This window comes from Dendrobates tinctorius, unplaced genomic scaffold (genome assembly GCF_039654945.1).
Source record: "Dendrobates tinctorius isolate UK_male_01 unplaced genomic scaffold, ASM3965494v1 ptg000004l, whole genome shotgun sequence".
NCBI classification, from domain to species: Eukaryota; Metazoa; Chordata; class Amphibia; order Anura; family Dendrobatidae; genus Dendrobates; species Dendrobates tinctorius.
Window position 1 is genome coordinate 29,216,313 of NW_027361672.1, and position 144,179 is coordinate 29,360,491.

At 46.4% G+C, this 144,179-nt stretch overlaps 1 protein-coding gene across 3 annotated transcripts; it reads right to left on the bottom strand.

Annotated features, from left to right (window-relative positions):
• Positions 1–44,489: 44,489 nt before the first annotated feature.
• SMIM13 (small integral membrane protein 13) lies at positions 44,490–97,244 on the bottom strand. 3 transcript variants are annotated; one of them, XM_073566648.1, is made up of 3 exons: positions 97,153–97,244; positions 65,177–65,266; positions 44,490–51,894 (listed from the first exon to the last, which is right to left on the bottom strand). In XM_073566648.1, the coding sequence occupies exons 2-3, from the start codon at positions 65,250–65,252 to the stop codon at positions 51,680–51,682; spliced, it is 291 nt and encodes a 96-aa protein (XP_073422749.1). In that variant the 5' UTR covers positions 65,253–65,266; positions 97,153–97,244; the 3' UTR covers positions 44,490–51,679. The 3 variants fall into 3 exon arrangements, with proteins under 3 accessions (XP_073422749.1, XP_073422753.1, XP_073422756.1); XM_073566652.1 differs by lacking the exon at positions 97,153–97,244 and adding an exon at positions 96,868–97,105; XM_073566655.1 differs by lacking the exon at positions 97,153–97,244 and adding an exon at positions 96,841–97,105.
• Positions 97,245–144,179: the final 46,935 nt, after the last annotated feature.

A 144,179-nucleotide genomic window follows, 5' to 3' on the forward strand; every position in this document is an offset into this window, starting at 1 on the left:
GGTTTGAGATGGTTTTGTAGGTCAGTGTCTGTAGTTTGAACTGGATTCGTTGGTGAATTGGGAGCCAGTGGAGGGATTTGCAGAGGGAAGAGACAGGGGAGTAGCGAGGAGAGAGGTGGATTAGTCTGGCAGCAGAGTTGAGGACAGACTGGAGTGGTGCAAGAGAGTTAGCAGGGAGGCTACAGAGGAGAATGTTGCAGTAGTCAAGGCAGGAGATGATGAGGGCATGTACAAGAGTTTTAGGAGATTGAGGGTTGAGGAAGGGACAGATTCTGGAAATATTTTTTGAGTTGGAGGCGACAGGAGGTGGCAAGAGTTTGGACGTGTGGTTTGAAGGACAGGGCAGAGTCGAGAGTTAATCCAAGGCAGCGGATTTCAGGTGCGGGAGAGCGCGTGATGCTGTTTACCATAATAGATAGATCGAGTAGTGAAGATACGTGAGATGGAGGAAAGATAATGAGTCCAGTTTTGTCTACATTGAGTTTTAAGAAGCGAGAGGAGAAAAAAGAGGATATGGCTGATACAGGAAAGATGTATATCTTTGTACCATGTTAGCCAGTAGATTAGCCAGAAGAATATTCAGAATTGAGAGTCCTCAGTGGTTGATACCTTTTAATGGCAAACTGAAAAGATGGTAATAAATTGCAAGCTTTCAAGACTACTAAGGTCTCTTCATCAGGCTAGACTAATACATCTTCAGATGTTGTATTAGTCTAGCCTGATGAAGAGACCTTAGTAGTCTCGAAAGCTTGCAATTTGCTACCATCTTTTCAGTTAGCCATTAAAAGGTATCAACCAATGAGGACTCTCAATTCTAGGTATGGCTGATAGACACTCCGGCATTCTGGATAGCAGAGAGGTGACATCTGGGCCAGAGAGGTAAATCTGAGTGTTGTGTGCATACAGGTGGTACTGGAAGTCAACTTTATGAGATGTCCTAGGCCAAGAGTATAGATGGAAAAAAGTAGGGGCCCCAGGACAGAGCCTTGGGGGACTCCAACAGAGAGAGGGAGGGATGAGGAGGTAGTGTGGGAGTGGGAAACGCTGAATGTGCGGTCAGAAAGGTATGAGGCAATCCAGGACAGGGCAAGGTCTTTGATGCCAAGGGAAGAAAGAATCTGTAGCAGTAGGCAGTGGTCGACTGTGTCGAAGGCAGAGGACAGGTCGAGAAGGAGGAGGATGGCTTTGGCTGTGAGTAAGTCATTAGTAATTTTGGTCAGGGCAGTTTCAGTGGAGTGGTGGGGGCAAAAGCCAGATTGGAGGATGCCAAGGAGGGAGTTAGATGAGAGGTGGGAGGAAAGTTGAGCATGAACATGCTGTTCAAGGAGTTTGGAAGCAAACGAGAGCAGTTATATGGGGCGACAGCTGGGCATAGCAGTTGGGTAAAGGTTTGATTTTTTGAGGATGGGTGTTATGGTGGCATGTTTGAAGGCAGAGGGGAAGGTACCAGAAGATAGGGATAGGTTGAAGAGATGGTTTAGGGCTGGAATGATCATGTTAGTGAGGTTGGGGAGCAGGTTGGAAGGGATGGGGTCAAATGCACAGGTGGTGAAGTGTGATTTAGAAAGGAAATGAGTAAGCTCTCCTTCAGTGATGTTGGAGACGGAGGTTATTAGGGAAGGGCAGAGGTCTGGTATGTGCAGTGGTTGGGGTGGTGGAACAGTAAAGGTTTGCCTTGTTTGGTCGATTTTGTTTTTGAAGTAGGTGGCAAAGTCCTCAGCAGAGATGAGAGGAGTTGGAGGTGGCAGTGGTGGGCGGAGGAGAGAGTTAAATGTGCTGAATAGTTGTTTTGGGTTGTGGGATAATGAAGATACAAGGTTCTTATTTTTAGACTGAGATAACAATTGTGTTCTTGATGTAAACTTTGCTGTTCTATAGCCTGCTCTTATCACTTTCCGGTTATATCCTCTATTTCAAAATCTGTCTTTGAGGATATTGGCCTGTTGTTCAAAATAACTATAATCAGAGCAGATTCGCTTAATACGCAAGAATTGGCTGGTCATTACCGATCTAAAAACTTGGGGGTGATGTGATGATTGAGGATGCAGTAGTGTGTTTGGAGCGGTGGATTTTCGAAAAACATTAGTTTTAATAAAACCACCTATACCCTTCTCCACACTTACATCAAGAAACTTTATTATACTCACCTATATTATGATAAGCACTGTATGCACTTTATATGCACTTGTGTGTAGTTAGGGAACCCTCACATACTTTTGGGTCGCCCTCACAGAGCTGTGGGGTACTCGGTACCGGGCCCGATGAGCTTCAATGGGAGATGTCACGGCAGCTGGGACCCGGCCCGTGGCCCTGGGCGCCCATTGTAAAAAGGGGAAAGTTCATAAGTGATTTGTGACGCCACCTGTGGTGTTCGGCAATGAAGATGTAAGCCGACGCTGCAGACAGATCCTCTGGGACAGATGGTGTGGTGCAGCAATGATGTTATAGCCCTCCACAGGCAGGGCTGTAGTCCCAGGGCAGAGTGGGGGAAGTGACACTTAGATGGTGTAGTGTCGGGCGCAAGGGATGTTGCCGTGCTGGCGCGTTGGCGCAGGAATAAGTGGAGGACACCAGGGCATGTAGTTCCAAAGCTTTACTCACAGTCTGTTGTGCACACAGGTGCCCGCCTCGGTGCTGTGTCCTCCAGGTCAGGAGCTCAGCCAACTTCCAGGCAAGATGAAGTACTCCCTTCCAACACTCCGTCAACATATGTGCCTTTTCTGAACGTCTCCTCTGATAGCGCCTTTGAGTGAAGTACTCACAGTACTGAGTTACACTGGAGTTCCTCCTGTCAGATGTTCCTATGAACTCTACTTGTACGGCAGACAGCTGTAGCCTGCTTCGGGGACTCATTGCTACCTAGTCCCGGCTCATTATCGTTGCTGTTGTGCCCCCAAGTCTTGTGTGGGAATAAAGTGGTCACTACTTCTATTCCTCCGGTGTCTGCTGCAGGACCATTGGTATCCATACAACCTCGGGGACCGGACCCCGGCCTTGCGCTTAGAACTTGGGAAGGGTTCTCTCTTCCAACCCTGATCCTTAGTCCTCCTATTCTCCTTACGTTCCGTACTAATCCTTCTTTCCAATGGAGAATCAAGCTTCCTTTCTCTGTCTCTTTCCTGTGCCAGCAGACCCAGATCACTGTGGCCTGCTGCAGCACTTCCTTCTTCCATCCCTCTCCCGGGGATCTTCTCTTTCTCACTCTCTGTCCTTCTACATCCTCACTCACTGACTAAATGAAAGACTGACTGACTGACTCACCTCTTCCCGCTCTTTTATGTGAACTAAACTCCACCCACCTCCCAGCACGTTTCGTATTCCAAGCAGGGAGCTACCAAGAGGTGCTACGCTACACTCCAAGCAGGGAGCCGCCGAAGGTGCTTTGCTGCACTACTTTGTGGTGTGGGGTGCAGGTGTTGGAGTGTGGTCAGGTGTCTCCACCTTACCTGGATGGTGGAGGTGCAGTACCTCTGTGGCGACTGAATCCTCAGGGGTCCCACACTTTAATGTACCGCACTTTTCTATATTATATTTGCATCATTTTTTGTTGTTTTTATTTACATGTAATTATTGTGGATTGCCCGCCAGGGCAGTGGGGCACTCGGTACCGGGCCGGTATCTCAGAGGGAAGTGTCACAGTAGCGGTGACCCAGTCCGTGGCCCTGGGCATCCATGTAATCCATGTAAAAGGGGTTAATAGTGGCTGGTTAAAGTTTATAAGTGGATGATACGTGACGCCACCTATTGTGCTCGCCAATGAAGATGTTAAGCCGACGCTGCAAACAGATCCTCTGGGACAGATGGTGTGATGCAGCAATGATGTTGTAACCCTCCACAGGCAGGGCTGCAGTCCAGGGCAGAGTAGATGAAGAGGATAGGTGATGAGGAAGAGGGTGTAGTGTTTTCCCCCTGCTGCTGTGCACGCTTTCCCGGCTCTCCTTGGTGAGCAGGAAGCTCCGTCTCTCTCCTCCTTCCCTCCTGCAGCAGGGGAAGGTCCGCCTCTCTCAGGCTTCCCCCCTGGAAACAGAGGATGCAGCCTTTTTAGTTCCGGACCCGGCAAGCTGGTACCCGCGGTCCGGTCAACCTCCTTACACTACTATAGCTTTATTTTCCATATCCATCCCTTTTGATCTGCAGTACAGGTTCAGAAAGTCTTCCAGCATCACCCTGTATTATTTCTACGTCTCAAGCATTTGGCACTTTTGGAAATACCTTTGCACCTTATGTAGCATACTGCTTCCTGAGATGTCTAGTATGATACATGTCACCTATTGATATTAACTGCTGCACTATAAGATATGGCTTGCATTAGGCGTTTACCCATTTCTCTATGCACTTTATATCTGACAATATCTGCATGTACTGACTATTCACTTGCAGTGTGTTTTTCGTTTTTGGTACAGCAAGTGGTGCCATCTCCTTTGTTTTTTGTCATTATTATGTTTTTAAATTACATTGGTAATTGAATAAAAATAATTATTTATCTCTTTTGAAAGATCTTTGTTTTTTCTATTGGCTCTCATTTTTTCACACTAACTTCTCTTCACATATAGATAGATACAGCCACATTAGGTTTATTTATTTACTTATTTTCCTTTATTTGCTCACACTTGGTTTATTCATCCACACCTCACACTTCACACTATATCATATAATGCATGTAACCATGCAGTACACATTTTTTATTTGATACTTTATTTATTTTATTATTTTTTCATGATATACACATTAACTTATATATTTTTTCATTATATACACTTTTATTCATATATATTTATCAGCTTATACAATTATTTGCTATCTCATCCAATATTTCATTCATCTATTTTGTTTTATATATTCAGATTGTATGCCATCTAGTGGTCACCTCAGTTGATACACCGATGCCTGTCTTAAACTTTATACTCCTTCCATATTCCTTAGTTCCTCCCCAGTGCAGCTGTTGGGCTGGAATGCATGTGTGCACTGTGCTGCGGTGGCCTCCGCTGATTGTGTCTATCACCTCCCCGGTATCACAGTCTCCTGAACGTGTCGTCGCAGGTCACATGACACAGGGGCAGCAGGTTGCTCCCTGGGCATCATGTGTGCGCATGCGTCGCCAATCACCCCGACCGCCTTCCATTGCCCTGGACTGTATTTTTACACGTGCCCATCCTAGATTACCACATCCCCTGATGCTGAAATCAGGGTCAGCACATATCGTGGATGCTGCGGCTAATAGCCTGTTGGAAACTGCTGACCACACTTCCATGCCCAGAGAACTGAACATTGCATTATCAGCAGAAAGATCATCTGCTTACACAGGACAATGTGTGGCCGATATTGATTTTTAAACAAGCTTAAAGGGGTTGTCCAGTCTCTAAAGAAAGTCTGCAGGTGCTCTGTGTGGAGACTGTTGAATCATGACAATGTGTAATGTAGTTACATGATGGCACTAGTGAGATTTATATATTTGTGGTCATGTACTGATTAGTCTCATCCAGCTTCTCTCTATTCTCTTCTATTGATAGAAGCTAGATGAGACCTCCAAACCCAGCAGAGTTTGGCACCCTTGATACACGAAATGGCGCCAACGCTCCTATAAGAATTTATCTTTCTTTTGGAACATTGAGCCATATCCCTGCATAGCTTACTGTCAACTAGACACACAGTATTACATACGAGGGGCTGCTGGTCTTTGGCTTTGTGATATTTTTTTGTTTGTATGGTAGAGAATGTTACATCACATGAAAGCCTTGTGTGTCTAACATATATTTTCAAAATTTTGTGTTTTTAGCTTATGGCAACAGTGATCTACGCACGCTGGAAAACAAAATGGCGGAGTCTAATGCGATATTCACAGCAAATGAGAGCAGAGGAGTGATAAAATTCTTGTTTCTGCAAGGAAAGTCCACAAAGGATATTCATGGTGATAGATCGCAGGCATTGGGGGATTAATGCCCTTCATATTATACAGTTAAGAACTGGTTTGCCAAATTTAAAGGGCCACTTCAGCACCAATGATGAGGATCGTCCTGGACGACCGAGAGTGGTTGTTGTTACGGAGATCGTCGGTGCTGTGCACAACCTCATACTGGAGAATCGGCAAATTTCAGCTAAAGCAATAGCAGACATCATGGGGATTTCCCGTGAACGTGTTTGAGTAATTATCCATGAACATTTGGAGACATAGAAGCTATCTGCAAAGTGGGTCCCCAAATGTTTGACAACAGACCAAAAACACATGCTAGTGAAAACTTCCCCGTCCATTTGTCAGAATTTCCATACTGATAAGAACTTCCTGGATTGACTGGTCACTATGGATGAGACCTGGATTTATTTGTATGACCCTGAAACCAACGAGCAGTTAAAAGAGTGGAGGCACAGTGGTTCTCCTCATCCAAAGAAGTTCACGGTACAAAAATCAGCCACTGTGTTCTGGGATAAGGAGGTTGTGCTGCTAATGGACTACCTTCAAAAGGTTTCCACCATCAATGTGTAGGAACGTGGGCTGACCGGGGGTGGTCCCTTTCCGCCGCGGACAGACTTGAGACAGAAATCGATGTGCATTCAACAGGTCCTCTTTATTGGCCGTCCTCTCGACGACCACAGCTTCACAACAGCTCCTACGCACAGGCCTGGGTACCTTTCACCTCTTCCTCCACTCCTAAAGCGACGTCCCTCGCGGTTCTTTCACCGTAGCTGCCCTAGGCCTACCACCAAAGCGCTTCCCCCCGGGCATCCTCTGTCCTGCGGCTGTCCTTTCAGGGCCACCCCCTGACTGTCTCTCTTTCCAGTCCCTTCCGGAGCTTGTCCTCCTTCAGTCTCATGTCTCCTTCCGAGCTGAGCTGTACTAAACTCCTCCTGGACTGGAACCCCTGGACTCTTCCTCTCTCTCTTTTATTCCCCTGCCTGGGAATTCTCAAGTCCCCGTAACTCTGCCCACCATGACTTTGTGGTTTCTTTAGTATTAGCTGCTGTTAAGTCCTTTCCCTGCTTTCTTCTGTCTTCCTCCAGTGGCCAAACCTTAGTATTGCACCGTCTCCTTTTCCTGCTTTTCTTTGTCTCCCCCTAGTGACCAAAACCCGGTCCTACACCATCTCTTCCTAATTCTAGCTGTTTCTCCATACGTATATACAAATTCACGTCAAGTATATTTATTACCCAACTTACATTTACTGTTCCTCTTCAGACAGGTCCATAGGTCAGTCCACTTCCATACATACCCCCTTCCTTTTACCATTGTTGTCCTCAACAATCTCGTCCCCTCCATTTTCTCTTTTTAAGCTTCCCCACTCTTTTGTCCTTGTGACCGGCTGTCGAGCAGAGCCCAGAGCCTTTTAGCTCTACGCGGGATGCTGAACACAGCTGGGAGCAATCCTGCTCCAAGTAGCTTACGGCTACTCGCAGGCGCGTGCGCCTCTACGACAATTTTCCTTTCATTGGGGTATGACCACTGGACTTCTCATCGGGTGCTCTCCCCCACTTTTCTCACCTTCAAAATTGCTTTCAACTCTTTAGGGTAACATGACTGAGGCTCTGGCCTACCAGGTCACCGTGTGCTCCCCTCCTTCACTTTGGGGTATTTTTGCTACTTAGGACCTGACCTATCGACTGCTGTCTGTTCCAATTCACGAACTATCCTGTACCTTCAGTTATAATCAGTCATGGCAAGCATTTTCCTCCAATTTAGTACCCGGGACCCATTGAACATTTTTTTCATTTTTAATACAGACAACATTTAAACAAGTCACTATCCCCATTTTTCACGGACACCATTTCTACAACCTTATTAAATTGTACATCATTCTTAAACTTCTTCATGATGCAACACTTCAAACATTTTTCAACAACATTTTAAACAGTGGTGCGCCCCCTTCCTTTGTGGGAAGCACCCCCACACATCCCTGCCATGTCAGGAGATGGGGTCTTTTACCCCGAGGGGACGAAGAACAGTCCCCATGCTGCGCAACAGCGCACAGCAGTCGCGGTAGTCCGTACTCAGCGGTGCTCTGGGCCGTCTCCTGACAGCCGATGCTCTGCCGATAGCAAGGAACTCCATAGCTGTGGAGTCTCCGGGATGTCTGGTAGTCCCTGGGCCACGAGTGTCCTTTGGTGCCCAAGGCCCAGGAGTCCTCATCCCCTTTACGGGGGTCCATGCTCCTCGGGGTACACAACTACGGCCACAGCATAGTAACCACGGGGACAGTACTCTTTATAAAAGGATACATAGTCCTTCATCCGCAGGACCCTCCCATGCTTGATGGAGGCCGCGTTGAGGTAGACTTTGTGCCCAGTTTCTGATTCTCTGATGAAACCGTAGCCCTGCTCGACATTTGTGTAGACAAGTTGTCCGTGACACCGAGGGACAGACATGGCTGCCTCCCCCTTTTTGTGCAGCAGCGCCCAGACCTCTCGCTCTTTGGCCTTCTTCCGCGAGATGACATCAGCAATCCAGACAGAAAGCCAGGTATAGGCCGTGGAGCCTGGCGAGTAGGCCGTGGCTGGAGTCGAGAGCAGGGCAGAGTCGGCCGCTGATACCGGTGAGTAGGCCGCAGCGGGGGCCGAGAGTGAGGCAAAGGCGGCCGTGGGTACTGGTGAGTAGGCCGCACCCAGGGCCGAGAGTGGGGCAGAGGTGGCCGTGGGTACCGGTGAGTAGGCCGCAGCCATGGCTGAGAGTGGAGCAGAGGCGGCCACGGGTACCGGTGAGTAGGACGCAGATCCGCTCCACACCGGAGACATGGGAAGGGGCGCTGCCAGGCGGGGCCGCTCGGGGTCGATGGCGCGGACATCGGTCAGGGCCGAGGATCCATCGGGACCCGGGGACGCCGGACGGGGTAGGCCGAGCGGAGAAGCTGAGGGCCGGTGTTGGGGCCCTTGGGCCTGGCTCGTGTATGGGGCGTGGGAGCGGGAACTGCCTGCAGTGCCGCCGGCTGGGCCGGGGGAACTCTCACCTTTTCCGGCCACCGCGGCTTCCTTTCAGGCCATCCCGCAGCTCTTCCAGGGGTCGGTGCATCCGTGCGACCAGAGGGTCCGAGGTGTCGCCGGTCTCCATCACTCCTGCATTGTTCCTGGCCCCGTCATCTGGAGTGCACCACTGCTCTTTATCCCGCCGTCCGGCAGGACCAGTCTCCAGGCCCGATTCCGCGGGGAGAGTCAGCAGTGGTTCTTCCAGCGGCTGCTGCAGCAGGGTCCAGGGTCGTTCCTCTTCCTGGGTAGGTACTCGTGATACCACCAGTGGCTTCCAGGGGCAGGTCACCCGACGGGCCTCGATCTCCTGACACCACCTCCACTCCAGAAGTCCGAGGCCACGGTAGCTACAGTGTCGCATCGTGTCTGATGTCCAGAAGCTTAGTGGCGCAAGGCAGCCACACCCAGCCTGTTTACCAGTGTCATTCCCATTCCAGGGTGGGGCTCTGACCGGCCCCTCCACCCATTTTTCAATGTTCAGGGGGAACTGTTGTGAGTTCATTTTTCCCTTCACCAGTAGGTCTGATGAACTCCCTCTTCTGGCGAAGGAAGGTAGTGAGGCTGATTACCAAACAGCTGAGCAGGTAGATGATGACTGGGTCACAGGAACTGATGACTGGATATAAGGCAGCCGACGCCCTGCTGCCTTGCCGGTGATTTTCCTGCTGGATTCTTGGAGACCAGTCTGATTTCTGCTTCTCAAAGCTAAGTTTTGCTCTGCCTTTTGTACACTTTAATTCTGGTTTTGTTTGCCTTGTTTATTGGAGTTCAGCCATCCCCGGCCGGGGGTGAGCTGAATTCCAATTTTGTCTCTGATCTGTTGATCTCTGGCTCTGTCTTCAGAATATACCTGAGTGCTGATATAGTCTTTTTGAAACCTAGCGACTTCAGGGCCTGTTTTTCCTATCAGTCTGTTGGTTCATTTTTGGATAGGGTTTTTGCAGATTGCAGACAGCAGCTTTTCTATCCTGTCCTATTTAGTTAGCTTGGGCCCCATCATTTGCTCAACCTATCTTTCTATCTGTGTTAGTGTTTTTTCATCTTGCTTCACAGTCATTATATGTTGGGGGCTGCCTATTGCTTTGGGGTCTGCTCTGGGGCAGTTTAGATTTCCCCTTTCTGTCTTTAGACTAATTTAGTTCTCCGGCTGTGAAGAAGGGGTCTAGGGCACCGTAGGAACCCCCTACGGCTACTGCTAGTTGTTGTGGATAGGTTCAGGGGTCTGCAATCCGATAGCTTCCAACTTCTCTGGTTTTCTGGACTTAGCTATTATTTTTGCTTTTTCCTCCTTCAGTGACTCATCCATAACAGAATCACCGGCCATACCGCAGATCCTAGGGTACTCAATAGCAGGAAAGAATTGTAAAAAGAAAAAAAAAAAAAGAAAAAAAATGTGTCAGAATTTCTTTGTGTATATTTTTTCCTCTATATCTCTGAGGCCGTAGGGGGAATTTTTTTTTTCTCTCAATGGAGATGAAGCAATTGTCTGATCGTGTGGAGCAGCTCGCTGCGGAAGTGCGGGGAATTTCCGCCTATCTTACTCATTCACATGCTGCTGAACCAAAGATCCCCACTCCTGATGTGTTTTTTGGGGATCGGTCTGAATTTTTGAATTTCAAGAATAATTGTAAATTATTTTTTGCCTTGAAGCCTAACTCGACGGGAAGCTCCGCGCAGCGGGTTAAAATTGTCATCTCTTTGCTGCGCGGCGATCCCCAGGATTGGGCGTTTTCTTTGAAACCTGATGATCCTATTCTAAATAATGTGGATGCATTTTTTCAAACCTTGGGGTTGTTGTATGATGAACCTAATGCTATTGATCAGGCTGAAAAGGCCCTGTTGGCATTGAGCCAGGGTCGGGATTCTGCAGAGTTGTACTGTCAAAAATTCTGAAAGTGGGCGGTCCTTACTACCTGGAATGATGATGCCTTGGCAGCTCTCTTTTGGAAAGGTTTGTCAGAAACCATAAAAGATACTATGGTGGGATTTCCTGTTCCCTCTGGTCTTGACGATTCTATCCCATTAGCCATTCAGGTTGATCGGCGTTTGCGTGAACGCAGGACCGCACGAGAGGTGTTGCCACCTGTTGAACAAATGTCTGAACCTATGCAATGTGATATAGTTTTGTCCAGGGCGCAACGTCAGGAGTTCAGAAGGCATAATAAGCTGTTTTTTTGTGGAGATGCCTCGCATATAATTTCTGTCTGCCCTAAACGAGAGAAACGTTGTGCTCACACGTTTTCTGTGGGTGGTGTTCAACCTAAGTTTCTTCTGGCAATTACTCTGATCTGCTCCCTGTCCATATTTTCCGCCAAGGCTTTTGTAGATTCGGGAGCAGCTCTGAACCTGATGGACTTGGATTTTGCTAAACGTTGTGGATTTCCTATGACGCCTTTGCGGACGCCTATCCCTTTGAGGGGTATTGATGTGACTCCTTTGGCGAAAAATAAACCTCAGTTTTGGACCCAGGTGGTAATGCGGGTCGCCCCAGACCATCAAGAAAATTGCAGATTTTTGGTGTTGCATAATTTGCATTATACCATTGTTCTGGGGTTTCCCTGGTTGCAAATCCATAATCCAGTTTTGGATTGGAAATCTGCGTCTGTGGTGAGTTGGGGTTGTCGGTGTGCCCTTAGTGATGCTCCTGTTTTCTCCACCTCTCCCTAGTCGCATGATGTTCCTGACTATTTGGCTGACTTTTATGATGTATTTAGTGAGAATGGGCCTGCGTCTTTGCCTCCTCATAGGAGTTATGACTGTGCAATTGAGCTGAGCCCGGGGTGTAAATTTCCCTAGGGTCGGCTTTTCAATTTATCTGTACCCGAGCACGAGGCTATGCGATCCTATATTAAGGAGTCGTTGGAGAAGGGTCATATTAGACCATCCTCTTCACCCTTAGGTGCTGGGTTTTTTTCGTGGCTAAAAAAGATGGTTCATTAAGGCCTTGTATTGACTATCGTGCCCTCAACAAAATTACTGTTAAATATCAGTATCCGTTACCCCTGATTTCTGATCTATTCTCCAGGTGCTTGCTGGTTTACCAAGCTTGACCTCAGGGGGGCGTATAATCTTATTCGCATTAAGCATGGGGATGAATGGAAGACGGCGTTTAATACTCCGGAGGGACATTTTGAGTACCTGGTGATGCCTTTTGGGCTCACTAATGCCCCTTCTGTCTTCCAATCCTTCATGAACGATATTTTCCGAGACTTTGTGGTTAAATTTTTGATTATCTATCTGGATGATATTTTGATCTTTTCCAAGGATTGGGACTCTCATGTGGAACATGTTCGGACTGTGTTCCGGATTTTGAGGGAGAATTCCCTGTATGTCAAGGGATCGAAATGCCTTTTTGGGGTACAGAGGATTTTATTTTTGGGATTCATTTTGTCTCCGTCAACTATTGAAATGGACCCAGCCAAGGTACAGGCCATTTATGATTGGGTTCAGCCCACTTCTTTGAAGGCCCTCCAGAAGTTTTTGGGTTTTGCTAATTTTTATCGGAAATTTATAGCTAATTTTTCTAGTATTGCCAAGCCATTGACTGATTTGACTAAGAAGGGTGCTGATGTGCTGAATTAGTCTCCGGAGGCTGTTTCTTCCTTTCAGGAGCTGAAGCGAAGATTCACTTCTGCTCCGGTTCTGCGGCAACCTGATGACTGGAGACAGAAACCAATGTGCGTTCAACATGTCCACTTTATTGGCCGTCCTCTCGATGCCCACAGCTTCACAACAGCTCCTACGCACAGGCCTGGGTACCTTTCACCTCCTCCTCCACTCCTAAAGCGACGTCCCGCGCAGTTCTTTCACCGTGGCTGCCCTAGGCCTACCACCACAGTGCTTCCCCTGGCCAAGTCCATCCGTCTGGTACGCCCGAGCGTCCTCTGTCCTGCGGCTCTCCTGTCAGGGCCACCCCCCGACTGTCTCTCTTTCACCGTCCCTTCCGGAGCTTGTCCTCCTTCAGTCTCCTGTCTCCTTCCGAGCTGAGCTGCGCTAAACTACTCCTGGACTGGAACCCCTTGATGTGACGAACAGCCCACGGCCGTTCGTCCACTTACGGGCGACGACTAACGGGGGTCCCGCTGCCACCAAAACGCGACGGACAGCGGACCCTGTGTCACCACTATGTCACAATCCCACCACTGACACGGGTGTATCAGCGGACGGAGGGGCGTGACACAATGCCGGCACACGGCTATCACAGGCGCAGTGGGGCTTATCTTAGTTATCCCAACACTGGCACCATGTGACCCAAAAATATCCAGCAAGCTAATCTCGCTCTACAATTTGCCGCAGGGGGAGTTTAATTTGGATGCCCCACCACTGCTATCAATCTTCCAAGTACTGCGGGGATTTATGTATATCCCACTTTCTCAGTTCCACTTTGGAACTCGCAGCTCTCCGGCGCCCCCCTTACCCTCAGGTCAGTCAGGGAACTGCACCTAGGATAATTAGTCGCCGGACGGGCTGCCTGTTGTGAACCGGCAATTAGGCTTCTGCAGTAAGGGAATTATCAATGCTGTGGCTGAAGCCCCTTACTCAGCAATATAAGACCCTTCTAGACTGCCAGCAAGCCTCTATAGCCGTACACAACGCGCTGCCACCAGTCACGGTTACTTAATTCACAGTGTTAAATTAAGAGGGTCCGTGGCAAACCCCTTGAATTAGTAGCGATTATCTATCAAAGGCGTATAGTTCGAGTCTTAGAGCATGGAGACAGATCTAAATAATTATTTCATTTATTTTCCGAAAGAGGACAGTGATTACAGATAAAAGTTGCTATAAAATTGAGACATAAAATATGTACAGTACAGGTATAAAATAAAAGTGGAGAAAACAAAGAGATTACACTCACAGTTCCATATTGTTCCTTAGGCAGACCATGCGGCTTTAAGGGGGGAGGAGCCACACGTCTCCATTCATCTGGAGTTCTTGTCAGCATGGACTCTGCAGCTGTTCTGAGCTGGTTCTGCCAGGGAATGCCTTATAGACTTTCCTATGTGACATCACAGAGAGGTGCATTCTGGGTTGATCCCACCTCTCTTATCCAAGTTATGTTTTGGCTACAAAACTTAGATTAGCTATAACTTTATGGGAGAAGCTGGTATGGACTCATCAGTGGTATCATGTTTCCCAGCGTAATGAGCCTATCAAGAAAACATCAAACATCTATGCGATATGACCGTCCATTTGGGCGCAAATCCTATCTCATGTTCTGGACAGGGTAGAACTTCGAAAGATACGCGGTATCGAAGCTGGGACCGCTCAGGTTACAAAAATATGATTTTCATATCTCTGCTTGGTACGGTTTTCGCAGGGCAGGCTCTTATAGTTTTATTCAAACCTCTTTGTTTCAAACAAAGAACCATCCCGCACTTTTTTCTCTCAGCTGTGGAGAGGAAACAAATGGTTGTAACAGCAGGGGGTCTCCTATTACTAGTGCGAACACAGGCTGTAGAGGAGGGGGGTGGCACTGCTCTGTGGGTGTGTGAAGGGAGGAGGGGTGAAGCTGCAGAGCTAGCAGCCTGGATTGTCATATGTGCCGGATCTTTCTGGAAAGTTACAACAGAAAACATCATATTTTGTAGACAAAACCCCATACCTCACAGACATTGTACATCACACCTCCCCCCTTAAGAGGGCGCTAAGGAGGCATTACCTCTCGGTAATCGGCCATGCGCACCTCAGCGGGTTCGCCCCGGCGGGACAACCCATCGGCATTGCCGTTTTCACTGCCCTTCCTGTGTTTTACAGTAAAATCGTACTGTTGAAGGGCAAGGCTCCAGCGGAGCAATCTTCCATTGGTTCCCGACACGGTGTGCAACCAGCTCAGTGGGTTGTGGTCGGTTACCACCGTGAAGGCGCGCCCGTACAGGTAGGGCTGCAAACGTTGCAGTGCCCACACCATGGCCAGACACTCCTTCTCGATGGTCGAGTATGCCACTTCCCTCGGCAGAAGTTTCCGGCTCAGGTACAACACGGGGTGCTCTTGGTTCCCCGAGTCGACCTGGCTAAGCACAGCACCGAGGCCAAACTCGCTGGCGTCGGTCTGTACCAGAAACGGGCGACTGCTGTCGACTGCTCTCAACACTGGAGAGTTGCACAGGGCTGCTTTCAAAGCTTGGAAAGCCGCCTCACAGTCATCTGTCCAGTTGACTGTTTGGGGTAGCCTCTGCTTGGTGAGGTCAGTCAAGGGTTTGGCAAGGGCGCTATAGTCCTGTACGAACCGCCTATAGTACCCTGCAGTGCCCAAGAAGGACTTCACCTGTTTCTTGGTCCTGGGGGTGGGCCAGGACACGATTGCGTCCACTTTTCCTGGCTCCGGACTCATGGAACCCCCGCCTACCCGGTGCCCCAGGTAGTGGACCTCGCGCATGCCTATCTGGCACTTCCCCGGCTTGATGGTCAGGCCTGCCTGGTGAAGACGCTTGAGCACCTCCTGGAGGTGCTGAAGGTGTTCCTCCCAGGTGGAACTGAAGACGGCAATATCGTCTAAGTACGCCACTGCGTACTCCTCCAGTCCCCGAAGCAGGTGGTTGACCATCCGCTGGAAAGTGGCAGGGGCATTCTTCATGCCGAAGGGCATGACCGTGGACTCGTACAGTCCAAAGGGGGTGATAAAGGCGGATTTCTCCTGCGCCTCAGGGCTCAGGGGAATCTGCCAGTATCCCCGACTCAAATCCATGATGGATATGTAGTTGGCGTTTGTCAACCGCTCGAGCAGATCCTCGATGCGCGGCATCGGGTGGGCATCAGAGGTTGTGATGGCGTTGAGCCCCCTGTAGTCCACGCAGAACCGGGTGGTTCGATCCTTTTTAGGCACGAGGACTACAGGTGAAGCCCACGCACCTTTTGACCGTCGAATCACTCCCAGCCTTAACATCTCATCGACCTCTTGGCGCATGACTTGTTGCACCGTTTCAGAGATCCGATAAGGTGTTCGCCGTAATGGGGCGTGATTCCCGGTGTCCACCTCATGAACCGCTAACTCCGTCCTCCCAGGACGATTGGTGAACACGGGCCGGAAGAGTTCCAGGGTGGCCATCAACTGCAACCGCTGGGACACGGTGAGCGAACCACTTATCTCCATGTCCTCAATGGACCCATTGGCCTTGGCCTGGGCCAGCATGTCCAGGAGGGAATCTTCCTCCCCATCCTCTGGCAGATTGCAGACCGGTAGGATGCAAGCTTCACGTTCGTAGTGCGCCTTCAGCATGTTGACGTGAAAGGCCTTGCGCCTACCCCGAGCATGGTCAAGCGTGACCACGTAGGTGACCGGGTTGAGCTGTTGGTGGACGACGTACGGGCCTTCCCAGGCTGCCTGAAGCTTATCCGTTGGTACAGGGACCAGCGCCCACACCTTTTGACCCACCTGGTAGGTCCGCTCCCGGGCGTTCTGGTCGTACCAGTGCTTCTGGTCAGCCTGAGCCTGCGTCATGTTGTCATGCACCAACTGCGTCAAGGTCTGCATCTTGTCACGGAAGCGCATGACATAATCCACGATGGACACTTCTGTGGGGTTTGGCTCATCTTCCCAGGATTCTCTTATCAACCCAAGGGGTCCCCGGACTCGCCTGCCATACAGGAGCTCGAAGGGGGAGAACCCGGTCGAAGCCTGCGGAACTTCTCTGTAAGCGAACAGCAGGTGTGGGAGGTACCGCTCCCAGTCGCGCCCTTGGGTCTCAACCAGTATGCGGAGCATCTGTTTGAGGGTACCGTTGAAACGTTCACACAAACCATTAGTCTGTGGGTGATACGGACTCGATACCAGCTGCGTCACCTGCATTTTCTCACAGAGAGCCTCCATTAGGCGAGACATGAATTGGGGCCCTTGATCGGTAAGCATCTCCCTGGGAAATCCTACTCTTGAAAAGATGGTCACCAGTGCGTCAGCCACCTTATCTGCCCTGGTTGAAGACAGAGCTACTGCCTCTGGGTACCGGGTAGCGTAGTCTACCACGGTGAGAATGTATCGCTTTCCGGAGCTGCTGGGGACGGACAGCGGTCCTACAATGTCCACCGCGATTCTCTGGAAAGGCTCCTCTATCACCGGCAAAGGAATAAGGGGAGCCTTAAGAGCAGGCCCCGCCTTACCCACTTTTTGACAGGTGGCACAGGAGCGGCAGTAGTGTGTTACATCTGTCCCCATCTTGGGCCAATAGAAGTGTTGAGACAGCCGTGCCTTTGTTTTGCTGATCCCCAAGTGTCCAGCGAGTGGAATCTCATGGGCAATCCGCAACAACTCAGTTCTGAACTGATAGGGGACGACCAGCTGTCTTTCCCTCAACCACTCCTTTTTAGGATCTCCGGGTACTGTCTCCCGGTACAACCTTCCTCGTTCCCAGAACACCCTCTCCTTATCAGACTTGGAGGTGGGCGTCTCGGCGAGACCTCTCAATTTCTCCAGGCTGGCATCTGAGTGCAGAGCAGCCTGGAACTCCATGCTGGAGGCTGCCAGAAGTGACGTCAGGGTCCCCTCTTTACTGGGACCCTCTGGAACCGGCTCTGGGTTCACCTCTGGTTCAGTCTCTCCTGTAGCAGCAGAGGGTCCAGAAGACAGTGCGTTACCTGCGATCTGGGCACTCTGACTGCGTGTGACAGCTGCTATGTATGCTGTCTCCCTGGGGATTTCTTCAGACCCACCAGCTGGTGCTGCCCTGGGCTCTACCTCCCCATCCACCCCCAACACTTCAGGAGCAGTGCTACTTATGGGCCAGTTACCTTCCTCGGTGGCACTGGTCAGCTGCATGGCATTACCTTCCTCATGGTCCCCATGCACCTCCCCATTCTCTTGAGCACCGTTGCTTGCTCCTGCCAGGGGTTCCTCAGCCGTCTTACTCCGCAGAGTGACGGGGCTGAGCACCTCGGTACCTGTGGACACATCTACCGTTTCAAAGAAAGGGTTAACGGGTTCAGTCGGCACAGATACATCATCATCATCATCCTTCCTAGGAGAAGAATGGTTATCAGTTTGCTTTGGTACATTCACATCAGCATCAGCATCGTACCTGGGGAAAGAATGGTTGTTAGTTGCATCATTACTCATCAAGGCATTAGCAGGTAACACATTCAGTTTCCCGTCATCATCATCATCATCAGGGTTAACGTTACCCTTATTATCAGTTTGGGGAAGGGTGTCAGGGACGTAGTATGCAACCATCCGCCCCAAGTCAGTCCCCAATAAAACATCAGTGGGCAAATTTTCAGACACTCCCACCTCCCTCAACCCGCTCCCGGCACCCCAGTCAAGAAAAACTCGTGCCACTGGCAAGGGACAACGGGTGCCTCCAATCCCGGTGACAGTCAAGGTTTTCCCCTCAACAAACTCTTCAGGGGCCGCCAGTCCAGGACGGATGAGGGTTCGTTCAGCCCCGGTGTCCTTGAGGCCTGTAGCAAGACGGGCCCCCACCTGAACAGGTTGAACGTTGTCGTCAGCCCTCCCAACCACACCTCCCACCAAAAGAACAGAGGCGTTGGGCCCGGGGGCCTTGGCTGGGGGGTTCTTCGGCCTATTCGGACAGGTGTAAAAGAAGTGACCAGGCCGCTGGCAGTGGTGACACAGGCGACTGTCAGTAGCCGGCCTGCTGTTGGCAACAGGGACTGGGCCTCCGGAGGGACGGCTAGCTGGGGCATTGGGGTTGGTTGCTGGCTTACCCCCTTTCCAGCTGGTGGCGACTGGCCTCCGCGTCTCGGGCTTCCGGTTGGCCTCGTGGTTGTCGGCGATCTGCGCCGCTTTGTCCGCGTTCGTTGGTTCGCGGTCCAGGATGAACTGTCGGACCTCAGCTGGGCAGAGATGCAGGAACTGGTCTTTGATCATCAGGTCCCGTAGCTGCTCAAAGGTTTCAACGGACAGTCCATGGATCCACTGGTCAAAGTGGGTCCTGAGTCCTTGCACCACATCACTGTAGCTATCGTGTGGGCCACGTTGGAGGTGTCGGAACTTCTTTCGGTATACCTCAGGTGTCAGCCGGTATTTGGCGATCAGCGCCTGCTTTATGGCGTCATAGTCGTCATCGGCTTCTGGCGGAAGAGAAGCAAATGCCTCCAGGGCTTTGCCTTTTAGCCCTGGGGTCAAGTACCTTGCCCATTGGTCTCTAGGCAGCTGGTACTGTCTGCAGGCTTTCTCAAAGGCTCGCAGAAATGTGTCCAAGTCCCCATCCTTTTCCATCACGGGAAAATGCTCTGGCCGGGGTTTAGGAGTCTGGACGCTGCTGGGCTCACTGCTTCGGGCTGTGGGGGCATTCCCACCCCGCTGGAGTACCTCCAGTTCATGGGCCCTCTGCGCCTCCCTCTCGGCTCGCTGCTCTGCTCTCTCAGCCTCCGCTCGGCGCTCAGCTCTCTCAGCCTGGGCTTGACGCTCGGCTTGGGCCTCCTGCCGATATTGCTGGATCAGCCTCACCCGCCCAACACTGTCTTCGGCGGGGAGTGCGTCCAAGGCCATTTGCAGATAGGGGTCCACCCCGTTCTGGTTGAATGTGGGGCCAGCGCTCAGGAGTGGAGCCTCTGCTGCAGCCCCATGGCAACTTGGGCCAACTTCTGCGCTCGCTGGATTCTGGTCGTTGTCCAGCTGCACTAGAGCCGCGATCATTTGATCTTTGGTTCCGCCTGCGGCGTCTATGCCTCGGTACGTGCATAACCCAGCAAGGGTGTCCTTTTTCTGCTTCTGATACCACTCCACTGTCATCGCCGCCATGGTTGCCAAATAAAAGATAGAAAAAGAAAAACGAAGAAACGGGAGGGGGATACTTGCAAGTACACACTAATGTCTCAGGACTAGTAACCACTGAGTCTGTTCTCCAAAACCTATGATGCAGGATTCCCGCAGGAACCATGCAGGTTTTTAGTGAGAGGAATGATTGCTCAAACCAAATCACTAATGCTCTAGGATTATCCCACCGCTCTGCCACCAATATGTGACGAACAGCCCACGGCCGTTCGTCCACTTACGGGCGACGACTAACGGGGGTCCCGCTGCCACCAAAACGCGACGGACAGCGGACCCTGTGTCACCACTATGTCACAATCCCACCACTGACACGGGTGTATCAGCGGACGGAGGGGCGTGACACAATGCCGGCACACGGCTATCACAGGCGCAGTGGGGCTTATCTTAGTTATCCCAACACTGGCACCATGTGACCCAAAAATATCCAGCAAGCTAATCTCGCTCTACAATTTGCCACAGGGGGAGTTTAATTTGGATGCCCCACCACTGCTATCAATCTTCCAAGTACTGCGGGGATTTATGTATATCCCACTTTCTCAGTTCCACTTTGGAACTCGCAGCTCTCCGGCGCCCCCCTTACCCTCAGGTCAGTCAGGGAACTGCACCTAGGATAATTAGTCGCCGGACGGGCTGCCTGTTGTGAACCGGCAATTAGGCTTCTGCAGTAAGGGAATTATCAATGCTGTGGCTGAAGCCCCTTACTCAGCAATATAAGACCCTTCTAGACTGCCAGCAAGCCTCTATAGCCGTACACAACGCGCTGCCACCAGTCACGGTTACTTAATTCACAGTGTTAAATTAAGAGGGTCCGTGGCAAACCCCTTGAATTAGTAGCGATTATCTATCAAAGGCGTATAGTTCGAGTCTTAGAGCATGGAGACAGATCTAAATAATTATTTCATTTATTTTCCGAAAGAGGACAGTGATTACAGATAAAAGTTGCTATAAAATTGAGACATAAAATATGTACAGTACAGGTATAAAATAAAAGTGGAGAAAACAAAGAGATTACACTCACAGTTCCATATTGTTCCTTAGGCAGACCATGCGGCTTTAAGGGGGGAGGAGCCACACGTCTCCATTCATCTGGAGTTCTTGTCAGCACGGACTCTGCAGCTGTTCTGAGCTGGTTCTGCCAGGGAATGCCTTATAGACTTTCCTATGTGACATCACAGAGAGGTGCATTCTGGGTTGATCCCACCTCTCTTATCCAAGTTATGTTTTGGCTACAAAACTTAGATTAGCTATAACTTTATGGGAGAAGCTGGTATGGACTCATCAGTGGTATCATGTTTCCCAGCGTAATGAGCCTATCAAGAAAACATCAAACATCTATGCGATATGACCGTCCATTTGGGCGCAAATCCTATCTCATGTTCTGGACAGGGTAGAACTTCGAAAGATACGCGGTATCGAAGCTGGGACCGCTCAGGTTACAAAAATATGATTTTCATATCTCTGCTTGGTACGGTTTTCGCAGGGCAGGCTCTTATAGTTTTATTCAAACCTCTTTGTTTCAAACAAAGAACCATCCCGCACTTTTTTCTCTCAGCTGTGGAGAGGAAACAAATGGTTGTAACAGCAGGGGGTCTCCTATTACTAGTGCGAACACAGGCTGTAGAGGAGGGGGGTGGCACTGCTCTGTGGGTGTGTGAAGGGAGGAGGGGTGAAGCTGCAGAGCTAGCAGCCTGGATTGTCATATGTGCCGGATCTTTCTGGAAAGTTACAACAGAAAACATCATATTTTGTAGACAAAACCCCATACCTCACAGACATTGTACATCACACTTGACTCTTCCTCTCTCTCTTTTATTCCCCTGCCTGGGAATTCCCCTCTCGAGTCCCCGTAACTCCGCCCACCATGACTTTGCGGTTTCAGCATTAGCTGCTGTTAAGTCCTTTCCCTGCTTTCTCCTGTCTCCCTCTAGTGGCCATACCTTAGTACTGCACCGTCTCCTTTTCCTGCTTTTCTTTGTCTCCCTCTAGTGGCCAAACCCGGTCCTACACCATCTCTTCCTAATTCTAGCTGTTTCCCCATGCGTATATACAAATTCACATCAAGTATATTTATTACCCATCTTACATTTACTGTTCCTCTTAAGACAGGTCCATAGATCAGTCCACTGCCCTGCATATGCAAGGTATTACATTGAACTTTTGGACCAATTGAAGGCAGCTCTGAAAGCAAAAAGGTGCGGCAAGCTGTCCAAAGGAATCTTGATTCTGCAAGACAACGCCTCTACTCACACTGCACAAGTGACCAAGGCAAAACTGGCGGAGCTGGGCGTCCAGATGGCTGACCACCCACCTTATTCACCAGATCTAGATCCCTCCGACTATTATCTGCTTCCAAACCTGAAGAAACACCTCAAGGGTACCAAATTTCACACCATTTCTGATGCCATGGCTGTTATGGATGCCTGGTTTGAGGCACAACCAAAATCCTTCTTTTAGCAAGGCTTACAGAACTTGGAATACTGATGTAAGAAGTGCGTTGGCACCAGTAGAGAGTATGTGGAATAAATGTAAAGTTTCATCTTCATATCTCGTTTCTTTCTGGGTAAAGCCAAAAACTTATCAGCAGCCCGTAACTATAATATGCACTTTAAGCACTTTATGTAGTTGTTGGTGGTGGCTTTTTTTAGGGAGTCCATTGATGGTCAGGGAGGGCTAATTAACATGGAACAGGGTCAACATTTCGTGTATCTTGGTATTTTGGGTGTCAACATCCGCTGTTAGGTTGTGTATTCCACTATTTGTCCCTTCCTATCTCCCCTAGACCCTTCCTAGTTGTTTTGAATAGTGCCTAACCCTATGCGCTAATATTTGTCCTTCTTTCATCAGTTTCCTGGGTTAACCTTTATCAGACCCTCTTAAGCTCCTTTTTACTGCTAAGGAGGAATTTTTTGGTATTTTATGTATACTAATAAAAGCTATTTTTAAAGAGTTTCTCCAAAATACTCTAAAAAAGAATTGTACATTTTTTTCTAGATTCAATTAGTCATCCATACAGTGTAACGAGCTTAGTAGGAGCCAGAACAAGATGGCGCAACAGCATAGGTGGCAGGAGCCTGTGAACTGGAACTGACCGCTTTCATGGACCTACCAAGGCCTGAACCCGGTCTTGAATACAGGACGCAGCCTTCACTGCTGGGGTTCTTGCGGACTGCGAACGATCGAGCCAGGATCCAAGAACTGGTGAATGGACTGCGGGTCTAGGCTGGTTGGGACCAACAAGAAGATGAGCTAGGAACAGGTCTGGAGAAATCTCTAGCTGCAAGGTACCGAGAGTTGGCATCCCGGGGGGAGATGGTTACATATGACTGCCAGCGGAGATGAGGGTTGATCGAAGATTTGGAACCCATCATCACCTCTCGTTCAACCAGCGAGCAGAAGAGAAGGAACAGTTGCCTCGAAGGCTTCAAGAGCTTATGGTTGGAACCAAGGTCACATTCCTCAAAATAGAGGGGTAACATCCTTGGTACACAGTGAATCTGATCTGAGAAGGTAAGAAGCAGGATGAACCCTTCTTGGGGAATGAACGGGCCTGGGAGAGGTTCCTCGAGGTGGATCGAGACAGGGCTACTATTATCCCCAAGAGATTGGACTGTGGCTCCCCATCTCCTTGGTGGGAGCAGGCAATGGTGCATGTGATACAGGGGGCTGTTATTCATTTCTTCACGTCAAGGGCTCTGGCATTACCCAAATCTGGGTCACTGCCAGCCCAGGCACCTGGGAATCAGGCTCCATGAAGCAGGTGGAGGCAGTCCCCCAACCTCCCAAGGAAGGAGAAGAGGCCTGAAAAGGATTACTGTATTACCCCTCCTTATAATTTTTTCCTGACTTTGCACTATGTCCAAAGCCTTTATGAGTGTAGTAGTACAGCCACTACACTTTAGAAATATTTGAATGAGGCCCACCAGTTGTTTCCTTTCTGGGATATATGGTTGACTGGATGACAATCCTTAAAATTTTTTCCTGGCTTTGCACTTTCTACAAAGCCTTTATGAGTGTTGGAGTGCAGCAACTACACTTTGAAAATGCCCCTTTTGAAAAAGCATAGGTGAAACGGCGGCGAGATAGTAGCGCGTTGCACGAAACCAAAAAGTACCAGTAACTTTGTAAGTATTCATGCATTTCCTTGCTCTCTGACCCCTTCTCTGTTCCTGCAGATTTGCCCAATGGAAACTTTACCTAACAGGAATCGCTACTGAGTGTATTCAGGCTGCCTTATCTTGACAACTAAACTTGTCTCTATGGATCAGGTTCACAGTTTATGATTAATGCACTTGCACTTGATAAATTAGTTACTTGGAATTCTGTATTCATTGATAATAATTGAAATATTTTCTCCACTGGGCATTTCTTATCTATATATAAAAAACCCTTTACTTAGTCTGGATAACATAGCCTGAATGGAGTACATTGAAGTTTTTCTGGTTATTTAATATTTAATACTTTGCTTTCTGGTGTCGATATTCTTATAACATTGATTTACTTGAATATTTATATCAGTGCACTACTTTTGTTACTTATTTGTTCTATCTGCTTGAATTTTTAAACCTTATTTTTTTTATATATAATTAAAAATTAATTTTAAAACTTTTTTTGCAATAGACCCTTTTTTCTCCTCAATATCTATGCATTTTTGGGGGGGTTAATATATTTGACTGTGGAGGTGTTTTGCCTCCAATTTTTTAATAGACTGTGTCTTAAGATTCAATTAGCCATCCATAGAGTATTAGGTGCTTTCTGTGACATTTTAGTGGTATATAAGACTCCAAAAAAGTGTTCAAAAATTTGTCTGCATTCAGTTTGTCATCCATAGAGTATTAGGTGATTTCTGTTACATTTCAGATGTATATAAAATTAAAAAAAGCATGTAAAAATTGTCTTTATTCAATTAGTCATCCATAGAGTATTAGGTGCTTTATGTGACATTTTGGTGGCATAAAACACTCCAAAAAGCATTGAAAAATGTATTTGGATTCAATTAGTCATTCATACAGTATTAGGTGCTTTCTGATAAAATTTGGTGGTATTTAACACTATAAAAATTTTGAAAAATTTGTCTGGATTCAATTAGTTATCCATACATGGTTTGGTGCTTTCTGTTAAATTTCAGAGGTAAATAACACTCCAAAACAGCATTGAAAAATTTCTCTGGATTCAATTAGTCATCCATAGAGTATTAGGTGCTTTCTGTTAATATCACATGTATGTAAGACTCCAAAAAAGCGGTGGAAAATTTGTCTGGATTTAATTAGTCATGCATAGAGTATTAGGTGCTTTCAGAGACATTTCAGTGGTATATAACAATCCAAAAAAGCATTGAAAAATTTGTCTCAATTTAATTAGTCATCCTTAGAGTAAGAGGTGCTTTCTGTGAAATTTCAGTTGTATTTAACACTCCAAAAAAAGAGTTGAAAATATTTGTCTAGATTCAATTAGTCATCCATAGAGTATTAGGCTCTTTCTTTTACATTTTGGTGATATAGAAGGCTCCAAAAAAGCATTAAAAAATTTGTCTCAATTCAATTAGTCATCCATAGAGTATTAGGTGCTTTCTGTTACATATCAGATGTATGTAGGACTCCAAAAAAGGGGTGGAAAATTTGTCGCAATTCAATTAGTCATCCATAGAGTATTAGGTGTTAAGAATGGGTCACCGAGGAGGATGGCAGGAACAGGCTAAGGCCGGTTTCTCATTAGCGCTTTTTAAGCGCACGCACGGCCGGGGGTAGCTCCGCCCCCGAGCCGGCTCTCTGCCCGGCGTGCCCGCCCCTTGCTTGTAGCGCCGCCTACTAGCGGACAGCGGCGCCTGCGATCGGCGCACCCTATCTTTAGCATAGGGTGCGCAGATCATGCGCAGGCCGTGCGCTAGTTGCGCTTTGACCTGCGCTGCACACTTTTGACGGTGCGCCGTGCACGCCAAAATCCAAAAAGTTTGATTTTGGCGCGCACGGCGCACCGTCAAAAGTGCGCAGCGCAGGTCAAAGCGCAACTAGCGCACGGCCTGCGCATGATCTGCGCACCCTATGCTAAAGATAGGGTGCGCCGATCGCAGGCGCCGCTGTCCGCTAGTAGGCGGCGCTACAAGCAAGGGGCGGGCACGCCGGGCAGAGAGCCGGCTCGGGGGCGGAGCTACCCCCGGCCGTGCGTGCGCTTAAAAAGCGCTAATGAGAAACCGGCCTAAGCCACCAGAAGACCAGAGAGGTTGGTAACTAAGCGCATTGCAGACCCCTGATCCTATCCACACAACTAGCAGTAGCCATGGAGCGTTCCTACGATGCCCTAGATGCTTTGTCACAGCCGGAGGACTAACTAAGCCTAAAGACAGAAAAATGAAATCTAAACTGTCCCGGAGCAGATCCCCAAAGGAATAGACAGCCCCCAAACATATATTGTCTGTGAGACAAGATGAGACACAAACACAGGCAGAGAACAGACTGAGCAAATGGTGGGGCCCAAGCAGTCTAGTCAGGACTGGACAGAAAAGATATTGTCTGCAATCACGCACAAAACCCTGAAAAAGTCCAACACTTCTGATATACAAAAAACCTGAGGTCACACGACCTCACCCCCGCTAGATCAGCACTCTGGTATAAACTGGCAGCAAAGCAAAAAGATTCTAACATAACAGGGGACTGAACAAGTTGCAACATATGAAGCAGGGCCCAGCGCTGTCCCCAGCAGGGAGCACGCTGAACCCTAGCAGCAAAACAGAAAGCAAAAAAAGACACAACCAGATTAGATGCAAAGGATTAGCAAAAGCATCACTTAGCTGAACCATGCAGATCAGGCAGAGGACAAAAGAGCTCCAAATGCACATGGAGGAAATCACCAGCAACCTCCAAGAGCAGCCAGCTCAATTATATGCCCCCAGCCAGTAATCCCAGGTTCCCAATTATTGTCGTCAGGTGGAGAACTTCCATCCACCTGGCCAGCTCCACTACTCTCAGTAACCACCAGATGGAGCAGAGGGAGCTTTGGCTCAGAACTTCGAGCAAGGGAATGCACAACAATTAGGTGCTTTCTATGACATTTCAATGGTATTTGAGAAAATGGAAAATGGTCTTAGGAGCGCAGGAAAGAGACTCAGACAAGAGATGGGTTTAAACCGCAACGCGTTTTGACGGAGGATCCATCTTCATCAGGTGGAAGTTTATTAATGACATAGGGGATGGGTTATTTAAATGGGAAGCAGCCAATCACAACAGTCAAAACAGTCACATGTTATGATAGTCACATGTTACGACAAGATGACATTATATATTATTAAAAAAAGGAGATAAAAACAACCTATATAAAACATTTGATAAAACAGCATGAGTTAAACGAGTTTTAAATGTATAAAATGTGCAAAAAGGAGCAATAAAATAATATAGATAAAAATGAATAAAATTATTAACAGGTTAGTAGACCTTCAGGGGCAAGTGTACCAAGCTTGAATATCCAACAGCTTTCTCTATTGATTAAATTGTTGAAGCGATCAGCCACAGTATCACGTATGTGGTGAATAATCGTTAGTTTCAAAGTTTTTGGATTTTTTTGATGCACAGTTAAAAAATGTTTAATAATATATGATGTCATCTTGTCGTAACATGTCACTATTATAACATGTGACTGTTTTGACTGTTGTGATTGGCTGCTTCCCATGTAAATAACCCATCCCCTATGTCAATAATAAACTTCTACCTGATGAAGACGGATCCTCCGTCGAAACGCGTTGAGGTTTAAACCCATCTCTAGTCTGAGTCTCTTTCCTGCGCTCCTAAGACTGTTTTCCATTTTCTCATTGCTCCTATCCCCCATTGGAGGTTTTCAGCTGGAGATGCGGTGGAGACCTGACATCCTTGTCTGCCCCCTGGGTTGCTTCCTAAGTGCTCCTTTATGACCGCTTATCACTGACTCTTATTTCACTGGTATTTAACACTCCAAAAAAGCATTGAAAAATTAGTCTGGATTTAATTAGTCATCCACACAGTATTAGGTGTCAGATTCATTTTATATACATGAACTCAATGGCTGATGATGCATTGTTAAAGCAAATGACTGGTGGTTCTGTTTTTTTTTGTGGCATATAACACTCGAAAAAAAGTTCCAAATTTTTTTATGGATTCAATTATTCATCCAAACTGTTTAACGTGGTTCTTATTACATTAAGGTGGTATATAAACCTCAAAAACACCTTCCAAACATTTTTATGGATTCAATTATTCATATATATAGTATAACGCAATTCTTTTTACATCACGGTGGTAAATGAAACTCCCAAAAAAACTTTAATCAAGCCTTATTCCATTTACCCAAATGGAATCCATATTACTTCAGAGGGAGTTTTGCGAATCTACACCCGAAGGAACTCTAACTTATTAAAAATTAACTTTTAATTAAATATTTAAAAGAATTATCAGAGTACAAGAGATGAGCTCAGAAAAGACAAACACTTATTCACACTACAAAAATTCCTAGATAGATAAGGTGCTCATTGCTATCAGTACTTTGTGTTTGTCTGTTCTGAGCTCAACTCTTTACTGTGATAATTCTTTTACATATTTGATTAAAAGTTAATTTTTAATAAGTTAATGAGATTCTTTGGCTGTAGAATCCCAAAAAAGTCCACATTTTTTAATGGATTCACTTAGTTATCCATAGTTTATCGTGCTATGTAAAATTACAAAGGGTTAAAATTTTTAAAAACTGCTTTGCCTGGTACTGAAGCTAATTTCAAACTGAAGCTAATTTCAAACTGCTTTTGCCTGTTACTGAAGCTAATGTATCTAGGAGACAAACCGCACACCATGGCACAGTTATCAAAAGGAATAACAAATATATTTTTGTTAAAAAAATTGACTACTGTCATATATACTGTAGAACCTGCTTTGTGTGAAAATGGAAATAAAAAAAACATAATTGGCCCGCTACACAGGTACAAATTTGGTTGTTCAAATATTGACTATTGTCATATATACTGTAGAACTTGGTTTGTGTGCAATTTTGCCTGAAATAAACACCAATATTGGCCTGCTACAGGTGTGCAAATTTGGACCTTCAGTACTCAGTCCCTATTCACCACTATTCCTCCCAGGTGGCATCACCGCCTTGTACCAGCACATGTCCAGGAACATCACTCGTGTGCTTACCAACACAGTTACTTATGATTGTCCAATTAATGACCAACATATTGGCAAGCGCTTGTAGCCAGGAAAGCTACATTTCACTGATGGCACACTGGGTGAACATTGTGGAGGCCAGGGCCGAGTCCCACTCAGGCACAGCATATGTGCTATTGACGCCGAGGATTGATGGCCCTTCTTCTATCAGGGTTTTCTTCACCTCCTACACCAGTTCTCACACCTCTTCCTGCTCCTCATTATCCATCCCCAGCGTGCTATCTCAGAGACCACTTCAGTTGGAAGCTCAGCAGCACTGCCTCAGTGAAGCAGCAATAGGCTCTACTGAAGCTAATTTATCTAGGAGACAAACCGCACACCATGGCACAGTTATCAAAAGAAATAACAAAATAGACAGATCTGTGGCTCTTGCTGCTAAACCTACAAACAGGCATGGTCTTGTGTGATAATAGCTGTAAACTGGTGGTGGGTGTGAAGCTTCGCAAGATCACACACGTACCATGCTTGGCCGACGTGCTCAACTTGGTAGTTCAGCAGGTTATGAAAACCTACCCATATTTGCCAGAGCTTCTGGTCAAGGTACGCCTCATCAGCAGCCATTTCCGCAAGTCAGCTACGGCTGCCGCCACTATGGCAGTGCTGCAGCAGAGCATGAAAGTGCCAGCTCACCGACTGGTGTGCGACAAGAGCACTGGAATGCCACACTGCACATGCTGTGAAGGATTTGTAAGCAGCAGAGGCCAATTGTGAAATACAAGCTCCAACACTCCTGTTGGTATTCTGTTTAGCCTCTGCACATAACAATTGAAGAGTGGGCATGGATGCCTGACATTTGTACAGTTGACCAAGACTTTGAGGACTTCACAAAATTGGTGAGCAGCAATGACACCACCATCAGCACAATAATTCCACATCTGTGCCTACTTAAACAGTCATTGCTGACAATAAAAAATGAAGGTTTGAATGTGGAGAGAGGAAGAAATGAGACAGGAAGATACTACCCAGTCCAGCCTCATCTCTTCTGCTCAGCGCAGATTAGGCAACAATGAGGATGTGAAGGCTGAGGAAGAGGAGGACAGGAGCTGGCTGAGGAGGGGAATGAGGCGGAGATGGAGAGTAGCCATCATGGTGAAGACAGGGAAGTGTTGCCTGTAAGGACCTTGGCAAATATGGCAGGCTTTATGTACCACTGCCTTTCCCATGACCCTCGTATTATGCTCATCTTGTCCAAAAAAGAAAAAAAAGAGTACTGTTTTTTCACCCTGCTAGACCCACACTACAAGGAGAAACTTGCATCTCTCCTTCCTGAGGTGGAGACGTCCACTACAATGCTGCAATAGCAGAAGGCCATTGTGGAAAATATGTTTGAAAAATTCCCATCAGACAACACTAGCGGCAGAAGAAGGAGCAAGCTTCCTTGCCTAACCAAGGAGAGGCAAGGGAGACACAGCAGAGGCAGGGACACACTGTCAAAGGCCTGGGCCAATTTCATTACACCATCTCAGAGTTCAGGCCCTAATGACCGGGTATTTTTTACAAGGAGGGAAATGTTTTAAAAGATGGTCAAGCAAAACCTGGCCAATAAAACCAATTTCCTCCCGAATTCCTTTAGCTATTGAGTCTCAAAGCTGGTCTCCTTGTATGAGCTGTCCCTCTATGCCTTGGAGGTGTTGTGCTGCCCTATCATTAGTATTTTGTCTAAGCAGGTTTTCAATGCTGCTAGTCAAAACAGACAGTTGCCTGTCAACAGAAAGTACCAACAGGCTCACTATGATAACATTAACAAAGCTTGGATTAGTCCCAACTTTTCCACACCACCAGATGACAGTAGCACAGTGTTTTTAACCCTTTCGCAACACGTGCCGTACTAGTACGGAGCATATCGTGTCTCCCCCTTTGATGTGGGCTCCGGCGGTGTGCCGGAAAAGATGTGGGCTCATGTCAGCTGTTTTGAACAGATGTAAATACAGTGGTGTGAAAGTGTATACCCCCTTCCTGATCTTCTGTTTGCATGTTTGTCACACTTAAATGGTTAAGATCACCAAACACATTTAAATGTTAGACAAAGATAACACAAGTAAAAAAGTAAATGCAGTTTTTAAAGGTAAAAAGAAATCCAAACCTACAGGGCCCTGTGTAAAAAAGTGTTCGCCCCCTTAACCTAATAACTGGCTGAGAGGGGGAAAGTCAGCTAACCGTATATATGGCACTTGGTAGTGAAAGGAATCCATGCACAGAGCAGCCCTGGACCTGGGCGTTTCTAGAGACAGATATAGAAAGGAATGTAGAAAGGTAAAACTTCAAGTTTATTCAATACTTGTTAAAAAAAAGGACATGTTATCAACACAAGGGGAATCCCAGGGGGTGGAAGTAGTGGTTTTATTAACATTATTGCATGTTTTGCATGGAGTATGGCCGCAGCGGTAGAAACATTTGTGTGTCAGCCACATGTTCGATATCAACATGTTACTACTTACAATTAAACTGGGTGACAATATAACTTTTTTTTGTTACTAAGCATATGCCAGACTTCCTTATAATATTAGCAAGTTTGTCATCTTGCCAGAGGTCGGCGCTTATAGCAAGTCAGCAATTCTGCTACTTACAGGCAATCTGATCATCGCCTGTATGTACCAGAGCCGATCGCGTTATGGCAGCTTCTAGACACCCTCCCATGGAGACTACTAAAGCATGAAAAAATTAAAAAAAGTCTTTAAAAATATAGAAAGATAAAAATATAAAAGACACATATTTGGTATCGCTGTGTTCAGAATCACCCAATTAATATAAAAAAAAGGAACCCGATCGCTAAACGGCATAACGAAAAAAAGTAAAAAACGCCAGAATTACATTTTTCGTCACCGCAACAGGCGATCAAAAGATCATATCTCAACCAAATTGGTGTCTTTAAAAACATCAGCTCGACATGGAAAAATAAGCCCTCACCCAACCCGAGATCATGAAAAATGGAGATGGTACGAGTATCGGAAAATGGTGCCTTTTTTTTTTTACAAACTTTGGAATTTTTTTTCACCACTTAAGACACCAAACATGTCTAGGTTTTTTTTTTTTTTTTAATCTATGAACTCGTAATGACCTGGAGAATCATAATGGCAGGTCAGTTTTAGCATAAAGTGACCATAGTAAGAAAAGCAAAACAAAACAATTGCACTTTTTTTCCCAGTTTCACCGAATTTTTCTCCCGTTTTTCAGTACACGACATGTTAAAGCCAATGGGCGTTGTTTAAAAGTACAACTCATCCCACAAAAAAACAAGCCCTCACATGGCCACATTGACCGAAAAAAAAAGTTATGGCTCTGGGAAGAAGGGGAGCAAAAAACGAAAACGCAAAAATGAAAATACCTCCGATCTTGAAGGGGTTAAGGTATTATCCAAATAGTTATTTTTGTCATTGGACAGGTAAGTAAATGTGATATTGTAGTCATTAATGTTGACATATTTGGCAAATTTACTAGTTTCTGCTTCATTACCATTCCATACCATAATTAAGTTGTCTATGTAGCGCCCATAAAAAGTAATGTTTGAAAGGATTAAGATCGTTAAAAAATAAATTCCTCTTCCCAAACTGCTACAGTAATATTGGCCAAGGATGGGGAGCACTGTCCACCCTTACTGACTCCGTTTTTGATGAAAAAAGTGTCCATCAAAAGAAAAATAATTGACTTAATAATGAAACCGCAGAATAAATTCTAGGATCTCAATTTTATATGAACTGTATTCGTGAAGAAAATATGAAAGGTTGGAGAGAGTCACATGGTGGGTAATAGATGGGTCATTTTCGCATCCCTAATATATCCTGGCAGATGTACCACGAGAGGTTAGATGTTATGGTTCACCCATTCCCCAAGATTCTCACTCAGCAATCTGATCCCTGAAATAATGGGTCTAAAGGGGGATGGAAATACTCCCTTGTGGATTTTGAGTAATGCGTGATAAATAGGGATAACAGGTTGAATGTAAAGATAATTAAAAAAAAAAATTGGGTCAATGACATCCATACTCAATACTGTATTAAGAAATTATTTCAATTGTGCTAGAAATTCAGGGGTCGGATCGCTGGGGATTGGGCAATAGATGGACCTGTCATTAAGTATAGAGAACTTTTCCCTGTGATATAGTGAGGCATCCAGAATGACAACGCCTAACTCCTTGTCTGCAGCTCAAATACGCAATTCACTGTTAGGCATTGGGTTCCTGTAGCAGCACAGCAGGAATCCAGAGCCTCACATTCTGCGGTCTCCCATTCTCCATCAACCGCGGAGAAGATTGCTCAGCAGCCCCGTCGTTCCCGACGCTCTGCCCAGACCTGCTCTGTGTGTCTGGCTGTTGCTGGCACCTTTGGGCCAGCAATAGCAATGCAGGCTGCTCAGCAGCAAACCGCTCCAGAGGCTAAGTCCTTCCGTCGCTCCACTGAGCATGCTCACGAGACGATCTCCCATTGGAGATTGGGAGTCACATGCACAGGTCCTTCTCCAGATCTGATTGGTCCATCTCAGGTATCTGGAAGCTTCTGAAAGGTCCTGGCTATAAAAGGTTCGCATGGCCGCTCGGCCATGCGTTATTATAGACTCTAGTTTCTAACTGTGTGAATGATGATGGATGTATGGACTTGCAAATGACTCATTAAGATTCCGCTCCCTCTGATATTACATGTGTGGATAGGTAACTAGTGATAGAGTCAGCGCCAGTCAGTGGCAAGCTACAGGCCACAGTACGCATCATCCACAGTGCTAGCGTCCAACAGTGTGCCTGCTACCGGGCATTGTCGTATAGCGGCTGTCTGTCGCCGCGCTGCAGTCAGCAGCTCTTCTTGGCGTCCGCATGGTAGGTCTAGACGGACGCGGATTCTGTGTCTTGGGCCAAGTCCTGTGACCATATACCGTGCGTGCATTCCACTGAGTCCTGTGACATCAACAGGCTCGGCTTTTGTATTTTACGCCTCGGCGCCTCTGTGAAGGAATAGATTGCCCAGTGCACTCCGGGTGACGTTCAACCCGCGTGCGTTATACAGCCATATAGTGCATCTGCCATTATATAGCAGCAGTATAACATCTTCTGCACGGTGGACCCCGGGCGGCGAACGCACTTATTATTAATTATTATTTAGTGCGTTCCGCTGTCCCTAACATTATACTAGCGCCAGGGTCTGGCTAGTAATGGCAGACCAGCAGTAGCTACTGCAGTATATTCGGCAGCTGGAGGGCAGGTTGGCGGCTCTCGAGAGTCCCACCGCAGCTGCGAAGGTTACTGCGGCCGCTGCCCAGGCAGTCGCAGAGGCTGTCTCTCGTATGCCCACATCCATGCCTGCGCTGACAATATCCCGCCTCCCGTTGTCCGATAAGTTTTCTGGTGACAGCTCCACCTGTAGGGGTTTCGTGAGCCAGTGCTCTATCCAGCTCGAGTTACTGGCTGCTCGATTCCCTACAGAGCGGGCTAAGGTGGGGTTTATCGTCTACCTTCTGTCGGGCAGGGCGTTGGAATGGGCCACGCCACTGTGGGAGTGTGATGACCCCGTGGTTCTGAGCGCTGCTCAGTTTCTAAAGTCACTAAAGCATGTCTTTTTGGGGCCCCGGGTCACTCACGACACCTCTCTCCAGTTACTTGCATTAACACAGGGATCTCTGTCAGTCAGCCAGTACGCCGTCCGTTTCCGGACACTGGCCTCCGAGCTGGAGTGGCCTGATAAAACTCTCGTCCCTGTGTTCTGGAGAGGTTTGGCGGAGCATGTTAAGGATGCTCTATCCACCAGGGAGGTTCCTGTAAGTCTGGAAGAGTTGATTGCCATTTCCACCCGTATTGATCTCCGTTTTTCAGAGAGCGGGCTGGAGCGTGCTCAATCCAGATGGAAGGTTAGCTTGGCTCCCAACCTCTCTGAACCTCTTGAACCACCCATGCTGGAGAGTTTACCTCCAGAGCCCATGGAGGTGTCCCGCACCGGTCCCAAGGCGCATCCGGCACAAAACTCCACGCGCTGTTACCAGTGTCGACAGTCTGGTCACCTAACAGGTGTCCGCAGCGGTCGAAAAAACGATTGCTTCCAGTGGTAATTGGTGGGGGTCTATTTGCTATGGAGACCTTCTCCCCCAAACCGGCATTCCGAGGGATGTTAGATAGCGGTGCTTCCTCCTGGGAGGTAGAGGTCACAGTGGACTCCGGGGCAGAATGGAACTTTATGTCCTCGGCCTTCGCCCAACAGCACACAATCCCGTTGGTGCCACTTCCTCACCCCGTGCCCATCAGGGTGGTCAACAGTTCGACCTTATCATCCCAGATTACCCACCAGACAGCACCCCTTAAGCTCTCAATTCCACCATCTCACCATGAGACGCTGTCCCTGCTCATTATGCCAGAGGGCATCGACCAGGAGTTCCCTGGCTCCATTGCCATTCCCCTCATATAGAGTGGTCCTCGGGGAGAATACTGGGATGGAGCAAGGGCTGTGTGGGAAGGTGCATGGGGGGCAGCGTCCAAGTAGCCTCTGTGGAGATGCCAGCGGATCTTTCTGCGCCCCCACTGAGAATCTGAGGACCGTGGCTCCGGTCGCCCTCAAGTCAGTGCCGCCGGGCAAGACCTTTGTCCCTCCTCACCTGCGGCCCAAGGTTCTCGCGTGGGCACACGCATCCAGGGTGGGTGGTCACTTTGGCTCAAGCGGACCACAGAACTCCTGGCAAGGTCTTATTGGTGGCCGCACAGGGCTCGGGACACTAAAGAATACATTCAGGCATGCGCCTCTTGTGCTCGGAACAGGTCCTCTAAGCAGAGGCCGGCTGGGTTACTGTATCCCTTGCCGGTGGCAGAGCAGGCAATGGAAGTTCGCAACATTTTGGATCGCGCCCAGCATGCCATCCTAGCCTCTAAGGAGAGAATGAAGGCGGCCGCCGACACACATCGGCGCCCTGCTCCAACTTTTGCCCCTGGCGACTTAGTGTGGCTCTCTGCCCGAAATGTCAGGCTGCGGGTCAAGTCCACCAAGTTCGTGCCGCGATACATTGGTCCCTTCAAAATCCTCGAGCGGATCAGCTCAGTGGTCTATTGTCTGGCTCATCCACCACACTTGGCCATCTCTGACGCCTTCCACGTGTCCCTTCTCAAACCTGTTCACATGTCCCGTTTTCCGAGTCATCTGCCGGGACATCAGACTTGTCTTCGGGCGAGTCTGAGGTCAATGCCATTGTGGGACACAGGGTGGTACGTGGCAAAAAACTTTATTTGGTGGATATGAAGGCTCAGGGGGGAGGAGGGTAATGTTAGGCACTGGGTTCCTGCAGCAGCATAGCAGGAATCCAGAGCCTCACATAAAATTGGGTCAATGGCATCCATACTCAATACTGTATTAAGAAATTATTTCAATTCTGCTAGAAATTCAGGGGTCGGATCGCTGGGGATTGGGCAATAGATGGACCTGTCATTAAGTATAGAGAAATTTTCCCTGTGATATAGTGAGGCATCCAGAATGACAACGCCTAACTCCTTGTCTGCAGCTCAAATACGCAATTCACTGTTAGGCATGGGGTTCCTGTAGCGGCACAGCAGGAATCCAGAGCCTCACATTCTGCGGTCTCCCATTCTCCATCAACCGCAGAGGAGCTTGCTCAGCAGCTCCATCGTTCCCAACGCTCTGCCCAGACCTGCTCTGTGGGTCTGGCTGTTGCTGTCACTTTTGGGCCAGCAATAGCAATGCAGGCTGCTCAGCAGCAAACTGCTCCAGAGGCTGTCCTTCCATCGCTCCACTGACTCCCATTGGAGATCGGGAGTCACATGCACAGGTCCTTCTCCAGATCTGATTGGTCCATCTCAGGGATCTGGAAGCTTCCGGAAGGTCCTGGCTATAAAAGGTTTGCATGGCCGCTCGACCATGCGCTAGTATAGACTCTAGTTGCTGTGTGAATGATGATGAATGTATGGACTTGCAAATGACTCATTAAGATTCCCCTCCCTCTGATATTACGTGTGTGGATAGGGAACTAGTGATAGAGTCAGTGCCAGTCAGTGGCAAGCTACAGGCCACAGTACGCATCCTCCACAGTGCTAGCGTCCAACAGTGTGCCTGCTACTGGGCATTGTCGTATAGCGGCAGTGTCTGTTGCCACGCTGCAGTCAGCAGCTCTTCTTGGTGTCTGCGGTTGCAACGGCGAACGCACAGTAGGTCTAGATGGACGCGGATTCTGTCTTGCGCCAAGTCCTGTGACTATATACCGTGCGTGCATTCCACCGAGTCCTGTGATGTCAACAGGCTCGGCCTTTGTACTTTACACCTCGGCGCCTCTGTGAAGGAAGAGATCGCCCAGCGCACTCTGGGTGACGTTCAACCGCGTGCGTTATACCGCCATATAGCGCGTCTGCCATTATGTAGCAGCAGTATAACATCTTCTGCACAGTGGACCCCGGGCGCCGAGCGCAATTATTATTTATTATTTAGTGCGTTCCGCTGTCCCTAACAATTCACAATTGTCAAATAATTCTTGTAAAGCTGATTTTTCTTCCTTAGTCAAAATTGTATTCTTGCTTGTCCAGGAGAATCAGTTCTTTTTCAATACATTCTTGGAAGGAGTCAAGGATGAAAGGTCTGGATTGGACAGGATAAAATGCTGGATTAGACATATGAAATAATTAGCTGAGACTACTGTCTTTTAGTAACTGATTCCGCTTCCAGATCTCTCAGGGCAGTTGGATAACTGGTTGGGGCACACTTTGCAGAAACAACTGCAATCAAGTGTTTGTAAATGACTTATTGCCAGTTATCGCAAAGTTCTAGAGGAATTTTGGCTCAATCATCTTTGCAAAATTGTAATTTAGCCAAATTGGAGGGTTTCCGAGCATGAACCGCTTTTTTAAGGTCATGCCACATCATCTCAATCAGATTAAGGGCAGGACTTTGCCTAGGCAATGCCAAAATCTTAATTTTGTTTTTCTTAAGCAATTCAGAGGTGGAATTGCTGGTATGTTTTGGATCATTGTCCAGCTGATAACCCAATTATGCTTCAACTTACGGTCACACATGGCCAGACATTCTAGGTCAGGATTTTTTGGTAGATAGCACAATTCATGGTTCCATTTACTACAGTAAGTCTTCCAGGTGCTGATGCAGCAAATCCACAACAGATCATCACACTACCACCCCCATATTTTACTGTTGGGATTATTTTTTTTCCCTGAAATGCAGGGTTACAGCTACACCAGATGTAATGGGACATACAACTTCCAAAAAGACCAGCCTTTTGTCAGTCCAATTCTCTCAAAAGTCTTGGGGGGCTCATCAAGATGTTTTCTGGCAAAACTAAGATGAGCATTTATGTTCTTATTGATCAGTAGTGGTTTTAGTCTTGGAACTCTGCCATGTAGGCCATTTTTGACCAGTCTCTTCCTTATGGTGGTCATGAACACCAACCATAACCGAGGCCTGCAGTTCTTTGGATGTTGTTGTGAGGTTTTTGGTGACCTCTTGAAGAGTCCTCGATGTGCTCTTGGGGTCATTTTGGTTGGCTGGCAACTGTCCTGTTTTCAAAATTTGTGGATAAAGGCTCTCATTGTGGTTCGCTGGAGTCCCAAAGATATAGAAATTACTTCATAACGTTTTCAAGACTGATAGACCTCAATTACGTTCTCATTTGTTCAAGAATTTCTTTGGCTTGTGGCATGATATCTAGCTTTTGGTTTACTTCACTATGTCAGGCAGGTCCTCTTTAAGGCTTTTCTTGAATCAAAACAGGTGTGGCAGAAATCAAGCCTGGATGTGACTAGGGAATTTGAATACAGTTTTCCAAAGATGTGAAAAATCACAGTGTATTTGTGTTTTGGAGAGAAAAGGGGAGTACTTTTTCACACAAAGTCTTGTGGGTTTGGATCTCCCTTTTCTAATATAAAGACCTGCTTTTAAAAACTGCATTTTGTGTTCTTTGTCTAAAGGTTTTTGAGCTCATAGATGTTTTCAATAGCAAAAGCAGATTAGAAAAACGCCGCACAAACTGACATTCATTTGCTAGGATGCCCAGAGACACTGCATTTTACTGCAAAAAATGCATCCACAAAAACGCTGTGAATCATGGCCGTAGCCAGCGAGGGGCAGGTGCCCCCCCCCCTAAAAGCAGGGGCACGCACCTATCAAAACTCGCTTTTATGCTGCAGTGCTCCCGTCCTGCACCGGCTCCAGACTGCAGGGGGCAATCTCCCCTCCTCTGTCCTGTCTTCTGCAGTCTTCACCAGAGAGAGGAGGGGGAGGGGTGCCTGCCCTGCCCAGGATCCGATTCCTGGGCACCGGGCTGGAGAAAGTGAGAAAGTTGTGCACACGCTGTAGCTGGCAATAAGCTAGTCTGCAAGAGGGACATGCTGGAAATCTGATTGGAAAAGTGAGGAAATTGGTTATTGCCACCAGAACCCCTAAAATTGATTCCATCTTGAAGAGACGTGCTGGGAAAGGGGCAATTGTCGATGAAGACACTTGGTGGGGCAGTACTTATTTAATGATTGAGCGATTGCTTGAACTAAAACCGTTTTTTATAGATATGGCAAACCCTCAGGTAACCCTAAGTGAAGGTCAATGGACACAGGTGGCTGAATTGAAGGAATTGCTTAATCACCCATTTACCGTGACTAAAAAAATTACAAGCTGAGGATTTAACTCCTGGCATTTTCATAAGGGAGTGGAAGAACTTGCTATTTTGCCTGTCCCAAAGAGGAGGTTTAATCACAGATGGCATTTCTGTTTCAATGAAACGGAGAGCGCCACAGCTATTGGAAAATAAAATTTTTCTCAGCTGTTTATGTGGACCCAAGTCATCATATACTGCTTGATGATTAACTGCTTACTAAAGGAAAAGATGCTCTGACTGAGGTAGCAGTTAGGATGAGTGGCCTACAGGAGGCCTGCCAGGCACAAGAAGACTTGGGTCCTGACAGTGCTGCTGCTGCCATTTCTTCATCCTCATCAGATGAGGAGTTTGACTTTGACAAGTATTTGGATGACATGGAGCAGGCAAAGCGTTGCCGCAAGGAAAAAGTTTTCACTCTGTCTCCTATGGCAAGCAGATTGACCCTATTTCAGCAAAATGTTTCACTTGCTCTCAAAGAAATAGAAAAATTCAACCGTTCATCAAAACTGACACTGCATGATGCAATTCCTTTATACCCGGAAATTGTTAGAGATGTTGCCCATGTGGTTACGGCTTTGCCTCCAACCCAAGTTAGTGTAGAGAGGTTGTTCTCTAGCCTTGAAATATATACAGTCATGGCCAAAAGTATTGACACCCCTGCAATTGTGTCAGATAATATTCAGTTTCTTCCTGAAAATGATTGCAAACACAAATTCTTTGGTATTATTATCTTCATTTAATTTGTCTTAAATGAAAAAACACAAAAGAGAATGAAGCAAAAAGCAAAACATTGATCATTTCACACAAAACTTCAAAAATGGGCTGGACAAAAGTATTGGCACCCTCAGCCTAATACTTGGTTGCACAACCTTTAGCCAAAATAACTGCGACCAACTGCTTCCGGTAACCATCAATAAGTTTCTTACAATGCTCTGCTGGAATTTTAGACCATTCTTCTTTGGCAAACTACTCCAGGTCCCTGATATTTGAAGGGTGCCTTCTCCAAACTGCCATTTTTAGATCTCTCCACAGGTGTTCTATGGGATTCAGGTCTGGACTCATTGCTGGCCACCTTAGAAGTCTCCAGTGCTTTCTCTCAAACCATTTTCTAGTGCTTTTTGAAGTGTTTTGGGTTATTGTCCTGCTGGAAGACCCATGACCTCTGAGGTAGACCCAGCTTTCTCACACTGGGCCCTATATTATGCTGCAAAATTTGTTGGTAGTCTTCTGACTTCATAATGCCAAGCACACGGTCAAGCAGTCCAGTGCCAGAGGCAGCAAAGCAACCCCAAAACATCAGGGAACCTCCGCCATGTTTGACTGTAGGGACCGTGTACTTTTCTTTGAATGCCTCTTTTTTCTCCTGTAAACTCTATGTTGATGCTTTTGCCCTAAAAGCTCTACTTTTGTCTCATCTGACCAGAGAACATTCTTCCAAAATGTTTTAGGCTTTTTCAGGTAAGTTTTGGCCAACTCCAGCCTGGCTTTTTTATGTCTCGGGGTAAGAAGTGGAGTCTTCCTGGGTCTCCTACCATACAGTCCCTTTTCATTCAGATGCCGACGGATAGTACGGGTTGACACCGTTGTACCATTGGACTGCAGGGCAGCTTGAACTTGTTTGGATGTTAGTGGAGGTTCTTTATCCAACATCCGCACAATCTTGCATTGAAATCTCTTGTCAATTTTTCTTTTCCGGCCACATCTAGAGAGGTTAGCCACAGTGCCATGGGCTTTAAACTTCTTGATGACACTGCGCACGGTAGACACAGGAACATTCAGGTCTTTGGAGATGGACTTGTAGCCTTGAGATTGCTCATGCTTCCTCACAATTTGGTTTCTCAAGTCCTCAGACAGTTCTTTGGTCTTCTTTCTTTTCTCCATGCTCAATGTGGTACACACAAGGACACAGGACAGAGGTTGAGTCAACTTTAATCCATGTCAACTGGCTGCAAGTGTGATTTAGTTATTGCCAACACCTGTTAGGTGCCACAGGTAAGTTATAGGTGCTGTTAATTACACAAATTAGAGAAGCATCACATGATTTTTCGAACAGTGCCAATACTTTTGTCCACCCTCTTTGTTATGTTTGGTGTGGAATTATATCCAATTTGGCTTTAGGACAAATTCTTTTTGTGTTTTTTCATTTAAGACAAAGTAAATGAAGATAATAATACCAAAGAATTTGTGTTTGCAATCATTTTAAGGAAGAAACTGAGTATTATCTGACAGAATTGCAAGGGTGTCAATACTTTTGGCCATGACTGTATATCTCCATCGATATTACATAGTGTATTACATATTTACAATTTATTACAGTTTTGTGTTCTAAAGTTGTATTCCAATAAATATGTTCTAAAGATCTTGATTACACTGGGGAACAATTTGAAAAACATTTTCTGTTGAGTTAGGTTTTTGAGCTGATTTATACTAAAATTGGCATGCTGATTCCAAAAATGTAGTCAGTTTTTTTCTATCACGTCGTTTTTCCTCCTCAAGTTACATGCCATAGAAGCACAATTGCACTGATTTCTGTAATAAGACTTGTTATCGGAGTACAATTCGACTCATATAGAGCTACGCGGCAACTTGTAAGAGTAGTCACAACTGAGACAGTGTGGTGAGAGGTGTGTACAGCTCCCAATACGTCATAATTATCAATATCTTTACACAAAAAATGTATCATAGTAGGAATAAATAGGATTTGTGATAGCTTTTCTCTTTACATTGGGCGCTTAGTTGTAAATTATATCTTTTATGATTTTTTTCTTTGTTAGTTTTCAAAGCTTGTAACTTTCCATCTCAGTGTTTATTTACTTATGTACATATTTCCTTTGTTTCAGATCATGTCTGCTCCTTCTTCCTCTCATCGTAAATGCCTAAACAACCCTGACTCCTTCTGCTATATTTGTGGTGTTTTCACCATTCCAGTTCAAAGGGCAAACATCAGTGCATTTGTCAAACAAGCATATTTTGCATATTTTAAAGTAAAACTCGGTGATCAAGATAAGCCATGGGCCCCTCACATAGTGTGCAAGCAGTGTGTCGAGAGTTTACGGATGTGGACCAAAGGAACACATGAAAAGTTGGCATTTGGTATCCCCATGGTGTGGAGAGAGCAAAAAAGTCATTCCACAGACTGTTACTTCTGTTTAGTGAAAACATCAGGATTTAACAGGAAAAATAAAAGTAAAATAGAATATCCAAATCTACCGTCAGCTATCAGACCAATGCCTCATTCAGCTGAAATTCCAGTGCCAGTTTTCAAACAGCTACCATCTCTAGAAGTTCTGAGTGATGTTGACGAACAGTGACAGCAATGATGCAGAATTTGAAAGTCACAAGGATTCAGTTCGTAAGGGATTTGATCAGCACGAGTTAAATGATTTAGCACGTGAATTGGGCTTATCAAAAAAACTTCAGAATTACTAGCATCAAGGCTGAATGAGAAACAGTTACTTGAACAAGGAGCGAAGGTATCATACTTTCGTACTAGAGAAAGTACATTTTTGCAGTACTTCCGATTTGACAGCGGTTTTGTGTTTTGCCATAATATTCCTGGTTTACTACAAGAATTAGGGCTTTCAATGTACAATCCAAATGAATGGCGACTGTTTATTGATAGCTCAAAGCGGAGTCTTAAGTGTGTCTTTATACACAATGGCAATTTATTTGGTGCAGTCCCTATTGGGCATTGTCTCTCTTCGTGAAGAACATGGAGATGTAAAGAGTTATTGAAATATGACACAATTGGATCATCTGTGTTGACCTTAAAATGGTTTGCTTCCTTCTTGGTCAGCAACGTGGGTACACAAAGTATCCCTGCTTTCTCTGTATGTGGGATAGCAGAGCTCGAGAAAAGCATTGGGTTGAGTCGAATTGGCCTCCAAGATCTGGTCTTAAACCTGGAGATCCTAACATTCTACATCAGCCACTTGTTGACAGGAAGAATATACTATTCCCACCTCTGCACATAAAACTAGGTCTCATGAAGCAATTTGTAAAAGCATTGCCAACTGACGGCGACTGTTTTAAGTACATCATGTTGGCACTTCCTGGACTGTCCATTGAAAAAAAATCAAGGCTGGTGTGTTTGATGGTCCACAAATTCGACAGCTCATCAAAGATGAACATTTCACCGGGACCATGTCAGATCTTGAGAAGAATGCTTGGTTATCATTCAAAGACGTCATCAAGAACTTTCTTGGAAATACACGTGCAAGTAATTACAAATAAATTGTTCAGAAACTATTGGAGAGCTACAAAGCGCTTGGTTGCAACATGAGTATTAAACTACATTTTCTGCATTGCCATCTTGCCAACTTTCCAGAAAATCTTGGTGCTGTTAGCGATGAGCAAGGTGAACGATTTCACCAAGATTTGAAGGTTATGGAAGACCGCTACCAGGGTAGATAGGATGTACATATGATGGCTGACTATTGCTGAAGCATCAAACGTGATTGTCCTCAAGTTAAACACTCCAGAAAAAGCTATAAATGTACATTTTTACCTTAAATACACATATATATATCTCTCTCTCTCTCCTTTGTAAAAAACCATGATAGTGTTAAAATACATTTGTCATGCCTATTTCTTATATATTTCATTTTTTGTTCGTATTTGTACTATTTAAAAAAAAAATTTTTTTTAGGTACAGTAGTTTACATATTTTTGAGAAGACAAATCCTATAGTTCAAAAACTTGACGTGATAGAGAAAAACTGAGATCATTTCTGGATTCAGCATCCAAAAATTAATTAACAGTTGTCTGACCAAACTCCTAAAAAATTGCATTCCCCAGTGTTATTGTATCATAAAAATGATTAAATGCCTGATGTTCACATTGTACTACAATAAATTTTTTACTTAAATATAAGCAATATATGTAGGAGTCAGAGTCGTGGAGTCAGTGTAAGGGAAATTGAGGAGTCCGAGTCGCAGGTTTGGCTTACCGACTCCACAGCCCTGATTGTGTGGGTCCCACCACTGAGACCCCTAACCAATCCCATGATTTACTAAACAGTTGCATAAAATGTGAGCAAAGAAAAGAAATAAAAGCAAAAAAAGGGAGAAGGTGCAGTATACCTTTAATGAATGCAACATCATAAATCAATCTGAAATTTCAGTAAAACACACAAGGCTTTAATTACTGTCCTTTCTATAAAGGTACGTCACCTTTAATAATGGTTTATAACACTGAAGAGGCATATTCTAAGACAAGACATTCCTCAGCGAGCCTTATTAAAATGCCCTATGAGAACAAAGACCCACATGGTGTAAACATACAGTGACGCAGCAGGTAATAGTGTGCATAATTCTGCTGCTCGGTGCCATTACTTGCTATGAAGGCTCTGCCATCATTTCTTTAAGGTAATTAAAGACTAAAGAAATATAAGCTGTCATATCCACGTAAAATATACACATCACACTGTCCGTATGTATGTACAATCACTTAACGTACAAGTTCATTTATTGAAACGCTAGTGGTACAGAGTATAAAGTGCGTTTGGTGAGGCACAGACAAGTAATTGACACGATTATACACGATTATTAACGTGACACCATTGGTTTAAACTGTATTCCTAAGGCAAAGTTCCTAAACAGGGTGTTTGGATTTCCCCTCCTAAAAATTAAATATGGTACATCCAAACCTAGAAACTTCTCTTACACAAGATTTGGTCTAAAAATGTAAAAAAAAAAAAAAAAAACCCACAAGAACACAAAACCTAAAAGCCTGAGAATTGTTTGGGGTTTTACGTATTGAAAAAAAATACATACATTATACGGTAGTGTTCAAAATAATCGCAGTCCAATATGACTAACCAGATCACTGTTTTTGGTACAAATTATATTACCAAGAGTCAAACAATTTACCAGTTGGTCTAGTAGATTCTAAGAAACCCAACAGACTCCGCATTTGTGATCTGCACGTTTTTGAATCTGTGTATTAGAATAAATAATTGAAAGGGAGTGTGATCAAAATAATAGCAGTGTGGAGTTCAATTAGTGAGGACAATCATTCTGTGAAGAAACAGGGGTGAATCAGGTGGCCCTTAATTAAGGATGAAGCCAGGACATGCTGTATATGCATTTCTCCTTAAAAAGATTAATTTGAGAGGGTAAAACTTATACAGAAGTACAGACGATAGGCTGGTTCAGCTAAAATGATCTCCAGTGCTTTAAAATGGAAAACCAAACCAGAGACGTGGAGTAGAATGGATACAAGAATGGCCAGAATGGCAAAGGCTCAGCCAGTGATCAGCTCCAAGATGATCAAAGACAGTCTCAAGTTATCTGTGAGTACTGTGAAAGGTAGAACATGCCTGTGTAAGCTAATCTCTTAGCAAGAAGTCCTTGCAATGACCCCCAAACTCTGCATTCAAGTCACAGTACACTCTGAAGGCCGTAAGGCATGGTGATGCAAGTATCAGGATATGGGCATGTTTCTCTTACTATGGTGCCGGACCTATTTACCACATACCAGCGATCATGGACCAGTTTACATATATTAAAATACTTGAAGTCCTGTTGCCTTACGCTGTAGAGGATATGCCCTTCAAATGGGCGTTTCAACAAGACAATGACCCTAAACACCAGTAAGGCTAGTTTCACACTTGAGTCGGGTAGAGCTGCGGAGGGCTGCGTAGTTCCTACATTAAGCCCCGCCCACTGCCGCACCTCTTCGATTCTGCTCCGCCTATAACAAGATGCAACATGTTGCGTTTGACGCAGCATCAAAACGACACATGCGGAGGCATCCGCATACATTCACATGGCCTGCATACCCAATGTTAAAGATAGGTACGCAGGACGCATACTGACGTACGCGGAGCTGAATGGAAGCGCGGCAGTGAGCAGGGCCTAACGGAGGAAGTACACAGGCCTCTGCAGCTCTGCCCAACGCAAGTGTGAAACCAGCCTAAATGAGCAAAATCTTGGTCCCAGTCCAACAAAATTGAGGTTATGGAGTGGTGAGCCCAATTCCTGGACCTTAACCCCTTCAAGACCGCCAATATGTATATATACTGACCTGAGATATAAGAGAATATCATCCCCATATAGGTGACAATCCAGCAGCTGTTGGCTGTCCACTATATCTGACAACTTGCTGTTTCACAAATGATCTGTGTTGGCACCGTGCATATCTGTTTAACCCCTTAGTTGCTGCTGTCAAAAGTGACTACATCAAATAAATGGTTAAAAGATTGTGGGGGCTTGCATTTTAATCTAATTGATACACTTAGATCATGATTCTGTGATCCTGATGTTTGCCATAGCAGTTCATGGCCAAATAGCGGCCTTAGAGTCTCCCGGATATAGCGGTCAGTTCAGAAGTTAGCGACATTTAGGTGGTAAACAAACACTTTTTCATTCCGGCTATACCACCTTGCATTAATTCCTGAAAATCACCTGAAGGGTTAATAAACTACCTGACAGCAGTTTTCAATATGTCAGGGGGTGCTGTTTATAAAATGGTATCACATTTGGGGTTTTCCAATATATAGGACCCCTAAAGTCACTTCAAACCTGGATAGGTCCCTCAAAAAAAATAAATTTTGTAAATTTCCTTGAAAAAATGAAAAATTGCTGCTACATTTTTAAACCTCCTAAAAGGCTAACAAAATAAATGACAGTTTTAAAAAATGGTGCTGATGTAAAGCAGACATGTGGGAAATGTTATTTATTCATGTTTTTCTGTGGTATGACTATCTGGGTTAAAGGGATAATCAAAGTTTGAAAACTGCAGTTTTTTTTACGTTTTTGTCAAGTTTCTGATATTTTTATAAATAAATACAAAACATATCAATCTAAATTTACTATTACCATAAATTATAATGTGCCACGAAAAAACAATCTCAAAATCACTGGGATTTGTTGAAGCATTCCAGAGTTATGACCACATAAAGTGACATTGGTCAGAATTTAAAAAAATTGGCCTGGTCACGAAGGGGTTTTAATCCGATAGAACACTTGTGGGGTGACATTAAAAATGCAGTTTGAGGCAAAACCAACAAATGCCAAAAAATGTGGGATGTAGTTCAATCCTTGGCTAGAACAACATGACAGGTGCTAGAAGTTGGTTGACTATGCAATATGGATGTGAAAGCTTTTTAAAAAAAAAAAAAAAAAAATCTGTGGGTATACAACTAAATATTAGATTAATGATCCACAGGAATGCCAAATCCACAAGAAAAAAAAAAAAAAAAAAAAAAAGTACAAATGGTGAGAGTTTGTAAAGACAAATGCCGATACTGCTATTTTTTTTTTTTAGAACAGCTCATTTTCTGTAAAGCAGCTAAAAATTATAGACATCTCTTCATGTTTTGAATTAGAAAACAGTGGGCAATGTTCCCACTAGTATCCAGATTGTGATTTTGAACGCTACTGTATATATTTGCAATTTTCACACTGGCCACCAGGTTTGTTTTTGGACTCCTACACATCTATACACAAGTGACAAACACAGGATCCAAAGAAAAAACAAAAAAAAAAAAAAACAAAAAAAAAAAAAAAGGTTGTGCTGCAGCTCCATCTCCCTTCAGAATGACCTTTGCACATGCCCATTCCATTAGACACTTTAATAAAAAGATAGTGTCAGACCTTGACCCTTGCAGCAATATACGCGTTTCCTAAAACATAGAAGGAAGGTTCTGAAATAGCCCCGGTGGCCAATGTAAAATTTTCCTTTTCTTTCAAAAATACAGATTATATGCAAGAGGACAGAAAAAAAGAAAAACCAAAACAACGAAATCCCCCCAAAATTAAAACAAAAGATTGATTTACTCAACAGGTAATGTTCTGATGATCACTTCCATTCAACTGAAGGAACGCCACAGCACAAAAAATATTGATAAGAGGTCAGTTGCCTCTGGTCTTGTGGGTTGAAAAAAGAAAAAAATGCAACAGTTAGAGGTTAAATAACATTTAATAGAGAGAAACCCTACAAACTTATTTATTGTTGATAACCTCAGTAATCAAGACCTCACAGATCTTGGCAGGAAGTGTTTAATTCCTTTGCAGCATCACCACAGGATAAGTGGTGCATTATACAGATCCTATTGAAACCAATGGCCAGGATGTGTAATGCACAAGTTAGATCTTTCAGAAATCTCATCTTTGACTAAGGCTGATTTCACACCTCTGTATTTTACGGTCTGACACAGACCAGGCGCAGATCTCCTGACCCAAACTATACAGTCACATCCATCTAAGATTACCTCCATCACACATTTCCAGGTTAGAAAACTAGGAGAGGCTTAGGTCACTGAGGAGAGCTGAACCAAGTAAGGGGCTGAAACCATGTAGGGCTCAGTTAGTCAAGACTATCATTTTATACCCCAGTCTTGAGAAGTACACTAGAAGGCATGCATCTCTTAATCAACTTGTGTGTATTTTTCATTGGCTGTGCGGAACCACAAGAGCGTCCTTCAGTCAGGGACTGGCATACAATTTATTTTTTCAAGTCACCGACTGGAAATAACTTAGATCAAAATTTTGTAATTTTTAGAATAATGGAGTTAAACTTCTAAGAGTTTAGTTTTAAGCTTTTTCCTTCATTTCTTGTACAGCATCAGCGATTACCTCACCAGTCATTTAGCACATGTACCACCATTAGTGATGAGTGAACATGCTCAGGTAAGGTCTTGTCCAAGCATGCTCAGGTGCTAGCCAAGTTTCTTCGGCAATCCCTGCATGTGTTGCGGCCAATAGCTACAAGACATGCAGGTGTGGAGACTCGAACATATTTTGAGGTAGCTGAAGACACTTAGTTAGCACCCGAGCACGTTTGCTCATCACTAACCACCATGTATTAACCTCTCTAAGGCAAAATACTTCTATAGTATGGTATACCTAGCTGAATTCATGATTCCCCCCCCCCCTCATTGCTTCAAACAATTGATGAGGAAGAATTGGAAAAAAAAAAAAAAAAAACCTCCATGATCCTCTAAAGCTGGAGACTGACAGGTTTTGGATTCCTGTAGGATATAGCCAGCATATTTATACATCTTTACAACAGAGATTTTAATAGAGTCATATGCAAATGCTCTAAATCACGGGCTGTTTATTAAAGTCACATTTGCATATAGTTTTGTTTAATTTAAAAAAAAAAAAAAAAAATAGTAAGTTGACCATTTTTGCAATCTTATGAGAAGGTAAAAGCAGATGTATGAACTATGCAGTCAGTACCTATTCTCCACCTACAGCTCTGGCAAAAATTCAGAGACCACCTTCAAATGTTCAGTTTGTCTGATTTTTCTCATTATAGGTATATTTGAGTAAAATGTAAATTGTTCTTTTATTCTATAAACTGACATCTCAGATTTTCCAAGCAATAAATTTTGTATTTTTTTCTGACAAAGAAAAATGGTCAAAATTAAAAATAAAACCCAGTGCTTTCATACCTCAAATAATGCAAAGAAAACAAGTTCATAATCATTTAGAAACAATACTAATGTTTTAACTCAGGAAGAGTTCAGAAATCAATATTTTGTGGAATAACCATGATTTTTAAATCATAGCTTTCATGTGTCTTGGCATGCTTGCCACCAGTCTTTCACACTGCTTCTGGTGCAAAAATTTAAGCAGTTCTTTGTTTTATGGCTTGTGACTATGAATCATCCTCTTGATTACATTCCAGAGGTTTTCAATGGAGTTCAGGTCTGGAGAATGGGCTGCCCATGACAGGGTTTTGATGTGGTGGTCTCTTAAGTTTTGCCAGAGCTGTAAATTATTTAGCTTACACTGGCGTAAAAAGAAAATAAAAAAAATAAAAAATATTCTAAAAAATAACCCCCCCCCCCCAACAAAAAAACCGCTCACTGACGCTCCAGTACACAGAACTATATACATTGAGCTGTTTCTGATCAGTCAGTAATTGAGTAATCGTTCCAATTCATGATCTGACCGCGGCCATTAATATCATACGCATGTCATCATTATAAACATGTTAGTAATGTTAGCTTATTATATATTGGACCTTGTCCTTATAAACTGCCACTTTTCAAAAAAAAAAAAAAAAAAAAAAAAAAAAAAAAACACCACACACAACAACATCTAAACTTGCACCTTCATTTAACAAAATCTGACCTTCCCAGATTTTTGGAAAACACATTCTAATTAATTTTCTATGCAAATACATGCACCATTCGTCAAGTGTTATCCAAGAACCTCTGCTCTGTAATATCACAGATACATGAACCATTGGTAATAATGCGTTACAGTACTTCAGAACCTCAAAAAAAAAAAAAAAAAATCCATAAATTTAGAGCTCAATGGTTACTGAAAGTATGGTGTAAGGGGAAATAACTTGCCTTTACATTACAATGAATGGATATGACGATTTACAAAGCGCAGACCGTACTACTGTGATCATATCGCCAATATGCATATCTAACTGGGAGATATGACCACTCTGGATTCTGTATGGAAAGAGTAACATTACGCAGTGTAAACATAAGAGTGGAAAAGTGACACCTCCATCGTCACTGGTAGATGATTTCACAGTAAGAAAGGAATAATATTGCATCAGTGCCACTGACAATGGCCATGTGAATGCCCATTATGATGCCACATCCAGCGTGAAATTAGAGAAGAAAAAGTCCAGGATCAAGAAGAAGCAAGATACTTCTTGAGGCAGACGAGTGGTGACAATGGTATGCTGCATCAGACGCAATAATGAAGGGGTTTGTTCCGTATTTAGCGAGTAACGTGGTGCAGCTCGGACACTGATAATCCTGATGTTCCCATAGTGCTTTGATCTTGCTGGAGGAAAAAAAAGCAAGACAAATGATATAAGAACAAGACAGAAATAGCAGCCAGGCAAACCGTAAACCAGTATGGTGGAGGCTTCCGTCCGTCACATGACATCATGGCTCTAGAACTGATCAATGATTTCATTACAAGGCGTCTTAGGCTGGTGTTTGGTAATCCAGAAGGTACTAATGGAGGCGCATACTGACCGCTCTGACATACTAAATAATCCAGCATTTGTAGACGGAGAGCAGATAACGCTCGAGCAGCCAAGTGAATACAGTGACGCTAGTCTGAGAATCGCTGCAGCTTTACAATGTAGGTTATGTCTCCATGGCTAAGGTCATGCGATGAATGATTTCTACCCATTGACAATGCTTCATACGTATTTCTAACAGATTTGATGATCAATGTGATATAAGCTCGGCTTTATTACCAAAGTCATAGTGTTGCCTCCTACAGTGCATATGCTAATATCAGAGATTCCCAATGATGAAGTCCGTGGATCGTTAAGTTGCTTCATCGGCTGGGATTTTCCTCTGTCGTGCAGTCTTCGGTCTGGTTCTTTGTGGTGTGGATGAAGGTTCAGACTCTGCTACAGATGAGGACGATGAGGATGATGATGACGACGACTCACTATCGCCTTGTAGTGATCCGCTGTCACACACAAGTTCTCTGAGGAACTTAAACTTGGACAAGAACAGATGCCACACAACGTACCAACCTGAAAGCAAAGAAAAAAAAAAAAAAAGGTTACTTCCAATACATGTTTTGAAAACGCTATCCTAACGTGGTAAAAAAAAAAATGCTAAAAGGTAAAACAAGCTTTCTGTGGATAGTCTAAGATTCCTTATTTATGGGCAAGGAGTTCCACTGCATATCATTGGTCACATCTGTTTAACCTCTTAAAGACCAAGCAATTTTTCATCTTTTTTCCTCCCCATATTCCAAGAGTCATAATTATTTTTATTCTTCTGTTGACACAGCCGGTGTGAAGGCTTGTTTTTTTTGCAGGAAGAGTTGCACTTTTGAATGACACCCATCCATTTGACCATGTAATGTACTAGAAAAGGGGGGGGGGGGGGGGAGAATCCAAGTGTGGTGTAATAGCAAGAAACCAATGCAATTCCACAATTGTTTTTTGTGTTATTCATTTATAACGTTCATTTTTCAGAGAAAATGACCTGGCAATAAAATTCTCAAGGTCAGTACGATTATGGAACCTCAGAAGAAAACTATATACGCCGAAACATATGTCAGGGCGTCGCAGCATACTCCACAGGAGGTAATTTATACCTTTCTTCTCCCTCTTTCCCCATATTTTCTTCCTTATATGCCAGGGCTGTGGAGTCGGAGTCGTGGAGTCGGCGTCGGTGCTCATTTTGGTGGAGTCGGAGTTTGAGTCGGTATAAAATGGACCGACTCCGACTCCTAAAATATATAATAAATTGGGTACAGTAATTCAATGCACTATGTGCTGAATATTTTTTCATAGGAGTTTGGGAAAGTTATGAAATGTCTTATAAATGGCTGTTATATTCCTGATCTAAGGCTACATTCACACACAGCGTTTTTCCTGTGTTTTTTGAGGATACGTTTTTCAGCTGCAAAAGCTGATCTTTTTAAAAAACTGCATCACCTGAAAGGTTTTTGAGCTCATAGATAATGTTTTCAATAGCAAAAGCAGATTAGAAATCTGCTCTATCTATATATCCATTTATCCATATCTGTCTATCCATATCATATCTGTACCAAAAAGAATGAAAGCTGGGTAGTACACCAATATATATTCTGTTCTATCTAAATATCTTGATTATTGGATCATAAAAATGATTAAATGTCTGAGGTTCACATTGTACTACAATAAATTTTTCACTTAAATATAAGCAATATGTGTGGGAGTCGGAGTCGTGGAGTCGGAGTTGGAGTCGGTGTAAGGGAAATTGAGGAGTCGGAGTCGCAGGTTTGGCTTACCGACTCCACAGCCCTGTTATATGCAATACTTAAATTGCATTGTTTGTACTCTGAGGCAGCCAATTTTGGTTACCTATTACTAGTAATATAGTGTACATAAACTATTTACTTCAAAATTACTACTACGGTAGTATGACTAACTTATTGCCAATATCAAAATTAAGATCTAACTTATTGCTAATATTAGCATTAAGATCTTTTCATTGACTGTTGTACTATGAAGGCCGAGTATCCTTTTGTAACAATTATACAATAATACCGTATATACTCGAGTATAAGCCGAGACCCCCTAATTTTGCCACAAAAACAGGGAAAACTTATTGACTCGAGTATAAGCCGAGGGTGGTGCTGTACAAGGGCCAATTGTGGTCCAAAATGATGCTCCATAGATAAATACGGCCCATATATTGCTGCTGCAATTAAAATTAGAAATTACATACTCATATCTCGTCGCCGGTGTCCTGAGCAGGGTGGGGACACCGGCGCTCTATGGGGGACAGGTGCCGATGTCACCGCTGGCTCAGGCCCCTGGCACTGGCGATATTCACCTGTCCGCGTTCCACCGCTTCACGCCGCTCTGTCTCCCGGGTCCCTGCGGAGATGTTCAGCAGAGGGCGCGCACTGACTAAACCATCGCACCCACTGACCTGAATGTCACAGTCAGAGGACGCGGAGGACAGAGCAGCGCGCAGCGGTGGAACGGCGACAGGTGAATACTGCACTGCTCCCCTACTCCTCACTTCCTCCTGGCGCACGGTCTCTGCAGCCCCCCTGCTTCTTCCATGGTCTCGGAACCCCTGCTCTTCCTGCGTACAGCAGTCACGTGGTACCGCTCATTCAAGTCATGAATATGTGCATATTCATGACTTTAATGAGCGGTACCATGTGACCGCTGAACGCAGGAAGAGCAGGGGTGCCGAGACCATGGAAGCAGGGGGGCTGCAGAGACCGCATCAGGAGGGGGCGAGTATGATTTGACATGCCCGCTCCCCCTCCCCCACCAACCCCCGGTATATGACTCGAGTATAAGCAGAGAGGGGGACTTTCTGCCCAAAAAAATGGGCTGAAAATCTCGGCTTCTACTCGAGTACCGTATTTTTCGGGCCTTAAGATGCACTTTTTCCCAAAAAAATTTTGGGGGAAAGTGGGGGGTGCGTCTTATGGTCGCAATATACTTACTTGCGACCATGGCTGGTGCCACGGGGCTCTGTGGTGCAGTGGTGGCAGAGGGCTGTGCTCCGGTGCAGGGGTAGTGGCTCTCTGTGCTCCGTGGGGGGGCTCCGCCGGCATTTCCTTGAAGCCCGGAGGCCCCCGCACATCCGTTGCTGGCTGCCGCCATGTTGCGGTGGCCTCCGGGAACATGGCTGCCGGGAAGATGGCCGCCGGTCCGGGGACGGCGCATGCGCAGGTTCAGATCTCGTCCCGGGAGACTAGATTCAAATCTCGGCAACGAGAACTCGTCCGGGCTTCAAGGAAATGCCGGCGGAGTCGCCGCCCCTGCACTGGCGCACAGCCCGCCGCCACCCTCACCCCACCTGCCCCAGCCCAGCACAGCCCACCTGCCCCAGCCCAGCACATCCACCTGTCCCAGCAAAGCGCAGCTGCCACAGCCCAGCTGCCCCAACCCCACCAACCTGCCCCAGCACAACCAACCTGGACCCCTGTGACCACTCCTCTACCTGTGCCGGATCCCTTCCCAGGTAAGCTGAATTCGGACCCCCATTTGACACTTTTTTCCCTATTTTCCTTCTGAAAATTAGGGTGCGTCTTATTGTCCGAAAAATAAGGTATATACGGTAATTTCATTTTATGTAGCGCCAAAATATTCTACAGCACTTTACAGTTAAGTGGGGACATATACAGACAAATCCAATACAAGGTCAGACAGTTTAAACAGTTACATTAGGAGTGAGGGCCCTGCTCGCAAGCTTACAATCTACAAAGAAATAGGGGGACACAATAGGTGAAAAGTGCTTATTATTTCAGATCCAGTAATAGTAATAAATAGGGATTTTCATATAAAGCTGCATGATCCGGTCAGCAGCCAGTTCGTTTAATTGCAATTATGTGCATGGAGGGTGTCGAGACAGATGAACAGGAGGGAGCAGATTCTGAATGTTTAGAAGGAGGCAACAGGGAAGAGTTAGGTCAGTGAGTTGAGGTCATAGGCCAGTTGAAAGATGTGTTATTAACTACTTTACCCCCGAAGGTGGTTTGCATGTTAATGACCAGGTAAGTTTTTACAATTCTGGCCACTGTCACTTTGTGGTTATAACTCGGGAACGCTTCAATGGATACTGAGATTGCTTTTTTTGTGACATATTGTACTTAATGATAGTTTCTTTGATATCACTTGTGCTTGTGGAAAAAAAAAAAAAATAAAAAAAAATGGAAATTGGGTGAAATTTTGCAATTTTTAAACTTTGAATTTTCATGCCCTTAAATCACAGAGATAAGTCACACAGAATAGTTAATAAATAACATTTCCCACATGCCTATTTTACATCAGCACAATTTTAGAACCAACATTTTTTTGTGTTAGGAAGTTAAGGGTTTTAAAATTGACCGGCGATTTTTCATTTTTCCAACAAAATTTACAATTTTTTTTTTTAAGGGACCACATCACATTTGAAGTCACTTTGAGGAGTCTACATGACAGAAAATACCCAAAAGTGACACCATACTACAAAATGCACCCCTCAAGGTGCTAAAAACTACATTCAAGAAGTTTATTTACCTTTCAGGTGCTTCACAAGAATTTTTGGAATGTGGGGAAAAAAAATAAAAAAAAAAACCATTAACTTTTTCTCACAAAATTTACTTCAGATCCAATTTTTTTTTTTTAATTTTGACAAAGGTAATAGGAAATAATGACCTAACATTTGTGCGATTTCTCCTGAGCATTCAGATACCCCATATGAGGGAGAAAACCACTGTTTGGGCGCACGGCAGAGATCGGAAGGAAAGTAGCATCAATTGACTTTTTGAATGTAAAATTTCCTGGAATAATTAGCGGACATCATATCCCGTTTGTAGGCCCCCTGATGTGCCTAAGCAGTGTAAACCCCCCAGAAGTGACCCCATTTTGAAAACTAAACCCCTCAAGGAATGCATTTAGATGGGGGTTCAAGGTGCTTACCACACATGTGCTTCACAGAAGTTTATACCGTTGAGCCATGAACATAATTAAATCACATTTCCCCACAAAATTATTATTTTAGCCTCAAATTTTGTATTTAAATAAGGGAACAGGAGAAATTGCACCATACAATTTGTAGCGTAATTTCTCCTGAGTATGCCAATAGACCATATCTGTGGGAATACTACAGTGAAGAATGAATAATTACATTTCTGCCACTAAAATGTTGTTTTAGCCCCAAGATCTTAATTTTTCTAAGGGCCAATAGCAAATTGTTTTTCCAAAAAACGGAGGTCCATTTTTCCCTGAGTGCGCCAATACCTTACATGTAAGTCGGTAAAAAATTGAGGCACAGTGCAAAGCTAAGAATGCAAGGAGCACCAAATTTTACCATTATGGTTTGCAGGTGCCATGACCGACTGGGAAAGCCCACGAGGTGCCAGAACAGCAGAACCCCTCATAAGGGACCCCATAATACAAACTACACCTCTCAATGAATAAACAAAAAACGGATAAGATTAAAAAATGTATATATAAAAAATTTTTTTAAAAATTCAAATATATGAATAAAAGGACATGCAACATAAAAGCATATAAAAGTTAATTTTGACAATGGGTAGTAAAATAACACTAGATAAATTAAAAGCACACCGTAACCAAATGTTAAAATATACACAATATTAGTTCAATAGAGGCCCACTCAAATATTATCTACCATATAGGTCCCAATAAGTACATGCAAACTGCATACAATTTATAGAAAGTATAAATATTTTTTGGACAAAGAAATACTATAATAGAGTATCACAATGGGTAATCAAATTAAATAAAAACAAAAAATGTATATATAAAAAAAAATGTGTAAAGTGCAAGGTGTCAACACTTAAAATAGAACAGTGCAACGCATTTTTCCGGGGTAATCAAATTAAAGTGAAAACAAAAATGGGGGTGCGTATGTGCTGCAGAAAAGTAAAGGACAGCAGGATGTGACCTCAGAGTCAGCTCTGCTACCTCTAGATGGCAGGATGCATGATGCGTCCATACAGATTGTCGTCCAGCAGAGCGGACCTGAACTCCATTCACTTGAATTGGGGGGGGGGGCACAATACAGTGTTTGACACGCTCTCATATGCATATGAAAGCGCGGCAATCACCGCTTTTGATCGGCAGTGAAACCATCCCCGCTGGTCAGAGAGCCGCAGGATATTGTTTTATTATTTTTGGTTTATTACAGGAGAAAGAGGGCTTCAGTGGAATTAGGCGAGGTTGTAAGTACGGTTTAATTAAGATTATTAAAGGAGTCTGTCATTTTTTTCAATTAAAGGACTTTACTCATAGTGTGTTTTTTTTTATACAATGTGACTATGGGGTTAGTAATGGGGGGAGTCTTATTGATGCCTCTCTATTACTAACATCGGGGCTTGATGTCACCTGACAATACAAAGCTGACATCAATCAACCCCCCCAACTATCAACCCACTTGCCACCGCTATAGGGCAAGTGGGAAGAGCAAGGCTAAGTGTTAGAACTGGCACAAATATAGGGGGACCCTATGCAATTTTTTAGGGTCCCCCCCCCTCCCCCCCCATTTTAAATCGCCAGTAAAGGCCAAGTATACAGTCGTGAGCTGATATTAATAGTCTGGGAAGCTCAATGGGTATTACTTACTTCCCAGACTATAAACATTGGCCCCCCAGCAGTCGGCTTTCTCTCTTGAAGGTAACGAAAATTACGCAGGAGGGAGCCCAAGCCATTTTTTTCAGAAAAATAATCTTATTAAATACATGTACAGTAATTTGCACACACACTGCACTAATTGTATTTGTCACAGACATCTATACTGTATATCTATTCTATATGTATTTACTGTGAGTAATCCATCTCTATCCTGTCGGCTCCTGCTGTGATTTTACACTACGCAGCTACTGAATTGCCGGCTTTTCTTCTATGTAATATGCATACATACGTGTGTGTGTCACTGACATCTATATATCTGTGTATATCTCTAGTCTATCCATTCTAACCTGTCAGTGTGATTTTACTGTACGAGGCATAGGAATTGCCAACTTTAAAGGATCTAGAGGTATGGCTCTACGCTACAGGAACTAATTTTTTTTTCCCTCTGGGGGGCACTCCTTTATTAGCATGCAAAAAGACAAGTTAGCCCCAAAAATGTATGAAAAAAAAACATGCCAAAACATGCGTTTTTGCCGCAGCTTCTTTCCTGCCAAGAAACCAGGTTTTGCTGCAGAAAAAAACAAAAATGCAGCAAAAACGCCCAGTGTGAACTTACCATTATAAGTTTCGATAATGAACTTAGTGGATGAAAGCCTTTGCTAAAAGCAATTTTCTCCACTGACGCTCAGCGCACCTTGAGTTTGGCGACCTGGAAAGCACATTCTCATGAAAGGAGCAGACCAACACCTCCATCTTGTCTGTTCTCAGGTCTGACAGTATGACAAAATTTTAGCCCACCAAATGAAGAGCAGCAGCGGCAGTGTCCGACTGCTGGATACAGGTTTTTGTAAGAACCAGAAGGTTAAAGTAATTAGAAACGAAAAAAAAAAAAAAAAAAAAGTGATTGTAAGTTTGTTACATGCTGACCGTGCGTTCCAGAGGGCACAATTAAAAGATAGGAGAGGACATGCACTGAATGTCAAGGTTAGCACGGTTTCTTTCTGCTGGAAGAGTTATGTATATAAGTGGAGGGAGGTCCAAGGATGGGGAGATGTCGCCAGTGACTAGGAGAAGGAGGGGAAAAAAAAAAAAAGCGTAGGTGACAATGATTTGTATGAACCTTTTGAGTGCTGTATGGTGGTAGTGGATGGTTTGGAATGGGTGAGAAATGTTAGTAGAGCCTCAGAGTTAGGCTGGAGTCACACTAGACGTATAAAATATCGGTCCATTTTTCACGGACGAGAATCGCACAAATGTTTCATGAACAGTGATCCATATGTCATCCGTGTGCAATGCGAGGATGCAATTTCCTTGCATCAATGTATCCGTGTGACATCCGTACGGCAGGATCTTCTTGCAGACTTGCAAAATGGACATATAATGGCTCCATTGCCTCAAATATTTGTGATAATATAAAATTATACACTAATATATATGTCTACCTCTGTATGAAATATAAATAGATATCACTATTTATATTTCATACAGAGGTAGACAGCAGAATAGGTGAAAAATCGATTGTCGTCATCTGTAAAATCATTACAGAACCCAACAGGATATGACAAGTGGTGTTTACCCGCGTCCAGGAGGATCAGGCTGCGCTTACACTGCCATCTATTAAGACTATTCTGCATCACTCTGATTTTTCGGCTTTCCAGTGAAATTCATAATAAGCGCCCTCCTTTAAATTATACTCAATCATACTAGCACGCAACTGATGAAGGTCAAAATCGACAGAAACTTTTTCTGGTACTACAATAAATCTACTCACCAAGCATTAAGTTGAGTGCCAGGTTTTCATTTTATCACATATGGTTTGGGAACCTAACTTGGCACCACTACAGTCGTGCACATGGTGTTTTTTTCCCCCCCCGACAGGATGAGACACGGGTTACATACAGTAAACCAGTGCATGTCCATTATTTTTTTTTATATGTCCCTCACTAATAAGGATAGTAGTGTATATGTGTAAAATCTTGGAGCTGTGTTAAAGGATTCATTCACGGAAAAAACTGACGTGGGCTCCTGCCCAATTTTCTCCACCAGAGAGGGCAAGACAGTGACTGAGGGCAGATATTAATAGCCTAGAAAGTGACCATTGTTTTTTGGGCCCCCCTGGCTAAAAAAAAAAAAAAAAAAAAAAAAAATCTGCCCCCAACCACCCCAGAAAAGGCGCATCTGGAAGATGCGCCAATTCCGGCACTTACCTGCTCTCTTCCCATTGCCCTGTAGCGGGTGGCATATGGGGTAATAAGGGGTTAATGTCACCTTGCTATTGTAAGGTGCCATTAAGCCTGCTAAATAAGAGTGTCAATAAGACACCTATCCATTATTAATTCACTAGTCTGAAAGGGGTTAAAACAGACAAGAAAAAAAGACTATTACACTCCCAATCCATTCAAAGCCATCGTTCTCCTGTAAAAAATCCAAAATAAAAAAGCAACAATATCCCATACCTGTCCGCTGTACAATCAAGTCCCACGCCGCAATCCATCTGAAGGGGTTAAATAGTTTACAACCGGGACTGGTGCTAATGCGACCGGCCCAGCTGTACACCACGGAGGAATGACTGAGAAGCTGCCTATGCAGCCTCCCCGCCAGACCGGAGATGAACTGATTAGCAAGGGAAAATCTCTTAACATTTTCCCACGCTGTCAGTTCACTGCGGGTCAGGCGGTGAGTCTGCGCAGCCTCAGTGACTACCGCTGAGATTATATATATCACATACACACACCTCTACTAAGTGTATACATTTATTCTATTTTAACCTGTCAGTGTGCCTCTACAGTATAGCGCACTGAATTGCTGGCTTTTCTAAAGGACACAGGTGCATATTTCTCGCAAGTCACACGCATGGTTCGTGTGTAATCAGTTTTTTTCCCCTTGCACCCACAGACTTGCATTGGCGAGTCTCGGGCGTAATACGGTGCACTTGGGTGTTCCAAAATAGCGGTCTGCGTACTTCCGGAGCTGCGCGGTGGATTGTGGGATTCGGGGACATCCAGACGGAAGTGGATGATAGACAATCTAAGGCAATTATATTAATAGATAATATAAAATAAACACACACGTATATGTACCATAAGCAATGGACAAACACTGCGTGTCCTTAAGGGAGGAATACATATTGTGATTGCCCCTGCTATGTAATTTCAGTATGGTGCCAATTTGCTGGTTTTCCAACACTGACCCCTTAACGACCGCCGATACACCTTTTAAAGGCGGCAATTAAGGGGCCTTATTCCTCCAGCGCTGAGAAATAAGTGTATAGCGCTCCCCAGCGTTGGAAAATCTCCGGAATCTCGGCTACCGGGGGTAGTAGAGACCCTAGAAAATATGATTCAGGTCAGTTTTTATGGTCCCCAGTCATGTGGGCACAGTTATTTGCCGAATAACGGCAATCACACAAAAAAAAAAAAAAAAAAGTCAGATTCTCCATTCATTTCTTTCTCCTCTGATTTGATCTAGCATATCAGAGAAGAGAGAAATGGGGTCCCCCGAGCCCTAACCCAGTACCTCCACCATCCAAGGACCCTCCTGCTCCATCCCCCGGCCCTTCACATCATCTTCCTGGAAGAAAATGATGGGCGTATGCGCAGTGCACCCTCCAGGATCTGCTGGCCGGTACCCCGCAACAATAAGAGATAATTCCTATTGGTTCATTTTGATCACTGTGATAGGGTCGATCACAGTGATCAAAATAAAAAAAAATATTAACTCAAGCTCCCCTTTGTCACCCCTATAGAAAAAAAAAATATTAAAATAAATTGGAGTTGGAGTTAGAACTGGGGCATTTTTCCACTGTTTAGGCACATCAAGTCTCCAAACGAGACATGGTGCCCGTCATTGATTACAGCCAATTTTGCGCTCAAAAATCAAACTGCCCTCCCTCCCTTCTGAGCCCTGCCGTGCGCCCAAACAGAGGCTTTTCCTCCACATACGGGGGTATCTGCATTCTCAGGAGCCATTTCATAACAAATTTTGTGGTCCATTTTCTCCTGATGCCCTTGTGAAAATAAAGTTTGGGTCAAAAGTAAATTTTTTGTGAAAAAAAGTTAATTTTTTCCTTGCAAATTGTTTTGTTCTCATGAAGCACCTAAAGGGTTAATAAACTTCTGATTTTGAGCACCTTGAGGGGTGCAGTTTTTAGAATGGTGTCACTTTTGGGTATTTTCAGTCATACTGACCCCCCAACGTCACTTCAAATGTGAGGTGGTCCAAAAAAAAAAAAAGTTTTTAAATTGTTGGAAAAATGAAAAAAAAAAAACAAAAAAAAAAACGCAAGTCCTACCGATGAAATTTTACCACTACATGAAGTACAATATGTAAGGAAAAATTCTCAGAATCAGTGGAATCCGTTGAAGCGTTCCAGAGCTATAACCTCATAAAGTAACAGTGGTCAGAATTGTAAAAATTGGCTTGGTCACAATATTATATATATATATATATATATATATATATATATATATATATATATATATATATATATATATATCTATCTATCTTATCGGGTCGGTCTGTCACAGAAATCGCGGCCCGCTGATTGGTTGTGGCTGCGACCAATCAGCGGCAGGTGCATGCCTTAATCTCTAAAAAAGAGAATTAAAATAAAAATTATTCTCACCTTCTGACGGCCTCCTGTCTTCTTTCCACGCGCCGGGCCTCGTGTTCCCAGTAATGCTTTGCAACTTAGACCGCTGATGACGTCACTCTCACGAGAGCGAGAAGGAAGACAGACATCATCAGCGGTCTAAGCCGCAAAGCATTACTGGGAACGCGAGGCCCAGCGCGTGGAAAGAAGACGGAGGCCGTTGGAAGGTAAGAATAATTTTTTTTATTTTTTTAATATTTTTGTACAGGGCCACGGCAGTGACTAGTCGCGGCTACAGGGCCGCGTTGCTGATTGGTCATGGCTACACGGAAAGGGGGGGTGAGGGGACCATGCATACCAGGATTGGGGGGGTGAGGGGGACCAAGCATACCAGGAAAGGGGGTTGAGGGGTAGCATGCATATCAGGACTGGGGGTGAGAGAACCATACATATCAGGATTGGGGGGGTGCATTATTGCATTATTATTAAATCTTCAAAAATAAACTGCATATATATTCTAGAATACACGATGCGTTAGATTCGGGCCACCATCTAGTATTTCATATTCATGATGCACTGTTAGGCCCCTTTCACACGTCAGTGTCTCCGGTAGATGTGGTGACAGTTTTCTCACGTACCAGAGACACCGACACACGTAGACCCCTTCAAATGAATGGGTCTATGCACATGTCTGTGTTTTCACGGACCGTGTGCAAAACATGCAGACATGTCCGTTTTCACCCGGACACGGGCTGCAAAAAAAATGCTGCACAACATGCTGCACATGGAGAACAGTGCACACTGTCCTCTGGGTGCACGGACGGCCACCGGAGGAACTAGCGCTACTTTAAGCCTCTGTTCCCCGGCAGCTGTTGCTGAACGTGGCTGTCATTCTCCCCTACTCTGCCGCGAGCAGAGGAGAATGAATGAATAACTGACCTGTTGTGACCTCAGGACCGTGGGAGAATGCAAGTGATGAGGTCACTGTGACAGAGCTTGAACTGCCGTGACCTCATCACTTGCATTCTCCAACAGTCCGGAGGTCACAGCAGGTCAGTTTTTTATTCATTCTCCTCTGCTTGCGCTGATCGCGGCAGAGCAGGGGAGAATGGATGAAAGCCGCGTTCAGGAACAGCGCTTACAGTAGCGCTTCTTCCCTGGCAGCCATCCGTGTGGTACTGATGTGGCACACGGTTGCCATGTGTGCTGCACATACTACACACACGGACACTGATATCTCAGGTACCGGAAATATCAGGATGTGTGAAACCTGCCTTATGGTCAGGGCTGTGGAATCCGTATGTCAAACCTCTGACTCAACAGCCCTGCCTTACTACTGAGCATGTTACATAAAGTGCAGCACAGATTCAACTCAACTAAAAGTCAAGATCCTTCTATCAGGAACAGAACATTACATACATTTTGCAAATCCTTATGAAAACATTTACAGCATATCCTGCATTGTATTATTGTACCAATTTATTATAGATTTATACAGACTCATACTTCACTAAAGTGGATTCTGACTCCACAGCCTTGGTTAGGGCAGGGCGGGGATTGTGGAAGTGGGGGGGGGGGGGGGTGGGGGCCTGGGTGATGCTGACACTGTTATAGGGGGAATGTCTCCCAGTTCTGTACAAATATCCCTCATTCTGGTATACATGACTCCCACCATCATGCCGTACAAAAAAAAAAAAAAAAAAAAAAAAAAAAAAAAAAAAAAAACACACCACACGATTCTACTCACCTTCCTTTCACTTCCTGACAGCGTGGCTTACTGTTCTGATTTCAGTGTGTAGGCAACCTATGACATCACTACCATGCGCCCCCACACGCCGGGGGTCAGCTGCCGGAATACTTACTGCTCCCCATGCCCGACTATGGGAGAGGAGAGCAGTAAATATTCATTTTCTTTAATAGCAGGCATCCGTGGTAGCTGCAGCTGCCGGCTCCTGCCTTATGTGACCAGCTCCCCACCCTCACAGCCGGACAATATATACCATGTATAAGGTACATTGGACTATAAGACGCACCCCCCCACTTTCCTCCAAAAACGTATTTTTGAACGTATTTTAGCCTTAAAGGCCATTTGGCCAAAATTCACTGCTGGGATGTTTGAAATAAAGATTGGATTTGTACAAGTACCTCTATGGTGTTATACAGGGCTGTAGATTCAGAGTAGGTGTCCATTTTGGTGGAGTTGGTAAAAAGTGGACCAAATCCTAAAATGTATAATAAATTGGGTACAGCAGTACAATGCAGAATGTGCTGTAAATGTTTTGGGAAAGTTATGAAATGTCCTATAAAGGTTTGTTCTGATACTGGCGAGACGCCTTTTACAGGAGATGAATCTGTGCTGCACTTTATGCACATGCTCAGTAGTGAGCCAGGAATGTGGAGTTGGGGGGGGCAGGGAAATTGAAGAGTCAGTGCTGATGGCGACTGAGACAGTGGTTATGATTGATGGAAACATCCAATAAAGGCACTTATGACTGAAAGCTCAGAATGTGAAATCCAACGGACCTACAGCCCAAAAAGCACCACATGCCCATTATACACCGCACCCAGGCAGATTTGCAGGAACGATCATATACAGTAGTAGAAAGAAAAAAACATTGTACTCACCGCACAGCATAAATAGCAGAACACAGATTAATGTGGCCACAAAGACCAGAAACGTTAGACCAACACTCTGCCACATGTTCTAATTAGTTCCTGAAATACAAAATCAGAATGAACACATTGGTAAATTGTGTAATTGGGAAAACTGCTGCTCTGCCATCACTGTATCCTACATTAGGTTATTGTCAGCAATCTTTGCCATCCAAAAACACTTGATAAAGCCAAATATAGACAACAGGTTTTTCTCGTGTGCATGAAAAACGGTCTTATTCTTTTCAGTGCGCTGGGTACATTTTAAATCCATGTGTCAGTTTTTACAATCTGTGCGTCATCCATTTTTTGCTGGATAAGAATTTTCATTTCTCACATGAACTGCTCAGTGAAAAATGGTTAACACATTGATGGCATCAGAGTGCTAACCAATCCCCCCCCCCCACACCTTTTATAGACCCATTCACTTGTATGGACAACTTTGATGCACAAAACAGAACAAAGCTCAATTTTTTCGAAATCCCCTGAACACGTTGCGGATTGTATGCGTTTTTTGCCACTTTCTCTGTGAAAATGCATACGCAACCCATTGAAATCAATGGGATTCCGCAATGCTGCGTATTTTTCCGTGGCGGAATTGCATTGCGGAAAACTATGTAGCATGCTCCGTCTTTGTGCGGAATCACGGCAATTCCGCACACATAGGAATGCATTAAACCGCTCACTTTCTGCATGTGGCTATGCCCACCATGCGCAAAGTGAGCGGATAATGTGCGGATGGTACCCACGGTCTGGAGAGGAGACTCCTCTAGGCCCTGGGTACCATATCCCTGTTAAAAAAAGGCTTAAAATAAAAAATAGTGATATTCTCACCTTCCGGCGGCCCCTGCAGCCTTCCCGGGCCTTACTGATGCTCCCGGCAACTCCTGTTCCCAGGGATGCCTTGCGTGAATGACCTTTGATGACGTAGCATCTTTATTTTGAATAGGGCGAAGAGGGGGTGGGGGGGGGGTGATTTGAAGTTTTTTTCCCCCCCACTTTTGGCATGCTTCAATAGTCTCCATCGGAGACTAGAAGCTGCCACAACCTAATCAGCTCTGCTACATAGAGGCGATGATCAGATCGCCTGCATGTAGCAGAATTTCTGACTTGTTATGAGTGCCGACCAGCAGGTGGCACTCATAGAAATCCAGCAGTGACAACTATAAGGCTATGTGCACACACTGCAGATTGGTCTGTGGATTCTTATCTGCGGAACCGCAGGTAAAATGACCTGTGGTTTGGCCTGCGGTTTTTCCCTGCGGTTTGCCACCTGGACAATGGAATAGGTTGCAAACCGCAGCAGAATCCGCAGAAATAATTGACATGTCAATTCTTTCTGCGGATTCAAAACCTCAGCTTTTCCGCAGTTAAAAATCTGCAGCATGTGCACAGCACAATGTAAATCCCATAGGATAACGTGCTACTGTACACTGTCTGCAGAACTGCTGCGGCCAAAACTGCAGCAGAACCGCAGCAAAAACCGCAGCGTGTGCACATAGCCCAAGATCTCTTGTTATCATGCCAACCTATCGGTGACCCACGACCACGTGACGGGGGCCACCGATGGCCGGAAGCGTGAGTTAAATGCCGCTGTTGGAGTTTGACAGCAGCATTTAGCTGGTTAATAGTCGTGGTTGGATCACGATTCCACCCGCAGCTATTCTGGGCACATGTCAGCTGTTCAAAACAGCTGATATGTGCTGGGAAAGAAGTGGGCTCACCGCCAGAGCCCACATCAAAGGGACGGCATCTGGAAAGGGGTTAAAGGGAAACTGTCACCCCATTTTAGCCCTATAAGCTGCGGCCACTGCCATCAGGGGCTTATCTACAGCATTCTGTAATGCTGTAGATAAGCCCCCGATGTAACCTGAAAGAGAAAAAAAAAAGTTAGATTATAATCACCAGGGAGCGGAGTCGGGTGCGGTGGGTGTCATGGTCCTGCGCCTCCTCTTCATACGATGATGTCCTCTTCCTTGCTTCTCCCTCAGCTCTGGCGCAGGCGTACTTTATCTTCCCTGTTGAGGGCAGAGTAAAGTACTGCAGTGCGCAGGTGTGGGACCTCTGACCTCTCCCAGCGCCTGCGCACTTCAGTACTTTACTCTGCCCTCAACAGGGAAGATAAAGTACGCCTGCGCCAGAGCTGAGGGAGCAGCAAGGAGGAGGACATGATCGTATGAAGATGGGAGGCGCCGAACGGGATGACGAAACCCAATCAGACCGGACCGAACGCCAGGGTGAGTATAATCTCTTTTTTCTTATCTTTCAGGTTACATCTGGGGGCTTATCTACAGCATTACAGAATGCTGTAGATAAGCCCGTGATGGCTGTTGCCGCAGCTTATAGGCCAAAAATAGGGTGACAGATTCCTTTTAATTAAAGAAACAAAAAGAAAATAAAGCTAGTGGTAAAAACTTACTTCAATGAGTCTCTCAGGCCCCAGTCAGCGAGACACAGTCAGACAAAGAGTGCATGCACTCGAGTTAAAACAAAAAAATGAACACAATTGGTATCGCCGCGTCCATAATGCCCAGCTCTATAAGGCTGAGTTCACACGTGGCGTTTTTTTTTGCGTTTCTGCGGCGGTTTTAACCGCGCGATTTTGCCGCGAAAAATAAGCATCCCATGCATTCCTATGGGATTCCGCAATGCTGTGCTAATGCTGCGGTTTTTACAGCGGCGGAATCGCTTCGCGGTAAAAACCGCAGCATGCTCATTAATTTGCGGAATCGCGGCGATCCCGCACCCATAGGAATGCATTGTTCCGCTTACTTTCCGCATGTGGCTGTGCCCACCATGCGGAAAGTAAGCAGAACAATTGCGGATGGTACCCATGGTCCGGAGGAGAGGAGACTGTCCTCCGGGCTGTGGGTACCATATCCCTGTAAAAAATAGAATTTAAAATAAAAAATATTGTTATTCTCACCCTCCGGCGTCCCGCGCAGCCTTCCCGCCTCTCTCCACGCTCTCGTTCCCAGTAGTCCTTTGCGAAAATGCTCGCAATGACGTCCCTTCTCGCGGGATCGCGAAGTCTCGCGGTCATCGCGAATTACTGCGAGACGTCGCGATCCCGCGAGAACTGACGTCATCGCGGGCATTTTCACAAAGGATTACTGGGAACGGATGCGCGGGACGTCGGAGGGTGAGAATAACACCATTTTTTTTTTTACATTCTTTTACTACTGATGCTGCATAGGCGGCCTCAGTAGTAAAAAGTTGGTCACACTCGTCAAACACTATGTTTGACGAGTGTGACCAACCTGTCAATCAGTTCTCCAAGCGATGCTACAGATCGCTTGGAAAACGCTAGCATTTTGCAAGCTAAATACGCTTGCAAAATGCTAGTTTTTCCGCGGGAATTTAAAATGCGATTTTCCCGCGGACTGGAATTCCAGAATTCTCGCGGTAATTTCCACGAGAGTTCCGGTACGTGTGCACTTAGTCTAAAACTGGCACTTTACTCAGGTTGGTGAATTCCGTGGGGGGGGGGGGGGGGGGAACACACACCATGGCAAAAAAATTCACTTTTTCAGCACAGCGACTGATGAAAAAGTGAATAAAAAGCGATCAAAAAGTCATATGTAAAAAAATTATATAAATGAAAACGCCAAACAATCCCACAAAGACACCAAGCCCCAATACGGCTCATTCGGCAAAAAAAAAAGAAAAAACAAGAGACAGCTCTCAGAATATGTTATATAGTTATATACAGTAGCACTAATCAGCACAAGGGTCTTAGCAGCTGAATAAAGACAATAGCCACCCACTTGTCATTACACAAATAAAAATGTATATTTGCGCTTAGACCTCAAGTCCTAGTGGGACATGGTGTTCCTTATGGGAGCCCTACTAGCAGCAAAAAAAAAAAAAAAAAAAAAAAAAAAAAAAAAAAAGGTGTTAGAGCAATAAAATCAAGAAAGCAGGATAAGAAACAGTACAGGCTGTAATCTAGAGAAACCCACAAATAAATCACAATAACAAGCTCAACAGGAATCGGGCATTTGGGTTAAAACCAGGGCAGTGGAGTCAGTTGGTGTCGTGGAGTCGGTGCTCATTTTGGTGGAGTCGGAGTTGGTATAAAATGGACCGACTCCGACTGCTAAAATATAGAATAAATTGGGTACAGTAGTTCAATGCAGAATGTGCTGAATATTTTTTCATAGGAATTTGGGAAAGTTATGAAATGTCCTATAAATGGCTGTTCCATTTCTGATCTAAGGCTACATTCACACACACAGCGATTTTCCTGCGTTTGAGGATACGTTTTTCAGCTGCAAAAAAGATCAGCTTTTTAAAAAACCGCATCACCTGAAAGGTTTTTGAGCTCATAGATAAGGTTTTCAATAGCAAAAGCAGATCAGAAATCTGTTCTATCCATATCTGTCTATCCATATCGTATCTGTACCAAAAAGAAAAAAATTCTCTCTCTGGGCTGCGGTTCCTTTAAAATTCTTCATTCATCGGATCAGTCAAAAAAATGGTCCGGTGGCATCAGTTCACATCAGTTAGCAACGGGTCTATGGGTGCGCTGACGTGCGCATGATAATGCGCACGTCAACGCAAAAAAAAGCATGCGTTTTTAACAAAATGCGCAAAACCGCACAAAACGCATGATGCGTTTTTTATGTGCGTTTGCACTGCGCACAGCGCAAAAAAACGCAAGTGTGAAAGTAGCCTTATAAATGGGGTTGGGACCATCAGTTGTGTTGTACAGAAGTCTGGTGGATACACAGCTGATAGTCCTACTGAATAGACAGTTAGAATTTGTATTATGGCAAGAAAAAAGCAGCTAAGTAAAGAAAAACGAGTGGCCATCATTACTTTGAGAAATGAAGGTCAGTCAGTCCGAAAAATTGGGAAAACTTTGAAAGTGTCCCCAAGTGCAGTGGCAAAAACATCAAGCGCTACAAAGAAACTGGCTCACATGAGGACCGCCCCAGGAAAGGAAGACCAAGAGTCACCTCTGCTGCGGAGGATAAGTTCATCCGAGTCACCAGCCTCAGAAATTGCACGTTAACAGCAGCTCAGATTAGAGATCAGGTCAATGCCACACAGAGTTCTAGCAGCAGACACATCTCTACAACAACTGTTAAGAGGAGACTTTGTGCAGCAGGCTTTCATGGTATAATAGCTGCTAGGAAACTACTGCTAAGGACAGGCAACAAGCAGAAGAGACTTGTTTGGGCTAAAGAACACAAGGAATGGACATTAGACCAGTGGAAATCTGTGCTTTGGTCTGATGAGTCCAAATTGGAGATCTTTGGTTCCAACCACCATGTCTTTGTGCGACGCAGAAAAGGTGAACGGATGGACTCTACATGCTTGGCTCCCACCATAAAGCATGGAGGAGGAGGTGTGATGTGTGGGGGTGCTTTGCTGGTGGCACTGTTGGGGATTTATTCAAAATTGAAGGCATACTGAACCAGCATGGCTACCACAGCATCTTGCAGCGGCATGCTATTCCATCCAGTTTGCATTTAGTTGGACCATCATTTATTTTTCAACAGGACAATGACCCCAAACACACCTCCAGGCTGTGTAAGGGCTATTTGACCAAGAAGGAGAGTGATGGGGTGCTACGCCAGATGACCTGGCCTCCAGTCACCAGACTTGAACCCAATCGAGATGGTTTGGGGTGAGCTGGACCGCAGAGTGAAGGAAAAAGGGCCAACAACTGCTAAACATCTCTGGGAACTCCTTAAAGACTGTAGGAAGACCATTTCCGGTGACTACCTCTTGAAGCTCATCAAGAGAATGCCAAGAGTGTGCAAAGCAGTAATCAAAGCAAAAGGTGGCTACTTTGAAGAACCTAGAATATAAGACATATTTTCAGTTGTTTCACACTTTGTTAATTATATAATTCCACGTGTTAATTCATAGTTTTGATGCCTTCAGAGTGAATCTACAATTTTCATAGTCATGAAAATAAAGAAAACTCTTTGAATGAGAAGGTGTGTCCAAACTTTTGGTCTGTACTGTATATCTGTAATCGATATTACATATTTACAATTTATTGCAGTTTGTGTTCTAAAGTTGTATTCCAATAAATATATTATGTTCTATCTAAATATCTTGATTATTGGATCATAAAAATGATTAAATGTCTGATGTTCACATTGTACTACAATAAATTTTTCACTTAAATATAAGCAATATGTGTGGGAGTCGGTGTAAGGGAAATTGAGACGTGGGAGTCGGAGTCGCAGGTTTGGCTTACCGACTTCATAGCCCTGGTTAAAACAAATGTTAGTTCCAGCTGATGTCCATGTAACATATGTAAACAGACAGACCACCTGTTAAGTGCACTTGTGCCTGCTGAAATATACACTGCTTTACCTGGTGGTAAGGTGGTAAACAATAGTTATATCCAAGGTAGTAAAGTCAATGAAAGTGCATGAGGGTATTAACCCCTTCCTGACATCCGACATACTATCCCGTCCACGGTACCCGGGCCCGTATGACCGTGGACGGGATAGTACGTCTACCGCGATCAGCGGCGCCCACGTGGTGAGCGCCGCTGATCGCGGCCGGGTGTCAGCTGATTATCACAGCTGACACCCGGCACTATGTGTCAGGGGCGGTCACGGACCGCCCCCGACAAGTTAACCCCTTGCACACCGCGATCAAACATGATCGCGGTGTACCGGGAGTTAAAGGGAAGCATCGGGAGGGAGGGGGCTCCCTCCGTGCTTCCCTGAGCCCCCCATGGCAGCGCAAAGTGCAACGCTGCTGCGGGGGGCTCCTATCCTCCAGGCCCCCGAATCCAAGATGGCGACGGGGGCCTTCGGGGACCTGAGGAAGCTGGCTTCCTCAGTGCCTGCAAAGCGCAGGCAAGAGGAAGTCTGCTTCAATGCCTGTGACAGATTGCTGATCTGTCACAGTGATCTGTGATGTGACAGATCAGCGATCTGTCACAGGACAGTGATGTCCCACCTGGGACTATGTAATAAAGTAAAAAAAAATTAAAAAAAAAAAAAAAAAAAAAAAAATATTCCCCCAATAAATCCATTTTTTGGAAATAATAATAAAAAAAAAAAAAAAAAAAAAAACACAATAAAAGTACACATATTAGGTATCGCCGCGTCCGTAACGACCCGCCCTATAAAACTGTCCCATTAGTTAACCCTTTAAGCGAACCCCTTAAAAAATAAAAATAAAAAACGAAGCAAAAAATAATGATTTATTATCATACCGCCAAACAAAAAGTGTAATAACGCGCGATCAAAAAGACGCATATAAATATCCATGGTACCGCTGAAAACGACATCTTGTCCCGCAAAAAACGAGCCACAAGACAGCATCATCAGCGAAAAAATAAAAAAGTTATAGCTCACAGAATAAAGCGATGCAAAAATAATTATTTTTTATATAAAATAGTTTTCATTGCATAAAACCGACAAAAACAAAAAAACGACCTAAATGAGGTATCGCTGTAACCGTACTGACCCGAAGAATAAAACCGCTTTATCAATTTTACCGCACGCGGAACGGTGTAAACGCACCCCCCCAAAAGAAATTCATGAAACGCTGGTTTTTGTTCATTCTGCGTCCCAAAAATAGGAATAAAAAGCGATCAAAAAATGTCACGTGCCCGAAAATGGTACCAATAAAAACGTCAACTCGTCCCGCAAAAAATAAGACCTCACATGACTCAGTGGGTCAAAATACGGAAAAATTATAGCTCTCAATATGTGATGATGCAAAAACTATTTTACAATAAAAAGCGTCTTTTAGCGTCTGACAGCCGCCAAACATAAAAACCGCCATAAATAGTAAGTCAAACCCCCCGTTATCACCCCCTTAGTTAGGGAAAAATAATAAAACTAAAAAAAAAGTATTTATCTCCATTTTCCCGTTAGGGTAAGGCCTCTTTCACACATCAGGTTTTCGCCGTCAGGCGCGATCCGGCGCTTTTGACAGAAACCGGATCCGGCGAAGTGCAATGCCGGATCCGTTTTCCCCCCCATTGACTTGCATTTGCGCCGGATCGCGCCGGATGGCCATGCGTTTCATCCGGTTTTCGCTGGATCCGGCAATGTGTCGCGATCCGGCGTCTGGAAAAAACGTCTACTGTAACGTTTTTTGTCTCCGTCGAAAAAGCCGGACACGCCGGATCCGGCGCGTCCGGCTTTTTCACACAACGAAAGCCTATGAGCGCCGCAATGCGCCGGATCCGTCGGCCGGATCCGGTTTTTTGGTCTGAGCATGCTCAGTAGCTCTGCCCACAAGACATATATAAAAGCAAGACAGTGGGACCCACAGCCACACCCAACATGCCACCCAAGACAGCAACCAGGCGCAGGAGAAGGCAGGAGACCACTGCAGCACCATCCGCACCACCACCACCCCAAATGGAGCAGCAAATAGAACATGCTGAGGAGGGGAGGCCAGCAGCAGATGAGAGACGGTAATTATCAAATCCCCCATTCCTCCAAACTAGGGCTATTGAATATCAAGATATTCATTGGCCCTTTGTTTCTCTTTATTCAACAGCCGCCCAAGAGATGCAGCAGCAGCAGCAGCAGCACTGGCTTCACTGGCAGCAGCTGTAACACCACCCACAGCCATGGAGTCTGGCCAGCAAGAGGACAGCACATCTTCTGGGAGCCCTCCCTCGCATCGTCAGCGTTTGACGGTAAGTTTTTATTTCCAAAATCCATCTTCTCTGTAATATATGTCTATTTCATTGCCTTTTATTTCAAAACAGGAATCACAAGATGAAGAGGAGCTCCCAGAAGAAGAAGGAAGGGGTGGACAGACACCTGGAGTGGGCTCACAATTGGTAAGTTTTTTGCATCAAACGCAGAAACACAACATCACACTACACACAACACATAGAAAACAATGTTCTGCAGACCACACACAGCAAACAAATGCCTACATCCAAAGACATAACTTTTTTTGTTTTCTTCTCTAGTCTTCCCAATCTGGTGCTTGGCCAAGAGGTCCTCGCAGTGCCTCCCAGGATCGTCGGCGACAGCAACGCGGCGGTCACCAGCGTGTAAGTATAAATATTTTTGCTTTGTTTTTTTGCACTTTTTATTTCATTTCTTTTGTGGAGGCTAATTATGTTATTTTTGTCTTTTTCTTTAACAGCCTTCACAGCGTGCTCCCGACTCTGACGGTGAGGATGGAGGGATTGATGTGGACCACCTCATCGATCTCGTCAGAGAAAGGGAGCCGCTCTGGAATATGGCTGACCACCGCCACGCTGACCTGATTGTTACCCGACGACTCTGGGAGGAAATCTGTTCTCTCCTTGTGGGCCGCTGGGAGGACCTCGAAGCTCGGGCCCAGATTAAAGAGCGTAAGTATATACAGTACCGGTTGCTTGATGTAAACCAGTGTTTCCCGAACTCCAGTCCTCGTGGTCCCCACAGATCATGTGTTCAGGATTTCTATTTACTATAGAAATCATGAAAACATGACCCCTGGGGACCATGAGGACTGGAGTTTGGGAAACACTGATGTTGTATACTAACCACTCCTTTCTTGTTTCAGGGAACAGAATTGTGAATCGGTGGCGGTCTGTGAGGGATCGTTTCAAGAAGGAGTTCAATAAAGAGATGCGGGCCCCGAGTGGATCTGGAGGACGCAGGAGCAAGTACAAGTACGCAGAAGCCCTGTCGTTCCTCCGGGAAACAATGGTCACCAGAAGGTAAATATTACACACAAGTGAAAAAAAATGTTATATGTAAAAAATTTTTTCAGCCAGGGCCATACCATGTCAGTATTTTAATTGTTTTTTTTTTCTCTTTATTCCACAGCACGGTGAGCAGCACTCGGGAGCCGGCACGATTGGACCCTTCTGAGGCGATCCCTGAGGAGACCGGCACCGAGGGACACTTCGACTGCCCCGGTACATCTGCACCTTCCCAGCCTCCCCACACATTCGACCCATCTGTCCCATCCACCAGCACAGGAGCATCGTGGCCGCCTACATTACATGAAGCTGCTGGTGAGGAGATCGCTTTCCCTTTACCCCACCCTTCTGCCCCTGCCACCTCTAGTACACCTGCGGGTACTGGGCGGCAGCGGCAGAGGGGTCAGGAAAAGACTTATGCGCCAGAGTTCTTGCATCTGAATGCATCTTTCCAGAACTGTCTAAAAGTCTTGTCAGAGCAAATCTCCGCAGGCTATCAGCAGATCAACTCCAGCATTCTGGAGGTGAAGACACTTCTGCAAACCATGCATTCAGAAGCAAGATCTTCGCCAAACCACACCTTTTTCAGGTCTGTTGTGGAGCGCATGGAAACGCTCTCTCCTGCCCAGCAGATGCATGTAATGCATTCATGCCACGCTGCTCTCCAGCAAGTTACCTCCCAACCTCCTCCTCCTCCCACCACAGTAGTTCCCTCCACCTGCACCCCCTCCAGCCACTTTCCATCCTCCCCCTCCTATTACATCTACACCCCCTCCAGCCACTTTCCATCCTCCCCCTCCTATTACATCTACACCCCCTCCAGCCACTTTCCATCCTCCCCCTCCTATTACATACCATCCACCTCCAGCCACTTTCCATCCTCCCCCTCCTATTACATACCAGCAACCTCCCCAGCACCAGCAACCTCCCCAGCACCAGCAACCTCCCCAGCACCAGCAACCTCCCCAGCACCAGCAACCTCCCCAGCACCAGCAACCTGCCCCGTACCAGACATCTCCCCACTTCCAGCAACCTGCCCCGTACCAGACATCTCCCCACTTCCAGCAACCTGCCCCGTACCAGACATCTCCCCACTTCCAGCAACCTGCCCCGTACCAGACATCTCCCCACTTCCAGCAACCTGCCCCGTACCAGACATCTCCCCACTTCCAGCAACCTGCCCCGTACCAAACTCCTTCCCCATACAACTTGCCATCAACATCATCTGCTCCTACAGTCCCTGCCCAACCCTCCACTCCACCACCTCTTCTGCTTCCCACATGTCCACCCATTCTGTAGTTTTTTCCACACCTTCACCTCTAACTGTTCCTTCCCCACCACGATCCCAGTCCTCTCTCCACACTCCCAGTGTCGAAGTGTCCCGCAGCCCCTACAGCAGTATTTCCACCACACACTACACAGAATTATAATGTGTGTATTTATATAAAAATGACCAGTTTTATGGTTTCAGTTTTATAGTTTCAAAGTTTTATTAAACAAGTTTATTAAAATTTTAAAAAAGTTTACTAAAAAAAACATTTTTCAATAAAAGTTAAATTATTTTACACTGGTTGTCTGTCATTTCTTTCTGCGGCGAAAAAGGTTAAATACAGGGTATTTAACCCCTTCCTGACATGAGACGTACTATCCCGTCCACGGTACCCGGGCCCGTATGACCGGGGACGGGATAGTACGTCTACCGCGATCAGCGGCGCCCACGTGGTGAGCGCCGCTGATCGCGGCCGGGTGTCAGCTGATTATCACAGCTGACACCCGGCACAATGTGTCAGGGGCGGTCACGGACCGCCCCCGACACATTAACCCCTTGCACACCGCGATCAAACGCGATCGCGGTGTACCGGGAGTTAAAGGGAAGCATCGGCAGGGAGGGGGCTCCCTCCGTGCTTCCCTGAGCCCCCCACGGCAGCGCAATGTGCAGCGCTGCTGCGGGGGGCTCCTTTCCTCCAGGCCCCCGAATCCAAGATGGCGACGGGGGCCTTCGGGGGCCTGGGGAAGCTGGCTTCCTCAGTGCCTGCAAAGCGCAGGCATGAGGAAGCCTTGTGCACTGCCTGTGACAGATTGCTGATCTGTCACAGTGATCTGTGATGTGACAGATCAGCGATCTGTCACAGGACAGTGATGTCCCACCTGGGACTATGTAATAAAGTAAAAAAAAAAATTAAAAAAGTGTAAAAATAAATTTAAAAAAAAAAAAAAAAAAAAAAAAAAATAATATTCCCCAATAAATTCATTTTTTGAAAGTAATAAAAAAAAAAAAAAGGCAATAAAAGTACACATATTAGGTATCGCCACGTCCGTAATGACCTGCCCTATAAAACTGTCCCATTAGTTAACCCCCTTTAGCGAACCCCTTAAAAAATAAAAATAAAAAACGAAGCAAAAAATAATGATTTATTATCATACCGCCAAACAAAAAGTGCAATAACGCGCGATCAAAAAGACGCATATAAATATCCATGGTACCGCTGAAAACGTCATCTTGTCCCGCAAAAAACGAGCCACCACACAGCATCATCAGCGAAAAAATAAAAAAGTTATAACTCGCAGAATAAAGCGATGCAAAATAATTATTTTTTATATAAAATAGTTTTCATTGCATAAAACCGACAAAAACATAAAAAAACGACCTAAATGAGGTATCGCTGTAACCGTACTGACCCGAAGAATAAAACCGCTTTATCAATTTTACCGCACGCGGAACGGTGTAAACGCACCCCCCCCAAAAGAAATTCATGAAACGCTGGTTTTTGTTCATTCTGCGTCCCAAAAATCGGAATAAAAAGCGATCAAAAAATTTCACGTGCCCGAAAATGGTACCAATAAAAACGTCAACTCATCCCGCAAAAAATAAGACCTTACATGACTCTGTGGGTCAAAATAAGGAAAAATTATAGCTCTCAATATGTGGTGATGCAAAAACTATTTTTACAATAAAAAGCGTCTTTTAGCGTGCGACAGCCGCCAAACATAAAAACCGCCATAAATAGTAAATCAAACCCCCCGTTATCACCCCCTTAGTTAGGGAAAAATAATAAAATAAAAAAAATGTATTTATTTCCATTTTTCCATTAGGGTTAGGGCTAGGGTTAGGGCTAGGGGTGTGTTGGGGTAGGGTTGGGGTAGGGTTAGGGCTAGGGCTAGGGCTAGGGTTAGGGGCGTGTTGGGGTTCGGGTTGGAGTTAGAATTGGGGGTTTCCACTGTTTGGGCACATCAGGGGCTCTCCAAATGCAACATGGCGTCTGATCTCAATTCCAGCCAATTCTGAGTTGAAAAAGTCAAATGGTGCTCCTTCCCTTCCAAGCTCTGCTATGCGCCCAAACAGTGTTTTACCCCCACATGTAGGGTAGCAGCCTACTCAGGACAAATTGCAAAACAATTTTTGGGGTCCAATTTCTCCTGTTACCCTTAGGAAAATAAAAAATTGGGGGCAAAAATATCATTTTTGTGGAAAAAAATGATTTTTTTATTTTCACGTCCGAGTGTTGTAAACTTCTGTGAAGCACTTGGGGGTTCAAAGTGCTCACCACACATCTAGATAAGTTCCGTGGGGGGTCTAGTGTCCAAAATGGGGTCACTTGTGGGGAGTTTCAATAGTTTAGGTACATCAGGGGCTCTCCAAAGGCAACATGACACCCGCAGACCATTCCATCAAAGTCTGCATTCCAAAACGTCACTGCTTCCCTTCCGAGCCCCGACGTGTGCCCATACAGTAGTTTTCTCCCACATATGGGGTGTCAGCGTACTCAGGACAAATTGGACAACAACTTTTGGGGTCCAATTTCTCCTGGTACCCTTGGGAAAATAAAAAAATGGTGACTAAAAGATCATGTTTGTGGAAAAAATACGAATTTTTTATTTTCACGCCCGGGCGTTGTAAACTTCTGTGAAGCACTGGGGGGGTCAAAGTGCTCACCACACATCTAGATAAGTTCCTTGGGGGGTCTAGTTTACAAAATGGTGTCATTTGTGGGGGGTTTCCACTGTTTAGGTACATTAGGGGCTCTCCAGAGGCAACATGACACCCGCAGACCATTCCATCAAAGTCTGCATTCCAAAACGTCACTACTTCCCTTCCGAGCCCCGACGTGTGCCCATACAGTAATTTTCTCCCACATATGGGGTAGCAGCGTACTCAGGACAAATTGGACAACAACTTTTGGGGTCCAATTTCTCCTGGTACCCTTGGGAAAATAAAAAAATGGTGACTAAAAGATCATGTTTGTGGAAAAAATACGAATTTTTTATTTTCACACCCGGGCGTTGTAAACTTCTGTGAAGCACTGGGGGGGTCAAAGTGCTCACCACACATCTAGATAAGTTCCTTGGGGGGTCTAGTTTACAAAATGGTGTCATTTGTGGGGGGTTTCCACTGTTTAGGTACATTAGGGGCTCTCCAAAGGCAACATGACACCCGCAGACCATTCCATCAAAGTCTGCATTCCAAAACGTCACTACTTCCCTTCCGAGCCCCGACGTGTGCCCATACAGTAGTTTTCTCCCACATATGGGGTATCAGCATACTCAGGACAAATTGGACAACAACTTTTGGGGTCCAATTTCTCCTGGTACCCTTGGGAAAATAAAAAAATGGTGACTAAAAGATCATGTTTGTGGAAAAAATACGAATTTTTTATTTTCACGCCCGGGCGTTGTAAACTTCTGTGAAGCACTGGGGGGGTCAAAGTGCTCACCACACATCTAGATAAGTTCCTTAGGGGGTCTAGTTTCCAAAATGGTGTCATTTGTGGGGGGGTTCCACTGTTTTGGTACATCAGGGGTTTTCCAAACGCGACATGGTGTCCGATCTCAATTCCAGCCAAAAACGTCAAATAGCGCTGCTTCCCTTCCGAGCTCTGCCATGCGCCCAAATAGTGGTTTACCCCCACATGTGGGGTATCAGCATACTCAGGACAAATTGCACAATAACTTTTAGGGTCCTGCTACCCTTGGGAAAATAAAAATTTGGGTGAAAAGATCATTTTTGTGGAAAAAATATGATTTTTTAATTGTACCGCTGTACGTTATAAACTTCTGTAAAGCCCTTGTGGGTTCAAAGTTCTCACCACATATCTAGATAAGTTCCTTGGGGGGTCTAGTTTCCAAAATGGGGTCACTTGTAGGGGGTTTCCACTGTTTAGGTACATCAGGGACTCTCCAAACGTGACATGGCGTCCAATCTGAATTCCAGCCAATTTTGCATTGAAAAAGTCAAACGGCGCTCCTTCCATTCTGAGCTCTGCCATGCGCCGAAACAGTCGTTCCCCCCCACATATCAGGTATCTGCGTACTCAGGACAAATTGCACAATAACTTTTGCAGTTCAATTTCTCCTGTTACCCTTGGTAAAATAAAAAAAATTGAACCTGAAGTATTTTTTTTATGAAAAAAAGTTAGATGTTCATTTTTTTTTAAATATTCAAAAAAATTCCTGTGACGCACCTAAAGGGTTAATAAACTTCTTGAATGTGGTTTTGAGCACCTTAAGGGGTGCAGTTTTTAGAATGGTGTCACTTTTGGGTATTTTCTATCATATAGACCCCTCAAAGTGGCTTCAAATGTGATGTGGTCCTAAAAATAAAATGGTGTTGTAAAAATGAGAAATCGCTGGTCAACTTTTAACCCTTATAACTTCCTAACAAAAAAAAATTTTGGTTCCAAAATTGTGCTGATGTAAAGTAAACATGTGGGAAATGTTAGTTATCAAGTTTTTTGTGTGCCGTATCTCTGTGATTTAAGGGCATAAAACTTCAAAGTTGGAAAATTGCGAAATTTTCAAAATTTTCGCCAAATTTCCGTTTTTCTCACAAATAAACGCAAGTTATTTGAATGAAATTTTACCACTATCATGAAGTACAATATGTCACGAGAAAACAATGTCAGAATCACCAGGATCCATGGAAGCGTTCGAGAGTTATGACCTCATAAAGGTACAGTGGTCAGAATTGTAAAAATTGGCCCGGTCATGAACGTGCAAACCACCCTTGGGGGTGAAGGGGTTAAAAGGTGAAATGGTATTCAAAACTAGGTATATAACTGTGGGTAAATTTTAGCTTTTTGCCACAGTTGTGTTCCTGGTTGTGTTTGAAGCAAAGTATTTCACCTAAAAAGTTGTGTTTATTGTTGGTGATTTCCTAACAATGTAAACAACTTTTGTTAAAAGGTGAAATACTTTGCATAAAACACAACCAGGTACACACCTGTGGCCTAAAGCTAAAAATAGAGACCATGACAAGATAGCCAACTTTGGTTGGCAAAGGTATATACTGTTGGTCCAGAAGGTACACAAGTTTGGTTAGGGCACAAATCTTTCACACTCTGTCATCCTGCCAGTGTACTCTGCCTTGAGGTGACAAAGTATAGTGCAAAATTGTCCCTCATTACTGAAACCGTCACAGAACTTCTAGTGGTAATGTCATGGTAATCTTGCAAGGTGGTTTCTTCAGAGGTGTCCTCAATGGAAATGGGTTCCTTGCAGATAACAAAATTGTGGAGTACCACGCACGCTTTGATCACCTCGTCCACAGTTTCTGTCTTGAGGTTGATCGCAGTCAATAGGACCCGCCATTTGGCTGTCAGAATACCAAAGGTACATTCAACCATTCTTCTTGCTCTTGTGAGGCGGTAATTAAAAATGCATTTTGGTCTTGTCAATCCTCTGCTAGAGTACGGTTTCAAAAGGTGTTCTGACAGCTGGAAGGCTTCATCCCCTACACAGACAAATGGCATAGGTGGACCAGATGTTTGCGGCAGCGGTCTAGGTGGTGGGAACTGGAAGGTGTTTCCATACAGTTTACGCCCCATGGCAGACAGTTTGAAAACTTGAGAGTCATTGGAGCGGCCATAGGCCCCAATATCAACCGCAATAAATTTGTATTCCGCGTCAGCGATGGCCATGAGGACAATTGAAAAATATTTCTTGTAATTGAAATATTCCGATCCCGATCCAGCTGGCTTTACAATGCGGATATGTTTCCCGTCCACAGCGCCCAAGCAGTTTGGAAACTGACATATCTGTTGAAACTTGTCAGCAATTTCAATCCACCTCTGTTGTGGGCTCTGGTAAAAACTCTTCAGCTAAGGAGTCCCACAGTGCACGGCATGTGTACTTCACTATTCCAGATATGGTGGAAATCCCGAGTCTGTACTGGAAATGCAGTGACGAAAGGGATTCTCCAGTTGCAAGAAATCTGTGGGGAATTAAAAAACAATAAATTAGTTTTAAATCACAGCATTACATACCAAAACTGACCTATAACACTTGGAGATACAAATTACCACCAACAAGATTGCAGTGAAAGTGTGCTCTGATGCGATCATATCCAATAAATGTGGCTTACCTTAAAGTCACCATCAGACGCTCTGCGGGTGAAACAGAGAAGCGGCAATAGGTGTCCGCTTTTCTTATGAGGTGTGCAATGCGCTCCACCAAGTAATCAAAATTCTCCATTTTCATCCTAACATATCCAAAAAATTTATCCGGGTTTCGTCGAAGGTCCATGCATAGTGTAGAATAGACCCCACGCGTCATTCTCTTGGCTGTGATGGGGTGGATCCACAAACGTTGTCTACGATGCCTGATGCGCTGCTGTCTCGCTCTCTCCTTCTCCAGAACAATCACCCTCAAACGATTCGCCTCCGCTGTAAAATCCGCCAAATTCTTCAAAATATTTCCAATCACAACATCCATCTTCGCCAGTAACTTGCTCTTCTCTCCAACCTGCACTTTCTCCTCTACAACCTGTCAAAGAAGGGCTGTAGGAACACGCTATATATAGTTTTCCAGTAGCCAATCCCGTTCGGAAGGCCACAAGGGTCAATTTTAAAAACCAGATCCGGCGTAATCCGTCGAAAAAACGGATAGAAAAACGGATGAACCGGATGAGACGGATCCGGTTTTGTCTGTCCAGAAAAAGACGGATCCGGCAGAAAACCGGATCCGTCACATCCGGTTTTCAGAAACATTTGCCGGATCCGGCGTTCCGGCACGACACCGGATCGCGCCTGACGCCGAAAACCTGATGTGTGAAAGTAGCCTAAGGCTGTGTGCACACGCTGCGGATTAGGTGCGGATTCACCCGCACAGATTTTGTAAAATCCGCAGGTGAAACCGCAGGTCAAAAGACCTGCGGTTTTACCTGCGGATTGCTCTGCGGTTTTGTCCTGCGGTTTTTCATCTCCTCAATAGAGGAGATGGCAAACCGCAGGAGAATCCGCAGAAAGAATTGACATGTCAATTCTTTCTGCGGATTGAAAACCGCAGATAATCCGCGCGGAAAATTCCGCACCGTCTGCACTGCGGTTTTTGATTCCCATAGGGAATCATGGTACTGTACACCGCAGCAAAAACTGCTGCTGGTCCGCAGCGGCCAAAACTGCTGCGGAACCGCAGCAAAATCCGCAGCGTGTGCACACAGCCTTAGGGTTAGGGCTAGGGTTAGGGCTAGGGTTAGGACTAGGGTTGGAGTTATAATTGGGAGTTTCCACTGTTTGGGCACATCAGGGGCTCTCCAAATGCAACATGGCGTCTGATCTCAATTCCAGCCAATTCTGAGTTGAAAAAGTCAAATGGTGCTCCTTCCCTTCCAAGCTCTGCCATGCGCCCAAACAGTGTTTTACCCCCACATGTAGGGTATCAGCCTACTCAGGACAAATTGCAAAACAATTTTTGGGGTCCAATTTCTCCTGTTACCCTTAGGAAAATAAAAAATTGGGGGCAAAAATATCATTTTTGTGGAAAAAAATGATTTTTTTATTTTCACGTCCGAGTGTTATAAACTTCTGTGAAACACTTGGGGGTTCAAAGTGCTCACCACACATCTAGATAAGTTCCGTGGGGGGTCTAGTGTCCAAAATGGGGTCACATGTGGGGAGTTTCAATAGTTTAGGTACATCAGGGGCTCTCCAAACGCACATGACACCCGCAGACCATTCCATCAAAGTCTGCATTCCAAAACGTCACTGCTTCCCTTCCGAGCCCAGACGTGTGTCCATACAGTAGTTTTCTCCCACATATGGGGTGTCAGCGTACTCAGGCCAAATTGGAAAACAACTTTTGGGGTCCAATTTCTCCTGGTACCCTTGGGAAAATAAAAAAATGGTGACTAAAAGATCATGTTTGTGGAAAAAATACGAATTTTTTATTTTCACGCCCGGGCATTATAAACTTCTGTGAAGCACTGGGGGGTTCAAAGTGCTCACCTCACATCTAGATAAGTTCCTTAGTGGGTCTAGTTTTCAAAATGGGGTCATTTGTGGGGGGTTTCCACTGTTTAGGTACATTAGGGGCTCTCCAAAGGCAACATGACACCCGCAGACCATTCCATCAAAGTCTGCATTCCAAAACGTCACTACTTCCCTTCCGAGCCCCGACGTGTGCCCATACAGTAGTTTTCTCCCACATATGGGGTATCAGCATACTCAGGACAAATTGGACAACAACTTTTGGGGTCCAATTTCTCCTGGTACCCTTGGGAAAATAAAAAAATGGTGACTAAAAGATCATGTTTGTGGAAAAAATACTAATTTTTTATTTTCACGCCCGGGCATTATAAACTTCTGTGAAGCACTGGGGGGTTCAAAGTGCTCACCACACATCTAGATAAGTTCCTTGGGGGGTCTAGTTTACAAAATGGTGTCATTTGTGGGGGGTTTCCACTGTTTAGGTACATTAGGGGCTCTCCAAAGGCAACATGACACCCGCAGACCATTCCATCAAAGTCTGCATTCCAAAACGTCACTACTTCCCTTCCGAGCCCCGACGTGTGCCAATACAGTAGTTTTCTCCCACATATGGGGTATCAGCATACTCAGGACAAATTGGACAGCAACTTTTAAGGTCCAATTTCTCCTGGTACCCTTGGGAAAATCAAAAAATGGTGACTAAAAGATCATGTTTGTGGAAAAAATACGAATTTTTTATTTTCACGCCCGGGCGTTATAAACTTCTGTGAAGCACTGGGGGGTTCAAAGTGCTCACCACACATCTAGATAAGTTCCTTAGGGGGTCTAGTTTCCAAAATGGGGTCACTTGTAGGGGGTTTCCACTGTTTAGGTACATCAGGGACTCTCCAAACGTGACATGGCGTCCAATCTGAATTCCAGCCAATTTTGCATTGAAAAAGTCAAACGGCGCTCCTTCCATTCTGAGCTCTGCCATGCGCCGAAACAGTCGTTCCCCCCCACATATCAGGTATCTGCGTACTCAGGACAAATTGCACAATAACTTTTGCAGTCAAATTTCTCCTGTTACCCTTGGTAAAATAAAAAAAAATTGAACCTGAATTATTTTTTTTATGAAAAAAAGTTAGATGTTCATTTTTTTTTTAAATATTCAAAAAAATTCCTGTGACGCACCTAAAGGGTTAATAAACTTCTTGAATGTGGTTTTGAGCACCTTAAGGGGTGCAGTTTTTAGAATGGTGTCACTTTTGGGTATTTTCTATCATATAGACCCCTCAAAGTGGCTTCAAATGTGATGTGGTCCTAAAAATAAAATGGTGTTGTAAAAATGAGAAATCGCTGGTCAACTTTTAACCCTTATAACTTCCTAACAAAAAAAAATTTTGGTTCCAAAATTGTGCTGATGTAAAGTAAACATGTGGGAAATGTTAGTTATCAAGTTTTTTGTGTGCCGTATCTCTGTGATTTAAGGGCATAAAACTTCAAAGTTGGAAAATTGCGAAATTTTCAAAATTTTTGCCAAATTTCCATTTTTTTCACAAATAAACGCAAGTTATTTGAATGAAGTTTTACCACTAACATGAAGTACAATATGTCACGAGAAAACAATGTCAGAATCACCGGGATCCATGGAAGCGTTCCAGAGTTATGACCTCATAAAGGTACAGTGGTCAGAATTGTAAAAATTGGCCCGGTCATGAACGTGCAAACCACCCTTGGGGGTGAAGGGGTTAATATCTGTCGTCTGGTGTGCAAATGTACAGGCATAAAGTGTCTCCACGATGATTTATGTAAAATCCTGGTCTGGGACTTCTAGCATGAACGTTGCAGTCTATTTAGACTGATAAAAAGGGAGCGCTGTCCCAGCCGGTAACAGCAGCTCCAGACTCCCTCGTTACATGATACGCCGGTCACACTGTTCAGGTATAATCTGCTTCTGGTAGATGCAGGACCTGTGTGATGTCAACGGCATGTGACTGAAGCTGATACGGAACGTGCAGAGGACCAAACTTCCTACACGTTTCAGAGAAGCAGCTTCAGTCACATGCTGATGACATCACACAGTTACTGCATCGACCAGAAGCAGAATATACTTTATTAAAAAAGTTTTTTTTTTTCCTATTTCTCTCTTCAAAATTTGGGGTGCGTCTTGAAATACGGTATAAATCTGGTATCCCTCTAATCATAAGGACCCGAAAAACAAGTCTGTCTTATCACTTTCATCGCACGGTGAACAGCACAAAAAATAAAAATAACTAAATTGGTGGGTTTTGTTCATTCTGTGTCTGAAAAATCTGAATGAAGAGCGATCGAAAATTATGTGCCCCAAAATGGTACTGAAAAAAAAAAAAAAAAAATCTGCAACTCGTCCCGCAAAAAATAAGCCAAAAAATAAAAAAAAAGTTACAGCTCTCAGAATATGGCGACAAAAAAAAACAAAAAAACCTTTTATAAAAATTTACAAAGAAGAGAGAAGATATAGGCCACACATTGGGGATCACCCAACATAGGATTTAGCAAAAATTGCAACAATCTTTATTTAGACACACAAACCAAAACACCCAATCATTAAAAACATTAAAATTGGTAAAATCTAAGCTCAAAATAGAGCCAAACCCTCATGGCTCCACATTCCACATGAAATAACTCAATATAGAACCAAGTGTGTATATAGATAGCATACCACAATATAAAGGCTTTGCATAAAGACTAGTTCATAAGAACGAATGAATGCACATACCATAAATACAAATAATCGCAAATGGTCATAAATGAGTTAAACAGCACTAAGACAGCATGTATTTTGTATATAGATAAAGATGATTGAAACCATGTAGCAGAGAATATAGATATATGAAATAACTCAATACAGCCAAACCCTCATGGCTCCACATTCCACATGAAATAACTCAATAGACAACCAAATGTGTATATAGATAGCATACCATAATATAAAGGCTTTGTATAAAGACTAGTTCATAAGAACGAATATATGCACATACCATAAATACAAATGATCACAAATGAGTTAAACAGCATGTATTGTGCATACAAATAAAATTGATTTGAACCATGTAGCATAGAATATAATACGCCTGTAAAAAACGTGCTAACAAGCCCAAAAACAATATCCGGCTTGAGTAGCCCCCTAACACAATATTAGCAAAATCCTAAAAGGGTATGCATACTTCCCAAAGAGTAACTCAAATTGTCACGATTAATCAGGCATGCTGAAATTAGATAGCACAGGCTAAGGCTATGTGCCCACGTAGCGATTTTTAAGCGTTTTTGCCGCGATTTTCGGCGCGAAAACGTTTAAAAATCGTGTACAGAACGCCCCCCATGCATTCCTATGGCATTCCGCACATGCTGTGCTAATGCTGCGCTTTTTTCCACGGCGGAATCGCATCGCGGAAAAAAAAAAAAAAAAAAAATTTGCAGCATGCTCATTCTTTTGTGCGGAATCGCAAAGAATTGCCGCGATTCCGCACCCATAGGAATGCATGAGAATCGATTACTTCCCGCATGTGGCTGTCCCACCATGGGGGAAGTTAAGCGTCTCATGTGCGGTTGGTACCCACGGTGTGGAGAAGAGGAGACTGTCCTCCAGGCCCTGGGTACCATACCCCTGAAAAAAAAAAAACAAAAAAAAAACAAAAAACAAAAAAAAACCCTCGGGGTATATTTACCTTCCGGCATCCAGCGCTGCATTCCCGGCCTAAGCGTTCCCAGTAATGCCTTGCGGCACGGTCCTGTGAGACGTGGTCTCGCGAGATCGCTATAGCAACGCGAGACTACGTCATCACAGGTCTCGCAAGGCATTACTGGGAACGCTGAGGCCCGGGATGGCAGCGTGGGACGCCGGAAGGTAAATATACCCCGATTTTTTTTTATTTTTTTTTAGCATTTTAACATGCTATCTTTTACTATTGATGCTGCATAGGCAGCCTCAATAGTAAAAACCTGGTCACACTTGTCAAACACTGTTTGACGAGTGTGACCAACCTGTCAATCACTTTCCAAGCGATGCTTGGAAAGTGCTTGAATATCACACACGAAAATCGCTGCAAAATCGCGATCAAAATCGCGAGGAAAAAAACGCGCGATTTCTGGGAAGGAGTCCGGTTTTCTGTGTGCGTCTTAACACGCAACGTGGGCACATAGCCTAACAATAGCTGCCTGCAAAGAATACTGAGCTCAGCTTTAAATTAGTTGTATAAATATTACAAATCAGAGGTGGAGTCGAGCCTGAGCGTCCTGAGACCCGACGCGTGTCGCCACCAGTTGTTGCTTCGTCAGGGGCCAAAAATCAGAATACGGCTCAGCTCACACTTATCCTGCACTCTCTGCTGAGCACTTACGTCGGTGTTTCCGTGTAAATTCCCCAAAACCGTGATTACAGCAAAACTCTGGATGGAACCAATCACTTATGAGGCAGATGCAGTCACTTTGGACTGGTCTGTGTTCCAGCAGTGTCTGATCATTTTAGGTGTCTTTTTAGAACACAGGTGTGGGTGACCCCAGATTTGTGCATGCCTAAAAAGATGGGTAACACTGGAGCATACACCAAACTGAGTATGAAGTGTCTGTCTCATGGTGGGTCTGAATTGCATTTTTGTGGGATTTACACAGAAACCCTGATGTGAGTGCTCAGCGTAGAACACAACATTGTGATCCTAGCCTTATTCTGGAAGCGATTAAATATTATGCACCCCAAAATATTACCAATAAGAACCCTAATTTATCCCACACAAAACCAGCCCCCATTCAGGTCCGTCATCTGTCACTGGAACTATAGGGGTTTCCCACCTTACTGCTACAACAAAGACTGGAGAAGCGACATAGCTCCCATCCCCTGAAATAAAATCCAGTGAATTCTGCATTCCCAAATCCAAATGCCTTCCTCCTTCTGAGCCCCACTTTGTCTAAACCACTGTAAGCAGCCACAAAATTGGCATTATTGTAATGGAGAGAAGGCACTTAGTTTAGGGTGCTTATACACTTGCCGTGTTTTTGTGGCCCCAATAGATTTCTATGGGGCTGCAAAAAACGGCCCGCAAAAGTTAGTAGGAGCGCCGCACGCCGTTGTGAAAACAAGTTTTGAGCTAAAGTAATTTTTTTTGTGACAAAAGTTAAATGTTTATGTTTTCCTTCCACATTGCTTTAGTTCCTGAATGTGACTGAGGACTTTGAGGGATGCAGTTTTTAGAATGGTGTCACTTTTGGGTGTTTTCTGTCATATAGGACCATCTCGTTGCCGAGATTTGAATCTCGTCCCCCGAGATCTCGGGACGAGATCTGAACCTGTGCATGCGCCGTCCCCGGACCGGCGGCCATGTTCCCGGAGGCCACCGCAACATGGCGGCAGCCAGCAACGGATGTGCGGGGGCCTCCAGGCTTCGAGGAAATGCCGGCGGAGCCCCCCCACGGAGCACAGAGAGCCGCTACCCCTGCACCGCAGCACAGCCCGCTGCCACCACCGCACCACAGAGCCCCGCGGCACCCGCACCAGCCATGGTTGCAAGTAAGTATATTGCGACCATAAGATGCACCCCCCCACTTTCCCCCAAAATTTTGGGGGAAAAAAGTGTGTCTTATGGTCCGAAAAATACGGTATGTTCCTGGGGATGCTAGATTTCTCCCACCATGTCAGTATCTGCTGAGGTGTTGTCAAGTGGGAAAACTTGCACATAGCAACCAATCACAGCTCAGCTACTTTTAACCAGCTCTGGTGAAATGAAAGATGCTTCGTGATTGGTTGGTGACACACATTGAGAGATATAGAAAATATATATATATATATATATATATATATATATATATATATATATATATATATATATATATATACACACACACACTATTGTGTGACATAGCTCTGGTTTAAGGGAATAAAAATTAAAAAAAAACTTTTATAAATTTTATCACTATCATGAAGTACAATATGTCATGAAAAAACAGTCTCTGAATCAGTGGGATAAGTTGAAGCGTTCGAGTTATTACCTCAATGCAACACTGATCAGATTTCAAAACTTTGGCTTGGTCACTAAGGGCTTAATGGTGTTACAGCCTGTGACCTTTTCGGGTATATGCCCATGATCAGTAAACACTGCGTCCGGCTGTTACAGCATAGTGGATGGGATTTCGAGAAATCCTACGCACACTATGCATGCAGAGACGGACATGCAGCGCGTCTCTCCAGAGCACAGCATGTCATTTTCTCTCATGGAATGTATTAGCTCTGGTGAATCCACACGGTTCAGTGAACACATGCGGACTCATCTGCGTTCAATAAATGGCAGAGCTTTGGATGCAGTGAACAAGTGCTGCCAGTTCCGGATCATCTGCACATACCGTCAGAAAAGGTGTGTATACTGACAGACCATGTGACACTTAGGCTGAGTGCAGACGTACTTTTTGGTCCTGCGGATTTTTCCGCGCAGAATGGAAGAAATCCGCAGGTCAAATGACCTGCATTTTTCCTGCGGATTTCTTCCATTTTTCATGCGGTTTTCCATCACGGTTTTCCCCCTGCGGATTTGGTGACAGGGGAGATGGAAAACCGCACAAAAGTAGTAACATGCTGCGGATTTTGTACCGCGGGAAAACCGCGCGGAAAAATCTGCAGCGTCTGCACAGCGTTTTTTTTCCATTGATTTTAAGGCTACTGTGCATCACAATGCAGAAATGCAACGTTTCTGCGCGGTAAAATCCGCTGCGGAACCACAGCAAATCTGCATCGTGTGCACACAGCCTTAGGCTGTGTGCACACACTGTGGATTCTGCTGCAGAACCGCAGCAGTTTTTGCTGCGGTGTACAGTAGCATTCTAACCTATGGGGGAAAAAAAACGCTGTGCAGACGCTGCGGAATTTTCCGCGCGGATTTTCTGCGGTTTCAAAACCGCAGAAAGAATTGACATGTCAATTCTTTCTGTGGATTCTGCTGCGGTTTGCCATCTCCTCCATTGTGGAGATGAAAAACTGCAGGCCAATCCGCAGGTCTTTTGACCTGCAGATTTACCTGCGGATTTTACAAGATCCGTGCGGCCAAATCCGCAGAGCATTCCGCAGCGTGTGCACGTAGCCTTAGATTGCACACAAGTGGACTTCCCTTCACCAAGTATGTGACTTATGATGGCAATTACTTGCACCAGAAATATTTAGGATATTCATAGCAAAAGGGGTGGATACATATGCACATGCCAATTTTTGGTTATTTGATCCCATAAATTTAATTTGTCTATATTTTTCTCATTTCACCAACTTCGACTACTTACTGCTAATACATCACAAATCGGATTGCAAAAATCGGATTGCAAAAACTTTTAAACACAGGTTGTAATGTAACAAAATAGGTACGAAGCCAAGGGGGGTTACTTTTGCAAGCCACTGTACACGTCAGTTAGTACTGTGACATGTAAACATACCTTAGAGTGATGTGCCCTCATACTTAACATTTTTCTCTTGTAATTTCCCTCCTTCAATTTACATGGACTGTCTTAGGGTATGTGCACACGGTGCGGATTCTGCTGCGGTTCCGCAGCGTTTCTGCACCTGCACGGTTTTGCTGCGGTTTACAAACCGCAGCATGTCAATTGTTTGGTGCAGAAACGCTGCAGTTTTACACCTCATCCATTATGAGGAGTAAAAACGCAGGGCAAAACCACAGGACTTTTGTCCTGAGGATTTACCTGCGGTTTTCTCTACAAAATCCGCACACCCAAAAAACTACGTGTGCACATAGCCTTAAGTACGGACTGTGATATCCAGACCTATAGTCATACAAGGCTGGCATATTTGGATCAGGGATGTGTGACACCCAACAATCCTTGTACAGCTGAGGTTCACAGATGGCCCCTTAAAAACATGAGATTGTATCAGAATGAAACAGGGATGGACAATCTGGGCAGTTGCCAAAAACCATGGGATTATTCATTTTTTAGTTAAATTAACGGGATCTCAAACAATTGTCTTTCAGAGTCTGCGTACAAACTGCAATATTGGGACCAGTCATGGGTCTCTTACGTGTTATTAAAGGGAACCTGTCAGCAGGATTGTGCTCAGTAACCTACAATGTCAGGTCGGCGCCACTATACTGAATAAAATGATTCCTTTGTTGATTAAATCCGTCTTTTGGTTGCTCAATCTTTATTTGCAGCTTTCAGTTAATGAGATTCTATATGGCGGATGACAGGACACTGATCCTTCATACTGAATATATTAAGTTGTTTTTTTTTTGGGGGGGGGGAATAAAATCACATCAAGCAGGCTGGTGCGGCAGCATGATCGCAGCTATAATATGCATTAAATTATTTCATTTATTCATATACATTTATTCTAAAAAAAGAAAAATTCTGGCTCAAAATGGTACCGGCCACTACTGCGCAGTAGCATCTGTAGGCGATCAGATAGATGCTGCGCAGGTGCCGCAATCTTGGCGTAGACACTATTTTCCCCGCTAGTAAAATGGCGCCTGCACAGTAGCATCTATCGGATGCTGCTGCCGAGTTCGGGTCAGGATATTCAGCGCAGACCTGGACATCATATCCTGTACACAAACCATGAAATATGATTAATCTAAGCCTATTCTGTCAGTAGGATCAACCTTCCTGATCAGTCTATATGGGGCATGTAGGTCATAGAAAGTTGAATAAAATGATATCAGTGTACCTATGACCCGATGTCTTATTCCAGAGAAACACACATGTTTCTTATATGTAAATGAGCTGTTCATCATTATGGGCCGGACACTGATCTGCATGACAATCTGCCTCTAGAGAATATTTTAAATTAAAAGGGAAGTTACCAGTATTAGACATGTAGTGACTGACACTTTGCTCTCATATTCACACATAGCTGTGATCTCACTACAGAGCTAACAGTACCAAAGTGAAGCTTGTCTCATTACAAACACATTTGCACTGCAGTTGTCTTCTCACAGTGCTTCAGATTCCATCAAACAGGCATCCAGTGTGGCGGAAGGGCAGAACAGCAGAGAACAACTGTGTGTTTGTAATAAGACAAAGTTCAACTCTGCTGTACTGTGTTGGTTATAATCATTGCAGCAGATCTGACAGCTCTCCAAGTGGTGCTGCAAATGTTTGTAATGAGACAAAGATCCCTTCTGCTCTAGTTGGTTAGGTCTGATCGCACTGCACAGCTGTGTATGATTATGACAGCAAAGTGTCAGTTACTACTTGTCCCACAGTGGTAGCACCCTTTTAATTTAAAATAAGCTCAGAAGGCAGACCTCTGGGAAATCTGTGCCTGGGAAAGAGAGCTTACCAGCTAATTTGCATACGATAAAAACAAGGATTTCTCTGGAATAAAGCCCCGTCACACATAGCTTTTGTGACGGGGGGGGGGGGGGTTTGTGACGCAACAGCAATCTCACCAGCGAGATCTCTGTGTGTGACACTTACCAGCGGGTTTCTAAGTGACGCACGCCCCTTAGAAACCCGATGTGTACATTAGTTACCAGCTCCCTGCATCAGCGCGCTGGTAACTAAATTACACAGCGACGCCACGCGCTCTGCGTCACTGGTGCTTATCGCTAGTGAAGCTGTCTGTTTGACAGCTCACCAGCGATCATGTAGCAACTCACCAGCGATCCTGACAAGTTGATATCGTTGTCGGGACTACTGGTGAGTCACTATGTGTGACGGGGCCCTAAGACATGAGATCGCAGATATCAAAGTATCATTTTATTCAACTTTACATGGCTTGCAGGCTCATAAAGATGGCTTGAGAGAGTTGATCCTACTGACAATTTTTTTTTTTTTTTATGTCCGAGTGAGCTAAAAAAAAAAAAAAAAAAAAGTGACTAATTGTCTCACAAAAAGAGTGCACTGGAATGCGGTCAGTTTTAATCATCTCCAACAGGACAAAGGCCTCCAAAGACCGTTCCCCTGTCCCTGCAAGCCAGAAGACCACAGCTGAGGGTCAGGGACAAGTAACCTCCCCTAGCTAAAGCGAAGGGAGACCCACTCTTGCTCCTAGCAGGAAGCTGACGACGGGAAACGGTCCTGAACGTTCTCGCGCGATCAGCGATAACCAGCGGGGGAGCCGGTCGCTGGTAAGTATCAGACACAGAGATATCGCTAGCAATATCGCTATAACGTCACTAGTTATAGCGATATTGCTAGCGATATCTCTTAGTGTGACATGCCCTTAAGAGGCTCCTCTGTCCCCCACTCATTACCTTTAGTAATGGCACCTGTTTGAACTTGTTATCAGTATAAAAGACACCTTTCCACAGCCCCAAACAGTCACACTCCAAACTCCCACTATGGTGAAGACCAAAGAGCTGTCAAAGGACACCAGAAACAAAATTGTAGCCCTGCACCAGGCTGGGAAGACTGAATCTGCAATAGGCAAGCAGCTTGGTGTGATGAAATCAACTGCGGGAGTAATAAGAAAATGGAAGACATACAAGACCACTGATAATCTCCCTTGATCTGGGGCTCCACACAATATCTCACCCCATGGGGTCAAAACGATCACAAGAACGGTGAGCAAAGATCCCAGAACCACACAGGGGGATCTAGTAAATGACCTGCATAGAGCTGGGACCACCGTAATAAAGGCTACCACCAAGTAACACACTGCGCCGCCAGGGACTCAGATCCTGCATTGCCAGATGTGTCCCCATGTTTAATAATAATCATCTTTATTTTTATATTAAGCCAGTACATGTCCGGGCCCGTCTGAAGTTTGCTAGAGAGCATTTGGATTATCCAGGAGAGTATTGGGAGAATGTCATGTGGTCTGATGAAACCAAAGTAGAACTGTTATAATCTAACTAGTTTTTCTTATCTTTCAGGTTACATCAGGGGCTTATCTACAGCATTATAGAATGCTGTAGATAAGCCCCTGATGGCTGTGGCCATATCTTCTAGGCCAAAAATGGGGTGGACAGATTTCCTTTAAGTGGGAGAACTTGCACAATTGGTGGCTGACTTTTTTCCCCACTGTATATAGTGAATGCGCTCAAGAGTAACGATAGCCTAACCTTTGTCCAGCAATTTTAAAAATTTCCCATCCTAGCCAAGAGACCTGGAAAGGTGTGTGTGGATGCAAATACGAAAAAGTGACGTATATGTGCAAATGTGGGTTTCCCAGGTCCTGCAAGTTAGCGAACCCCAAGATCACCACTCTTGGGGCACTTCAGGCTTTCAACCTTACCCGGCCTAATGGAATCAATCCTGGAGGGCCAAAGTTTCCACTGGCGGAATCTATAAGCCACCTGGTGTACTAACCAACGCACCATACCCAGTGTGCATAATCCATCAACCAACTAGTGCGGCCCAGGACAAAGACGCCTTTTCCAAAGTTACTACACTTGATCTTAGCCAAAAGGCGGACAAGCAAAAGAACACACTGTCTGTAGGATACCGCTATACTGAGTATACTATCAGGCCTGGGGAATAACGGCCAAGCTCTAATAAACATGCACTAGAGCGAGGCCCCCTGGTAGTGTACAATTCACTGGATCAGTACAAGTCAAAGTCTGATCACAAGTGACATGTTTGCTTTAGGTAATGGGATGTATATGAGCTGTAACCTTGTGCTGCAAACCCTGGCGTAAGAAGGAAAAGACATCTGGAGAGGAGATAAGATTCAGAGCAAACAAGTCACAGCCCAAACAGATGTCAGCATTATGGTAGTCTAAATATATACTGCGGCTTTAAAGCCCCCGTTACACATAGCGATATCGCTAGCAATATCGCTGTAACGTCACCGATTTTGTGACGTAGCAGCAATATTGCTGGCGATATCGCTATGTCTGATACTTACCTCCGACCAGCTCCCGCGCTGCTCATCGCTGGTCGCGCAAGAACGTCCTGGACCATTTCTCGTCGTCGGCTTCCTGCTGTGGAGACGAGCGACGCGTGCACGCGGGCGGGAGGACGTCAGGATCGCCTCGTCTGACAGGTAAGTAGCGACCCCCGACCCCTGCGATGTCGCTGGTGAGATCTGCCTGTGTGGCAGCTCACTAGCGACCACTTAGCGATGCACCAGAGATCCATATCGTTGTCGGGGTCGCTGGTGCATTGCTAAGTGTAACGGTACCCTAAGTGCCTGGACAGAGCAGCGTTCCCCAATGCAGGGCGCCAGCAGGACCCACTTATCACTTTCAGATTCACTTTTCATTCTGCATCGTGACAGAACTATGTGAAAGGTCTGGTTCTTTTTTTGCTCCTTCACAAGTCACCTTTATGGCAGCCATGCAGCATCGGCATGAAGGAAAGGCCCCTTACCATCCCTGCATGGTCACAGAACCACAATGTTTGTAGGTTGCCTAGCAACCCAAAACCTGAGCCTCCACTGGAAATTCTTCAGAGAACCTGCAACCTTTCCCAAAACAGAGAAACCACAGCAAGTAGGAGATGATTATTTTTCTGGGGCTGCCACCTATGGGGGCACCCCCCGACACTGGCGCTCCCAGCTGTGGGCACAGCGGGGCTGAATGGACACGAGCAGTATGCGCATAGTGCAAATGGAGCTGAGCTTGGAGGGTGATGTTTCAGGGGTCTTTTGTAGTCTTACATAGGACTGCAAGATGTTATCAGTGTCACCAATGCAATTGCATTCTTGTGCCATTCTTTTCTGCAAAATGTTCAACTTTTTGCGCTAAAAGATTCTCAAGAAAAGGTTAAAGTGAAAAACAGACATTTACTTTGCGCAAAATTCCCGAGCTACAGGCGCAATTAGGAGGAATTGGACATAAAAATGGCAACAAATACAAGGAGAGAAATAAAAAGTCACAAAGGATGACTCGTGGCCCACTCACTTCTATGGACACGTTATTACCACAGACCTGTGTGCCGCCCCCTGCTGGCAGAGCGTCGCGCTGCAGCTCACTGTTTATGACTGACTTCTCCATAGGGAATGAGGACGTTTGCCGTCACCTCCGCCGTCAGCCAGGAGAGCCGCAGCCATGGGAGCAGTAACGGCAGTGTACCGGCTGCTCGGCATATGTCCAGCGGTCCGCGCACACCGCTTCTCCTAGGCAGCCACGGACACACGTCAGTCCCGGCCACCAACCGCTATCACCGGCTCCCAGTTCAGGCCCCGCACCCGCTGCTAGATATACTGCTTTTACCTGTGCTCCGCCTGCCCCGGGGAACCGCAAACAATGGATGGAAGCTTGTCCCAGGGCCGCTCATGACACAGTCACCTCATAGCTCCGCCCCCACACCCAATTATTGGTCAAGGAATCACTGCCGACCTATCAAGAAGAGCTATTCTTCCGGTAGCTGTGACGCACATGGCCACGCCCACTCACAGGCTAAAGCGAGAGAATGTACTGCGGCAGCAGCACTGGGAGGCGCCTGCATGGTGTGAGCATAACCTGCGGCCACTAGGTGGCGCTGTGGGGCGCAGAGAATATTCCGCTTGATGCAGTTATTAGGCTGTGTTCACACACAGCGGTTTTTTTTAGCGGTTTTCACTATAAAACCGCTAAAAATAAGCTTCCCAGGCATTTCTATGCATTTTGCACACTGATGCGTTTTTTACCATGAAAAAAACGCATCGCGGTAAAAAACGCAGCATGCTCATTAATTTTGTGGATTTTTCCGCGGTTTTGACTTCTTCCATGCGGTTTGAAACTGCTGCGGAAAAAAACGCATCAAAACCGCGCAAAAAACAAGCAAAAACCGCCGTGGAAAAATAGGTGCGGTTTCTGGGAAGGGATTCAGGTTTTTGAGCAGAAATTTTCTGCAACGTGTGCACTTAGCCTTACTATGGGGAAACAATACTGAGGCTATGTGCACATGTGCGGTATTGCTGCTGAAATTTCCGTGGCAATTCCGCAACTCCCTGCTGCGGGAAATACGCATGCGGAATTTTCACGAAAAACTAGAGTTTTCCAAGCGTAATTGGCTTGCAGAATGTTAGCTTTTTTCAAGCGATCTGTAGCATCGCTTGGAAAACTGATTGACAGGTCGGTCACACTGGTCAAACATAGTGTTTGACGAGTGTGACCAACTTTTTACTATTGAGGCTGCCTATGCAGCTTCAGTAGTAAAAGATAGAATGTTAAAAATAATTAAAAAATAAAAAATCGTGATATTCTCACCTTCCGGCATCCTCTGCAGCCTTTCCCGGTCCTCGCGATGCTCCGGGCAACTCCCGTTCCCAGTGATGCCTTACGGTAATGACCCCAGATGATGTAGCATCACGCGAGCCGGCTACGTCATCACAGGTCATTGTCGCAAGGCATCGCTGGGTACGGGACTTGCCGGGAGCATCGCTGATGCCTGGAAAGGCTGCGGAGGATGCCGGAAGGTGAGAATATCACGATTTTTTATTTTAATTATTTTTTTTAACAGGGATATGGTACCCAGGGCCCTGGGTACCATCCGCACATTTTCAGCTTACTTTGTGCATGGTGGGCATAGCCACTAAAGCTAACACTTCGTGCGACAGGACAAGGTAGTCTAAGTGCACGGACACGCCCCCTGTGCACTTCCAGCCCGATTTGCATATGGCTTATAAGCTAATTTCTCGTGGCGCACCAGACCTGTACCACTCATTCATGTCTCCTGTGGGCCGGCCACCTGGTTCCAGCAGTCGTGGTACTTTACCCCCTTGGGCCTGCCCCTGACACTCCCTGCATAGGGGGCAGTCCTCACTAGGTCAGCTCGCCCTGGGTGGGTAGGTGCCATGACCCAGAGGGTCCACTCCAGGAGTAGTCACATAGTGTATAGAACTAGGGTAACAGCCAAAATAGATGAATGGAGGCCTGAAATGTCACAATTTGTAGCCCACAGATACATGAGGCATCTGACAGAGGTATCACACTGTTTAATATGTGGCCTGTATTTTTTTTTTTACCGCAAAATAGTGTATAGAACTAGGGTAACAGACAGCCAAAACAGTTGAATGGAGGCCTGAAATGCCACAATTTGTAGCCCACAGATAGATGAGGTGTGGAGCCCCTGAGGGTTCAGTCGCCACAGAGGTACTGCACCTCCTCCTGAGGTGTGGTACCCCACCATTCAGGTAAGGTGGAGACATCTGACCACACCCCAACACCTGCATCCCACACAACATAGTAGTGTAGCAAAGCACCTTTGGTGGCTCCCTGCTTGGAACACGAAGTGTGCTGGGAGGCGGGTGGAGTTTAGTTTGCACTAAAAGAGCGGGAAGAGGATAGGATTGAGTTAGTCACAGGAGTCTGACGAGGTCAGTCTGTGAAAGGAGATCCCCTGAGTGGGATTGAGGAAGGAAGTGCTGCAGCCGACCTCAGTGATCTGGGTCCGCTGGCACAAGAAAGGAACATCGATAGAAAGCCTGACTCTCCATAAGAAAGAAAGGATTAGTACGGAACGTGAGGAGAATAAGAGAACAAGGACCAGGGTTAGAGGAGAACCCTTCCCAAGTTCTAAGGTCCAGTCCCCGAGGTTGTATGGATACTAATGGTCCTGCAGCAGACACCGGAGGAATAGAAGTAGCAACCACTTTATTCCCACACCAGACTAGGGGGCACAACAGCAATATAAGAGAGCCGGGACTAGGTAGTAAGGAGTCCCCGAAGCAGGCTACAGCTGTCTGCCGTACAAGTAGAGTTCATAGGAACATCTGAAAGGAGGAACTCCAGTGTAACTCAGTACTGTGAGTACTTCACTCAAAGGCGCTAAGAGGGAGACGTTCAGAAAAGGCACATATGTTGGCGGAGTGTTGGAAAGGAGTACTTCATCTTGCCTGGAAGTTGGCTGAGCTCCTGACCTGGAGGACACGGCACGGATGCGGGCACCTGTACCACAACAGACTGTGAGTAAAGCTTTGGAACTACATGCTGTCATGATCCAGGCTGGATCTGACAGTTTAAATGGAAAAGTGAACTTTTTTTTCCTTTGGATTGGTGCCAAAGTGTGTTGTGATTGACCCTGGTGGCCATTAGAATTATTACACGTGGTGTTTCATTCTAAGTTGTGGTGATTCATTCTAAGAGTGGTATCGCACCTTAGTTTTAGGGTTAATGTGCACGCAATTACAAATCAGGTGTTAGGCTCTATAAAAGGGAGCCAGGTGGGTTCAATGACTGTTGGTGATATTGTGTGTCATTTTGCAAGTAAGCCTGGGGGAGGAAGGAGCTGAACATGAGTCCTGCGCAGCCCAGCCAGAGGAGACGAGTGGCAGATAGGTGGTCTGCAAGAAGGGCTGGCGTGGCGTGGTGGAGTCACAGTTTATGGTGTTGGCAGGAAGTGCTTGCATGGCTTGGTGGAGTGACGACTATGGAGAGAGTTGCACTCAGCATGCGGAACTTGGTTGCTGAGAGCTGGACTCAAGCATGCTGGACGTTTTGGCAGAAGCTGAACTCATCTTTGGGACTCTGTTACTGGACAGCTGCAATTGGTGGTGGACTCTGCTCCAAGGATGCACTATGTGAAGGATCCAGTTATGGTGATGGATCCGGGTGGAGGAGAAGATGCACACAGGTGGTGGGCTCTGTTGCTAGGAGCGTACGCAATAGAGCAAAGCTAAGTGGTGTTTCCCCTGTTTTGTCATCTTTCCTCATGTGTGTTTTCGTGCAGTGGTGGGATTAGTTTCCGCACCGACCAATTCCCTAGTGAGGGTTTAGGTCAGGGCGAGCTAGGGGTTTTAGGCTCCTGTTGCACGCCCGGTGCGGAACCGGCATAGGGAACGTTAGGAGTGCAGGGACACTGGCTCAGGGGAGCTCAGGAGGTCTCCACTTCCCTATTCCCTATCGCAGGGCCCACCATTGTTAATGTTTCCCAGGTTTCCCTTATCGTTTAAATTCGCCTTACTGGAGGCGGGGTTTCCAGACTTGTATATACGTGTAATGTCTAAATTCGCCAGTTGGAGGCGGTGTATCCAGCTGCACGTGTTTATTATTTAAATTCGCCCCACTGGAGGCGGTGTATCCAGGGTCACGTGCATCACATGGGTGCGCCTTGCGGTACTCGCTGCGTCCAGACACATGTGACCATGACACATGCCCTGGTGTCCTCCACTTATTCCTGCGCCAGCCTGCCCGACACCGCTACATCCCTCCTGCGCCCGACACTACACCATCTACGTGTCACTTCACCTACTCTGCCCTGAGACTAAAGCCCTGCCTGTGGAGGGCTATAACATCATTGCTGCACTACACCATCTGTCCCAGAGGATCTGTCCGCAGCGTCGGCTTAACAGTTGCCGAACACCACAGGTGGCGTCGCAAATCACTTATAAACTTTCACCACCATAAGCACACTGAAACAACCCCTTTTACAATGGAGCCCCAGGGCCAAGGACCGGGTCACTGCCGCCGTGACAACCCCTGTTGAGAAGATCAACCAGCCCGGTACCGAGTACCCCATGGCCCTGGCGAGTGAGGGCGCTCCAACTTGGCATCACGAACAGGATGACGAGACCCGGTGCCACCGGTTTCTGTGTGCCTACGATTTATTGGACTTAAATATTGCTGAAAATGTGCAGAATAACCAATTTGATAGACTGTAATATGAACGCTAAAAATGGCCGCCAGCGAGGAGAAGAAGGGTGTGACAACATGGGTGGTCCTAAGAAAAGACCGCGAACTGTCCTGGGCCTCCCCTGTCTGAACTTCTATGCGACAGCAACATGGCCCACCCCCCCGAGGGGTTCGTATACTGGCATGGTATGGAGGAGTAGGAAGAAAACGCCGCCCCCAAAAGGAGGAGCGGGAGCCGGTGGCGGGAAAAAAGTCCAGACAGGAAGAAGGAGAGAACGCCATGATAGAATCAGCACGGAGGCCAAGAAAAAATGGAGGGGAGAAGCAACCCTCCCCCAGGCAACACCCGCGGAGCATACGGCCGCTGCGACACCTGTTATGAGCTCATTTTCTGCTCCACCAGTTGAGAGTTCCCCTTCCGTTCTCCCTCTGGTGGTGACGGGAGGTAGTGAGGTTGGTTTAAGTGGTAGTGATCTGCCACCTGGTGAGGAAGATAATGATTGGATCTCTGGAGTATCAGACTGGATATAAGACAGCTGACGCCCTATCCTGTTGCTGGTGATTCAGTCTGCTTCTCAGGTCTAGGACTCAGCTCTGTTCCAGTCTTTCAGATAAGTTTGTTTTTTTGCTAATGTTCACACTTGCTCTTGTTGGTCTTTTCAGTTTTTTGTGTGGTCAGCAAGCCCGGCTGGGCTGTGCTGAATTTCCACTCTTATTTGCCAAATTGCCTTTTTTTTTGTCCCTTGTTAGATTGGCCTCTTTTTGCTCTGTCTCAGAATATTTCAGAGTGCTGATATAGTGGGAGAAGTCTAGTGACTTCAGGGTTAATTTTGCTATCAGTTGTGTTGGACATTTTGTAGGGTTTTTGCAGACTGCAGACAGTGTCTTTCCTTTCCTGTCCTTTCTAGATAGTCAGGCCCCATCGTTTGCTCAGCCTATTTTCCTGCCTTTGTGTGTGTTTTCATCTTGTTTCACCATCAATACATGTGGGGGGCTGACTTTCCTTTGGGGTCTGCTCTGGGGCAGTTAGTTTTCCTCTTTTCCTGCTTTAGGCTTATGTAGCTCTCCGGTTGTGACGAGGCGTCTAGGACCAACGTAGGAACGCTCCACGACTGCTACTAGTTGTGTGGTTAGAATCAGGGATCTGCAGTCTGCATAGTTACCAACCTCTTTGGTTTTCTGAGACTTAGCTTGTGTTGTTTTTTATTTTCTCCTTGGCTACCCCTTCATAACAGACACCCTTTACAGCGCCCGCCACCACCTCCAGGCCGATGCTATCACTGGATGCAACCTGCCAGGAGAAGGTACATGAGGGTTCCGGAGGCTGTGGGACAGGAGAAGCCCGGATCTGGCTCAGCCGCGCAGGCTTTTACCGGCATGCCCCAGTCCTGTGCCGACACGGATGCAGCTACCGGCCATTCATCAACCCACTCCAGGGGTTGCGGCTGCCATCATTCGCCACCCGGTACCTAAGCAGGAGTCAGAACATCACGGGAAGCACCAGGTATGGTCGCCGCCCCTGCCATGATCCTGGTACTAGGAGCCGTGCCTGTGGACAGAAATGGTCCGGTGATTACCCGGACCACGAGTGGTGGCACTCAAATTGCATCAAGCCCGCAACAACCGGCTGTAGTACCGCCAACGGTGGTACCACTTGGGATCGCAGAGCAGCATCTATCAGTACCGGTTACAGCCCTTGCTGACTTGTTGGCAGCGGTACCACCTGAAATTGAGGAACCACATCCATTGGTGCCAATTGCAACTTCTGCAGAAGTACAGACAGCAGGAATACCACCCACCGTAGTGATCACCCCTGCCAAAGTACCTCAGGCAGCAATCCACCCAGCTGCCACCACCTCGTCCAATGTGAACCCACAAGCAGGAAGAGGATGTCCTGAAGTTCTCCCCTGGAAGCCGCCCAAGCAACCAGCTTCCAGAACCCCAGGAGGGGACTACTAGCCATAATGTTTACTTAAACTAACTGTTACCCAGGAGGGTATTTGCACCTTTGTGCCTGTTTTTTCCTGTTTTTTCTGTTTTTTTTGGTTATCATGATGTTTTCCTTTTGATAATTGTTGCCCAGTTTTATTGGCAGCGGTTTTCCTTACTGAACTGTGGAGATCATGGACACTGAATGATCCAGAACTTTAATGAATATGGTTGCACCTCCTTAGGTGCTCTCTCTTGGTTTTACATAGCCCTTTTATGCAGGGCCGGATTAAGGTTGGTGGGGGCCCCTGGGCAGAAAATCTGGTGGGGGCCCCCATATCATTAACATTTTAGCCATAACAGTAGAGCGCGAACTGTAGCACGCAGATGTACAATCTAATCTTATCCTCTTGTTCTGCCACATTCAGATTTACAGTACTACAATAGAGATACAGTCCAGGATAACTCAAAGCAGTCCAATTATAGACAGAAAGAGTTACTCACATTTTTTTTATTGAACCCAATGTTAAGACAGCCAAGGAATAATAAAAATGCAGAAAGGGAAAGTTTTCACCGGCAGCAATTGTTGCTAACTACTGTATAACAATATGCTCTCTATTGTATTATCTCCGGAGTACAGCTCCCCCCCCACGTAAGGGAATACAGCTCTTGCCCCCTACAAGGGTATACAGGCAGCTTTCCCCCCCATGGGAATACAACTCCCCCCCAACGGGTATACAGCTCTTGCCCCCTACAAGGGTATACAGGCAGCTGCCCCCCCCAAGGTTATACAGTTCTCCAATGTTTCGTCTTTATACAGTTCCCTCCTCCAGGTATACAGGCCCAAATGTACAGCTCCCCTCTCGCGCATACAGCTCCCCCGATCAATATATAGCTAGCTGGAGCCTGGAGGCAAGGGGGTTAATCACCGTGGCGCTGCAGAGTTGATTGGCGGGTACACAGCAGGCGGCGGGCGCACGATGCTCGTGAACGCGGCGAGCAGGCAGAGGAGATCCACAGGACAGGAGGCGTGACAGGAGAGGAGGCGTGACAGAAAGAAAGAACAGAGAAAAAAGAAAACAGAGAAAGAAAGAACAGAGAGAGAAAGAAAGAACAGAGAAAGAAAAGAAAGAAGAAAGAACAGAGAGAGGGAGAGAGAGAGAGAGAGAGAGAGAGAAAAAGAAAGATTAGAGAGATAAAGAAACAGAGATAGAAAGATTCTATAAAGATACTATAGCAGCCCGGCTCCCACTGTAGTGCCCACCTGAGCCTCCCGATGCAGGAAATATAATGACCCGCTCACATGGCCGACATCCCCAAGTTCAAGGCGATCCTGCTGTCCGCGCTGTTGGAGGAGGACATGGTGATGGATCTGAAGCATTCCCTAAAGTGCCTCCATGGTTCCGTCACAATCTCCTCCCGAAATTACCTAATTTCCGGTCAGCTTCTAGCACGTCACTTCCGGTGGAACGTCACATGCGAATTTTAAAGTGCTCCTCGGCGCTCCGCCGAGTACTCCTGTGTCCGCACGAAAAGTAAGCTCCCAGCTGGGGCAGTATCTCTCTCAAAATCGGGACTGTCTCGCTGGGAGGTATGAATGCTCCCCACCATACACCTTGTACACGTATGGCACCGCATACATCATACACACACGGTTCCGCTTTTTATGCCTCATACACACGGCTCCGTTCTGTACACCTTGCACACACACACTGCTCAACTCAGTACACACATGGCTCCACTCCGCAAACCTCGTACACATTCGGTTCCGCTCCACACACCTTGCACACACGCAGCTCCGCTCCATACACACACGTGGGGCTCAGCTCCGTACACGTGCGGCTCCGCTCAGTACACCTCACACACTCGCGGCTCTGCTCCGTACACCTCATACACACACACGGCTCCGCTCCGTACACCTTGTACACACACGTCTTTGCTATATCCACCCTGTAAACCCTCCCTGACCCCACACAAACTTCACCTCATCCAGGACGATGAGAACCAGCACAGACAGCAGACTCCTGCATAAACCAAGGTCTGATACTGGGGGAACATTATACTGTGTATGGGGGGGATGGCGGTACTGGGGGAACATTATACTGTGTGGGGGATGGCAGTACTGTGGGAATATTATACTGTGTGAATATTATACTGTGTGGGGGTGACGGTAGTGGGGAACATTATACTGTATGTGGGGGGATGGTGATACTGTGGGAACATTAAACTGTATGTGGGGACGTGATACTGTGGGAAAATTATACTGTATGTGGGGACAGGAAAGGGACATTGCAATATGTGTTTTGTTACTTCCTGTTTTCCATACTTGGGTCACATGTACAAGGAACAAAATGCTATGATTCTTAGAAAGTGACAACAAAAAAGCACCAAGATAGTCTCAGCTCTGAAAAGGTTACTGCCCCTTCTGCCCAGTAATGGGGAATCTCCAGCACCTACCTCCACCCGCAGAGCCGCACTCCACATAGAGAATAATGGAGCCTCCGGCACCGACCTCCACCCGCAGAGGAACACTCCACATAGAGAATAATGGAGCCTCCAGCACCGACCTCCACCCGCAGAGCCGCACTCCACATAGAGAAAAATGGAGCCTCCGGCACCGACCTCCACCCGCAGAGCCACACTCCACATAGAGAATAATGGGGCCCCCAGCACCGACCTCCACCCGCAGAGCCGCACTCCACATAGAGAATAATGGAGCCTCCAGCACCGACCTCCACCCGCAGAGCCGCACTCCACATAGAGAATAATGGAGCCTCCAGCACCGACCTCCACCCGCAGAGCCGCACTCCACATAGAGAATAATGGAGCCTCCAGCACCGACCTCCACCCGCAGAGCCTCACTCCACATAGAGAATAATGGAGCCTCCAGCACCGACCTCCACCCGCAGAGCCACACTCCACATAGAGAATAATGGAGCCTCCAGCACCGACCTCCACCCGCAGAGCCACACTCCACATAGAGAATAATGGAGCCTCCAGCACCGACCTCCACCCACAGAGCCACACTCCACACAGAGAATAATGGAGCCTCCAGCACCGACCTCCACCCGCAGAGCCACACTCCACATAGAGAAAAATGGAGCCTCCGGCACCGACCTCCACCCGCAGAGCCGCACTCCACATAGAGAATAATGGAGCCTCCAGCACCGACCTCCACCCGCAGAGCCGCACTCCACATAGAGAATAATGGAGCCTCCGGCACCGACCTCCACCCGCAGAGCAGCACTCCACATTGAGAATAATGGAGCCTCCAGCACCGACCTCCACCCGCAGAGCAGCACTCCACATTGAGAATAATGGAGCCTCCAGCACCGACCTCCACCCGCAGAGCCGCACTCCACATAGAGAATAATGGGGCCTCCAGCACCGACCTCCACCCACAGAGCCTCACTCCACATAGAGAATAATGGAGCCTCCGGCACCGACCTCCACCCGCAGAGCCGCACTCCACATAGAGAATAATGGAGCCTCCGGCACCGACCTCCACCCGCAGAGCCGCACTCCACATAGAGAATAATGGAGCCTCCAGCACCGACCTCCACCCGCAGAGCCGCACTCCACATAGAGAAAAATGGAGCCTCCGGCACCGACCTCCACCCGCAGAGCCTCACTCCACATAGAGAATAATGGAGCCTCCAGCACCGACCTCCACCCGCAGAGCCGCACTCCACATAGAGAATAATGGAGCCTCCAGCACCGACCACCACCCGCAGAGCCGCACTCCACATAGAGAATAATGGAGCCTCCAGCACTGACCTCCACCCGCAGAGCCGCACTCCACATAGAGAATAATGGAGCCTCCAGCACCGACCTCCACCCGCAGAGCCGCACTCCACATAGAGAATAATGGAGCCTCCAGCACTGACCTCCACCCGCAGAGCCGCACTCCACATGCATGGCTGCTCTCCGTGCTCTGTGCTGTGCGCACAGGACCTGTGATGAGGTCACAGGAGGGGAGGAGACAGGGGTCACATGATCGCAGGCCCTGATACCTTACCTCCTGTGATCTCATCACAAGCCTTTGCACCCTACCAGCAGCATCAGCGTTCACGCTACTTGTAGATGCTGCTGGTAGCAGAGCACATAATGCCGCCCCCACGGTCACTCACTTTTAGGTGGGGAGAAGATGGAGTGCCATTGCAGCAGCCAGCAGGAATGTGGTGGGGGCCCCCTTAGAAGCTCTTGTGGTGGGGGCCCCGGGGCTGAAGCCCCGCCTGCCCTGCCTTTAATCCGGCCCTGCTTTTATGGATAAGACCTACCTCATCATGGAGCATAGCTCCAACCAAAAGGACACTGCAGAGATCCCGGCTGGGAGCGGTGTCCAGCACTTGCAAGAATCATTGAAGTTTTGATGTGAAGTATTTTATAATGTGCCTTATGAAAGTATTGATAGAGAATAGCTTTTATATAGAATCTAGTTAATAGCAATAACTTTTAGGAAAGTTTTAATAAAGAAATTTGAATAAAGATGAAGATTTGAGAAATGCAGGTGACGAACCAGGTATCGACGGTTGTCACTTAAGGTTAATAAAAGGAAGTAGAAAATGTGAAAGAAGAAGTGATGAAGAAATGTGTTAATGATAATGCTTGAAATAGCACTTTGAATTACGAACTGTAGTAAGATATAGATTGTTAGTTAAAATTGTTTGCAACGTTCAAGAATGAGTGCCTCCCACATTTGGATGTTGCAATAAGAACTGTTTAATAGCATTACAAAAATTTTGTATGTTCCTGTATTTGTCCATCTTTGCTTCCTTTGCAGCCCGCGGACGTGCTGTGTTTAACAGGGGGTATGTGGCGCCCCTGAGGGTTCAGTTGCCACAGAGGTACTGCACCTCCTCCTGAGGTGTGGTACCCCACTATCCAGGTAAGGTGGAGACACCTGACCACACTCCAACACCTGCATCCCACACAACATAGTAGTGTAGCAAAGCACCCTTTGGTGGCTCCCTGCTTGGAACACGAAGCGTGCTGGGAGGCGGGTGGTTTAGTTTGCACTAAAAGAGTGGGAAGAGGATATAATTGAGTTAGTTAGTCACAGGAGTCTGACGAGGTCAGTCTGTGAAAGGAGATCCCCTGAGTGGGATGGAGGAAGGAAGTGCTGCAGCCGACCTCAGTGATCTGGGTCCGCTGGCACAAGAAAGGAACATTGAAAGAAAGCCTGACTCTCCATAAGAAAGAAAGGATTAGTACGGAACGTGAGGAGAATAAGAGAACAAGGACCATCGTTAGAGGAGAACCCTTCCCAAGTTCTAAGCGCAAGGCCGGGGTCCGGTCCCCGAGGTTGTATGGACACTAATGGTCCTGCAGCAGACACCGGAGGAATAGAAGTAGTGACCACTTTATTCCCTCACCAGACTTGGGGGCACAACAGCAATGTGTGTGAGCCGGGACTAGGTAGAAAGAGTCCCTGAAGTAGGCTACAGCTGTCTGCCGTACAAGTAGAGTTCATAGGATCATCTGACAGGAGGAACTCCAGTGTAACTCAGTACTGTGAGTACTTCACTCAAAGGCGCTAAGAGGGAGACGTTCAGAAAAGGCATATATGTTGGCGGAGTGTTGGAAAGGAGTACTTCATCTTGCCTGGAAGTTGGCTGAGCTCCTGACCCGGAGGACACGGCACGGATGTGGGCACCTGTACCACAACAGACTGTGAGTAAAGCTTTGGAACTACAAGCCCTGGTGTCCTCCACTTATTCCTGCGCCAGCCTGTCCAACACCGCTACATCCCTCCTGCGCCCGACACTACACCATCTAAGTGTCACTTCACCTACTCTGCCCTGGGACTAAAGCCCTGCCTGTGGAGTGCTATAACATCATTGCTGCACTACACCATATTTCCCAGAGGATCTGTCCGTAGCGTCTGCTTAACAGTTGCCGAACACCACAGGTGGCGTCACGAATCACTTATAAACTTTCACAACCATAAGCACACTGAAACAACCCCTTTTACAATGGAGCCCCAGGGCCAAGGACCGGGTCACTGCTGCCGTGACAACCCCTGTTGAGAAGATCAACCAGCCAGATACCGAGTATCCCACGGCCGTGGTGAGTGAGGGCGCTCCAGAGGCATCTGACGGAGATACCACGCTGTTCAATATGTGGCCTGTATTTTTTGTTTTTACCATAAAATAGTGTATATGGGTCGCCCTCCCACGGCTGTGGGGTACTCTGTACCCAGCCAGTATCAGCGGGATGTGTCACAGCAGCGGGGACCCGATCCGTGGCCCTGGGCCCCCAAGTAATGAATAGTTCGTGACGCCACCTGTGGTGTTCGGCAAGTGAGATGTTAGGCCAACGCTGCATGCAGATCCTCTGGGGCTGGTGGTTTGTTGCAGCCAAGATGGTGAAGCTCCCCACAGGTGGAGCTGTAGCCCCAGGGCAGTGTAGATGTGGAGTTAGAGGAGAGGCACAAGCGGTGTAGAAGCTGGTACCCAAAGGTAGCAGTGCTGGGTGTGTTGGCGCAAGAATCAATGGAGGACACCAGGGCTTGTAGTTCCAAAGCTTTACTCACAGTCTGTAGTACACACAGGTGCCCGCCTCCGTACTGTGTCCTCCGGGTCAGGGACTCAGTCAACCTCCAGGCAAGATGGAATGCTCCCTTCCAACACTCCGCCAACATGTACCTTTCTGAATGTCTCCTCTTATAGTGCTTTTAAGTGTGAAGTATTCCCAGTACTGAGTTACACTGGAGTGCCTCCTGACAGATGTTCCCAAGAACTCTACTTGTACAGCAGACAGCTGTAGCCTGCTTCGGGGACTCCCTACTCCTGAGTCCCGGCTCACTATCCAAGTTGCTGTTGTGCCCCAAGTCTTAGATGCGAGTAGTGCATTTACAGCCCACTACTCCACCGGTGTCTGCTGCAGAACCATTAGTGTCCATACAACCTTGGGGACCGGGCCCCGGCCTTGCGGTTAGAACTTCTAGGCAGGGTTCTTCCTCTAACCCACGTCCTCTCTTTTCCCTTTTACTCCTTCGTTCTGTCTAGTCTTTCTCCTTCTTTCCTTTCCCGTGCCAGCAGACCCAGGTCACTCAGGTCTGCTGCAGCCCCTCCTTCCTCCATCCCTCTCTCAGGGATCATCTTTCCTCACTCCTCTCGGAGTGGCTTCCTCTCCCAGACTGACCTGTAATCCTAAACCTTCCCGCTCTTTTATGTATTCTCAACTCCACCCGCCTCCCAGCACGTTTCATGTTCCAAGCAGGGAACCACCAAAGGTGCTCTGCTACTCTCTAAACAAGGAGCCGCAATATGGCTTTGCTGAACTACTGTGTTGTGTGGGGTGAGAGTGTTAGAGCGTGGTAGGAGCCTCCAACTTACCTGGATGGTGGGGCACCACACCTCAGGAGGAGGTGCAGTACCTTTGTGGCGACTGAGCCTCAGGGGTGCCAAATACCCCCCCCGTTAAACACAGCACGTCCACGGGCTGCAAGGCAAACAAAGTTGACAACACAGGAACATACAAAATTTTTGTAATGCTAAACAAACATTTCTTATACTAAACTTCCCAATGTGGGAGGCACTCATTCTTGAACGTTGCAAACAATTCTTAATTAACTATCTAAAATCTTAAGTCAAAAGTGCAATTTTCAATACAATACGTAATTCAAAGTGCTATTGTCTGTTACTCACTATCACTTCAGTATTCTTCATCAACACATTTCTTTCCATCTTTAGTGCACATTTTCTACTTTCTTTTAACTCTGAGTGACATCTGTGGTGCCTGGTTCATCACCTACATTTTCTATTCTTTATTCAAATCTCTCATCTCTCTACCAAAACATTCCTAATTCTATATAAAAGCCATTTCCTAGTTACCAATACTCTTATAAGACACATCATTATCAAATACTTCACATTAAAACTTTCAACAATTCTTGTAAGTGCTGGACACCGCTCCCAGCCGGGATCTCTTGCAGTGTCCTTTGATTGGAGTCATACTCCAGATGAGGTAGACCTTATCTTCAAAAAGTGTCCATGTAAAACCAAGCGAGGGCACCTAAAGAGGTGCAAACTATGTACAATTGCAGTTCTGGACCATTCAGCGTTCATGATCTCTGTAGTTCAAATGGAAAGGCTGCCAACATAACTGGGCAACACTGGAAAAACAAACAAAACTAAACCATGATGGTCAAAAATAGAACAAAAGGCACAACGGTGCAAATAAACCCTCCTTGGTAATGAGTTATTATTTTCTTTTTTTAGAAACTTCTTGACTAGTGGTTGTTGTTCCCTCCTGGGGTTTCTGGACTGGAACCGCTACCAGATGAGAGAAATGCATTGGCAGTCCTCAGGTATTCTTCCGCCAGTGGGGTGAAACGTGTGGCTTTCCGTACCTTTGGCTGTGGAACTGGTACAGCTCCAGCTTGGCACATCGGGGCAGTGGGCGGTCTCTGCCTGTAGGTCTTGATGAGATCCTCTGGGACTCGCCTAATGTTCATAGCATACCAGCCCCTCAGACCTTCGCGTCTGGTGAAGGTCAAATGATCTCCCGGGCTCAGGTTTCTGGCAGGGTGTCCTTTTCTCAAATGAGGTTCTACATTTCTCCGGTTGAAAAACAGATCAGAGATTCGGCTAGGGTCATGGATAAAGCCGAACCCCCTCTCATGATTCACATTCAGGATGTGGCCCCAACCTGCCGCATCTCTGGGACCGTAGTGACCGGCACTGACCTGTTCCTTCTGGTCCAAATCTGGACCTAGTACCGCTAACCGGCGCTGCTCCCTCTCCCGGTGTTCAGCTGCCAGTTGCCGGATGGTAGCTTGACAACCAGCCCAGTTCTCATCATTCTCCCAGGACCGATCCAGGCTGGTTTTGTACCGCGGCCCCACCGTCAGGGGTTCCGGCGTTTCCCCCCGGGGACAGGCATCCCAGTCCCAGACCAGATCTAGCACGACCTGGCCAGCCGCTGTGACCGCGGTACACCCCAGGGCCTTCCCAGGTGTAGGGGCATCAGATATACCTGGAGCCTCCTGGCGGTGTGGTCTCTGCTCCGGTGTAGGCATAGTGGTGGTGGGCACTGCCCGGCGGGACACCGGGGATGGCGGTGGAGCTAACGGCGGCTCTGGGTCCGCAGGGGTCTCTGTAGGGACCTGCGCGGCCGCGTCAGGTCCGGAAGGGGGCTTCTCTTCCTCCGCTTCAGCTCCCTGTGCTGTGTACAACTCCTCCGGTAGTAGCGGCAAGGAGAGAGCTCCGGATGCTGCCGGTGGCATGGCAGCGGTCGCAGGCTCCACAGGGTCTGCCTGGAAGAGGTCCGGTGCAGGAGCGGCGGGAACCAGTGTCGCAGGTACCGCAGGTGTAGGCCCCTCCTGGGAGCGCTGCAGATTCAATGTCCATAGCACTTCCTGCCTCAGTTGCAGGCGGCGCATCAGCTGGGCAATTTCGTCCTCCAGCTGCTGGCAGGTCATCCTAGATGCAGGGTCTGAGCCTTCAGCCATGGCGCCGGGGAGATCCACCTCCCCGCGCTCCGCAGGCCTCCTTCCCTCTTCTTCCATCATGGTGCTCCGGCATTCTTCTTCCTGTCTCGGCTCTTTTCCCGCCACTGGCTTCTGCCCCTCCTTCTTGGGGCGGCGTCTTCTTCCAGCGCCTCCATACCAAGCCAGTATACGAACCCCTCGGGGGGGGGACAATGTTGCTGTTATATTGTAATTCAGGCAGGGGAGGCCCAAGACTGTTTGCGGCCTTTTCCTAGGACCTCCCATATCGTCACACCCTTCTTCTCCGCGCCAGCGGCCATTTTTAATGTTCATTTTACAGTCTATTAAATTGGGTCTTCTGCACATTCTCAGAAGTTTTAAGTCCAACAAATCTTAGGCACACAGAACCCGATGGCATCGGGTCTTGTCATCCTGTTCATGACGCCAAGTTGGGTCGCCCTCCCAGGGCTGTGGGGTACTCGGTACCGGGCCGGTGTCGGCGGGATGTGTCACAGCAGCGGGGACCCGGTCCGTGGCCCTGGGCGCCCAAGTAATGGGGGAATGTAATGATTTTAATGAATAGTTCGTGACGCCACCTGTGGTGTTCGGCAAGTGAGATGTTAAGCCGACGCTGCATGCAGATCCTCTGGGGCTGGTGGTGTGTTGCAACCAAGATGGTGAAGCGCCCCACAGGTGAAGCTGTAGCCCCAGGGCAGTGTAGATGTGGAGTTAGAGGAGAGGCACAAGCAGTGTCGAAGCTGGTACCCAGATGTAGCAGTGCTGGGTGTGTTGACGCAAGAATCAATGGAGGACACCAGGGCTTGTAGTTCCAAAGTTTTACACAGTCTGTAGTACACACAGGTGCCTGCCTCCGTACTGTGTCCTCCGGGTCAGAGGCTCAATCAACCTCCAGGTCAGATGGAATGCTCCCTTCCAACGCTCCGCCAACATGTACCTTTCTGAATGTCTCCTCTTATAGCGCCTTTAAGTGTGAAGATCTCCTAGTACTGAGTTACACTGGAGTTCCTCCTGACAGATGTTGCCAAGAACTCTACTTGTACGGCAGACAGCTGTAGCCTGCTTCGGGGACTCCCTACTCCTGAGTCCCGGCTCACTATCCAAGATGCTGTTGTGCCCCAAGTCTTAGATGGGAGTAGTGCATTTACAGCCCACTACTCCACCGGTGTCTGCTGCAGAACCATTAGTGTCCATACAACCTCGGGGACCGGGCCCCGGCCTTGCGCTTAGAACTTCTAGGCAGGGTTCTCTCCTAACCCACGTCCTCTGTTCCCTTTTATGCCTTCGTTCCGTACTAATCTCTCTCTCTTATGGAAGATCAGGTTTCAGTTCAATGTCTTTCTCCTTCTTTCTTTTCCTGTGCCAGCAGACCCAGGTCACTGAGGTCTGCTGCAGCACCTCCTTCCTCTATCCCTCTCTCAGGGATCTTCTTTCCTCACTCCTCTCTGAGTGGCTTCCTCTCCCAGACTGACCTGTAATCCTAAACATTCCCACTCTTTTATGTATTCTCAACTCCACCCGCCTCCCAGCACGTTTCGTGTTCCAAGCAGGGAGCCACCAAAGGTGCTCTGCTACACTCCAGGCAGGGAGCCGCAATGTGGCTTTGCTGAACTACTGTGTTGTGTGGGGCGCGAGTGTTGGAGCGTGGTCAGGAGTCTCCAACTTACCTGGATTGTGGGGCACCACACCTCAGGAGGAGGTGCAGTACCTCTGTGGCGACTGAGCCTCAGGGGCACCACATACCCCCCCCCGTTAAACACAGCACGTCCGCGGGCTGCAAGGCAAGCAAAGTTGACAGCACAGGAACATACAAAAAAATTTTTTTTTTGTAATGCTAAACAAACATTTCTTATACTAAACTTCCCAATGTGGGAGGCACTCATTCTTGAACGTTGCAAACAATTCTTAATTAACGATCTAAAATCTTAAGTCAAAAGTGCAATTTTTAATACAATACGTAATTCAAAGTGCTATTGTCTGTTACTCTCTATCACTTCAGTATTCTTCATCAACACATTTTTTTCCATCTTTAGTGCACATTTTCTACTTTCTTTTAACTCTGAGTGACAACCGTGGTGCCTGGTTCATTACCTATATTTCCAATTCTTTATTTAAATCTCTCATCTCTCTGTCAAAACATTCCTAATTCTATATAAAAGCCATTTCCTAGTTATCAATACTGTCATAAGGCACATCATTATCAAATACTTCACATTAAAACTTTCAACAATTATTGTAAGCACTGGACACAGCTCCCAGCCGGGATCTCTTGCAGTGTCCTTTGATTGGAGTCATAATCCAGATTAGGGAGACTCTTCGAAAAGTCTCTATGTAAAACCAAGAGAGGGCACCTAAAGAGGTGCAAACTATTTACAATAGCAGTTCTGGACCATTCAGCGTTCATGATCTCTATAGTTCAAGTATAAAGGCTGCCAACACAACTGGGCAACACTGGGAAAATAAACTAGGACATGATAACCAAAAATAGGAAAACTGGTGCAAAAAAAAATGGAAAACAATGGCACAACTGTGCAAATACCCTCCTGGGTAACGAGATTTACTAATGGTTGTTGTTTCCTCCTGGGGTTTCTGAACTGGAACCGCTACCAGATATGAGAAATGCATTGGCAGTCCTCAGGTATTCCTTCTCCAGTGGGGTGAAACGTGCAGCGTTCTGTACCTTTGGCTGTGGGACTGGTACGGCTCGAGCTTGGCACATGGGGGCAGTGGGCGGTCTCTGCCTGTAGGTCTTGATGAGATCCTCCGGGACTCACCTAATGTTCATAGCGTACCAGCCTCTCAGACCTTCGTGTCTGGTGAAGGTTACGTGATCTCCCGGGCTCAGGTTCCTGGCAGGGTGCCCTTTTCTCAAATGAGGTTCCACATCTCTCCGATTGATAAACAGGTCAGAGATTTGGCTAGGGTCATGGATAAAGCCGAACCCCCTCTCATGATTCACATTCAGGACGTGGCCCCAACCTGCCGCATTTCTGGGACCGTAGTGACCGGCTCTGACCTGTTCCTTCCGGTCCAAATCTGGACCTAGTACCGCTAGCTGGTGCCGCTCCCTCTCCCTGTGTTCAGCTGCCAGATGTTAGCTTGACAACTAGCCCAGTTCTCCTCATCCTCCTGTTCCTCCCAGGACCGATCCAGGCTGGTTTTGTACCGCGGCGCCACCGTCAGGGGTTCCGGTGTTTCCCCCGGGGACAGGTATGCCGGTCCCAGACCAGATCTAGCATGACCTGGCCAGCTGCTGCGACCGTGGTACTCCCCAGGGCCTTCCCAGGTGTAGGGGCATCAGACGTACCTGGGGCCTCCCGGCAGTGTAGTCTCTGCTCCGGTGCAGGCGTAGTGGCGGTGGGCGCTGCCCTGTAGGACATCGCGGCGGTGGAACTAATGGTGGCTCCGGGTCTGCAGGGGTCTCTGGCGGGACCTGCGCAGCCGCGTCAGGTCCGGGCGGGAGCTGCTCTTCCTCTGCTTCGGCTCCCGGGGCCTCATACAATTCCTCCTGTGGCAGCAGCGAAGGGTGTTGTGAGTTCATTTTTCCCTTCACCAGTGAGGTCTGATGAACTCCCTCTTCTGGTGAAGGAAGGTAGTGAGGCTGATTACCAAACAGCTGAGCAGGTAGATGATGACTGGGTCACAGGAACTGATGACTGGATATAAGGCAGCTGACGCCCTGCTGCCTCGCTGGTGATTTCCTGCTGGATTCTTGGAGACCAGTCTGATTTCTGCTTCTCAAAGCTAAGTTTTGCTCTGCTTTTTGTACACTTTAGTTCTGGTTTTGTTTTCCTTGTTTTTTGGAGTTCAGCCATCCCCGGCCGGGGGTGAGCTGAATTCCATTTTTGTCTCTGATCTGTTGATCTCTGGCTCTGTCTTCAGAATATACCTGAGTGCTGATATAGTCTTTTTGAAGCCTAGCGACTTCAGGGCCTGTTTTTCCTATCAGTCTTTTGGTTCATTTTTGGATAGGGTTTTTGCGGATTGCAGACAGCAGCTTTTCTATCCTGTCCTATTTAGTTAGCTTGGGCCCCATCATTTTCTCAACCTATCTTTCTATCTGTGTTAGTGTTTTTCATCTTGCCTCACAGTCATTATGTGTTGGGGGCTGCCTATTGCTTTGGGGTTTGCTCTGGGGCAGTTTAGATTTCCCCTTTCTGTCTTTAGGCTAATTTAGTTCTCCGGCTGTGATCGAGGGGTCTAGGGCACTGTAGGAACCCCCCACAGCTACTGCTAGTTGTTGTGGATAGGTTCAGGGGTCTGCAATCCGATAGCTGCCAACTTCTCTGGTTTTCTGGACTTAGCTATTATTTTTGTTTTTTCCTCCTTCGGTGACTCATCCATAACAGAAGGGGCTCCGGATGCTGTCGGTGGTGTAATGGCAGCGGCCGGCTCCACGGAATCTGCCTGGGGAAGCTCCGGTGCAGCAGCGGCAGTTACCGCAGGTGTAGGCCCCTCCTGGGCGCGCTGCCAGTTCAGTCTCCACAAGGCCTCCTGCCTCAGTCACAAACATTGGGTCAGCCGGGCAATCTCCTCCTCCAGCTGCCGTCGATTCAGCCTAGAAGCAGGGTCTGAGCCTTCAGCCATGGCGCCGGGGAGATCCACCTCCCCGCGCTCCGCAGGCCTCCTTCCCTCTTCTTCCATCATGGCGTTCTTCCTGTCTTGGCTCTTTTCCCGCCACTGGCTTCTGCCCTTCCTTCTTGGGTCGGCGTCTTCTTCGAGCGCCTCCATACCAAGCCAGTATACGAACCCCTCGGGGGGTGGGCCATGTTGCTGTCACATAGTAATTCAGGCAGGAGAGGCCCAAGACTGTTCGCGGTCTTTTCCTAGGACCTCCCATATCGTCACGCCCTTCTTCTCCGCGCCAGCGGCCATTTTTAATGTTCATTTTACAGTCTATTAAATTGGGTCTTCTGCACATTCTCAGAAGTTTTAAGTCCAACAAATCTTAGGCACACAGAACCCGATGGCATCGGGTCTCGTCATCCTGTTGTGACGCCAAGATTGGGTCGCCCTCCCAGGGCTGTGGGGTGCTCGGTACCGGGCCGGCGTCGGCGGGATGTCACAGCAGCGGGGACCCGGTCCATGGCCCTTGTCGCCCAATTAATAGGGGGAGTTTGAATCGTGGGATGTAGTTAATGGAATAGTTCGTGACGCCACCTGTGGTGTTCGGCAAGTGAGATGTTAAGCCGACGCTGCTTGCAGATCCTCTGGGGCTGGTGGTGTGTTGTAGCCAAGATGGTGAAGCTCCCCACAGGTGAAGCTGTAGCCCCAGGGCAGTGTAGATGTGGAGTTAGAGGAGAGGCATAAGCTGTGTCGAAGCTGGTACCCAGATGTAGTAGTGCAGGGTGTGTTGATGCAAGAATCAATGGAGGACACCAGGGCTTGTAGTTCCAAAGCTTTACTCACTGTCTGTAGTACACACAGGTGCCTGCCTCCGTACTGTGTCCTCCGGGTCAGAGGCTCAATCAACCTCCAGGTCAGATGGAATGCTCCCTTCCAACGCTCCGCCAACATGTACCTTTCTGAACGTCTCCTCTTATAGCGCCTTTAAGTGTGAAGATCTCCTAGTACTGAGTTACACTGGAGTTCCTCCTGACAGATGTTCCCAAGAACTCTACTTGTACGGCAGACAGCTGTAGCCTGCTTCGGGGACTCCTCACTCCTGAGTCCCGGCTCACTATCCAAGTTGCTGTTGTGCCCCAAGTCTTAGATGGGAGTAGTGCATTTACAGCCCACTACTCCACCGGTGTCTGCTGCAGGACCATTAGTGTCCATACAACCTCGGGCACCGGGCCCCGGCCTTGCGCTAAGAACTTCTAGGCAGGGTTCTCTCCTATCCCATGTCCTCTGTTCCCTTTTACTCTTTCGTTCCGTACTAATCTCTCTCTTATGGAATATCAGGTTTCAGTTCAATGTCTTTCTCCTCCTTTCCTTTCCCGTGCCAGCAGACCCAGGTCACTGAGGTCTGCTGCAGCACCTCCTTCCTCCATCCCTCTCTCAGGGATCTTCTTTCCTCACTCCTCTCTGAGTGGCTTCCTCTCCCAGACTGACCTGTAATCCTAAACATTCCCACTCTTTTATGTATTCTCAACTCCACCCGCCTCCCAGCACGTTTCGTGTTCCAAGCAGGGAGCCACCAAAGGTGCTCTGCTACACTCCAAGCAGGGAGCCGCAATGTGGCTTTGCTGAACTACTGTGTTGTGTGGGGTGCGAGTGTTGGAGCGTGGTCAGGAGCCTCCAACTTACCTGGATGGTGGGGCACCACACCTCAGGAGGAGGTGCAGTACCTCTGTGGCGACTGAGCCTCAGGGGCGCCACATAAGCCCCCGATGTAACCAGAAAGATAAGAAAAACGAGTTATATTATACTCATCGGGGGGCGGTCCGGGTCTGATGGGTGTCGCGGACCGGGTCCGGCGCCTCCCATTTTCATGCGATAACGTCCTCTTCTTTGCTTCCTGTCACGGCTCCAGCGCAGGCGCACTGCTCTGCCCTGTTGAGGGCAGAGCAGAGCACTGCAGTGCGCAGGCACTGGACCTCTCTGAAGGGCAGAAAAAAGTATAGAAAACATTCACTATTCGGGGTGGGGAGTGTTATAATATGTGGGCTGGTGGCTTTTCTGTCCCAGTCAGGGCCTACTTGCATCTATTATTGCTGTTATCATTACAATAACCTTAGTCTTATTTTCCGGCATATAATCCGGTGTTTTTCAATAAAGCCAGTGCTTTGTTTCGGCCTACTTGTCTACTGTACTGTATTTGAGTCCTGTTCGGTGGTGTCGTTCAGGCTCCGCTACAGCTGTACTCCACAATCTGATATCTCATAGCTGGCATAGATTTCCACTATAATTTAGGGTGTGGCAGGCCACTAAACCACATTAACTTTTAAAATATAGTGAAGTTGATGCAAAATTGAAAAAGACACAAGTTTGTGCAAGTATGGCATGTGTAAAAATGTGTGACTATTTTATGTCAGAAAGCAGGTTTAAAACCATTGATACATCCCTCCTCCCTATTTTTTGTATGTTAGTCTTTTCCTGTTGATTGTAATTAGCTGTCTAAGGTACTGGGAATAACACAGAGACTGCAATCACTGTCTTGTTAAGTTTACATTTTAGCAGCGCTCATTACAGAACCTACATAATTATAATCTTCTGATTATACCTGTTATGAATCAGAGGGGAAATCAATTTGTTTCTCTGTTCTTTAGAGAGTAGCCAGCGTTATTTCCCATGGAGAATAAAACTAATGGACACAGTTGTTTATACTGAAGTGATTCAGATTCTAAAAAGGTATTTTTTCACTGTTATCTATAGGCAGAAATATTGGATATGTCTAAATCAAGTAGTTTCTTGTAATGCAGCTTTTACACACGGTAATGCAGCCATATTCATGAACCACAGCCATGCAGTAATGCAGCTGCAGAGGTGAAAAACCTCTTAATTTGCCAGTAAACACCTCCATGTTATTGCAAACTCATTGGTGACCCTAGGTGGGCATGTCACTTCATGCAAGTGGTAGCTACATCGTTGGATCCATTGGCATAACTAGAGTCTGATGATCCCCGGTGCAAAATTTGGACCTGGGCCCCCACCTGCATGTTGGTCAGATATTTGGGCCATTGTAGAATTTTAGATCCTATATAGACATTCATGTTTTCCCCCATGTAATAATGTCCCCCTTAGGGTGGTTTCACATTAGCGTTTTTGTGCACAGCGTTTCATGCGCACCAAAAAACGCGTGAAAACGCATGACAGCGAACCCTTTTTCCGACGCATGCGCTTGACGCATGTGGGTCGCCCGCCAGGGCAGTGGGGTACTCGGTACCAGGCCGGTGTCAGCGGGATGTTTCACAGCAGCGGTGACCCGGTCAGTGGCCCTGGGCGCCCAAGTAATGGGGGAGATTGTATGGTGGAACGTAGTTAATGGAATAGTTCGTGACGCCACCTGTGGTGTTTGGCAAGTGAGATGTTAAGCCGACGCTGCAGGTAGATCCTCTGGGACTGGTGGTGTGTTGAAGCCAAGATGGTGAAGCTCCCCACAGGTGGAGCTGTAGTCCCAGGGCAGTGTAGATGTGGTTGGCACGGGGATGCAGCAGTGCCGGAAGGGTAGGAAGCAGACAGAGACACAGCGGGGTGCAATTTCTGTACCTTTACTTGATAAATGCAGCCCAGGGTCTTGATTACAGATGGTACCGGAGCAGGCTAGCCTGGAAGCAGCTCAGGGATTCTCTCTCAGCAGATGGCCTGTGCAGTCTCCTTCCTAGTGCTTATTTGAGTGAAGTACTCCTAGTACTGAGTTACACTGAAGTTCCTCCCAATTCTCTTCTACTAGCACTCCTTGTATGGCAGACAGCTGTAGCCGCTATTCCCCTCTTGGCTCACTCCATGCTGTTGTGCCTCCGAGTCTTAGATGGGGGTAGGGCATTTACAGCCTCCTACTCCTCTGGTGTCTGTTGCAGGACCATTAGTATCCGTACAACCGTGGAGACCAGGCTCCAGTTCATGCGCTCTCACTGGAGATGAGCCTTTCCTCTCCGCTCTATCTCCGCGCTTCTCCCTCACGTCTGCACACTTCACCCTCCTCACACTAACTGACCACTCCTTCCTCTTGGCCCCCAGAGAGCACTCCTCCCCTCAATTCCGGTTCAGATTCCCCCCTGATGGCCTGGAGTGGAACTGTGTTGCATGTATAGGTTAACTGCGAGAGAGACCCTTCACTGCTCCCAAGCCTGGCATCACCCTCCCTGAAGGAAGGCAAAGCCACTGTGGCGACCATACTCCTGGGGGCACCACATTCCCCCCTAGTGCCAGTCAGCACTCCGGGGCTGAACAAAACATGAAAAAAAAACATATAAACAGTTAGACAATGTGAACAATTATAATTGTACAAGATTTGTAAAAGCGAAAAATTTACAAAAACTAAGAGCTCCAAAAATAGTCCTATGATGACAAGTCCAAGCATCAATGTCCATGGTCCATTCCTGGGCAAATGGTGAACTATATACAAATTGGTGACCACACAAGTCCTGTGGTGCAATGTCCATAAAACAAAACTGGCAAATTCAAAGGAAACTCTTACAGATTTCCTGTAGGCACAAACTTGAAAACAGTTACATATATACACAATTTCAACATTCACATAAACTTAGCTATATACGATATCTGATGGGTGGTATACCTTGTGTAGTATGGGTAGACCTGCGTAACACTGGTGTGACTGGAAATCTCTCTGTTTGTCTGGTGCTAACTACTGGTGTAGTGTGTGATGTACTGGATACATTACTGGTGGTTCTGTGTAGCACAGGGATACTAGATTGTCTACGAACTCTTAGACTCACCAGGGGTATAACAGATTCACCACTGGCAGGGCGAGAACTCTCCGGCTCCACTGCTGGTGTGGCATCTGCTGCCTGATTTTCCTGATCCTCAGGATTTTCTTGAGTCACGTCTTCCTGTGCTACCAATTGGGGAAATGTCAACACTGGCACCACTATAGCATCATTTACTTTGGTCCAATTTGCAGGGAATTTTCCAAGTATTGTGCTGACCTTCTCTTCTTCTTCTATGGGTTGGACGTTATCTTGTTCTTTCATTCTTTCTTTTAACTGGCCAGGGCATAATTTCAAATGATCCCTTGATATTGCTGCTGAGATTTCTCCTCCATCTTTACTAATAAGGCACACCTTGGTATTGTCAAAATTCGAGGGTAGAATGGTGTAGGGTTCAGCTTCCCATTGATCATCCAATTTATGCAGTCTTCTTTTCCTCTTGAGGACTTGTTCTCCTGGTGACAAGGGAACTGCAGGGGCATGCTGATTGTAGTTTCTCTCTTGTTTTTGTCTGGCCTGCGCTAGAATCTTCTCCACACACTCTTGTACTCTTCTGTACCGTTGTTGTCTTTCTGCATCCCAGTCGGCATCTGGTGACGTTACTTCAGGAATCCCATGTCCAAATCAATAGGCTATTTACCAGGTCTTGCTCTCATTAGGTAGGCTGGGGCACAGTTGGTGGAGTTCACCGGAATATGGTTGTAGAGGTCTACCAGATCTAGCAACTTTTCTGGCCACAGATTTCTCTCCTCCAAAGGCAAGGTCTTCAGTAGGTTAGTCACTACCTGGTTCATCTTCTCACAAATGCCATTGGTCTGTGGGTGGTATGGTGTTGTTCGGATCTTCTTACAGCCATACAAGTTACTGAATTCCTGGAACACTTCTGCCTCAAAGTCGGGACCTTGATCTGTAAGCACTTGCTCAGGATAGCCATGTGGTCTACAGAAGTGCTGTTGGAATGCTCTGGCTGCTGTCCTGGCTGTTTGGTCTTTGACAGGCACAACTACCAGGAATCTTGAGTAGTGGTCCACAATGGTAAGAACATAGCTGTAGCCTGACCGGCTTGGAACCAGCTTCACATGGTCCGGGGCTACCAACTCAAGTGGCTGTTTGGTGATGATTGGCTGTAGATGAGCTCTCTGGCTGTTTCGATCCTTTCTGCGCAGGTTACATTGTCCACACTTTCGGCACCACTTCTCAATGGCTTTTCTCATACCAGCCTAGTAGAATATCTCCCGGAGCAATGCTTCCAACTTCTTCCATCCGAAGTGGCCAGCTCCATTGTGGCATGCTTCCAGGACCATTGATGCCATTCTCTTTGGGCCTACCAACTGCCAGACCAACTCATGAGTGTGGGCATTGATACTCCTCCGACACAACTTTCCCTCATAGATGAACAGCCTGCCTCTTTCCTTCCACAATTGCTGGGTTTCTTTAGGAGCATCTGGACCTGGGTGTGAGTCAGTTTGTGACAGTAGCTCCTTTACCAGGTGGACTGCGGGGTCGCTATCCTGCATTTCTGCCCAGTCATGATGAGGCAATGGATTTAGGGTGGCCTCTTTCACGATAGATCGTCTGTTTCTCACTCCTTGGGCATGTTGGGCCACAATTGGCCGGTGGAGTGCCTCAGGGTCTTCTCCCCCATCTGGCATATTGGGCATCCTGGACAGCACATCAGCATTGGCATTCTTGGGCCCCGCTCAGTACTTGATGATAAATTCATAGTGACAGCCGGGCCATCCATCGCTGCTCCAGTGCACCTAGTTTTGCAGTTTCCAAGTGAGTCAGCGGGTTGTTGTCCATGAAGATGGTAAACTTGGCTGAAGCTAGGTAATGTTTGAATCGTTCAGTCACAGCCCAGACAATGGCAAGGAACTCCAGTTTAAAGGAACTGTAGTTGTCAGGGTTCCTTTCAGTGGGACAAAGCTTCCTGCTGGCGTAGGAGATCACTCTTTGCCATTCTGTACCTGTGACAGTACTGCTCTCAGTCCCATGTTGCTGGCATCAGTATACAGAACAAATGGTTGGTCATAATCTGGGTAGGCCAGAACTTCATCTCCGGTGAGAGCCATCTTCAGTCGAGTGAAGGACCTCTCTAGTTCCTCATTCCATTCAAATGTAGGACTCTTCTGCCTGGCTTACTTGGGCTGGCCCACCAGAAGATTTTGCATAGGCGTGGCTATCTCAGTGAAGCCTTTGATGAACCTTTGGAAGTAGCCTACCAACCCGAGGAATTGACGTACCTCATGGAGGTTGCTGGGCATCTGCCAGTCACGAATGACAGTGACTTTGTCAGGATCCGGTGCCACACCTTCTGCACTCACTACATGACCAAGGTACTGCACCTTGGGTTTCAGGAGGTGGCATTTGGATGGCTTCACTTTCAGGCCAAAGTTGGACAAGGCTTCAAACACCTCAGCCAGGTCCTCCAGATGGTCTTCATAAGTCTTGGAGAAAACAATGACATCATCAAGGTACAACAGAACTGCCTCGAAGTTCTTGTGTCCAAGACAGCACTCCATTAGCCGTTGAAATGTCCCTGGGGCGGTGCAGAGCCCGAGCGGCATGTAGTTGAACTCGCAGAGGCCCATTGGTGTAGTAAACACTGTTTTCTCCTTGTCTGCCTCTGCCACGGGAACCTGCCAATACCCACTAGTAAGATCTAAGGTGGAAAAATAGTTAGCAGTTTTAAGTGCAGCTAATGACTTTTCAATTCTGGGTAATGGGTAGGCATCCTTATGTGTAATGCTGTTAATTTTTCTGTAATCAACACATATTCTCATGGTACCATCTTTCTTTTTCACAAAGACTATTGGGGCTGCCCAGGGGCTACAACTATCTCTGATCACCCCAGTTTCCTTCATTTCCCGCGACATACTTTTGGCACATTGATATTGTGTTGGGGGTATAGGCCGGTACCTTTCTTTAATGGGTGGATGATCTCCAGTGGGGATAAGGTATTGAACCCCTTTTGCCTTCCCAAAGTCTAGAGGGTGTTTGCTGAATACCCGCTCATACTCCTGAGCCACTCAGTAAACCCCATTTTTTTGGTATGAAGGGGTGGAGTCAGTTCCCACATGCAGCTGCTGACACCACTCCTCCAGCTGCTTTACAGAGCCATTGTCCCCTGCCTGGTTGGATGAGACCAAGGCCTCTGCTGCCTGTATTGCGTTGTTACTGACAGTAAACAGCTTAGCAACTGTGGCATACCGAGGTATTGTGGCCTCCTCCTACCCACAATTCAAGAGGCATACAGGTACTCTTTGCGGACATCAACTACCCCTCTGGCTGGCTACTGTCAGGACAGTGGGCTGGCTATCAGAGTACACTGGCTCTACCAATGCTTGGTAATCTTTTCCTCTGAGGCCTATGGCTGCCCAACACCAAATTAACATTTCACCTCTGGGGGGTATTGCAATGGGGAAAGAATCACTCACTCTGACGCTGCCAATTTCTCCGCCAGTCAGTTCTACCTGCTGTCTTTGCATCAGGGCCTTGATCTCCTTCGGCAGGACTCGTTCACTGGAACCAGCAGTCTCGGCTACCTGTTGCAACAAAACAATAACCTCGGCAAGACAATTTTCAATCACATTAGTACCTAAGGTCATCATTGGGTTACATTCTCATCGATCAATGTCTACAACTATCAGACCTTGAGATTTTAACTCCACTCGCCCCACCTTAATGGTAATCTCTTTACATCCTACTTGCGGCAAAGACTGACCATTGCAGGCAACTACTGTCAGTTCATCACTTGGACCGCGAGTAAGTTCAGAGCCAACCCAATACCGTTTGTAAAGGATATATGGCATAGTGGTCACCTGAGAGCCAGTGTACAGCAAAGCATTCATGGGGATGCCGTCAATCACCACTGGGAGGACCGGTCGCCCTCCAACATACTTGGCTCGCCAGTTCTTTGGGCTTTGTGGTCCTACTACTGGGGGTTGGCCCTCTGCCCCAGGGTGGCAGAATCTTGTGATGTGGCCTGCCTTGCGGCAGTAACGACAGATGGGACGTCCATTCTGGTCATAGCTATCGTTGTCTCTCCCTCGGAGTGGCGGGATCCTCTTCTTCCGTAGCCACGGGACATCCTCTGGACTGGAGGCCAGCTGAACCTTCTCCTTTGAGGACACCTGCATGGACTGCACAGTTTTGGCAAGTGCAGCCATATTTTTGGTCAGCTCTTGGACCTGAAGGCGTAGTTCTGCAGATGGATCACTATGTAGAGTCTGTGCGTCAGCCTCTACAGGGCTTTGATGGAAAAATGCTGCTTCTTGGTGGTATGCAATTGCTGGGTGCCTAGGGGGCGCTGGACGGCTGGCATTTGGTTCATGCAGCACCCAGATAGCCCTGTCTTTAAAGTCTGCAAAGTCTAGATCAGGTTTTTGTAGGGCTATGATGCGCAGCTGTGCTCTGTGGGTAATGGATAGGAGTCCCTCAATAAATTGCTCCTTTAACAGTACGTCTCCATCTTTCACACTGTCTGGATCAATCTGCTTGATGGCCTGCAGTGCCTCCTGCAGGTTAAGAGCATAGTCCCATGTACTGTCCTGCACTCTTTGCGTACACCCAAAGAATCTCATTTTTATTTCAGCTGCAGTTCGGGTGTCATAGGTGCTCCTTAGCTTAGCCAGAATTTTTTTATTAGTCTCTTTATCAGTGTCCCGCCAAGACTTTACTTCTCTTTGTGCTGCACCAGTTTGCTGCCCAATAAGGATGTTCACTTTTTGGCTTTCAGACAGAGGATAAACTTCAAACAAACTGCACAGTCTCTCTTTGAACTTACTCAGGGTATGTGACTCCCCTGAGTACTGCGGTAACCAGGCCGCTCCCAGTATATAGGGCTTGGACAGCGGGATTATGGGGACTGCTGCGGTGGGCACTTGTTCTTGCTGCGCTCTGGAGGCTGGCTGCTGGATTCTGCGGTGCCATTGGAGCCGCAGCTGTGCTTGCCCCTGCAAGCCTCAGCTCCTCACTTGCCGCCCGCTGGTCTCTTCGTGAGCAGCACCTCACTTTTTGCGCTCTCTTCCAGGCTCCACCCACGACGGCACATGCCCCTTTGGCTTCCCGCATACACCAAGTGGTGGGGTAATGGTGGCAATTGCACAATAAGTCTATGACACACAATACAGTCTCTGGCACACAGGACCCGGTGGCACCGGGCTTCTTAAATCCTGTTCGTGACGCCAAAATGGATCACCCCCAGGGCTGTGGGGTTACTCGGTACCGGGCCGGTGTCTCAGAGGGATGTGTCATGGTGGCAGTGACCCAGTCCGTGGCCCTGGGCGTCCATGCAAAAGGGGTGAAACGTAGCTGAATAAAGTTTATAGGTAGATGATACGTGACGCCACCTGGTGCTCGGCAATGAAGGGGTTAAGCCAACGCTGCGGTGCAGATCCTCTGAGACAGATGGTTTAAGGCAGCATGATGTAATAGCTCCCCACAGGTAGAGCTGTAGTCCCAGGGCAGTAGTAATAGGTGTTGAGGAAGAGGGTGTAGTGTTAGGCACAAAGATTTAGCAGTGCTGAAGGGGTTGCAGGAAGAAGGCAATGATACAACAGGGTGCGGTTTCCTTTACCTTTACTTTGCTTTGTAAGTGCAGTCCAGGATCCAGATTACAGATGGAACAGGAGTTAATCAGCCTGGAAGCAACTTAGGAATCTCTCTATGCAGATGGGTTGTGTAGTCTCCGTTCTAGCACTTATCTGAGGCACTTGCAGTTCTGAGTTACACTGAAGTTCCTCTTACTTGCTATCTTTTAGAACTCCCCTCGTATGGCAGGCATCCGTAACCTCCTCTTTCTGGCTCACACACGCTGCTGATGTGCCTCCGAGTCTTATGTGGGAACAGAGCATTTACAGCTTCCTGTTCCTCCGGTTTCTGTTGCAGGAGCATCAGTATCCATACAACTGTGGCGCACCTGAGGTTTCAGTCGCCACAGAGGTACTGCACCTTCTCCTAAGGTGTAGTGCCCCACCATCCAGGTAAGGTGGGAACTCCTGACCATGCTCCACACCTGCATTCCACACACAGGATAGTTCAGTGGGGCCACCTAACAGCTTCATGCTGGGGGTCAGCAGAGCACCCCTCGTGGAACCCTGCTTCGTAACACGAGATGTGCTGGGAGGCGGGTGGAGAGAGATGATACAAAAGATTGGGAAGAGTGAAAGTTAGTGGTTAGTTGGTTAGAGGAGAGTGAGGAGAGAAGATGGGTGTCTGAGGGACGTGCTGCAGCAGGTCCCAGTGATCTAGGCTGCTGGCACGAGAAAGACCAGAGAAAGAGACTGATAAGATTGATAACCTAACCTTCCATAAGAGAGAGAGAGAACAGATCGGAACGAAGGAGAATAGAAGGATGGTGGGAAGCAGGTTGAGAAAGAGAGAGAACCCTTCCAGTCCAGAGACGGGGCCGGGGCCCGGTCCCCGAGGTTGATTGGATCTTTATGTCCGGCAACAGACACCGGAGGAGTAGTGAGCCGCTAACGCCTTGCTCCCATCATAGACTTAGGACACAACAGCAACTGAATAGAGAGCTGGGACGCAGAGTGGAGTTCCCGAAGCAGGCTACAGCTGTCTGTCATACAAGTAAAGACTAGGAACACCTAGAGAGAGGCATTCCAGGGTAACTAAGTACTGGAGTGCTTCGCACCTAAAGGCGCATTGGAGGAGTCGTTCAGTAAGGTACATGTTGGCGGTATGGGGAAGGGAGAATCCTATCCCGCCTGGAGGTTGGCTGGAGCCCTGACCTGGAGAACACAGTACAGAGGCAGGCAGTTATGTGAACTGTAAACAGTGAGTAAAGCTTTGGAACCGCATACTCTGGTGTCCTCCAGTTATTCCAGCACCACTACACCTGGGTACCAGCCTCCACACCATTCTGCGCTTCTCCTCATCCATTGCACCTACACTGCCCTGGGACTACAGCTCCACCTGTGGGGAGCTATACCATCTCTGCTGCACCACACCATCAGTCCCAGCGGATCTGTATACAGCATTGGCTTACCATCTTACTTGCCTAACACCACGGGTGGCGTCACAAACTATTCATATAAACTTTAACACCATTAACATCACCGCCATTGATATTGGGCGCCCAGGGCCACGGACCGGGTCACCGCTGCTGTGACACATTCCCGCCTTGACACCGGCCCGGTACCGAGTACCCCGCTGCCCTGGGTGTGCGAGGGCGACCCAATTTTGGCGTCAAGAACAGGATGACGAGACCCGATGCCATTGGGTTCTGTGTGCCTTGGATTTACAACTTTTGAAAATGTGCAGAAGACCAAATTTAATAGACTGTAAAATGGACATTAGAAATGGCCGCTGGCACGGAGAAGAAGGGCGTGAAGAGATGGGAGGTCCTAAGAAAAGACCGCGAAGAGTCTTGGGCCGTCCCTGCCTGAATTACTTTGTGACCGATGCATGGCCCACCCCCTGAGGGGTTCGTATACTGGCTTGGTATGGAGGTGCGGGAAGAAGACACCGCCCCCGGAAGGAGGGGCAGAGAAAGCCAGTGGCGAGCAGAAGGGTGGAGGAAGAACGCCAGAACGCCATGATGAAAGCAGATGATAAGACAGAAGAACAAGGGGGAGAGAAGCCACCCTCCTCTAGGCCGCCCCTGCGGAGGCTGCGACCACTGATTCATCCTCGGCTGCATCCGCCACCGCCTCACAACCGATACTGTCATTGGGTGAGCCCAGTCCGGAGAAGATACATGAGGGCTCTGGAACAGAATGGAAGACCGGGACCGCGTCTCCACCTGGACCGGGCGCGGTGGCACCGGCCTCCGCCGTCAACCCCAGCTGAGACTGGCCTGGTCCCGGCACGGATCCAACTGTGGCCTGCTCCACCAGTCACTGCGGGAGTTGCAGCTGCTGCCATCTACCACCAGGAACTGGGGCCGGAACCGCGGCCGGAAACGCCAGGTATGATCGCTACCCCCGGTCTGACCCTGGTTTTGGGAGCGGAACCCACAGATAGGAACGGGCCCACTGACCTTCGCCGACAATCCCCGGCTGCAGTGCCTATAGGGGGGGATGATCAAGTTGTTCCTGGTTGGCAGCCTCGGGCTGCAGCACCATCCCCTGAACTCCCCATGGAACTGGAAGGACCCATATCCCCGCAGACAGTAGAAATCTCCATGGCCCTTTCCCTGGGCCCCACCAATCCCTATCCCTCTCTATGGGAAGTGGAGTACATGCGCTTGGCAAGAAATCAGCGGGATCATGAAGAACTCGACTTCTTGGTGGCAGAACAGCCAACCCCAACCAGTATGTCACCTCTACCCCAAGATGAAGATACCCAAAGTGTTACATTAGGTGATGAGAACAATTTCAGTTCAGCTTCCAGAACCCCAGGAGGGGACCACAATTGAAAGAAAATTTGCATTTACTAAATCTCGTTACCCAGGAGGGTTTTTGTTGCACCAGTTATGCCTTTTTGCTATCATGTTTTTCTGGTAGCCCTTTTGTTGCCTGTTTCTACAAATGGAACTGAGGAGATCATAGACGCTGGTTGATCCAAAAACTTTTATTGTAAATAGTTGCACCTCTTTAGGTGCCCTTTCTTGGTTTTACATATAAAAACTCTTTGCAAAGATAATGTTTTTGCATGGACACTTTTCGAAGAATGATGTCTTCCTCAAGGGACACTGCAAGAAATCCCGGCTGGGAGCAGTGTTCAGCACCTTACAAGAATTTTGAATGTTTTATGATAACGTATTTGATAATGTTGTGTCTTATGAAAAGTAAATGTCTTTTATAGAATATTTGATACAGAGAATTAGAATAGAATGTGAGAATTGAATAAAGACTGAGGAATTGAAAGTGACAGGTGACAGGCCAAGCGCAGATGGTCAGTGTCTTGCGTCCAGTAGAAAAAGAAAATAATAATTAATATAATAATAATAATTTTTATTTATATAGCGCCAACATATTCCGCAGCACTTTACAATTAAGCGGGGACATGTACAGACAATAAATTCAATACAAGTTAAGACAATTCAAACAATGACATTAGGAGTGAGGTCCCTGCTCGCAAGCTTACAATCTACAAGGAAATGGGGGGACACAGTAGGTGAGAAATGCTTGTTAATTCAGGTCTGGCAATTATAATAGGGATTTTCATATAAAGCTGCATGATCCGGTCATCAGCCCGTGTGTTTAAGTGCAATAGACAAGTATCAAGTGCAGTTATGTGCATGAAGGGTGTGGAGACAGATGAATAGTAGGGTGCAGATTCAGAATAATATTTGGAAGGAGGGAACAGGGCAAAGATAGCTTGCTGAGTAGTTGATGTGATAGGCTTCTTTGAAGAGATGGGTTTTCAAAGCGCGCTTGAATAGGTCAGGGCTAGGTATCAGTCTGATCGTCTGGGGAAGTGCATTCCAGAGAGCTGGAGCAGCACGAGAGAAGTCTTGGAGACGGAGGTGCGAGGTTCGGATTACGGGGGATGTTAGTCTTAGGTCATTTGTAGAACGGAGGGCACGTGTAGGGCGATAGACAGAGATGAGAGAGGAGATATAAGGCGGTGCAGAACAGTGGAGAGCTTTATGGGTGAGAGATGAGTTTATACTGGACCCTGTAGCGAATAGGTAGCCAGTGTAATGACTGGCATAAGATGGAGGCATCGGTGAAGCGGCTGGACAGAAATATGACCCTGGCTGCCGCATTCAAGATGGATTGGAGAGGAGAAAGTTTGGTAAGAGGGAGACCGATCAGAAGAGAGTTGCAGTAGTCCAGACGAGAATGAATAAGAGCGACAGTAAGAGTCTTAGCAGTTTCAAAGGTGAGAAAAGGTCGGATTCTGGAGATGTTTTTAAGATGCAGGTGACAAGAGCGACTGAGTGATCGGATGTACGGAGTAAAGGAAAGTTCAGTGTCGAATATGACCCCAAGACAGCGGGCATGCTGCTTGGGAGTTATGGTTGAACCCTCCAGGGTTATTTCGATGTTAGGTAGAGTGAGGTTAGTAGAGGGGAGAAACACAAGAAGTTCAGTTTTAGAGAGATTTAGTTTCAGATAGAGGGAGGACATGATGCTAGAGACAGCAGACAGACAATCCTTGGTATTTTGAATTAGGGTAGGGGTGATGTCAGGGGAAGAAGTGTATAATTGGGTGTCATCAGCATAGAGATGATACTGGAACCCAAATCTGCTGATTGTTTGTCCAATAGGGGCAGTGTATAAAGAGAAGAGGAGAGGGCCTAGGACTGAGCCCTGCGGGACCCCGATAGTAAGGGGACGAAAAGAGGAAGAGGAGCCGGAAAAAGATACAGTGAAGGAGCGGTCAGAGAGGTAGGAGGAGAACCAGGAGAGGGCTGTGTCCTTGAGGCCTATAGAGCGGAGCATAGTGAGGAGGAGCTGGTGATCCACAGTGTCAAATGCGGCAGAGAGATCAAGGAGAATCAGCAGGGAGCAATGACCTTTCGATTTAGCTGTTATTAAATCATTAGAGACTTTAGTGAGGGCAGTTTCAGTAGAGTGTAAAGAGCGGAAACCAGATTGTAAGGGGTCGAGAAGAGAGTTATCTGAGAGATAGCGGATTAGACGGGAGTGGACCAGGCGTTCCAGGAGTTTAGAGATGAAGGGAAGGTTAGAGACAGGTCTGTAGTTAGCAGTGCAGTTCTGGTCCAGGGATGGCTTTTTAAGTAAAGGGGTTATGATGGCATGTTTAAATGAGGAGGGAAATATACCTGAAGAAAGAGAGAGGTTAAATATTTTAGTCAGGTGAGTGGTGACCACTGGTGAGAGAGACTGCAGGAGCTGTGAAGGAATAGGGTCACTGTTGCAGGTTGTAGGCCGAGCAGAAGTGAGAAGAAAAAGAGAATAATTGATAGAAAATGTAATAAAGAAAATGTGTTGAGTATAGCACTTTGAATTGAGAATTGCACTTAAGTAAATTTTTGATACTAAGATAGGAAGTTAACCTGTTTGTAACGTTTAAGAAAAGTGCCTCCTACATTAGGAAGATTAGATAAGTATTGTTGAATAGCATTTAAATTTTTTTGTGTGTTCCTGTATTGTACATTTTGTTGTCTTGCAGCCCGCGGACGTGCTGTGTTTAATGGGGGGGTATGTGGCGCCCCCGAGGTTTCAGTCGCCTCAGTGGTTCTGCACCTCCTAAGGTATAGTGCCCCACCATCCAGGTAAGGTGGGAACTCCTGACCACGCTCCACACCTGCATTCCACACACAGGATAGTTCAGTGGGGCCACCTAACAGCTTCATGCTGGGGGTCAGCAGAGCACCCCTCGTGGAACCCTGCTTCGTTACACGAGATGTGCTGGGAGGCGGGAGGAGAGAGATGATACAAAAGAGTGGGAAGAGTGAAAGTTAGTGGTTAGTTGGTTAGAGGAGAGTGAGGAGAGAAGATGGGTGTCTGAGGGACGTGCTGCAGCAGGTCCCAGTGATCTAGGCTGCTGGCACGAGAAAGACCAGAGAAAGAGACTGATAAGATTGATAACCTAACCTTCCATAAGAGAGAGAGAGAACAGATCGGAACGAAGGAGAATAGAAGGACGGTGGGAAGCAGGTTGAGAAAGAGAGAGAGTCCTTCCAGTCCAGAGAGCGCAAAGGCCGGGGCCCGGTCCCCGAGGTTGATTGGATCTTTATGTCCGGCAACAGGCACCGGAGGAGTAGTGAGCCGCTAATGCCTTGCTCCCATCATAGACTTGGGACACAACAGCAACTGAATAGAGAACCGGGACGCAGAGTGGAGTCCCCGAAGCAGGCTACAGCTGTCTGTCATACATGTAAAGACTAGGAACACCTAGAGAGAGTCATTCCAGGGTAACTAAGTACTGGAGTGCTTCGCACCTAAAGGCGCATTGGAGGAGTCGTTCAGTAAGGTACATGTTGGCGGAGTGTGGAAGGGAGAATCCTATCCTGCCTGGAGGTTGGCTGGAGCCTTGACCTGGAGAGCACAGTACGGAGGCAGGCAGTTGTGTGAACTGCAAACAGTGAGTAAAGCTTTGGAACTGCATACTCTGGTGTCCTCCAGTTATTCCAGCACCACTACACCTGGGTACCAGCCTCCACACCATTCTGCGCCTCTCCTCATCCATTGCAGCTACACTGCCCTGGGACTACAGCTCCACCTGTGGGGAGCTATACCATCTCTGCTGCACCACACCATCAGTCCCAGCGGATCTGTATGCAGCGTTGGCTTACCATCTTACTTGCCAAACACCACGGGTGGTGTCACAAACTATTCATATAAACTTTAACACCATTAACATCACCGCCATTGATATTGGGCGCCCAGGGCCACAGACCGGGTCACCGCTGCTGTGGCACATTCCCGCCTTGACACCGGCCCGGTACCGAGTACCCCGCTGCCCTGGATGTGCGAGGGCGACCCACAACCTCGGATACCGGACTCTGGAGAATGCGCTACATCTAGAAGTGAGCCTGACTTCATCTCAATCCTCCAGCTCATCTCTCCCACGTCCACACACTTCGCCTTCTCCACACAAACTCCCTAACTTCCCTCCCCCCGGCCACAGAGAGCAGCTCCTCTGCCGTTTGGGTTCAGAGCTCCCTCTGCTGGCCTGGAGTGGGAACTGTGGTGTGTGCTGGATTTACCTGATAGAGAGATCCTTCATTGCTTCCAGGCATGACATCATACTGCCTAGGAGGAAGGTAATGCCACTGTGGCGACCATACTCCTGGGGGCGCCACAAATGCACCATGCCAAACAGCTAGGTCAATCAATGTGTGGATGAAGGACTACCATATCAAATCCCTGTCATGGCCAGCCCAATCTCCAGACCTGAACCCCATTGAAAACCTCTGGAATGTAATCAAGAGGAAGATGGATAGTCACAAGCCATCAAACAAAGAACTGCTTAAATTTTTGTACCAGAAGTGGCATATGGTCACCCAAAAGCAGTGTGAAAGACTGGTGGAAAGCATGCCAAGATGCATGAAAGCTGTGATTAAAAATAATGGTTATTCCACAAAATATTGAATTCTGAACTCTTCCTGAGTTAAAACATTAGTATTGTTTGAGGTCTGCAAGCACTGCATTTTTTTTTGTTATTTTGCCCATTTCTCATTTTCTTAAATTAAATACTAAATTTAGTGCTTGGAAATTCGAAGACATGTTGTCAGTAGTTTATAGAATAAAAAAGCAATTTACATTTTACTCAAAAATTTAGCTATAAAGAGAAAAATCAGACAAACTGAAAATTTTGCAGTGGTCTCTTAATTTTTGCAAGAGCTGTACATCACCTGAGGAACACACTGGTGTATATACATCACATAAGGAAGACACTGGGGTATATACATCACTGGGGCAGACACTGGGGTATGTACATCACATGAGGCAGACACTGGGGTATACACATCACTGGGGCAGACACTGGGGTATATACATCACATGAGGCAGACACTGGGGTATATATGTCACTGGCGCATACGTATACTGGGGTATATATGACGTGCCCCAGAGACCGTGGGGTACTCGGCGCCGAGCCCGTTGACTTCAATGGGAAATGTCACAGTGGCTGTGACCCGGTCCGTGGCCTCAGGCGGTCATATAAAAGGGGTTGTTTGGAATGGGGATAGAGTTTATGAGATGATTCGTGACGCCACCTGTGGTTTCTGGTCAGTTTGACCAGCGCTGCAGGGTTGCTTCTCTGGGACAGATGTTGTGGTGCAGCTGTGATGTAGAAGCCCTCCACAGGTAGGGCTGTAGTCCCAGGGCATAGAGATGAGGTAGTAAATGGTGAGGTAGTGTCGAGGAGTAGATGTAGCAGTGCTGGATGGGTGGCACAGGAATAAGTGGAGGACACGAGGGCATGTAGTTCCAAAGGCTTTACTCACAGTCTGGTGCGCACACAGATGCCCGCTTCAGTGCTGAGTCCTCCAGGAAAGGGGTCCAGATAACCTTCAGATAAGATGAAATGCACCTTTTCTGCTATCCCAGTCAGTGTGTTCCTTTCCTGGCCGTCTCCAAACTATACGCTGCCTAAACTCCCTCTTCCACTCCAGCGCTTCACAATTAGCATTCCAGGCCAGTAGCTGCAAATCCTGTTCGGGCAACGACCCACCGTTCCCGTGACTCTACATAGTCGCCTTTCTGGTCGGACTAACTGTGGAAGGGGCGATGGTCCATAAAGCAACCAAAGCTATCGGCTTGCTAGTGGCACCCCGAGGAATGCGAACTAGGCTAGGGGCCGTTCCCTTTGCGACAAGCCTGGTGCCTTCCTCCACCTGACAGCCGTCAGCGTGGAACGGGACCCACGGGATGACTTTCCAACCGTGTCCCTGGAAGAACCAATCTTCCTACGGAGAATGTGCTGTTTCTTTAGTCCAATCCGTCTGGCACTCCCTCATGCAGTTGGGAGCTGCGCAGACTACGTCCTTCTCCTTCCCTCCCTCTCAGGGGATCTCAATCTAACCTCAGCCTAGACTCTCCCGCCTTGCTACACTCCGCCCACCTCCCAGCACACTTCGTGTTCCAAGCAGGGAGCCATGAAGGGTGATCTGCTACACTACTGTGTGTGTGTGGGTGTGAGTATTGGGTTGGGTGCATCCACCTTACCTGGTTGTGGGGTACCACACCTCTGGATGAGGTGCAATACCTCTGTGGAGTCTGGACCCGCAGGGGCGCCACATATACATCACATGAGGCAGACACTGGGGTAAATATATCACCTGAGGCAGACACTGTCCTCTTTCCTGTTTCGTGTGGATGACGCATCCTTGCGTCATACACACAGTCTCCTCGTCATCGTTCTCCTGAGCAGGTGTACTTCTCTGTCCTCTTGAAGGCAGAGCAAAGTACTTTATTGCGCAGGTGCCAGGAAAAGTCAAAGAACCTGCTGACAGTGACTAACAAGCATTTGCCTATACATGCACACAGGGCGAGACTTATCAATCACTGTCAGTGGGCTAGAAGAAGTCATCGGGGTCCCTCCTCTATGACTATTGTGTAGCACGGTTTAAGTCCCCGGCGACAGATAATAAAAGTATGTTTTCCTCTGAAATGCCGCAGTCTGATTGTACAGTCAGGGGCTGATACATGCTGCACTTTAATTCCAGAAAATATATAAAACATGCGATTAGTAATTCAGTATGTAATTAACTCTGCATCAGTGAACAGTGCATATATTAATGTGGTCTAACTAGTCAGTCTAGTGATAGATTGTAGATTGGATGGGTAAGGCTGACCCATTATTATTGTTTTCCAATGACAACACCTTTAGCACTTGGCAGGTGCTCATTCCTCACACCTCCCAAACTGGCAGTGCAGCTTTCATTGCCAAATTAATTACAGGATCTGATTAGGTATGGACAATGATTGAAAAGTTCTCCTGGTATGCAAACCACACAAGCCCCCATTCAATTTAACTTCTCTTTGTACAATGTCAATGATTTAAAGCCATTGTCATAATGGTGAATCAGATCTGAAATGGTTTTATCTCAAAATATAAATACATTATGATGGGTATTGATACTATTAAGAATTTGAAACTGGTACAAAACATGTTAAAATGTCAGACTGGACCTAAATTTGATAAATTGGATATCCTTTAACCCCTTAGTGACAGAGTCAATTTGCTACTTAATGACCTAGCCAATTTATACAATTCTGACCACTGTCACTTTATGAGATTATATCTCTGGAGCGCTCTAACGGATCCCGCTGATTCTGAGACTGTTTTTTTGTTACATATTTTACTTCATGTTAGTGGTAAAATTTATTCAATATGACTTGCATTTTTTAATGGAAAAAATGGAAATATGGCAAAGATTTTTCAAATTTTGCAATTTTCAAACTTTTAATTTTTATGCCCTTAAATCAGAGAGATATGTCACACAAAATACTAAATAAATAACATTTCCCACATGTCTACTTTACATCAGCACAATTTTGGAAACAATTTTTTTTGTTAGGAAGTTATAAGGGTTAAAAGTTGGCCAGCGATTTCTCATTTTTACAAAATTTACAAAACCATTTTTTTTAGGGACCACATCACATTTGAAGTCACTTTGAGGGGCCTATATGACAGAAAATACCCAAGAGTGACACCATTCTAAAAACTGCACCCCTCAAGGTGCTCAAAACCACATTCAAGAAGTTTATTAACCCTTTACCTGCTTCACAGGAAGAGAAGCAAAGTGCAAAGAAAAAATTAACATTTAACTTTTTTTCACAAACATTTTACTTCAGAACCAATTTTTTTATTTTCACAAGTGTAAAAAGAGAAAATGAATGACAAAATTTGTTGTGCAATTTCTCCTGATTATGCCAATACCCCATATGTGGGATAAACCACTGTTTAGGTGCACAGCAGAGCTTGGAAGGGAAGAAGCGCTGTTTGACTTTTTCAACGCAGAATTGGCTAGAATTGAGATTGGACGCCATGTTGTGTTTGGAGAGCCCCTGATGTGCCTAAACAGTGGAAACCCCCCACAAGTGACACCATTTTGGAAACTAGATCGCCCAAGGAACTTATCTAGATGTGTGGTGAGCACTTTGCACCCCCAAGTGATTCACAGAAGTTTATAACGTAGAGCCGTGAAAATAAAAAATCATGTTTTTTCCACAAAAATGATCTTTTCACCCCCCAAATTTTTATTTTCCCAAGGGTAACAGGAGATTAGACCCCCAAAGTTGTTGTACAATTTGTCCTGAGTACGTCGATACCCTATATGTGGGGGTAAACCACTGTTTGAGTGCACGGCAGAGACTTTTTCAATGCAGAATTGGCTGGAATTGAGATCGGACAACATGTTGGGTTTGGAGAGCCCCTAATGTGCCTAAACAGTGGAAACCCCCAATTCTAACTCCAACCCTAATCCCAACACACCCCTAACCCTAATCCCAACCCTAACAAATAACCCTAACCACAACCCTAACCCCAACACACCCCTAACACTAATCCCAACCCTAACCTTAATCCCAACCTTAACCCTAACCCCAACCCTAGCTCCAACCCTAACCCTAACTTTTGTCCCAACACTATCTCATATGGTCACTGTTGTCTCTTGAATATACTGTATTGCAGGCCTCATAGTGTTTTTCAGTTCAAGTATAGGGGTGACTGGAGTAGGACAATTTACTGCCATCCTGGGAGCTCAGAGTTCGTTGTGTTCCAGAAACCAGAGTACTGGAGAAACATGTACCTGTGCCCATGACTTCTGCTAGAAAGAATTAATTTGGAAAGGGGGGGGCTATGGTTGGATGCAAAGTTGGATTCCTCCCAAGGCAACTGCCATGATGTGGAGTATCTTCTACTAGCCTATCAGACTAAAACTAAGTTCCAGGTGACCAGTCTAAGATCTACTCCTTAGCATCTCAGCTAAACGGTCGAACGGCTGACCAGCCAGCCGCATCAGTAACTAAGTTATGGACAATATTTCTGGAGCTCAGGAATCACAGGGATCCCAGTTTGAGCGTGCACCAGACTTAGAGAAAGTTTGGCACCAAACGTAGATTTTCAGCTAGATACATTGGTTGCTAGTAGAAATGCATAATCAGAGCTAAATACTAACCTCATTAGGAGGAACTTGTATACATATAACCTAAACAGAATTGTAATCTTAGAGAATTGTTAAGTTTGTGAATCTCTGCGCTGCACCACTGCATGGACCATCTCTTGCACCCATCTAATTACACCTTCGCCCTTGGTTAATTCTCGGTTACTGCATTAGGCAGAACCATAGGTAAGACAAATTACAGTTTATCCAATAGAACGTCTTGGACCTATTGGCTGTGCAGTGCAGGGGTCCTAGCCAACCCGGGCTAGATGTGTGTGAAATTTAACTGTGTTTCTTTCTTCCATTGTCGGGGTAAGTCAGGTTACATTGTTAGTAAAAAGTAGTTCCTTGCCAAATTGTTTGTGTTCTTTGTCCTCAGCCCGCTTTATTCTGGGAGAGAACACCCCAGTACACAGTCTACAACTGGGGTAGGGACAGCTGACAGCTGTGCTCGGACAAGTTTTTCAAAGTGCCTGATGATAGTGCCTCAGAATGTGCAAGAATAGGTACCGAGTGGGAGGCATCTGTGCCAATGTCATGAACAGAGGATTTGCAAGTACCTAGCATAAGGGAAGAGACAGTGGTTTCACCCACAGGCACCAATTGTGAACCCAGGTGTTTGGCCTGCTGAGTAAGGTGCTTAGATGACATGTGCCTGATCATGCTAGTGGTGATTATGCTCTTAGTAGTCAGGCTTGTTCTGTCCTCACTGAATAAGGCAGACTTTATTTGCAGCTAAACAGTCAGCAAAACCGCTATACCGGGGTCCAATAAGGAGACTGTAGGTTGAGTCTGTGTTTTTATTGAATTTGATATATTGATGCGGTGAAACTACAAGCAAAGCATAATATATAGACAATCAGTCAGTACAGGGTACATCAGGAATACATATTATACATAGTACACTGTGAATGAACATTTATACACTAATAGCTGACCAGGGGCAGGACTAATTAACCAGGCTAATATAGGACAGAAATTAGCTACAGAAAGCATGAATACATACCAGCAATGTAATCACAAGGGGAGAAGAGATATGAGATGCTTCCTGAATGCAGGCTGAAGGAAAATGGAGAAACTGGAGGGAAAGTACCATAATCCTTTGCAAAGGCTACCAGAATGCACTGCAAAAGCTTACCATAATGCACTGCAAAAGGAGGGAAAAGATTCAGACATGAAAGTGAAAGTAACAAGATAAGAGAAGACTGTGATTATGACTCTGGCCACTAGAGGGAGCCGAAACACTGAAAACAATAGAATCTATGAAAAACTGTACATTCTGTATATTCACCAGTAAATCACTGTAAATATTATCAAACAGACAATCAGAGATTAGAAATTAGATGTCGGAGACAGAACAAGGCTCCTGCTGATCTTGGCATGGCACAGGTTGCAAATGACCATTTTTCTTGTCTCGTAACACTTTTTAAAAAAGTGCCTGACTGGGGAACATCTAACTTTTTGATGGAGAAATTCACGAGTGTCGGTGTTCTGCAGAACAGTTGCCCTCCTGCTCCCTCTGGTCACCCCACTGCCTCTTTCTGCCTGTTTCAGTGTTGCCGATCCTTCCCACTCAACGTTGGTGGCTTCTCTCTGCATGCCAGTTTCCCAGGTTGGGTCAGTGACTTAACAAAAAACATGACTTATCGGCAACTGTGTTTCATCATCATCTACCTCCTTACACAAAATTTGCCGCTACCCACCGTCATTTTCCTGTGACTGTGGCTGCTCTAAGTTCTATGCATCACTAAATAGTACGTCTTCCTCTCCTACTTGGAACATGCAGGGTGAGTGGCGACAATCTAAAAATGATGATGTACAGAGCCCCCTGGAGTGCCCTAGTGTGCAATCACTATTCTCCTCCAACTCGACATAGTGGGAGGAAGGAGGATCAGGGTGAGGATTAAGTGATCCAGACTCTTGGGTGGTGAGATAGGAATGTGCGGAAGACTGGGTGGTGATGGCGAACATGCTGGAAGCATTATCTGCTATCTAATTGACCATCTGTTTGCACGGGTGTGGCTTCAGAAGTGATGTCCCGTGCCTAACCGGAACAGTGGCACAGGAAGCTACATGTCGCAGATGGCCGTGTTGCTTCTGCTCCAGCAACAGGTGCAGTCACACCTGCCCCGCATCCTCACCATCTGAGAGTGTACCATCACCAGCACTTCCACTTCCCCATTCCTTACCACACGTATTGCACATTTTGTAATTGCTAGGTCTCTGGAAACGAAGTTTATTTGATTAATTCAAATTAATTTTTTTTTTTTTTTTTAAATAAAAAACAAAAAAATTGTACAAGGCCAAACATTTTTTTAACACTTAAACCAACGTAATTTTACACCAGAGTTGGGCAATTAATTTTCCCAAGGGGCCACATGAGGAAGTGGGGCAGTTGTGGAGGGCCGAACCAATCAGCTGAACTTAAGTCAACTCAATATTTTATTGTTTTTGAAAATACGGTTTTAATTAGGAGTATATACAAGTAGGAATACAGGTTACAATAAGCTTTATAGTAAAAATCTATTAGAAGCTAGTTAACATGTTACCCCTACAGAAAAGCAAGTACATTTTCACTACTTTAATTGTCTTTTTAACATAACATACTTTAACTAGTGAAGTAATGATTGCATATAGCATACTTGCAGTTGGGTCGCCCTCCCAGGGCCGTGGGGTACTCTGTACCGGGCCGGTGTCAGGGGAATGTGTCACAGCAGCAGTGACCCGGTCCGTGGCCCTGGGCGCCCAAGTAATGGTGGAATGTGATGTAGTTTAAGTGGAATGGAATCGTTCATGACACCACCTGTGGTGTTTGGCAAGCAAGATGTTAAGCCAACGCTGCGTGCAGATCCTCTGGTGCTGATGGTGTGTTGCAGCATAGATGGTGTAGCTCCCCACAGGTGAAGCTGTAACCCCAGGGCAGTGTAATTGCAATAGATGAGGGTAGGCGCAGGCGGTGTGAGGAATGCTGGTACCCAGATGTAGCGGTGCTGACAGTGTTAGCGCACAAATGAATGGAAGACACCAGGGCTTGCAGTTCCAAAGCTTTACTCACAGTCCATGGTACACACTAGTGCCTGCCTCCGTGCTGTGTCCTCCGGGGCAGAGACTCAATCAACCTCCCGGGCAAGTCAGGATTCTCCTTTCCAACACTCTGCCAACATGTACCTTTCCTGAACGACTCCTCTATTGCGCCTTAAGGTATGAAGAGCTCCAGTACCATGGTACTCTGGAGTTCCTCCTGTCAGCTGTTCCTAACAACTCTACTCGTATGGCAGACAGCTGTAGCCTCTCTCGGGGACTCCCTTCTCCGGAGTCCTGGCTCTCTATTCAGTTGCTGTTGTGCCCCAAGTCTTAGATGGGAGTAGTGCATTTACAGCCAACTACTCCACCGGTGTCTGCTGCAGAACCATAAGTGTCCATACAACCTCGGGGACCGGGCCCCGGCCTTGCGCTGAGAACCTATAAGCAGGGTTCCTCTTCCAACCCACGTCTCCTCTCTGTTCTCCTACTCCTTCGTTCCGCACTGTTCTTTCTCTCTCTTATGGAAGCTTAGGTTGCAGTTCTACGTCTTTCTCCTTCTGTTCCTTTTCCGTGCCAGCTGGCTCAGATCGCTGAGGCAGCTGCAGCACTCCTTCTCCTCGGACCGGTCCTCAGACTCTCCTGACTGACTGTCCTTCTCCCGCCTGACCTCCCGTCAGACTGACTTCCAGACTCCACTCCTCAGACTGATCTGAAATTCTAAACCTTCCCAACCATTTATATGGATCTCAACTCCACCCACCTCCCAGCACATCCAGTGTTCCAAGCAGGGAACCACCAAGGCACTCCTAATGTCTAGGAGGAGAGAGAGACCTGTAATTAGTGATGAACGAGTATACATACTCATTGCTTGGTTGGTTTTGAGTATTTGGAAGTGCTCGGAAATTAAATTTCTGTCACTGCAGCTGCATGATTTGCGGCTACTTGGTAGCCTGAATACATGTGGGGATTTCCTAACAAACAGGCATTCCTCACATGTATTCAGGGTGTCAAGTAGCCACAAATCATGCAGCTGCGGCCACAGAAACTAAATCTCGAAGCACTTCCAAATACTAGGAGACCACCTGAGCAACGAGTATACACACTCATCACTACGCGATAGCATCGGGCACACCTCTAGTGAATATATAAACAGCATACCATGAAAATATTTAACCTATGCCCCACAGCTGTAACTGCATGCAGTGCCTGAACAAATAAACCGGCAACAATTAAGGTAAAAAAATGCTCGTTTATACCAAAGCGGTGCCTATCTGATAGTGATGACTGGAAATAATCACATAATGCAAGAAACACGAATAAGGAGCAGTTCAGACAAATACCTGAGGATAAGAATGATCACAAGCACAGAAGCTGCCTACCCATATAAGATGCACCAGGATTCAAAAAGATCCCAACATTTGAAATAACATCCAAGCAGAAGAGTATGGGCACACAATGG

Excerpts from the sequence above, each read along its gene's own strand:
- SMIM13 (XM_073566648.1), bottom strand. The coding sequence starts at position 65,252 with ATGTGGCAGAGTGTTGGTCTAACGTTTCTGGTCTTTGTGGCCACATTA. Across the intron at positions 51,895-65,176 it reads TCTGCTATTTATGCTGTGCG|GTTGGTACGTTGTGTGGCAT; the intron begins GTGAGTACAATG and ends CTTTGCTTTCAG.